The 144,179-nt window shown below is 39.2% G+C and overlaps 3 protein-coding genes across 4 annotated transcripts in view; 2 read left to right on the forward strand and 1 right to left on the reverse strand.

Annotated features, from left to right (window-relative positions):
• The first annotated feature begins 8,991 nt into the window (after nucleotides 1-8,991).
• LOC129409796 (uncharacterized) lies at nucleotides 8,992-11,840 on the forward strand. Of its 2 annotated transcripts, none has more exons than XM_055156544.1 (2): nucleotides 8,992-9,143; nucleotides 11,050-11,840. In XM_055156544.1, the coding sequence occupies exon 2, from the start codon at nucleotides 11,054-11,056 to the stop codon at nucleotides 11,666-11,668; it is 615 nt and encodes a 204-aa protein (XP_055012519.1). In that variant the 5' UTR covers nucleotides 8,992-9,143; nucleotides 11,050-11,053; the 3' UTR covers nucleotides 11,669-11,840. The 2 variants fall into 2 exon arrangements, with proteins under 2 accessions (XP_055012519.1, XP_055012520.1); XM_055156545.1 differs by having other exon boundaries at nucleotides 11,053-11,840.
• A 10,479-nt stretch (nucleotides 11,841-22,319) lies between these two features.
• On the reverse strand, nucleotides 22,320-97,669 carry LOC110168800 (serine/threonine-protein phosphatase PP1-beta catalytic subunit-like). Its single transcript, XM_020934289.2, has 8 exons — nucleotides 97,533-97,669; nucleotides 44,201-44,332; nucleotides 42,410-42,640; nucleotides 36,627-36,731; nucleotides 31,767-31,838; nucleotides 25,519-25,670; nucleotides 24,051-24,185; nucleotides 22,320-22,760 (listed from the first exon to the last, which is right to left on the reverse strand). Exons 1-8 carry the CDS (start codon nucleotides 97,582-97,584, stop codon nucleotides 22,656-22,658), a joined length of 984 nt encoding a protein of 327 aa, XP_020789948.1. The 5' UTR covers nucleotides 97,585-97,669; the 3' UTR covers nucleotides 22,320-22,655.
• A 16,939-nt stretch (nucleotides 97,670-114,608) lies between these two features.
• rela (v-rel avian reticuloendotheliosis viral oncogene homolog A) overlaps nucleotides 114,609-144,179 on the forward strand; it is a 67,123-nt gene continuing 37,552 nt past the window's right edge. Inside the window, exons 1-4 of the mRNA XM_055156547.1 lie at nucleotides 114,609-114,757; nucleotides 134,475-134,510; nucleotides 134,721-134,866; nucleotides 139,754-139,899. Of these exons, the coding sequence (XP_055012522.1) occupies nucleotides 114,751-114,757; nucleotides 134,475-134,510; nucleotides 134,721-134,866; nucleotides 139,754-139,899 (335 nt within the window). The 5' untranslated portion in view covers nucleotides 114,609-114,750. The remainder of the gene's footprint in view (nucleotides 114,758-134,474; nucleotides 134,511-134,720; nucleotides 134,867-139,753; nucleotides 139,900-144,179) is intronic.

Raw genomic sequence — 144,179 nt, forward strand, 5'->3', positions numbered from 1 at the left:
GTTTAAATTTTGGTTTTGTCCTGGTTCTGTCTTGATTTAGATATGGTTTAGTCTTGGTTTAGTTCTGGTTTAGACTTTGCTTAAACCTAAGTTGAGTCTTTGTTTAGTCCTGGTTTAGTTCTGGATTAGACCTTGCTTTAACACAAGTAGATTTTTTGTTTGGTCCTAGTTTAGACCTGGTTTAATCTGTATTTAGTCCTGGTTTAGTTCCAATCTTGGTTTATACCTGGTTTAGACCATGGTTAAATCTAACTTGAGTCTTTCTTTAGTCCTGGTTTAGTTCTGACTTAGTTCCAATCTTGGTTTAGTCCTCGTTTAGATATGGTTTAGTCCTGGTTTAGACCTGCTTTAGACCTTGCTTAAACATGAGCTAAGTCTTTGTTCAGTTCTGGTTTAGTCCTGGTTTAGACCTTGTTTAAACCCAATTTAATTCTTGGTTTAGTCCTGGTTTAGTTCCAATTGTGGTTTAGTCATGGATATGGTTTAGTCCTGGTTTAGTCCAGCTTTAGACCTTGCCTAAACCCAAGTAGAGTCTTAGTTTAATCCAGTTCTGAGGCTCAGACTCTGGTGACCACAACCACAAACTCACTTTAACTCACCTCTGAACATTTGTGTTTCTTGCAGCTCCTTCAGATCTGGTTTAGTTTGTCTCATTTTCGAGTCGATCCTTTGAAAACACCAGGTTTGTGAGTTATTTTTGTTCTTTTCTGTTGTATGAGTCTGATCACATTCACGTGTTGTTCTTAAATACAGCGTCAGGCTCTGTAGGAGAAGAGAGCAGCAGAATAGAGAAGAAGGTTAATGTGGTTTTCTTGAGAATCAGATCATGCGGCTGTGCCCCACTTTCACTTTCCTTCACGTCAACTTTTGAGCTTTACAGTGTCACATTAAACAGGAAGTTTTATTTCTCTGAGCTAAAGCCTGACACACGAAATAATAGAGAGAAAAATCTGATTCTTTGATATTTAACTCTTTATTGCACATTTCAACAAATGTAAAAAAACAAAAAAAAGATAGTTTTGACCATTAATAAAAAATGTATCATATTTGATACGTTGGGCCTTCACGGACATTTTATAGAACCATGTTTATTTTAGCACCAAACAAAATTCTCTTTCATGCATTTAGAACTCAGAGAAACTTTTCTGGACATTTCCTTATGTTTGTTTTTAAATGTCTGAACAGGATGATTTTTATTTTGTCACAGTTTCCTCGTCAAACACAGATGTACATCACATTTCCCACTGTACACGTGTGTAAAATTATTATAAATATATGTCAAACATAAATGAGTGAATCCTCTAAATCCTCTGAATCAGTAAAATATTAAATATTAGTGATTTTGTGAGTGAAAATTGAAGAGACAGGACAGTTACACCAAATAAACCACTGCACCTTTCATTTATATAGAGTCATGTAAAGATCCAAATTCCACCATTATGCAACAATTATAATAATAATTGAAAACATATTTTTTAAGGTGACATCTTAGTTATGAAATATAAAAAATTGTGTGTTGTTAAATTTGCATGAATTATGCAGATTACATCATAAAATACATTATAGTGATGATGAGGAACAGAATCACAAAGACCTGCTGTATCAAATTTGATACAAACAATTTTAACAAGATTTTTCTACAAAATTATGTAAAAATATGAAGATTCAAAGATTAATCTGAGAACATAAATGTTCGTATTGGAGAATCAATAACAAGATTTATGCAATTTTTACACTAACCTTTTCAAAATTGACAAAGTTGTTTCTTCAAAAACAGAGAAAGTCGCGTCCACCAATGCGACCATTTTGAAAATGTCTCCTTCTGTTATTTACTGAAAACCATGGACAGACCACTAGGGGGCAGCAGACGAGTATTTAATTGTAAACAACAGGTTTATCAGGAGAAATATTGATTCTGTGGGTGGGGCAGAACTTGTATCGTGGATACAAGAGGTCGAAATGAGTTTCCTCCTCAGGGTGTCTGGGCGCTCCCTTAGAGATAGAGTGAGGAGCTCAGTCACACAGGAGGAGCTCGGAGTAGAGCCGCTGCTCCTCCACGTCGAGAGGAGCAGCTGAGGGGAGGACATCTGTTCTGATGCCTCCTGGGCGTCTCCCTCGGGAGGTGTTCATGTCCCACTGGGAGGAGACCCCGAGGAAGACCCAGGACACACCGGAGGAGCTGGAGGAAGTGTCTGGGGTGAGGGAAGTCTGGGAGTCCCTGCTTAGACTGTTGCCCCCATGACCCGGCCCCGGATAAGAGGAAGAAATGGATGGATGGAGCAGAGGTGTCAGAGTGTTGTGTATCAAATATGATACAAATGACATTAGAGCTAAAAGTATTTAGATCAACATGTTTCCTTTTATTAAAACACTTTATTGTTTTATTATATTACAAAACATTAACAGGTTTTATAAGTTTCACTTCAGGATTGTGAAGTTGTAGCACATTGTTTAGTATCATGTTTTTGGATAGTTATAAAGGACTGTTGTGTGGGAGTGGGACTGGTCTAGTCCTGGTCTAGTCCTGGTCTAGTCCTGGTCCTGGTCTAGTCCTGGTTCAGTCCTGGTTCAGTCCTGGTTTAGTCCTGGTCTTATCCCAGTCTCTGACTCTGCTCTCTGTCTCACAGCAGAATGGACCCTGCAGCTGTTCCTCCTCGTGCTCCTCAGGTCCTGCAGGTGCTCCCCTGTCTGAACGAGGCCGGACTGAAGCCGTGGGACTGTGGTCTGTGGGATGAGACCACGATGCCCTCGACCCTCACAGGAATCATCAGGAGTCCAGAGCGCCACCTACAGGCCATCCAGCACATCAACAAGATCCACGGCACAAGAAGGTCTGGTTCAGGTCAGAGACTGAACTGGGCATGGTCATATTCTCCATGGTGATATTGGCCATAGTGGGAACTGTAATGGGGATAATCAAGTTAATTGAGACTAGAGATTCAGTACAATGCATAGGCATCATTGGTGGTGTGCTGGGCCTGTACGTTGAGATATTCATGTACAGAAAACAGCTCTGTAAGCGAATCCTGCGCCTGCTGAAGAAGGCGGTGGGCGGGGCTAACACTCTGCTGTGTGACGACAACATTCTGATTGGCTGTCGGACCAACGCGGAGCTCGTGTTTGTCTACGTGCCTCTGGACGCCTGCAGGGACGACCTCGGTGCAGGGTTCAACGCTGCGGTGCTGAAACACTCCTGTGTCTACGCCTGGAGTCTTTATCAAGGAAAGATGCCGTTCAAGTCGCCCTCTGACGAGTCTGGTCACCTGCAGGGGGCGTGCTGCTTCTGTCAGTTTGTGCGGCATTACCAATGCTGCTGGTGCTGCTGCTGCTGGTGCTGAAGCTGTGATGTGTTAAAAACACCTGGAAAGAACGAAGAGTCTGTCGGCTGAAAATAATGTAAAGAAACATTCACTGGACATATAATGGGGGTTGCTCGTTGTGTTTTTCCAATCGTCATGTGATGTTGTCATGTGATGTTGTCATGTGATGTTGTCATGTGATTGATCATTGATTGTATTTAATGACACTGATGTGTCTTGTTTTACCACTTTGCCCTGATGAAGACTTGTCGTCTTGTTGGTCAAACGTGTTGTCGTCCCTTCATGTAATAAAAGACTTTTAATACATTCAGTCGAGGGCCTCGGGTTTGTACCTTTGCTCACTTTTACATTTTCTAGTTTGGGCAACTTTCTGTTTAAAAAAATATAATGGTGTATTTGTGTCCTGATAAAGCAGGACTCTGTCTCTGTCTGGACATTTGTCTCTGAATTATGAAAACACAGTCCTGGTCCAGTCCTGGATTAATCCTGAACTAGTCCAGGTCTAATCTTGTTCATTTTACAGTTCAGACTTTAGATATTCATTATTTTGCTTTTTCATTTTTATTTTGTGCTTATGTTGTGTTCTTTTTTATTTGTTCCTTGTTTTGTGGGGGAAAAAAATTAAATAAAATTAAAAATGCATTTCAAAATAAAACCTGAAAAATGACATGTTTGTGTTTGTGTGACAAATACAGTTGTGTTGTCTGTCTCAGGGCGACTGTGGCTTCAGCAAAAAGTGAAACAGGCCGTGGGACAGAGGGGTAATGTGACCTGCTTTAGTCCTGTTTTAGTTTAGTTCTGGTTTAGTCCTGGTTTGGTCCCTGTGTGTCAGGTGTCTTCTCAGGTGGTTTCCTGTCTCTTATAAACCTCCGTCTGTCTCTCTGTGTCATTGCTCAGACTCACCACAAACAGGTACGAACATCACACAGATCCTAGTTTAGTCCTGGTTTAGTCCTGGTTTAGTCCTGGTTTAGTCCTTGTTTAGACCTTGCTAAAACCCAAGTTGAGTCTTTGTTTGGTCCCGGTGTAGACCTGGTTGAGTTCTGATCTTTGTTTATTCTTGTTTTAGTCCTGGTTCACTCCTGTTTTAGTCCTGGTTCAGTCCTGGTTTAAGTCTTGGTTTAGATCTTGCTAAAACCCAAGTTGAGTCTTTGTTTAGTCCTGGTTTAGTTCCAATCTTGGTTTAGTCCTGGTTTAGTCCTGTTTAAATTTTGGTTTTGTCCTGGTTCTGTCTTGATTTAGTCATGCTTTAGTCTTGTTTTAGACCTGGCTTAGTCCTGGTTTAGTCCCGCTTTAGACCTTGCTTAAACCCAAGTTGGGTCTTTGTTTAGTCCTGGTTTATTTCTGATCTTGGTTGAGTTCTGGTTTAGACTCTTCTGGTTTAAAGAGAAGAGGATTTTGTTCTTTTTCTTTGCTGAATAATCTTGTTTTTAAACCTGCCTCTGTTTTAGTTTTTTTTAGAGTCCAGGTCTGAGACTCAGAACCACAAACTCACGTTAACTTACTTGAGTAAAATAATCTGCTTTTCTTTCTCTTTACTTTCTTATTTACTTTCTCTCTGAGTGAACCCTGCCCACAAACAACGAGGAATTCAGTTCAGTCCTGGTCTAGTCCCAGTCTCTGACTCTGCTCTCTGTCTCACAGCAGAATGGACCCTGCAGCTGTTCCTCCTCGTGCTCCTCAGGTCCTGCAGGTGCTCCCCTGTCTGAACGAGGCCGGACTGAAGCCGTGGGACTGTGGTCTGTGGGATGAGACCACGATGCCCTCGGCCCTCAGAGAAATCATCAGGAGTCCAGAGCGCCACCTACAGGCCATCCAGCACATCAACAAGATCCACCACAAGAAGGTCAGGTTCAGGTCAGAGACTGAACAGGACAAACTCACAATCTTCCTGATGATAGCAGCCGTAGTGGGAACTTCACTCATGATAATCATGTTACTTGAGACTACAGATTGGGTAGAACGCATAATCATCATCGCTGTTTTGTTGGTCCTGTACGTTGAGATATTCACATACAGAAAACAGCTCTGTAAGCGAATCCTGCGCCTGCTGAAGAAGGCGGTGGGCGGGGCTAACATTCTGCTGTGTGACGACAACATTCTGATTGGCTGTCGGACCAACGCGGAGCTCGTGTTTGTCTACGTGCCTCTGGACGCCTGCAGGGACGACCTCGGTGCAGGGTTCAACGCCGCGTGTTGAAACACTCCTGTGTCTACGCCTGGAGTCTTTATCAAGGAAAGATGCCGTTCAAGTCGCCCTCTGACGAGTCTGGTCACCTGCAGGGGGCGTGCTGCTTCTGTCAGTTTGTGCGGCATTACCAATGCTGCTGGTGCTGAAGCTGTGATGTGTTAAAAACACCTGGAAAGAACAAAGAGTCTGTCGGCTGAAAATAATGTAAAAAAACATTCACTGGACATATAATGGTGTATCAGATGAAGAAAAAGAGGTAGAGCGCTTCACTGGGATAAAAAAAAGAGTCAAAAATAGCAGTACAGGTGTTTTTTTATTTATGTAAAATGAAAAAAATTTGCTTGGAAGGACTGACATATTTTATAGAAATAGTTTCCTTTCATTTTGAAGTAATATTAAAGTATTCAAAAGAAAAAAGTTGACAAATGATGTAAAATCCTGCACCTTCTACTTGTTTGCACAATTTTCCCTCCGTTACTTTTCCCTCCGTTACCATGACATTTCTTAATAAAAAATCTCATGACTCAAAAAGTAAGAGGTTTTTCAACCTAATCTTGTACCATATGGTAGAAAACTATATGAAGCAAATATTCAAACCAGTTTGTTAAGGATATGTAAGTGAGAACCAAGAGTTATCACTGTTTGGATTTATTGCCCAAAAGTGCTGCATATTTCATTCCCTCCGTTACCGACATGAGTTTTTAAATTTTTTGTCAACAACTTGAAAGAATCTCACAGGTTTAACTTGACCCTGTTGGAGTGTAACTCTTTCCTACATTCTGATACTTTACTTATTTCAATAGTCTCTCTAGTTTCTGAATAAGAGCTGTTTGAATGTAAAAAATCTGCCTGTTTCCCTCCGTTACTTCTTGACCGGACCCCATAGTGCACCTTTAAATGTTCTTTGCGTCCCCTGCTGGCCAACCATGAAAAAAAATATTTTCATAGATGATGATAGATGATGGGCGAATGGAGCCTNGAACATCACACAGTCCTGGTTTAGTCCTGTTAGTCCTGGTTGAGTCCTGTTTAGATATTTTAAACCAAGTGAGTCTTTGTTCAGTGCTGTTTAGTCCGTTTAAATTTGGTTTTTCCTGGTTCTGTCTTGATTTAGTCATCTTTAGTCTTGTTTTAGACCTGGTTTAGTCCTAGTTCAGTCCTGGTTTAGTCCTGGTTCAAGTCCTGTTCTGGTTAAGTTTGGTTTAGACCTTGCTAAAACCCAAGTTGAGTCTTTGTTTGGTCCTGGTTTAGTTCCAATCTTGGTTTAGTCCTGGTTTAGTCCTGTTTAAATTTTGGTTTTGTCCTGGTTCTGTCTTGATTTAGTCATGCTTTAGTCTTGTTTTAGACCTGGTTTAGTCCTAGTTCAGTCCTGGTTTAGTCCTTGTTCAGTCCTGGTTTAGTCCTTGCTTAAAACCAAGTTGAGTCTTTGTTTAGTCTGTATTTCGTCCTGGTTTAGTTCTGATCTTGGTTGAGTTCTGGTTTAGACTCTTCTGGTTTAAAGAGAAGAGGATTTTGTTCTTTTTCTTTGCTGAAGAATTTTGTATTTAAACCTGCGTCTGTTTTAAACTGGAGTTTTTTTTAGAGTCCAGGTCTGAGACTCAGAACCACAAACTCACGTTAACTTACTTGAGTAAAATAATCTGCTTTTCTTTCTCTTTACTTTCTTATTTACTTTCTCTCTGAGTGAACCCTGCCCACAAACAACGAGGAATTCAGTTCAGTCCTGGTCTAGTCCCAGTCTCTGACTCTGCTCTCTGTCTCACAGCAGAATGGACCCTGCAGCTGTTCCTCCTCGTGCTCCTCAGGTCCTGCAGGTGCTCCCCTGTCTGAACGAGGCCGGACTGAAGCCGTGGGACTGTGGTCTGTGGGATGAGACCACGATGCCCTCAACCCTCACAGGAATCATCAGTCCAGAGCGCTACCTACAGGCCATCCAGCACATCAACAAGATCCACCGCAAGAAGGTCTGGTTCAGGTCAGAGTGTGCACTGGGCATGCTCACAATCTCCATGGTGATAGCGGCCGTAATGGGAACTGTAGAAATGATAATAAATTTTAAGGAGGCTACAGATTTTCTAGGACGCATTTTGATCATTGTTGGTTTGCTGGGCCTGTACGTACAGATATTCATGTACAGAAAACAGCTCTGTTACCGAATCCTGCGCCTGCTGAAGAAGGCGGTGGGCGGGGCTAACACTCTGCTGTGTGACGACAACATTCTGATTGGCTGTCGGACCAACGCGGAGCTCGTGTTTGTCTACGTGCCTCTGGACGCCTGCAGGGACGACCTCGGTGCAGGGTTCAACGCCGCGGTGCTGAAACACTCCTGTGTCTACGCCTGGTGTCTTTCTGAAGGGCCGTTAAGATATCCCTCTTACGAGTCTGGTCACCTGCAGGGGGCGTGCTGCTTCTGTAAGTTTGTGCGGCTTCACTATTGCTGCTGGTGCTGCTGCTGCTGGTGCTGAAGCTGTGATGTGTTAAAAAACACCTGGAAAGAACGAAGAGTCGGCTGAAAATAATGTAAAGAAACATTCACTGGACATATAATGGTGTATTTGTGTCCTGATAAAGCAGGACTCTTGTCTCTGTCTGGACATTTGTCACTGAGTTATGAAAACACAGTCCTGGTCCAGTCCTGGTCCAGTCCTGGTCCAGTTCTGGATTAATCTTGAACTAGTCCAGGTCTAATCTTGTTCATTTTACAGTTCAGTTTGGATATTCATTATTTTGCCTTTTTATTTTTATTTTGTGCTTATGTTGTGTTCTTTTTTATTTGTTCCTTGTTTTGTGGGGGGAAGAAATAAAATTAATTAAAAATGCATTTCAAAATAAAACCTGAAAAATGACATGTTTGTGTTTGTGTGACAAATACATTTGTGTTGTCTGTCTCAGGGCGACTGTGGCTTCAGAAAAAAGTGAAACAGGCCGTGGGACAGAGGGGTAATGTGACCTGGTTTAGTCCTGGTTTAGTCCTGGTTTAGTTCTGGTTTAGTCCTGGTTTAGACCTGTTTAAATTTTAGTTTTGTCCTGGTTCTGTCTTTGTTTAGTCCTGGTTTAGTTCCAGTTTTGGTTTAGTCTTGGTTTAATTCTGGTTTAGACCTGCTTTAGACTTTGCTCAAACCTAAGTTAAGTCTTTGTTTAGACCTGGTTAAGTTCCAATCTTGGTTTAGTCCTGGTTTAGACCTTGTTTAGTCCTGGTTTAGACCTTGCTTAAACCCAAGTTGAGTGTTTGTTTAGTCCTAGTTTAGACCTGGTTTTGTCTTTATTTAATCCTGGTTTAGTTCCAATCTTGGTTTAGTCCTGGTTAAGACCTGGTTTAGTCTTTATTTAGTCCTGGTTTAGACCTTACTTAAACCCAAGTAGCGTCTTTGTTTGGTTTACAGAGGATTTTGTTCTTTTTCGGTGCTTTCTTTGGTGAATAATCTTGTATTTAAATCAAATGAACCTGTGTCTGTTTTAAACTGGGCCAAACCTCTCAGTTCTTCTTTTAGAGTCCAGGTCTGAGGCTCAGACTCTGGTGACCACAACCACAAACTCACTTTAACTCACCTCTGAACATTTGTGTTTCTTGCAGCTCCTTCAGATCTGGTTTAGTTTGTCTCATTTTCGAGTTGATCCTTTGAAAACACCAGGTTTGTGAATAATTTTTGTTCTTTTCTGTTGTATGAGTCTGATCACATTCACGTGTTGTTCTTAAATACAGCGTCAGGCTCTGTAGGAGAAGAGAGCAGCAGAATAGAGAAGAAGAAGGTTAATGTGGTTTTCTTGAGAATCGGATCATGCGGTTGTGCCCCACTTTCACTTTCCTTCACGTGAACTTTTGAGCTTTACAGTGTCACATTAAACAGGAAGTTTTATTTCTCTGAGCTAAAGCCTGACACACGAAATAATAGAGAGAAAAATCTGATTCTTTGATATTTAACTCTTTATTGCACATTTCAACAAATGTAAAAAAAAAAAAAAAAAAAAAAAAAAAAAGATAGCTTTGACCATTAATAAAAAATGTATCATATTTGATACGTTGGGCCTTCACGGCCATTTTATAGAACCATGTTTATTTTAGGACCAAACTAAATTCTCTTTCATGCATTTAGAACTCAGAGAAACTTTTCTGGACATTTCCTTATGTTTGTTTTTAAATGTCTGAACAGGATGATTTTTATTTTGTCACAGTTTCCTCGTCAAACACAGATGTACATCACATTTCCCACCGTACACGTGTGTAAAATTATTATAAATATATGTCAAAAATAAATGAGTGAATCCTCCAAATGCGCTGAATCAGTAAAATATAGAATATTAGTGATTTTGTGAGTGAAAATTGAAGAGACAGGACAGTTACACCAAATAAACCACTGCACCTTTCATTTATATAGAGTCATGTGAAGATAAAAATTTCACCATTATGCAACAATTATAATAATAATTGAAAACATATTTTTAAGGTGACATCTTAGTTATGAAATATAAAAAATTGTGTGTTGTTAAATTTGCATGAATTATGTAGATTGCATCATAAAATACATTATAGTGATGATGAGGAACAGAATCACAAAGACCTGCTGTATCAAATTTGATACAATTTTAACATGATTTTTCTACAAAATGATGTAAAAATATGAAGATTCATAGATTAATCTGAGAACGTAAATGTTCATATTGGAGAATCAATAACAAAATGTATGCAATTTTTACACTAACCTTTTCAAAATTGACAAAGTTGTTTCTCCAAAAACAGAGAAAGTCGCCCCCACCAATGCAACCATTTTGAAAATGTCTCCTCTGTTATTTACTGAAAACCATGGACAGACCACTAGGGGGCAGCAGACGAGTATTTAATTGTAAACAACAGGTTTATCAGGAGAAATATTGATTATGTGGGTGGGGCAGAACTTGTATCGTGGATACAAGAGGTCGAAATGAGTTTCCTCCTCAGGGTGTCTGGGCGCTCCCTTAGAGATAGAGTGAGGAGCTCAGTCACACAGGAGGAGCTCGGAGTAGAGCCGCTGCTCCTCCACGTCGAGAGGAGCAGCTGAGGGGAGGACATCTGTTCTGATGCCTCCTGGGCGTCTCCCTCGGGAGGTGTTCATGTCCCACTGGGAGGAGGCCCCGGGGAAGACCCAGGACACACCGAAGGAGCTGGAGGAAGTGTCTGGGGTGGAGGAAGTCTGAGAGTCCCTGCTTAGACTGTTGCCCCCACGACCCGACCCCGGATAAGAGGAAGAAAATGGATGGATGGAGCAGAGGTGTCAGAATGTTGTGTATCAAATATGATACAAATGACATTAGAGCTAAAAGTATTTAGATCAACATGTTTCCTTTTATTAAAACACTTTATTGTTTTATTATATTACAAAACATTAACAGGTTTTATAAGTTTCACTTCAGGATTGTGAAGTTGTAGTATATTGTTTAGCATCATGTTTTTGGATAGATATAAAGGACTGTTGTGTGGGAGTGGGGCTGGTCTAGTCCTGGTTCAGTCCTGGTTCAGCCCTGGTCTAGTCCCAGTCTCTGACTCTGCTCTCTGTCTCACAGCAGAATGGACCCTGCAGCTGTTCCTCCTCGTGCTCCTCAGGTCCTGCAGGTGCTCCCCTGTCTGAACGAGGCCGGACTGAAGCCGTGGGACTGTGGTCTGTGGGATGAGACCACGATGCCCTCGACCCTCACAGGAATCATCAGTCCAGAGCGCCACCTACAGGCCATCCAGCACATCAACAAGATCCACCACAAGAAGTACTGGTTCGGGATAGAGAGTGAACAGGCCGTACTCACAGTCTTCATGGTGATGGGGACCATAGTGGGAACTGTAATGGGAATAATCATGTTAATTGAGACTAAAGATTTGGTAGAACGCATAGGCATCATCGTTGCTTTCCTGGTCCTGTACGGAGCGACATTCAAGTACAGAAAACAGGTCTTTGACCGAATCATGTACCTGCTGAAGAAGGCGGTGGGCGGGGCTAACACTCTGCTGTGTGACGACAACATTCTGATTGGCTGTCGGACCAACGCGGAGCTCGTGTTTGTCTACGTGCCTCTGGACGCCTGCAGGGAACGACCTCGGTGCAGGGTTCAACACCGCGGTGCTGAAACACTCCTGTGTCTACGCCTGGAGTCTTTATCAAGGAAAGATGCCGTTCAAGTCGCCCTCTGACGAGTCTGGTCACCTGCAGGGGGCGTGCTGCTTCTGTCAGTTTGTGCGGCATTACCAATGCTGCTGGTGCTGAAGCTGTGATGTGTTAAAAACACCTGGAAAGAACGAAGAAAAAACATTCACTGGACATATAATGGTGTATTTGTGTCCTGATAAAGCAGGACTCTGTCTGTGTCTGGACATTTGTCTCTGAATTATGAAAACACAGTCCTGGTCCAGTCCTGGTTTAGTCCTGAATAGTCCTGGTCTAATCTTGAACATTTTGTGTTCTGTTTTATTTGTTCCTTGTTTTTGTGTGAAAGTGAAACAGGCCGTGGGACAGAGGGGTAACATGACCTGGTTTAGTCCTGCTTTAGTCCTGCTTTAGTCCTGCTTTAGTCCTGGTTTAGTGCCTGTCTGTATAAGCACGGTGGTGTTGTAGCCCATTTAGTTCTGTTATAAACCTCTTTTAGTCCTGGTTTAGTCTTGGTTTAGTTCTGGTTTAGTCCTGGTTTGGTCCCTGTGTGTCAGGTGTCTTCTCAGGTGGTTTCCTGTCTCTTATAAACCTCCGTCTGTCTCTCTGTGTCATTGCTCAGACTCACCACAAACAGGTACGAACATCACACAGGTCCTGGTTTGGTCCTGGTTTAGTCCTGGTTGAGTCCTGGTTTAGATCTTGTTTAAACCCAAGTTGAGTCTTTGTTCAGTGCTTGTTTAGGCCTGTTTAAATTTTGGTTTAGTCCTGGTTTAGATATAGTTTAAGTCTTGGTTTAGACCTTCCTTAAACCCAAGTTGAGTCTTTAATTAGTCCTGGTTTAGTTCCAATCTTGGTTTAGTCCTGGTTTAGTCCTGTTTAAATTTTGGTTTTGTCCTGGTTCTGTCTTGATTTAGTCATGCTTTAGTCTTGTTTTAGACCTGGTTTAGTCCTGGTTTAGTCCTTGCTTAAACCCAAGTTGAGTGTTTGTTTAGTCTGTATTTAGTCCTGGTTTAGTTCTGATCTTGGTTGAGTTCTGGTTTAGTCTCTTCCGGTTTAAAGAGAAGAGGATTTTGTTCTTTTTCTTTGCTGAATAATCTTATATTTAAACCTGTGTCTGTTTTAAACTGGAGTTTTTTTTTAGAGTCCAGGTCTGAGACTCAGAGCCACAAACTCACGTTAACTTACTTGAGTAAAATAATCTGCTTTTCTTTCTCTTTACTTTCTTATTTACTTTCTCTCTGAGTGAACCCTGCCCGCAAAGAAAGAGGAACTTACCTCTGTTTGACCTTGTACGTGAACTGAGCTGTGTGAAAGTCGACTAAACCACAGAACCTTAGAACATTTGATTGGATGAACAGTGAGTTTCTAGAAGAATCATCAGGCGCTTGGTTCATCAGTGTCATGACTTTTTTTGGAATAGACGAATTTGTCTGGATTTGTCTGTAGTTGAGCATAAAATAAGTTCAGTACAGACTGAACCAGGACTGAACCAGGACTGAACCAGGACTAGAGTCGCGTCTGTGAATTCTTATTCGTACTGAAGAAAGCGTAATCATAAATTTTTGATTTTATTTTTTTTTTTACTTTTTATTTTATTTTTCAAAGGAACATAACAACTTTCCCTGAGACAAGAGTATAAAATATTACTTATACATGCATTGTAAGTTAATCATAATAGCCCAAATGATAAATAAATAAATAAATAAAATAAATAGCAATAATATTTAGGATTAAGAAAAAATATATATATTTTAAAAAAAAATGTACATAAAAAAAAAAAAATTACATTAAAAAAAAAAAAAAAATATATATATATATATATATATATATATATATATATATATATATATATATATACATATATACCTATACATACATACATACACATATATATATATATATATATACATACACATACCCACATATATACATACATACATACACATAACAATAATAGTAACCATAATAATAATAATAATAATTAAACAAAACAAAAACAAACAAAAAAAAAAACAAAAAAAAAGTGTCTATAAAATCACACTCCCAAGTATGTTTGCACTAGGTGCCATCTTTGAATAAACAAATCCATTTTCAATTGTAAAGATGCAGTCAATTTTTCCATCAAATACACTTGTTTAACCCTGTTTCTCCATTCTGTTACAGTTGGTGCTAAAACCTGTTTCCAATTGGCTGTAATAGTTTTCTTTGCAACTAGCAATAAAATATGCAAAATATACTTTTGGTCTGCATTAAAATTTTCTGGTATTATATCTAATAAGTAAAATGAAAACATTTGATGGGATTTCTCTCTTCATAATTATCTCGATTTCGTCCCTGATCCCCCTCCAATACTCTAAGATAACAGGACAGTCCCAAAAGACGTGTGTGTGATCGCCAATTTTTCCACATTTTCTCCAACATAATGCTGCTGAATGGTCTTTAACAAATCTAGAAATTACAAATGGGGTATGGAAAAATCGTATTATAATTTTCCAATTGAATTCTTTCCACATTTGACTGTTAAGTCCTTTGTGACTGCCCTTACATATCTTGTCCCACTGTACCTCTTCTATGATAGTGTTTAATTCCAATTCCCAATTTTCTTTAACATTATATGTGTTTTGATAGTTAATGGATGAAAGAATTTTGTACAAGTGTGAAACATGTTTCCTAGATGGAAAGTTTTTACTTGCTATAGTATTCTTTATGATTCATAATGTAATGTCTAATTTGAAGATATCTATATAAATCTCTTGCAGGGAGATTAAACTGTTTCTGAAGTTGCGCAAATGATTTGAAATCCGTTCCATCAAACAATTGGTTGAGAATGTTAAGACCTTTAGCTGCCCAGCTCCTAAAGCCCTGGTCCCACACGGAAGGTGGGAAATCTACATTGCCCATTATGGGCATAGCCCTAGAGAAGGAACCAGTATCTTTATGCGTCTTTTTTACTTCATCCCATATTTTTAGGGTATGCTTAGTCCACTCACTCCCAACTTTCATCTTGTTGACAGATTGTATATGTAAAAATGGAAGAGTGGACATCTGTACACCCTTAGCCTCCCCCTGTTCTATTTTGATCCATTTTACCTCCTCGTCCCCTGCAACCCAGGTCACAATTGCTGTTAATTGAGCAGCCCAATAGTAGAGTTTTAAGTTAGGTAAACCTAAACCACCTTTATTTTTGGGTAAATTAAGTGTTTTCAGTTTAATTCTTGGTCTTTATAAATTTTGATTTTGTGATTTTAATTCTTGATGTTGAAACATTTCAAATCTTATTCTGATGGATGAAATACACAGAACACATTTTATGTTCAACTGGACTCATTCCAGAGTTTATGAATATTTATTTTATGCTCAACAACAGACAAATATGCACACGAATATTTCTGAAAGCTTCTTCCTCCACACACAAGAACCATCTGCACTCTGAGGAGCTCGGAGACACGGAGAGTTTCAGATTCATGCAGCTAAAACCTGAAACAGTCTGAACATGTGAGACTCGACTTTGACGCTGTTTAAATCCAGACTCAAAACGGTTCTGTTTCACTGTGCAGACGACTGAAAGGTTTTCATTCTGAACTCTTCACTCTAACTTATGTAATAAAGTAATGTCTCTCTCTTTTTAATTTTATGGTGCTTATTTATGTTTTGATTTGTTTTTAATGTGATTTTAATGTATTTCTTATTCTGTAAGGCACATCACAAGGTGGAGCAGCATTTTGAGCTTGACTAATAATTGAACTAATTCATGTTAAACTTTTCAGAAATTATATGTCACGGGTCATACACACAGACCGTATATATGAATGGACAGATGTCGTCGCCCCCTAGCGTTTTGGCAGTGAATTACTTCGCGGTGCATAGACCTTGATGCAGATCCATAAATCAAAAACGACGGCGACAAGGCGACGGCAGCAGTGCGCGTTGAGTCGACACAGAACTATACTTAATCCTGCACTACGCGATAAAAGCACAGAACAGACTCATCATTAGTACAATGTGACTCTGTCACAGAAAGAACACTCATATTCCACTGGTCCGTGTCCTTTTTAAGTCCAAGAGAAGCTGAACCTCGTACCAGGAGCGAGCTGTTTTATGAGCTCTTTGTTTATGTAAGTTGCCATGCAGTTTTAAGTTTAGTTTCTGTAAAATGTAAACACATATGCACAAAGCTGCATTAAACACATTATTTCTCAATATATACTGAAAGAAAGAAAAGGAAATGTAAACAGAGCAGGTGGTACGAGGACCAATCACAGCTCTTATCGTCTGCGTCACTTCCCCTGCTGTCTGCGTCGTTTTGACGCGTAGTTAGAAAATTTCGGAGGTGCACGTCAGTCGACGCAGAGGCTCTGTGTAGGGGGTACGCATCGATGCTGACTCTCTGTGTCGTGACGCAGACGATTTGACGCTGGACCGAAAATTGGCCTTAACTCAAACATGTGTGTAATATAAAGGACTGGTCTAGTCCTGGTTCAGTCCTGGTCTAGTCCTGGTTCAGTCCTGGTTCAGTCCTGGTTCAGTCCTGGTTCAGTCCTGGTCTAGTCCCAGTCTCTGACTCTGCTCTCTGTCTCACAGCAGAATGGACCCTGCAGCTGTTCCTCCTCATGCTGCTCAGGTCCTGCAGGTGCTCCCCTGTCTGAACGAGGCCGGACTGATGCCGTGGGACTGTGGTCTGTGGGATGAGACCACGATGCCCTCGACCCTCACAGGAATCATCAGGAGTCCAGAGCGCCACCTACAGGCCATCCAGCACATCAACAAGATCCACCACAAGAAGGTCTGGTTCAGGATACAGTGTGCACAGGTCATGCTCACAATCTCCATGGTGATATTGGCCATCGTGGGAACTGTAATAATTGTGATGTTTATGAAGACTGGAGATATAGTGGAATGGAAAGCCGCCTTCCCTGCTTTGCTGGGCCTGTACGTTGAGATATTTACATACAGAAAACAGCTCTGTTACCGAATCCTGCGCCTGCTGAAGAAGGCGGTGGGCGGGGCTAACACTCTGCTGTGTGACGACAACATTCTGATTGGCTGTGAGACCAACGCGGAGCTCGTGTTTGTCAACGTGCCTCTGGACTCCTGCAGGAACAACCTCGGTGCAGGGTTCAACGCCGCGTTGTTGAAACACTCCTGTGTCTACGCCTGGAGTCTTTATCAAGAAGAGTTGCCGTTCAAGTCGTCCTTTGACGCGTTTAGTCACCTGCACAGGGAGTACTGCTCCTGTGAGTTCGTTCATCTTAAACAAAGCTCCTTGTGTTGAAGCAGTGATGTGTTATAAAACCTAGAAACCACGTAGAGTCTGTCGCCGTCGCAAACGCAGCGGCCGACATGTGAGTGTAGCAAGAGTTAAGATTCTGAAAATAATGTAAAAACTGTGTTAGTTTGCTCACATCTCAGGATATAAAATAAACCTTCAGAAAAGCAAAATTTTTAACTCTCAGTCTCAGACCTCCACTTTGAATCAGTTTCCCTTTAAAGGTTGTATAGAGGATTTTCCAAGGAACGAGAAATCCAGCGACTGTTTGTCCTTTTTCAAATGTTGCGCATGCGTGAAACCCCCCCCCTCCCCTACAGCTCCTACGTAGAAACACCTCCTCCCTCCTCCTCCTTATGATAGAAAGTCCTCATCCCTGCACATGACTTGTAAACAACTAACTACACTGTTGGTTAGGCAAGACGGAGAAGTGAGGAGCGGGGGCAGGGGGTGTGCAGAGAAGAAGTGAGGAGCAGGGAGAAGAACGGAACGGGGAGCGGGGAGAGGAGCAGGAAAGGGTGTGCGGAGATTCAGTGCGAATGAAGCTACTACTACAACACGCAGCAGCAAGCGGACTCTTTCTTTGCCTTGAAAATGACGTTTTCAGACATAGGATATCGCATTCGTGTCATGAAAAACGTTTGTGTAGCTCTTGGAAATAAAGTACGTTTTCATAATAAGCAGAAGTTTCCTGTCCAGGAGTAATTTGTGGACCAGTGCGTCAGTCTTTAGACCCTGCGTCTGCTTCAGTCGCACCATCGCTGGAATGAATCTACAAGAATCACCTTAGTTTGGCTTCGCTGCTTTTCCCCTTGTCTTCTTCTTTCAGCGACCTCAAAAACGGACTTTCTTTTGGGGCGAACTGCTCCTGGATTCTTGTCGCCATTGCAACAAACTTTGTGCGAACTGCGAGGAAGATATAGGTCCAAAAAAAGCCGCTAAGAACTGTTGCGTTGGTGGAGTAAACAGCATCTGTGCGTCTTGCGTCTGTGGACTGCGTGACAGTCGTACGTAAACCACGTACCGGCGGCGCAGGCAAGTCAGTTACTCTAGAAACGTAGGGAGTTTGATTGACAGCCTGTCAGCTCACAGATAACGAGGCAGTGTCGTTATCTATTGGCAAATGTTTAGCCCCATCACGTCCAGAGTTGATGAATTTTTATTCTCTTTTTTTTGGTCATCATAATTACAAGGTTACTGCATCTATAATCTATCACTGACAATTTGAAACAAAAAAAAATCCTCCATACAACCTTTAAATCAGGGGTGTCAAACATACGGCCCAGGGGGCCAGATCTGGCCCTCCAAGACCTTTACCAAGACCTCGGCTGATTTTCTACTAAGATATTTAAATTATATTTTCTATTTAAAATCTTGTTATTTTTCTGTGGTGTTTATCACAGCAGCGTCTCCAGCGTCTCTGTACGTGGCCCCTCCCACCAGAGCAGCACAAATGAAGACTTGTCTCTTTCCAAACGCTCTTAAAGGACGATCGTTTTGACTGTTGATCGTGACACCCTCATCAGAAAAATGTCCAACATGAGAAAAGTGGAGCCGAGTGCAGGATTTTACAAGAAAAATTTACTTATTCCTATTTACATACATGTTAAAACATTGTGTTGAAATTGTATTTTTCTTAAAGTTTCAGGTTGTTCATAATATTCTAATATTTTGTAAAAGAAAACAGATTTCTGTAATAGATTTGTGTTTCTCTGCACAAATATTTGAGCTTATTGTTATTTTTGGGGTTTATATGACATGAGTTTTCTGATCCGGACACTTTGGGATCAAAGTCGGTTGGATACGACCCCCGGAACAAAATGAGTTTGACACCCCTGATTTAAAATCACTGGAGACAAATTCACTCATAACAAAAAAGGAAGACGATCTTTTTAAAGAAAACATTAAACACTGGTCTCCTTTAATCTTTCAGTTGCTGGTAAAATAAGCTGGATCAAGATGAATGTTTTCCCCAAATTCAGTTTTCTTTTTCAGGGCATTACAATCTTTATTCACAATTTTTTTAGATCATATTCTCTCTGGTTTTATTTGGGACCAAAAACCTCTGCGCTTGAGCAAAGTTTATCTACAGCGACCAAAAGAAGGAGCTGGTGTGGCACTGTCGAATTTCCACTCGTATTATTGGGCCTGTCCAATTATTCACTGGTTATTCAAGGACCAAGGTGCCGACGCCTCTTTGTGAAGGACAGAAAATAATGGGCCTTTAAATGGACATGTCATGTATTTGTGTCCTGATAAAGCAGAACTCTGTCTGTGTCTGGACATTTGTCTCTGAATTATGAAAACACAGTCCTGGTCCAGTCCTGGTCCAGTCCTGGATTAATCCTGAACTAGTTCAGGTCTAATCTTGTTCATTTTACAGTTCAGAGTTTGGATATTCATTATTTTGCCTTTTCATTTTTATTTTGTGCTTATGTTGTGTTCTTTTTTATTTGTTCCTTGTTTCATGTAAAGAAAAAGAAAAAACAACAACAATATAATTAAATACATTTCAAAATAAAACCTGAAAAATGACATGTTTGTGTTTTAGTCCTGCTTTAGACCTGGTTTAGTTTTGTTTTAGTCCTGGTTCAGCTTTGGTTTAGTCCTTGTTCAGTCCTGGTTTAGTCCTGGTTCAGTCCTAGTTTAGACCTGCTTTAGTCCTTGTTCAGTCCTGGTTTAGTCCTGGTTAAGACCTGGTTTAGTCCTTGTTTAGTCCTTGTTTAGTCCTGCTTTAGTCCTGCTTTAGTCCTCTTTTAGACCTGGTTTAGTCCTTGTTCAGTCCTGGTTTAGTCCTTGTTTAGTCCTTGTTTAGTCCTGGTTTAGTCCTGCTTTAGTCCTCGTTTAGACCTGGTTTAGTCCTTGTTCAGTCCTGGTTTAGTCCTGGTTTAGTCCTGGTTAGTTTTAGACCTGGTTTAGTCCTTGTTTAGTCCTGGTTTAGTCCTGCTTTAGTCCTGCTTTAGTCCTCATTTAGACCTGGTTTAGTCCTTGTTCAGTCCTGGTTTAGTCCTGGTTCAGTCCTAGTTTAGTCCTGGTTTAGTCCTGGTTTAGTCCTGCTTTAGTCCTGCTTTAGTCCTCGTTTAGACCTGCTTTAGTCCTGCTTTAGTCCTCGTTTAGTGGTTTAGTCCTGGTTTAGTCCTGGTTTAGACCTGGTTTAGTCCTTGTTTAGTCCTGGTTTAGTCCTGCTTTAGTCCTCATTTAGACCTGGTTTAGTCCTTGTTCAGTCCTGGTTTAGTCCTGGTTTAGACCTGATTTAGACCTGGTTTAGTCCTGGTTTAGTCCTGGTTTAGACCTGGTTTAGTCCAGGTTTAGACCTGGTTTAGACCTGGTTTAGTCCTGCTTAAGTCCTGGTTTAGTCCTGGTTCAGCTTTGGTTTAGTCCTGGTTTAGTCCTGGTTTAGACCTGGTTTAGTCCTGCTTTAGTCCTGGTTCAGTCCTGCTTTAGTCCTGGTTTAGACCTGGTTTAGTCCTGCTTTAGTCTTTTCAGTCCTGCTTTAGTCCTGGTTTAGACCTGGTTTAGTCCTGGTTTAGACCTGGTTTAGTCCTGCTTTAGTCCTGGTTCAGTCCTGCTTTAGTCCTGGTTTAGACCTGGTTTAGACCTGGTTTAGTCCTGCTTTAGTCTTGGTTCAGTCCTGCTTTAGTCCTGGTTTAGACCTGGTTTAGTCCTGGTTTAGACCTGGTTTAGTCCTGGTTTAGTCCTGGTTTAATCCTTGTTTAGTCCTTCTTGTTTCTTGTCGTTTTAAGCTCTACAAACATGTTCTGAAATGTGATTTTTGGGGATTCTCACATGTGAACGCTCTTGGACGAGTTTAAAATTTGATCTGGGAGAGTCATAAAAAATAAATCTAAAACAAACACGGTTCAAACGTCTGCAGGTGTGTTATGTGCATTGGGCGCCCTCTGGTGGTCAGAATGAGAAGTACAGCCTCCTCCCCAAACTCTCACCGAACTCTTCAAACACTAAGATAAATATTTAGCACAGAAATTATCCACCAAAACAAGTCAGAATTTAAAAAAATATATATTAAAAGGTTAAATGCTTCTAACCATTCATCTGTGGGAGCTGGAATCGAACCACCAACCTTCAGATCAATGAACAAACACCGAGCTACTTCAGACCTGATTCAGTCATGATTTAGACCTGGTTTAGTCCTGGTTTTTCCTTGGTTTAGACCTGGTTTAGACCTAGTTTAGTCCTGGTTTAGTCCTGTTTTAGACCTGGTTTAGATCCTGGTTTAGTCCTGGTTTAGACCTAATTTAGACCTGGTTTAGATCCGGTTTAGTCCTGGTTTAGGTTTAGCTCTAGTTTAGACCAGGTTTAGACCTGGTTTAGGTCTAGTTTAGTCCTAGTTTAGATCTGGTTTAGACCTGGTTTAGACCTGGTTTAGCCTTAGTTTAAACCTGATTTAGTCATGTTTTAGACCTGGTTTAGATTTGGTTTAGTCCTGGTTTAGACCTAAGTTTAGACCTGGTTTAGTCCTGGTTTAGACCTGGTTTAGACCTGGTTTAGACCTGGTTTAGACCTGGTTTAGACCTGGTTTTAGACCTGGTTTAGACTGGTTTAGTCCTGGTTTAGACCTGGTTTAGACCTGGTTTAGACCTGGTTTAGACCTAATTTAGTCCTGGTTTAGTCCTGGTTTAGACCTGTCTTAGAACTGGATTAGCTCTAATTTAGACCTGGTTTAGTCCTGGTTTAGACCTGGTTTAGATCTGGTTTTGATCTGGTTTAGATCTGGTTTAGTCCTGGTTTAGTCCTGGTTTAGACCTGGTTTAGACCTGGTTTAGACCTGGTTTAGAACTGGATTAGCTCTAGTTTAGACCTGGTTTAGACCTGGTTTAGTCCTGGTTTAGTCCTGGTTTAGACCTGGTTTAGTCCTGGTTTAGACCTGGTTTAGTCCTGGTTTAGACCTGGTTTAGTCCTGGTTTAGACCTGGTTTAGACCTGTTTAGACCTGGTTTAGATCTGGTTTAGATCTGGTTTAGACCTGGTTTAGTCTGGTTTAGATTGGTTTAGACTGGTTTAGACCTGGTTTAGACCTGGTTTAGACCTGGTTTAGATCTGGTTTAGATCTGGTTTAGACCTGGTTTAGACCTGGTTTAGACGTGGTTTAGATCTGGTTTAGATCTGGTTTAGACCTGGTTTAGTCCTGGTTTTAGTCCTGGTTTAGACCTGGTTTAGTCCTGGTTTAGACCTGGTTTAGTCCTGGTTTAGACCTGGTTTAGACCTGGTTTAGACCTGGTTTAGACCTGGTTTAGACCTGGTTTAGATCTGGTTTAGATCTGGTTTAGATCTGGTTTAGACCTGGTTTAGATCTGGTTTAGACCTGGTTTAGACCTGGTTTAGACCTGGTTTAGTCCTGGTATCCCTCGCTCCATCAGTATTTAAATCTGATAAAAAAATAAAGAAGTAAAAAAACACACAACGCCGCGATGAGTTTTGTTCCCTGTATTTATTGAAAACCCAGCAGTCGTCATCAACTCCTGTTCGTGTCTGTACAGGTAGGGGGCGCTGTGGTAAACTAGTCGTCATTCCGTCGTCAAAGAAAACACATAAAAGCGAAACGAAAATGAATAAAACAAAAAAAGAAAAGAAAAAAAAAAAAAAGTACATTGGACTATGCAAACAGAACGACCCTTAGACTGGTTTATTCCATTCTTAACACTTGTTTTGAAAAAGTTGCACTGATGGACTTCGACGTGTCTTCCTCCTCCTCCTCCTCCTCCTCCTCCTGGTGTGGGGTTATGTGTGTGTGTGTGCGTGGTCGGTTCATCGTTTCTTGGGGGGTTGGGCTGTGCGGGGCGGGGTCACTGGGCGCCCGGCGTTCATCCCTCCGTACTGGTACTTGGCTTTCTTCTCAGACGGCTTCAGGATCTGGGGACAGAGGAGGAAAACAGGATTGGGAATTTTTGCCCAACAGGAAGAGTGACGGCGCGCGCTCCGGTTCTGGAAGTAAGTTTCCCGTTCGTATTTTCCATTCATATTTCCACAGACATTTAGAAAAGTTCAAAATATTAATGAGTTTAAAAGCACCAACTCGTTTGCGTAACGCGACTGTTTTAAACCCAAAAAGTAAATTTAAAACTCAAGACTCTACAGAACCTTTAATAAATCTGTGATTTATAAAGTTACACAAACAGATTCTAAATAAAATTATATTTCTACAAAGGCTCATTAACCCTGAGTCCATCTGCAAACTATATATATATACTTTTTTCTTCTTTTTTTTTTATTTATGGAAAAAATGAACTAGGGGCAGAGCGAACACTTCTGAAATCTATAAAACATGTGAAGAAGTGAAGTAGTGAAGTATTATTGTTCCACTGTACTACATGTACTGCTGTACTACATGTACTGCTGTACTACTGTACTGCTGTACTACATGTACTGCTGTACTACTGTACTGCTGTACTACATGTACTACTGTACTGTACTGCTGTACTACTGTACTACTGTACTACATGTACTACTGTACTACATGTACTACTGTACTACTGTACTACATGTACTGCTGTACTACATGTACTGCTGTACTACTGTACTACTGTACTACATGTACTGCTGTACTACTGTACTACATGTAAATATTTGGACTGGTGTTTGATATAATTTGTCCACATCATCTTGGTCAATGCCCCAGTGATTTTCACTCCTCTCCCAGTAACAACTATTATGAAAATCTTGATTCTTGGTGGAATAAAGTACAAAAAAAAAGTACATTTGGGTGATTTTAAAATATGGAGGAGCATTATATTATATTTACAATACAATAAACTTTTTCTTTTTTGTGTCAATTTGTTGCTTTAAACTGTTAATGGACTCACATTTAATTTTGTCGTAGTATTTACAACTAAATAATCTTCCTCCTACTACGGCCTTTTAGTGTCTTTAGTTTAAACTCAGTTCTGATCTTCAATATCAATTCTGAAACTACAATAATAATAAACAATTAAATGTAATTTTCAATACAAAACTATGGTTTCATTAATGTTTCCATCTGAAATCGCTCTAAATGTGTCCAGGAAATGTGACTGACGTGACGTAATGTGATTATTTCTTCAGTATCCACACTACTTCAGGTAAGTATCTAGATGTAGTACTGAGTAGTAGTAGTAGTAGTAGTAGTAGTAGTTTTGTCTTGACGTCTTCTCTCTGGCGACTCACCTGGAAGGAGCACATGAGGGTCTCGTCCACGCTCATCATCCCGCCGGCGTTATCGAACTCTCCGCAGTAGTTTGGGGCCGAGAAAAGCGTCACCAGCTGACGTTTGGCAAAGAACTCGTAACCGTCTTCTACCACCTGGGGGCGCCACACACAAAGACAAGAGTTTACAACGAGAACAGAGAGACCAGAGCGGACTGAAGACACGACGGATCATCTGAGGGGTTTGTCGAGGCGAGATACGAGGAGATTAAGGTTCAGAGAGACTTTTGAACAAGTCACAGTCAAGACGATGATGAAAAAATTATACAGAAATGTTTAAGGAGCAAGTTTGCATCATCGCATTTTTGAAGTTTTCTACTTTTTTACTCATTTCAACAAATTATGATTAATATGCGTTTTTGTTTTTTTTTACAAGCAAGACTGGTTTAGTCCTGGTTTAGTCCTGGTTTAGTCCGAGTTTTAGACCTAGTTTAGACCTGGTTTAGTCCTGATTTAGACTGAATTTAGTCCTGGTTTAGATCTTCTTTAGTCCTGGTTTAGTCCTAGTTTTAGTCCTGGTTTAGTCCTTCTTTAGTCCTGGTTTAGTCCTAATTTTAGTCCTGGTTTAGTCCTAGTTTTAGTCCTGGTTTAGTCCTTCTTTAGTCCTGGTTTAGTCCTGGTTTAGTTCTGGTTTAGCCTGAGTTTAGACCTGGTTTAGACCTAGTTTAGACCCGGTGTAGTCCCGGTTTAGATCATGTCTAGTCTTGGTTTAGACCTGGTTTAAACCTAGATTAGACCTGGTTTAGTCCTGGTTTAGACCTAGTTTAGACCTGGTTTAGGCCTGGTTTAGACCTGGTTTAGTCCTGGTTTAGTCCTGGTTTAGACCTAGTTTAATCCTGGTTTAGACCTGGTTTAGACCTGGTTTAGACCTAGTTTAGACCTGGTTTAGTCCTGGTTTAGTCCTGGTTTAGTCCTGGTTTAGACCTGGTTTAGACCTGGTTTAGTCCTGGTTTAGTCCTGGTTTAGACCTAGTTTAATCCTGGTTTAGACCTGGTTAAGACCTGGTTTAGTCCTGGTTTAGACCTAGTTTAGACCTGGTTTAGACCTGGTTTAGACCTAGTTTAGACCTGGTTTAGACCTGGTTTAGACCTGGTTTAGACCTGGTTTAGACCTGGTTTAGACCTAGTTTAGACCTGGTTTAGACCTGGTTTAGACCTAGTTTAGACCTAGTTTAGACCTGGTTTAGTCCTGGTTTAGTCCTGGTTTAGACCTGTTTTAGTCCTGGTTTAAATTCATGTTTGCATCATTCCATAATTTGAAGTTTTCTACTTTTTTTACTCATTTCAAACAAACTATGATAATTTTTTTCTATTTTGAGAAAACAACATAATAATAATGATCTCCAGACTATTTCAACCTCTATCTTCACGATAATGGGAGTAAAAGTCCAGTATTCTGTGGTCTTCCCAGCAGAGTATCGGGCTCTGACCTGGTGCGCTCTGCAGATCAGGTCCAGGTCGTGGCGGTTGAGGAACTTGCTGACCACGTCCGCCCCGAAGGTGAAGGAGACGCCGCGGTCGTTCTCGCCCCAGCCCTGCACGTCCTTATCGGGGTCCGACCACAGCAAGTCACACAGCAGCCCTGGAAGAAAAACACAAACACCAACATGTTCAGTCAAATGTACCACCCAGACACCGGAGGAAAACATCAAATTATTAGTTTAAGTCTTTGTTTTCGATACTAAGGATTAGACTCTATACTCAATACTGATTCTGACACCATGATGATCATAAAAACACTTGTTTAGACCTGATTTAGTCCTGGTTTAGTCCTGGTTTAGTCCCGGTTTAGCCCCGGGTTAGCCCCGGTTTAGCCCCGCTTTAGTCCTGGTTTAGTCCTGGTTTAGTCCTGGTTTAGTCCTGGTTTAGTCCTGGTTTAGACCTGGTTTAGACCTGATTAATCCTAGTTTAGTCCTGGTTCAATCCTGGTTCAGACCTGGTTTAGGCCTGATTAATCCTGGTTTAGTCCTGGTTTAGTCCTAGTTTAGTCCTGGTTTAGTCCTGGTTTAGTCCTGGTTTAGTCCTGGTTTAGTCTTGATTTAGTCCTGGTTTAGTCTTGATTTAGACCTGGTTTAGTCCTGGTTTAGCCCTGGTTTAGAACTGGTTTAGACATGGTTTACATCTGGTTTAGTCTTGGTTTAGACCTGGATGGCCCTAGTTTAGACCTAGTCTTGACCTGCTTTAGTCCTGCTTTAGACCTGGTTTAGACCTGGTTTGGACCTGGTTTGGGCCTGGTTTGGACCTGGTTTGGGCCTGGTTTAGATCTGGTTTGGACCTGGTTTGGGCCTGGTTTAGATCTGGTTTAGATCTGGTTTGGACCTGGTTTGGACCTGGTTTGGACCTGGTTTAGATCTGGTTTGGACCTGGTTTGGACCTGATTTGGACCTGGTTTGGACTCTATACTCAATACCGATTCTGATCCCATGATGATAATAAAAAATACTCTTTATTTAGACAACAGAATGTGAATTTCAAATATATTCTTTTATATTAACATGTGGCAGCTCAAAATAATTCTAAAGCTGTTCAAGAAACGTTCAGTTCTGTCCTGTAAATGTGACTTTTTTGGTATCGATTCTTGCTCAAATTACTGTATTTTTCGGACAATAAGTCGCTCCAGAGTAGAAGTCGCATCAGCCAAAATTGTGTAATGAAGAAGACTCTGTCCATCCAGTGACCAGTGACCCGGTGTCACAAGTTTCTCTCACACTCCAAACTTTCTTTCTGCTGCTCGATTACCGTTTTCGGCTCAAATTTTAATTAATCTTGCAGCTCATAAAAACGTACTGTACTATATTATGTATTAGGTGACCAGATTTTCAAAATAAAAACAGGGACAATCTTGGTTTAAGGTGGCTGGTAATAATAAAATTATGAAACAAGTGCATAATTAAAGAAAACTATTATGCATTTGGCCCATTCATGACTAATAAGTGTTTGTAGTTTGGTCATTTTTAAGCATCCTTTTCTATATTTTACCTAAACAAGTGACAATTCATGCCTTTACTGCTGGCAGGTATAAAACTGGTCAAAAACAGCGACACATGGGACATTTCTTGTATAAAACTGGGACAAATCACTGGTTTTAGATAAATTTGCTGGGACAGGGGACACAGGGCTCAAAACTAAGAATGTCCCAGGTAAACAGGGACGTCTGGTCACTCTAATTATACAAAATTATACTTAAAAAAAAAAATCAAGCACGTGTAAGTACTGTTTTCGAGCTGATTTCAAAATGGAAACCAATAACAACAAATATAAAAGTAAGTTAAAATTATTGTATGTTTCCAATAAAAATGTGTCTATTGAAAATGTACTGTGTCTTGAAAGTTTTTATGCACGTAGTTTAAATATATATATATATGTTGTTTGGGTTTTTTTTTTTTTTTTGATGGACAGGTGTTGAAAACTCATGCTAAAACACTCAAAGCGATACATCTGTCTTGTCTAATGCGATTGTGATGTCCTTAATAAACATAAAAATAAATAAAAATAAAAAAAAATAAACCGTAAACCACGCTGTGCTCTGTTGTAGTATCAAAAGCTGCCACCAGAGGGCGCCAGAGTCCACGCGCCGAATCACTGCCGCGTGAGGAAGAGCGACTAAAGAGGCTAAAAACATTAGCACGTAGCATTGAAGTTTCCTAATTTGATGCTAGTCCCGTTAGTTTGACAATATTTTCATTATTTTATACACTAGAAACTGAATTCTAAAACGAAACGGAAGACAAACCAAGTCTTTAAGTTTAATCGAGTTTCATAAAGAAGCATGTGATAAACAAATCTGCTGTAACATGACTAATAAAATGTGGCTGAGTTCAGTTAGCTTTTTTTTTTTTTTTTTTTTTTTTTGGCTCACATTTAACCAAATAACTTGATAAAATAAGAATAGTCCAACTGTGAAAGAACTCAAAAGCTTAAGCTGACCAGATATGCAAAAACTGACACACCCGAGCTGGGATGGGTGATAATAAAATAGTAAAAAAAACATTACATTACATTGTCCTTTATCAGTATTTAATAGGGATGTGGTATCGTATCGTCAAAACTCTCACAATAATATCGTGGACCATCACAATATATCAAATTACAAGTCTCTTTGCTTTAAATTAAGAGTTATGGAGCAGAAATAGTAAAAAAAAAAAAAAAATAAACAAAAAAAAAGACAGAGGGAACTACATAGACCATGATCCTTTGCTCTATTTCAGTGCAGACGACAAGAAGAAATAACAGTTCTAACACTTTTAAGTCTCAGTTCTTTAGATTAAGTCTTGTCAAGAGGAAAAAGTAGCATATTCACCCCTAGTATTTAATCTGACGGACTTCTGCTGTTTTTTTTTGTTTTGTTTTTTGTTTTGGCCTTATGTTCATTTTCTAACATGTTTTCTGTATTTTAGCTTAAAAAAAAGTACAATATATTGGTCTCTTTCCCGTTGGTGATAAAGAAATTGGTCAAAATAGGAAATAAAATTGTGAAAAAAGCGTGTAAAATTGTGCATTCTTGTGTTGGCGATAATCTGAGGAATTTCTGATGCTGCATTTTTTTTTTTTTTTTTTTTTTTTTTGCTTTATGGTCATTTGCAAACATGGAATTCTGTTTTTTGCCTAAAACAAATGACAATTTATGCTCCTTTTTACTGTTGGCAGGGATCAGATTAGTCAAAAATTGTGTTAGTCCTGTTTTAGACCTGGTTTAGACCTGATGTAGTCCTGGTTTAGACCTGATGTAGTCCTGGTTTAGTCTTAGTTTAGTCTTATGTTTAGATCAAATTGGTCAAAAATAGGGACAACTGAGACATGTCTTGTATAAAACTGGGACAAATCAGGCAAGCAAGTCCGCTCACAGTAAGAAGAGGGTGACCAGATTTTCAAAATAAAAACTAGGACATCCCTAATAAAATTGTGAAACGAGTGCGTAATTAAGGAAAATTGTTATGCACTTGGCATTAATGTGAGTCAGTGTAGTCACATTTTTTTGTGTTTTGGTCGTTATTAAGCAGCTTTTCTGTATTTTACCTAAACAAATGACGATTTATGTCTTTCTTTACTGTTGGCAGGGATCAAATTGGTCAAAAATAGAAACACCTGGGACATTTCTTGTATAAAACTGGGACTAATCAGTGGTTTTGGATAAATCTACACAGGACTCAAAACTGGGACTGTCTTTGGTAAATAAGGATGTTTGGTCACTATAAGACAGAACCCATGTTTTTCCAGGTGTTTCTGATAAAAAATTAAAAAAAAAACAGGGACACTTTTGGGTTTGTGGTGGTTGGTAATAATAAAATTGTAAAAGAGTGTGTAGTTTAAAAAAAAAAAAAAGTATGCACTTGGTCCATTCCTGACTAACATATGTTTGTGTTTTAGTCATTTTTAAGCATCCTTTTCTGTATTTTACTTAAAAAAGTGACAATTTATGCATCTCTTTACTGCTGACAGGTATAAAATTGGTCAAAAATAGCAATACTTGTATAAAACTGGGACAAATCAGTGGTTTTGTTTAAATCTACTGGGACAGGGGACACAGGACTCAAAACTGGGACTGTTCGGGGTAAATAAGGACGTTTGGTCACTCTAAGACAGAATCCATGTTTTTCCAGGTGTTTGTGATAAAAAAAAAAAAAAACAGGGACACTTTTGGGTTTGTGGTGGTTGGTAATAATAAAATTGTAAAAGAGTGTGTAGTTAAAAAAAAAAAAAATTATGCACTTGGTCCATTCCTGACTAACACGTGTTTGTGTTTTGGTCATTTTTACGCAGCTTTTCTGTATTTTACCTAAAAAAGTGACAATTTATGCATCTCTTTACTGCTGACAGGTATAAAATTGGTCAAAAATAGAAACGCCTGGGACATTTCTTGTATAAAACTGGGACAAATCAGTGGTTTTGTTTAAATCTACTGGGACACAGGGCTCAAAACTGTGACTGTTCGGGGTAAATAAGGACGTCTGGTCACACAAAGACAGAATCCGTGTTTTTCCAGGTGTTTCTGATCAATAAAAACACCCAATGAAATAAATAAATTATAGATCTTTTTTTTTTTTATTGTAGAACATTACAGGCAAAGTAATAACATCTCCATGGAGACAAACCCGTAGCAGACACAAACTACGTAATGCACCTTTAGAAACCCTTTAAACCGAACTTTACTGCGTATTTGGTCGAGCTGGTGAACTGAAATCCCTCGTAAATCCTTATAAGGGCACACTTCACGGCGGCTCCTCTCACATCCTCTTAAGGACACGCACTCAGTGTTTAGGTCAGTTTATTTTATGGCAACGTCGCAGTGGGCACCAGACTTGTAACTCTATTTGGTTAGAACTTCAAGAAGGCAGTTAGGAAAGGTTAAGACTAAACATAAAATATAGTTAACATCTTTACATTTAAGTTTCCACTAAAAATATTGCCTAGTTTTTTCCAGTGTTTTTTATTTTTGGTAAAGTTCAGAATTTTACTGTCTGATTGGACATGTGTTTTTACATTTGGACAGCGTTGGGAAGGTGACTTTTAAAATGTATTCCCCTACAGATTACAGATTACAGATTACATATCCCAAAATGTAGTTTGTAACGTAATCCATGAAGTTACTTAAAGTGAGTAACGTAATCTGAATACTTTGGATTACTTGATTTGCTGTAGAGAAGCAAAGACTAGGATGGTTTAGACCTGGTTTTAGACCTGTTTTAGATCTGGTTTAGACCTGGTTTAGATCTAGTTTAGATCTGATTTTAGTCCTGGTTTAGACCTGGTTTAGACCTGGTTTAGATCTAGTTTAGATGTGGTTTTAGTCCTGGTTCACACCTGGTTTAGACCTGGTTTAGATCTAGTTTAGACCTGGTTTTAGTCCTGTTTTAGTCCTGGTTTAGACCTGGTTTAGACCTGGTTTAGACTAGTTTAGAGCTGATTTTAGTCCTGGTTCAGACCTGGTTTAGATCTAGTTTAGACCTGGTTTTAGTCCTGGTTTAGACCTGGTTTAGATCTGGTTTAGATCTAGTTTAGATGTGGTTTTAGTCCTGGTTTAGACCTGGTTTAGACCTGGTTTACATCTAGTTTAGAGCTGGTTTTAGTCCTGGTTTAGACCTGGTCTTAGTCCTGGTTTAGACCTGGTTTAGATCTGGTTTAGATCTAGTTTAGATGTGGTTTTAGTCCTGGTTTAGACCTGGTTTAGATCTAGTTTAGAGCTGGTTTTAGTCCTGGTTTAGACCTGGTTTTAGTCCTGGTTTAGATCTGGCTTAGATCTAGTTTAGATCTAGTTTATTTTCTGGCAATGAGTCACGGAAGTCACGTAAACGGAAAACGGTCGTTATCCGTTTTTTCCATTTTTCATTTAAACACAAAATCGAAAAAAAACAAATCGTTATCCGTTTTTTCATTTTGGTTTTGGAGACAAATAACGAAGAAAACTGTTGTTTTTTCGTGTTTTCTTATTTTTGGTTTTATGTTGAAAAACAAATGAACGAATGATACACAGATTCTTTTATTTAATATTGAAAGTCACACTCTAAAAAAAAAGTGTTGTTGTCTTTTTTTTTTATTCTCATCGTGGTATCAGAATTGGTATTGTTTTGAACCTATTCCTTAGTGTCGAAATTGCGTTGGAAATATTAGTACAACGATTAACTGTGAACTGATCCCCAACAAGCTTCCAAAACAGAGAAAAGTCAAACAGAGCCCCCACCTGTGTCTGGTACGTCTGTGGGCCTCATGATGCGTCTGATCTGCTCCATCGATTGTAGGTCGGGGGACAGGCCTGTGGATCAACAACACAAATATGAGTATTACACAGGTTTGTACCACTTTGGACTCTTGCACAACTCAGCTCAGCATGGCACAGCGGTTCATATCTATATGGACTTTATCTGCCCACACCTACCACCTTAGGGCTGCAAAATAAACAAATAAAAAGAATTCGTTTTAGGTTTTATTATATATTGTGATTTAAGATCTCATGAAACAAGATCTCCAGAAACACAACTGCTGAAAGAGATTTTTTTCCCGAGTGTTTGGACGAAAACGGGTTGATGAAAAGCAGCACTAGAATGGAAACAAAAACATGAAATCAAATAAACAGGAAAATTGTGAGGCCGAAATTGGAAATTGAATCATGAATTTTATTACAAACTGTGTTAAAATGTCATCTTTTCTCGGTTTCTTCTTTGTATTGTGATTACATTTGCGTTAAAACTAAGATTCTGTTCAGGCTGCGCAAACGACTAAACATCTCCAGGAGTGTTTAAGACGTTTAAGAGAAGACAAAAATATAAATTGATCTTTTAAAACGAGAATCCAATGCTTTTCAGAACCTGTTTGTAGAGATATAAACTGGTTTTCTATCAAAATACACAATATTTAGATTTTTTTGCATTAGGCAAGTAAATAGAGTTGATAATTGCGCCTTAAAACTTAAAATGCAATTTCGTTTAGTTTTGGTTTACAGTATTGTGCGGCTTAATTATTAACACTAGATATTTATTTGTTTAGGTATCGATCCAAAAAAATAAAAATACAAAAAGCATAAACGGCAAAACTTTTAGAATGATCTTCAATTTTATCAGGAATAATACAAGACGACGTGGTAATAAAAGAAAATACTGTGGACTAAATTACAGGAGCGGATTTGGAGCCACGTTCTATATTACGAAAAGGATTTTTTAAACGGACAAAATGGCAAAATAAAAATCCAGAATCATGTAGAGCAGGTTAATATGAACATTTAAGACGAAAATGATGAGGCCACAGGAGTAGTTACAGAGAGAGGAGCCACGATATTCCAATGTAAGTCAGAAGGAGCCGGAGTCAGAAGGAGCCGGAAGAGCCTCCTGAGAACTTTCTGTTGGAATTACGGAACTCTAATAAAATCTGAAGTTGAATCCATGATGGCGTTGTATTGTTTTGTATTTTCAGGGGCCTGTGCTCATTGGCGCATGGGGCCCAAACGTCATGTCATTTTCACTTCCTCAAAAGTTAACGTTTGAGCTCTTTGAGGATTTTAACCATAGACCGTATACATGAGTGGACATATCTAACGCTCTTGCCGCCGTGTGCCAAGTAGAAAGTTCTCCAGGAGGCTCTTCTGGCTCCTCTGGCTCCAGTTGATTCGCATTAGGATCTGGTCGCTCCTCTCTGTATCTGCTGCTGTGAGCCTCGTCATTTCGTGTTAAAATGTTCGAATTAACCAGCGACGCATGATCCTGATTTTACATTTTTTTCGCTATTTCGTCTGTCAAAAAACCCGATTTATAACTTAAAGCCTGGCTCCAGATTCACTCCTGTAACCGTGAGCATTGCGAGCCTCATTTGGGCGACATCACACTCACACAGTCCACTTCTTTTATACAGTCTGTGATTTTAACCCCTTAACGTCTGAATTTATATAGATCACAGGTGTCAAACATAAGGCCCGGGGGCCAGATCCGGCCCTCCAAGACCTTTAATCTGGCCCTTGGCTGATTTTCAACTTAAATATTTTAATTAAAATCTTGTTAATTTTCTGTGGTGTTTATCACAGCAGCGTCTCCAGCGTCTCTGTACGTGGCCCCTCCCACCAGAGCAGCACAAATGAAGACTTGTCTCTTTCCAAACGCTCTTAAAGGACGATCGTTTTGACTGTTGACCGTGACACCCTCATCAGAAAAATGTCCAACATGAGAAAAGTGGAGCCGAGTGCAGGATTTTACAACAAAAATGGACTTATTCCTATTTACATACAAGTTCATGTTAAAATATTGTGTCGAAATTTTATTTTTTCTTAAAGTTTCAGGTTCTTCATAATAATATAATATTTTGTAAAAGAAAGAGTTCATTAATTGAAAAAGATTTTTGTAATAGATTTGCGTTTCTCTGCACAAATATTTGAACTTATTGTTATTTTTGAAGTATATATTCCATGAGTTTTCTGATCCGGCTTATTTGGGATTAAAGTAGGTTGGATATGGCCCCCGGACCAAAATGAGTTTGACACTCCTATATAAAAAAAAAGTTTTGTATGTGTTTTTATTATTTTCAAGTACATGATAAATTAAGTTGAGATTATTAATTTGACTATAGCAAAAAATTAAATAAATAGAAATGTGGGTATGTTGCAAATTTGTGACATCTCGGCTTATATCTTGATCCAAACGGTCTGTCGCATATTTGTGACCGTCGGCGTTAAGAGGCTATAAAGTTTGTTGTTTATTGTGAAAATACAAAAGAATCCTACAAAACCTGACCTTTGTAAAAGCCAGATCAGCCATGTTAGCCGAACACGAGCAGTTTGAATTCCCCAAAAAATGCATTTCGCTCTGTGGGAGATTTCTTTCCGGAAGCTGCAGTACCTGGAGCGGCCACTAGTCTGAACAGAGGGGGAGGGGCTTATCCAGGTTTTATTATAGATCCATATTTGGAACGCGGCGGCCAACACCTTGAAGTACGCACCAATCCAACTCTCTTCAGTTCCAACACCGACGTAAACACTTCCGACTTTAAGTATGTGACGATTTATTTATGATTTATTTATTTACTCAAAACTTGAACAGCGCGCCGGTATTAACCAATCAACACGAGTGCGGGGACTGAAAATGTTCCAATACAAAGTTAACTTGGATCCACTTGTGTTATGTAACTGTTATTTATTCTGGAAGTACAGAACAGCTTTGTATAAATAGAAATCCAAACATTTGTTCTGGGCCAGCATCAGCCAGTAAATACTAAATAGTCTCATTACATCAAATAAACGGCCCGACCTGGACATCGAACTGAACTGACAGCACCGTACTTGTTCCCGATCCAGGTCAATTTCCCGGATCAGCACAGATATTAAAGGTCCTACTAGGGGTGGGCGATATATCGATATTTTAAATATATCGAGATAGTTTTTAAACTCGATATGAATTCTGACATATCGTATATATCGATATAATGCTTAGATTCAATTCTGATTTTGCCGCTTCGCTTGTTTGTCTTCTCTCTCGTCGCCTCCGCCTCCCTGATTTTGTTCGCTCGTGTCTCCTTCACTCGTCACTACCTCCTGAACGCCGAAAGTTGGTGCCAGTGAAAAGCTTCAAGCACCACGAACCTTTTCCACCATTTACAAACAAAACCACCAGCAGCACATCCTCATGTTCCACCGAGTCGCGTCCTTTAACCCGAAAGAAGCTGAACGAGTTGAGCTGCGTGAGAAGTGCTGTTTATGCAAATGAGCCATGCGCTTAAGTTTCGTTTCTGTAAAATGTAAACACACGTGCGCAAAACTGCATTAAACACATTATTATCTCAAACGGGCTGATGTGGCTCTAGAGTCGTTATGTTTTATATATTGTAAAGTTTAGCAATGTAAAGTTTATTTATGCAGAATATTTTAATGAATAATCTGCTGCAGTGTCACTTGTACAATAGTGTTTGGAAACGTTGGGTTTGATCTGCAGTGGATTGTGGGATTAAACCTCAGAGCTCCTCACTGCTGGATAATAACATGGATCTATTGAAATAAGGAACATCCTGAGCTTCTTCTGCTAAATGAGCTCATGGTTCTGGTTCTGGTTTGGAGAACAGAGTTAATGCAAAGATGAGCTTGTTTTGAGTTGTTTTATTTATGAATGAAAAGAAGGAAATATGTTTTATTTCTTTTATTTTACAGTTAAATTATTATTTATGTAATTAGTTTTTTTTGTAATCTTAAATGTTCCTGTATGAACTGCCGACCTCTTACACTTCAATAAAAAAAAAAAAAGACCTTGTGGAATTTGGCAGATTTGTTTTTGCAGTTTTCAGTTTTAGGGGGTTATTTTTTCTTGAACATATATCGAGATATATATCGTATATCGAGATATAGCAAAATATATCGAGATATATTTTTTGATCCATATCGCCCAGCCCTAGGTCCTACAATAAAACTAAATTATAATGTTGGTACCTCATCAAAAACAGACCTGACGAAGACCATCTTGCCGGTCGAAACTCGTTGGCGTCGCTCCACGTAATAAAGGACTTTTACTAAATCCAGTCGGTGTGCCTCGAGTTTAGGGTGACCAGACGTTTCTATTTACCCGGGACAGTCCCAGTTTTGAGCCCAGTGTCCCCTGTCCCAGCAGATTTATCCAAAACCACTGATTTGTTCCAGTTCTATACAAGAAATGTCCCATTTGTCTCTATTTCTGACCAATTTGATCCCCAAAGTCAGTAAAGAGAGGCATATATTGTCATTTGTTTAGCTAAAATACAGAAAACTGAGCTTGAAAATGAACAGAAGAAATCAAAAAATGCACCGTCCCTCAAGTTTATGTCCCTCAGATCATGATTGACCCTCAAACTAAGTTATGGATTGGCAATAATTCTCTTCATCTGATACCTGGAGTTGTGTTTTGTTTCATTCTCCCAAAGCTCAAAATGCTCCTACCGTTTCTGTTTTAGAGCAGAACTCAGCCTAAATGTGCCGGGTTTCTGTGTTAAACGTGCGTGAATGAAACAAAACGACATTATAACAGATCATAAAACAGCTGTCCCTTTAAATACCTTTAAACTGACGCATCATTAAAATGTTGAATAAGTTGAAAAGTACCTCCGTGACAGCAGAAGATTTTCTCGTCCACGATGGCGGCGATGGGCAGACAGTTAAAACAGTCCGTGAACGTCTTCCACAGTTTGATGTTGAATCTGCGTTTACCTGTGGACCACAACACATCAGTAAAACTACTAATACTAATACTACTACTGCTATTTTTCTGACTTGCAAACATAACATGACGTTTATTTTGAACATAACATGTGAGAGAAGAACTCAAAAAGGAATATAAACTCAGATCCACGTTTGTTTTCCAGTTTTATTATCAACAATACAAAAGTCCGACTGTGACACAAACTCGCCTCAGCTCCGTCCTAAAACCTGTATCAAAACTTTAACTATGACGTAACAAATCCTGCTGTTTTGGTTGATTTGGAAAAGTCCGTGTCTTGTTCCTCGTTTGGATTTTTGCTGCAGATGGCACAGAGGTGGACACTAAAAACCTCAAACTAAAACTTTACAAAAACACTTATCGTTTTGGAAAATGACGCTACGACTGAAAACGTTAAAAATATAATAATAAAAATATTTTTTTTTAAAACTACAAACAGCTCAGAGAAAATAAAACGACAGAACATTTAAAGAAACTGCACCTGATTTTAATTTAAGTTTTTCCATAGATTCTGGTGAGGAAATTGTCACATTTTTAATTTCATTCATTTCATCTCAACCGGTTTGGGGAGAATAAATGTCGTTTACTGCCCATATTTGACCTTTGTTGTCACTTTTAAAGGTTTCGATTGTTTTCTGACTGTGTATTAATGGCCTGTGGCAAAAATCGTAAGATGGACAGATCACGATCTCTACTTTGGTCGATCTCGATGATGAGGCGAGCGTGTTTTAATCGACGGGTCAACAACCAATCATGTTAAGTTTAGTTTGGTTTAGAAAACTTTATTTATTCCCAAAGGGCAATTTTGTTTGCAGTCGCAGACAACAGCATAAAAAAAACACACACACACACACTTCACACAGGTCGGTGCTCGTACAGTTATGGACACCAGAGCTGGGCACTGGTGCAAATGTGACACAAAGTGCAAAGGCCAAATACAAAACAGAACAACATTAGAACAGTAAACAAAGGATAAAAAACACACTTGGCTCAGTCTGTTTCACCTCTGTGTTTGGGAGCCGAACGGCACAGGGAATAAAGGAATTATTATTAAATCTACTTGTTTTCCTGCTGGGAGCATCAGCGCCTCCCAGAGGGCATCAGGGGGAGTCTCTCTTTTAGAATGTGATCTGAGCTGCTGATGACACACTTGGCCTTCTGCAGCACCTGCTGCTCCATAAAGAACTCAGGTTGGGCATCTGTACACCGATTATATTTGAGCACATTTTTAAAATGTTGTTCAGGCTGTTTTTGACTTTGATTGACAAACCATAAAACCAACAGGTAAAAGAAAAGGTTAAAAGGCTCTCAATAAAAGAATGATAAAAGCACAGTGTTGGTTTTGAGACGTTAAAAGAGTTGAGTTTGAGCAGCAGGTGGATTCTCTCTTGACCTTTTTTTTTTTTGCAATAGAATCCATGTTTTTGTCAAACCTTAACTCTGAATCAAATACTGTCCACATTTCCTCCATCTATGACACTGACCTCATGATCTGAATGTTGACACCGTAGTAAAAGCGCAGTGGAGCTGATGAGGATTTACGCTCTTTTTTTAGGATAAAGTAGCCTGAGCCACAGCGTGTTTCTCTTTCGCAAGTTTTGACTTAAATCTGCACAATTTGATTAAAAGTTCTGTGTGTGTGTGCGCTCCCTTGTTCTGATCCAGCTCCTCACCTTTCCTCTGGTTCTTCTCATCTTTATAATCCAAGTTATAGAACGTAAACAAGTATTTTCTCACCGTTTATGAGTGAAACTTAAGACCTCATTTAGCGCATGGACATCGCGGCACAACGTAACGCACATATTCTTTAATATATCGTACAAACTCATTCCAATCTTTGAATGTGAATTTCTCTGTAATTATCAGTCCTATCAACACGAAATAAAACTGTAGTGATACTGACACTCTGCTCTTTATGCCTGAAGTGTCTGTGCCTGTTTTCAATAAGACCAACAAATCGAAAATCGTGATTGTTTTTTCCCCTTCGACACACTGATCCATATTTAATATCTGAACGAGCTTCACATCGGATGATCCGGCGAAGTAATAGTCACTCAAAGGTCACAGAAACAATAAAAAGAACAGCGGGGACCAGACGCGTCCTGCTCCACTGGTTTGAAACCAGCGAGGAGACGGTGAAAAATGTGAGAAATGTTCACATGTAATAAGATTTGGGACTAACCCAGTGTAAGTTGCGCGGCATTACTGCGTGTATGTGAGGTATTTGGAGTAGCTCAGGCATCATTAGCGCGACTTTTAACGGGAACAAAAAGGAGAGAAGAGCACATAACCTCAATCCTTGCATCTTTGCACTGTGTTTTTATTGGTTTTACCGATTTAACCCTCTCCAGGCAGGCGTTGCAGATTTGCAACAGCTAAATTCCAATTATCTACTTACTCCACATCCATATTTTATGAGCTTTTTTTACTCAGGAGCCTTTTCTCCCATCCATGCTGATAAACGTGGACGATGCAGACTGTGCAAGAATGAGTACAGGCAGAAGTGCAAAATACTTAAGGATAAAAAAGTCAGGATTGTATATTACAACCCCATATTATAATTTTCCACAAATATCAGATTTTTCCTGATACTAAAAATTAATTTGAGCCTGAGAGGGTTAATGTATTTATTGGTTTATTTATTTCTATTCTATGATATAGTTTTATTTTTATTTGACTGGTTTTATTTTATTTGACTGGTTTTATTACTTTAAGACTAGTATTATTTTAGTAGTTTACTTTATCATCTTATTGTTGTTATTTTTTATGTTTTTGTGCAGCACTTTGGAAACAGTTTGTTTGTGAAATGTGCGATAGAAATAAAGTGGATTTGATCATTAGACGACATAAAAGGGTTAAATCCACAGGGGAAGCGTGTTCACTGGAGCTAAGAGTAACACGAGGGAGAACACGTACAGAAAGGCACTGTCCCCGGCACTAATGGACACTTAAGAGCTAAATAAGGTACAGACAGTGTCGGGGAGTAACAGATTACTTAATCAGAGTACAAATTATGAGTAACTGTATTCGGTTACAGTTACTGTTTCAGTGAGTGGTAATTGGATTACAGTTACTTTGTTGAAATAAATGGATTACACAGAGGGATTTTCCTGTTTTCACATTTTGGACTAAACCAGGACTAAACCAGGATTAAAAGCAGAACTAAACCAGGACTAAACCAGGACTAAACCAGGACTAAACCAGGACTAAACCAAGACTAAAACCAGGACTAAACCAAGACTAAACCAGGACTAAACCAGGACTAAAACCAGGACTAAACCAGGACTAAACCAAGACTAAACCAGGACTAAACCAGGACTAAACCAGGACTAAAACCAAGACTAAACCAGGACTAAACCAAGACTAAACCAGGACTAAACCAGGACTAAAAACCAGGACTAAACCAAGACTAAACCAAGACTAAACCAGGACTAAACCAGGACTAAAACCAGGACTAAAAGCAGGTCTAAAAGCAGGACTAAAACAGGACTAATCTAAGACTAAACTAGGACTAAAACCAGGACTAAAACCAGGTCTAAAACCAGGACTAAACCAGGACTAAAACCAGGACTAAACCAAGACTAAACCAAGACTAAACCAGGACTAAACCAGGACTAAATGCAGGACTAAACCAGGACTAAAAGCAGGACTAAACCAGGACTAAAACCAGGACTAAACCAGGACTAAAACCAGGACTAAACCAGGTCTAAAAGCAGGACTAAACCAGGTCTAAAAGCAGGACTAAAGCAGGACTAAACTAGGACTAAACCAGGTCTAAAAGCAGGTCTAAAAGCAGGTCTAAAACCAGGTCTAAAACCAGGATTAAACCAGGACTAAACCAGGTCTAAACAATATGACATTAACAGTGGTGTGGACATAACTGAAGGCTGCAGTGTCTCATATAAAAATAATTTCTCTATCAGGATGTGGTCGTTACATTCATGTCGTTTTAAAAAAGCACGACAATATCAAGTAATCCAAAGTACTCAGATTACATTACTCACTTTAAGTAATTTAATGGATTACGAGGAAACATGTGAGATTATGAGACAGTAAATGTTTCCCAGCGTTTTGGAGCGGCACAGGCAGGACAGAGAGTCACTGTTAATGAGTCACCAAAACACTTATAAGACTGTGTCAATAAAACACAATACCACATAATTACTACTACTGCTACTGCTACTGTTATTGTTACTACTACTACTACTACTACAATAATAATCCAGTTGACGATCCCAACAACAGTAGTTCACATTCTAATAACACGACTTGTCTGTGGTCGGGTCATAAATTCCCCGATTTATGTAAGTCAGTGTGCAAAATACGATTAACCCATCACACCCCCTAAAAAGCCTCAAAAAAAAAAAAAAAAAAAAGACACCATCCCATACGGACCCGGACAGGATCAGCCCAGATGTTCCTGATGTTCCTGCAGGTCCGGGCGGGCTGCTCCGATCCTCCGTGCTCGAGTACTTTGACTACCGAACATCACTCCCCGCTCCAGCTCCTCTGAGCCTGAACCAGAGCTGCTCCCGCTGGGTCAGGACTCTGGTTTGGATCTAGTCCGACTGTAACATTTCTCACACGAGGCTAAATGCACTTCATAAGTTGAATCAGTTGAATCGGGCCTATTCAATTTAGGCTGTCTGTGTCTTTTTTGTTTTTCACATTTGAGTCTGTGTTGCTCAACAGTTCGGAGATGGGGACCCCTGAATATTGTCGGGTATTTGTCACACTGATGGCAGCTCCACTTGTCTCGTCTGTCATCTTCAACCGGGATCTGATACGACTGAGCCCCTGTGTTTATCTCTCTGCTGCTCACATCTCTGTGCACAACATTTTTACACCATGTCTCTTAGGCTGCGTTCAGACTGCAGCCTGAAGTGACCCAAATCCAATTTTTTGGCCTCTATGTTCCTGTATCTGATCTTTTAATGACAGTCTGAACGACACAGATCCGATTTTTTCAAATGTGACCCAGGACACTTGGATATGTGCTCCTGAAACTGATACATATCTGATCTTTTGACATGTGACTTCAGTGTGAACGGACAAAGCTCATTCATTCGACCTACACGTTATCAACAAGACACAAACGTCACTATTCTGCGCTGAAGTAGGCGAAAATTGTTAATGAACTCCGTGTGACTGAAGTGAAGCACATCACCACTCTTGGCTACGTCTCCACATCCACACATTCCTTTAAACGGACGTCGCTGCCCCATAAAACACCACGGCCAAAAACCTCGTCCTTCTCCTTCTCAATCTCCTCCTTAAAACAAGTAAGTTGTTCATGTTCTGGCTCCGGTACGAGAGGAACTTTAAAATCTCCAGGTGCTCGATGCTGCGTCCATGTTTGGACAACTTCTGTAAACACAGAGACGCTCGCTGCGGTTGACGTCGTCGTGTCTCCAGTGTCACATGCGGGACACTTTTGGGCCGTTTAATGTTCACACTGGGGATCGAATACAAGTCGCATTTAATTGGAAATGTGAACGACCTCGCAAAAACATCGGATTTCACAAAAAAATCGGAATTGAGCGTTAAGCCCTGCAGTCTGAACGTAGACTTGATGTGAAAATTAAAGGAACGACTCGAAAATGTGCTAACTTTAAATGGCGGTCTATTGGATCAGGGCAGGTTCTCTATAAGTGTATAAAAGACTCACACTCGTCGTAGAAGCCGTAGATGCGGTTGATGGAGGCGCACTCGTGGTTGCCCCTCAGGAGGAAGAAGTTCTCGGGGTACTTGATCTTGTAGGCCAGCAGCAGGCAGATGGTCTCCAGGGACTGCTTCCCCCGGTCCACGTAGTCGCCCAGGAACAGGTAGTTGGCCTCCGGGGGGAAGCCGCCGTACTCGAACAGCCGGAGCAGGTCTGTGTACTGGCCGTGGATGTCACCTGAGGAGACGCAGGTCAGTACGCCGAAAATTCTCTCATCTGACCAAGATTTTACAACTTATATCAGGTTATTTATCTTGTTTTCAGATTTATTCTCTACTTACTAGTTCTAAGACTGATTAATTCTCGTCTAGAGGTCGTTTATTTTAAAATAACTTGTCAAGTAAAATGTTCTTGCTGCACAGACGAATAATTTCACAAATTTTAAACCATTTTCTGATAGATTTAAGTGTTTATATCTTACATTTTGGCCAAACTTTTTTGCTGTGTATAAAAACTAGGATTGTTCCGATACTATTTTTTTGAGATTCAATACCGATACTTGGCCCTAGTGTACTTGCTGATACCGATACCAGAACGATACCACATAGAGTGAAGAAACAGATTAAGGCTACTCACGTTTGTTACAGTACAAGAGCAATGAATAAATCTACTAAAGACTAAAGTGTTTAAAGAAAATCTAGAAGAATAAATTAAATTTTGAGAGTCAAATATATAATGAGTTTGACCATAAATAGAGCTGATTTAAACACTTATACTTTACTAATTTGTTACTTTTACCCACAGTGCATGGATAAAACTAACAGTGAAGCCTGTAAAAAGTTGCTCATCCTCGAAGCACATGGATAATTATTCAGAGTAAACAAAGTCTGAGTTAGTGCTGTCGTCGTCGTTGTCGTAGCGCAGTTTTTCTACTAAGTTGAGCGTCCACACTAAAGGCTAAATGAAGGTATCAAAGAGGAAACGCAAATATTTTTTCTGTCATTATCGGCGTGTCCGTCTGTAGCTCCAGGGTTCCCACTCTTTTTTACAAAGACAAAATTTCAAAACTTTTCCGAGACTTTTTCATGGCCTAAAGTGAATTTTCCATGACTTTACGGCACCTACATGTGTAGAAATGATCAGACTTTTAGGGCAAATATGAAATAACTCTTTCCACTCACCTTATGGTTTGGGATTATAGTTTTTTAACATTCAAAATCCTGTCAGTGCATTTATTGTCGTCTTTTTTAAACAAAAGGCTCAGACGTTCGGAAATAATCAGAATAGCCTCATGAGAATTTAACAGAATGTGTGAAAGAGATACTAAAATTCCATGACTTTTCCAGAATTTCCATGACCATATGAACCCTGTCGCTCACCCAGGTATTTCTGAATTATACGTTTTGCGCTGCGTAACTCAAATTTGATTGATTAAATGCCTGTTTTCTTTGCAAATCTATCATTTTGATGCCTAATTTTGTGCACCGATAACTGGATAATGGGTTATGTTTTATAGACATCTAACTGTACTTCATTGTTGGATTACCATGGCTCTAAAATGTACAAAATTTCTGGCGAACGCTAAAATTAGTAGCTCTTTGGCATTTTCATTTAACAAAAGGTTGAAGACCCCTGCTGCAGAGCCTCCACAGTCTATTTCACCTGAGCTTTTGCGTAACCAGTATTGGTAATGGAACAACCCTCGTAAAAACTGAAATAAATAAAAAAAACTAAACAAAAAAAGAGCTGGTCATGCTCTACAGTGCGGTAGAAACGCGCTGTCGCTCGTGCACTGACCACATATTTTGAGCGGGGCCTCCAGCTCCAGCAGGATGGGCTGGCTCAGGAAGATCTCTCTGGACTTTATGCACAGGCCCCGGACCTCGGCCTCTGACATCTGCACGATCTTCCCCGGTCTGCATCCTCGCACTGCACACAAACAAACACAAACGCAGCACGATTAGAAGGACGTCACGGCTTTTAAAATGTGAATATTATGAAGAAAAACATCACATCGACAAGAAAAGTGTGTCATGTTTAGTACAGAAAAATATAAACTGTTCTCTGAAAGTTGTGAAAATTGTTTCATGAACGAACTGCGGTGAATTATCAGGATGCAAGGAATGAGTTAAAAAGTAAGGAATAAGCTGAGACCATTGCAAACTTTTCTGTTTTTCATGTTTTTTTTTAACAGCAACAGCAAATTCGGGCTGTCCAACGAAGGTCTTCCGATAATTTATGTTATTAGGTTTTTTTTTCAGACCAAGGACCCAGGGACTATAAACCGGGACGAGGGGCTTTTTTACTCTCACACACGTAGGATACTGTCCTGAGGAGGTGGGACTGCAGGTGGCGCTGTCGTCTGCCTCCACCGGTAGGAAAACAGCTCGAAAACCTGTTTAAATCAGCTGAGCGACACGACACAGCAACATCACGTGACTCTGAAACTGTCAGGTATGAAAACAAACTCTTGGTCTGAAAAAAGAACCTAATAACGCCAATTAGTGCTGCTCGATGATGGAAAAAAAATCATTGTCCTGATTATTTTGGTCAATATTGAAATCACGATTGTTCACGATGCATTTATTCAGCTTTTCTCCCTCTAAAAAAACAAAACAAAACACTTAATTTACGCAAAAGTTTAAAATCAGGGTATTCTCAGGTTTGACTACCCCAAATTTAAGACCTTTTTAAGACCACTTAAATGAAAATTAAGACCAACATCGCACCCATTATGCGGGCGAAAAACACCAGATCCGATTCTAATAATGACCAACCAACTACAGGTATTATATCTAGAATCTAAGAGCCACTGTGGATAAAACAAACACTTCCCCGTGATCCATAAAACGTCTTCCTCCACTCTACTGATTGTTTTACTCATTGCCGCCGGCGCCAGAAACAAAAGTATTGTTGGTGCAAATGAGACGTTCATTCACGTTACATGATTTCAAGTTGTTGTTGTTTTTTGTTTTTTTCTCCCTCTGTTTAAAAACACACTGCAGCCCATTTGAGTAAACAGAAAAAACCTTTGTGAAAAAAATAAGACTTGGCAACGTAATTTAAGACTTTTTAAAGACATTTATGACCCCGCGGCTGCCCTGTAAAATGGAAAATTAATATAGACAACAACTATGTAGATTTAAACCAGTGATTTGTCTCAGTTTTATACAAGAAATGTCCCAGGTGTCCCTATTTGACCAATTTTGATCTGCCAACAGTAAAGAGAGACATATATTGTAATTTGTTTAGGTAAAATACAGAAAATTTGCTTTAAAATGACCAAAACACAAAGAAAATGTGACTATACTGACTCACATGTTTGTCTGCGTAACAATTTTCCTTAATTACGGACTAATTTCACAATTTTATTATCACCAACCACCAAAAAAAACAAGGATGTCCCAGTTTTTTTATTTTGAAAATCTGGTCACCCTACTCTACGCCAAGTAAGAAGCCAGATCTGTGGAGAGGCAAACCCGCTCACGGTATAAACAAATTGACACTAAACACACCTACGCTTGAATAAATGCCAGATAGATTGAAGTTTAACTGCGTAACAAAGCGATAACAGAGAGACAAACGAGTGACAAACCCCTCGAGAAAAGTTACGCAGTCGATCTTTAAGGTATAAAACATGTACATTATGAAAAAAAACATCATTTATCCTGTATATTCTAAACATGTTAAGGCTTCAGTTCCAGGAATCTGCTCTTCACACACCTCCATGGCCTTTCCTCACTCCGCTCAGCGTAAATACGGGCGACGGAGTTTAGGCAACACGCCGATTACTAATAGCTCCCGTGGGTGCTGCTGGTCACGGCGGGTGTCATGGGGTGTTTTGGGAGGCACTTCCTGTTGTGTAACGGAGGGCGACGGAGGGGGAGGGGACAGCAGCTGCACGCACACACAAAACACACGCAAAACACACACAAAACGCACACACGAACAGTTAACATTGACTTCCGGCTCTAAACAATATCACAATATGCTTCCAGAGGCACTGTCCATGACGCAGGTGAACGGAGAGCTGGACTTTCCCACGCTTGGAATTGTAGTAGCAGTAAGAGTCTCTATTTACCCGGGACAGTCAGAATTTTGAGCCCTGTGTCCTCTGTCTTTGCAAATTTATCCAAAACTACTGATTTGTCTCAGTTTTATACAAGAAATGTCCCTATTTTTGACCAATTTGAACCCCGCCAAGAGTCAAGAGAGGCTTACATTGACATTTGTTTTGGTAAAATACAGAAAAGCTGCCTAAAAAAATGACCAAAAACACAAAGAAAATAAGAATACAGTGGCCCCTCCTTTATCGCGGAGGTTACATTCTAAAAATCTTCAAAAAAAAAACGCAACAGCTTTATTATTATATATGTTTTAAAGGTTGTATGGAGGATTTTTTTTTTTAGTTTCAAATTGTCAATGAAAGTTTAAAATACTATTATAGAGACACAGCAGCCAAAAAGAAAAAGAAAAAAAAGAATGAAAATCCATCAACTGTGGACGTAGTGAGGCCAGATAAACATCAGCCAATAGAAAATGAGGCTGCCTCTTTATCTATTGGCTGTGAGGTTGTCAATCAAACTCCCTACGTTTCTAGTGTAAGTGATTCGTCGGCACGCGGGGATTACGTAGAGGTTCTTAGAGGCTTTTTCAAACTGTATTTTCCTCACTGTTCGCACAAAGTTTGTTGCAATGGTGGACAAGAATCCACGACCAGTTCGCCGCGAAAGAAAATCCGTTTATCAGGTCGCTGAAAGAAGAAGAGACCAAACCCTTGTTTATGTCTTTTTACCAATGTCAGAAATTCAACTTGTACCCAATTTTAAAATGTGACAAAACCAATTAAAAGAAAATCTGTGGAAGATTTGCTCAATTGAATAAAATCTACTGGGTCCACCAAGTCTCTTAAGTTCCATCCTAACAGCATCCATTAGAAAAATCAGTTTTTCTTTGAGAAAACTTTAAACTTAATCCATTGAGGGCCCTGGTGTCAATGAAAGTTGAATAAAAATGTTACTATTGCACATCTTTTGGTACCAATTTTATATCTTTATCTTCATAACTTTCTAAGATTTGATAATTTTGTCAAGATTTTGAGTGTTTTTTTCATAATTCTCCAAAATCCACAAAGCCCAAAGATGAAATGAGAGACCTAAAGTTTGTTCTTTCTGTCGTGATCATAGACTGTATAAAAAAAGTGGAGTAAGTGAGCGTGACGTCATGGCTCGGGGTTTGGTAAATCCGAGTTTGCACAAAAAATAAGGATGTATTAAAGAAAAAAAAAAGATGTTTCAGCTCAGATTTAAGCTTCTGCAGGTGCTAAACTTCAGAGACTTGGTGGACTCAGTAAACATCAAGAGAATCTCATGAAATTTCTCACGGAAGTTTACATTGGTAAGTGTAAAAAAAAAATATTTTCAAAAAGTTGGACAAATGATGCACCCTAGTTTGTAATTATCCATTTTTATACTTTAGTACCTGGATTTAAGAGTCACCCAAACCTTCACATCATTGCACCTTTCTCACAAAATCTCAGGTACCATTTGACACAGCCTTCTTTATAAATCCAACACTACGCACACCTGCCCCCCGCTTTTTGCCTTTGAACGCAGCTCGTTTTGCATCTGCCCTACATACCCTGCCCTCCGTCCCTCCTCCCTCCCTCGCACGTACCCCTCCGTCCGTCCGTCCGTCCCCCCGGTGCGAGAGCTGAGAAGTGGGCCAGCGCTGAGTCAGGCTGCCCTGGCTGTCAGCTCGGCTCGGTGACAGAAAGCAGAGGCGAGGGCGCGAGAGGGACGGCCGAGCGCTTGAAAAAGGGGCTGGGGACAAATATTTAGACAGTTTGAGGACGTACGGGGAGGTTTACCGAGCGATGTGACTGCAGAGGACGAAAGAAACGTGGACTACACAGCAAAAAACGCAAAATAGAATGCAAAAAAAACGAATCTGTGGTACTTTTCTACGTGTAATTATTCACCAAAAAGTTATTCATGCACAAAAATCTGATCACAGGAACGATTTTGGTGTTTTAACGTTTAATTTTTATCGTCTTTGAGCTTCAAAAGTTTCATAATGATCGGCGGGTGCGTGTAATCGGAGCCGCTGAGTGTGAGCGCTGGCAAGAGCGACGGAAAAGTGTCTTGCCCAAGGACGGAGCAGTCGGGGCCGGGATCAGATTTGGGGGAGCTCTTAAAGGGCCCGTGTTACGCTGTTTTCTGATCTTATAATGTCGTTCCCTCGTCAGAAACAGAGCTGGAGTTGTGTTTTGTTGTTGTTTTGGGTTGAGTTCTTCAGCCCAACGTCACTAGAATCATTTGGATCAATTTCGGCCCAGGGATTGCCTACGGAATCTCTGCTGAGCTTAAGATAAAAGTTGAAAACTACCATTTCATGACCAAGTGTGGAAAGAAATTAATTACATTTACTCATGTTACTGTAACTGTGTAGTTTTTATGAGTAATTTGTAATTTTACTTCATTACAATGGAACCTGCCCTTGTTCCTGAGTAAAGTCAGACTGATGAAATGAAATGCAAAAAAAAACAACAAAAAAAACAATTTGCCAGAAATGAAAGGAAATCATGCGGGTTTGCACACACGACATTTTTACAATAGAATGTTCAGTCATTGTACAGAAGCGTCCGTCTGTCCTGGATCAACTTGGACGATGCTGGTGCCGAGTCGCAGATCGAGGTCGACATGCACGATATTCAAGAAGAAGGTGCTTTGGATAATTCTCGAGAGCAAAGCGAAGGAAACCCTTGGCCATATAATTCCGAATTTGTTAAATGGTTAGTTTGTATAATTTGTTAAATTTGTTATGCAGTTAAAGTTCTAAGTTCTATAAGGTTCTATAAAAGAAGGAAGAGCTCAGTGTTCATGAGCTCAGTTGTCTTTAAAATATATAAAGTTTGCAGTGTATCACCTAAAAGTTGATTAAAACAACTTGTGCTGGATTTGATTTATGACTCTGTTAACGTCACATATGAACAGTTCTTCAGATAAACTATAACAGAACAAGTTTAACCAAACTCTCCATCTCACTCCAAATCACTAAATCCATTCAATTCTTCATCCTCGGTGTCACTTCTGAACAACTCGGCCTCGACCTCCGGAGGTAAAAAGAGCGCCGCTTCAGCATCAGTTCCAGTTAGAATTATTTGGGTCTTTCTGAATCCCGACTGGACGGTTTCAGTGTCGCTGAAGTCCAGGCTTTGTCCATCCATCCAGTGACTTCAGGAAAGTTGCACGGTGCATCCTCCCGGTGTCACAAGTTTCTCTCTCACTCCAAACTTTCTTTCTACTGCTCGATTACCGTTTTCGGCTGCAGATTTCACGACTTGCAGCAGGACGGAGGCTCTTTCTGCAGGAGACATGCGCAGTAGAGCCAAGTGACAGTGGTGCAGGAGGAACAGGAGCAGCAGATACTCACACACAAGACTAGAACCTCTCCACACTTCACTCAAACATTTTAATATATAAGTCGCATCAGAGTGTAAGTCACAGGAAACACCCAAACCATGAAAAAAAGTGCAACTTATAGTCCAAAAAATACGATAATTGAAAGTAACTAATCCAACTTTTACTCATATTACATTTTAAATTAAGCCCTTATTTACCTTTGCTTGAGCAGATTTTTAGATCATTACTTTTACTTGAGTAGGAATTAAGCAAAGTAAAGATACTTTTACTTAATTACAATTTTCAGTACTTTTTCCACTTCTGTTCATGACATCACAAGTTGGAACAGAACATTTTGAGCTTTGGAGACGTAAACAGACTAATAATAATAAAGGGTGTGAAAGAAACAAACCACAACTCCAGGTCTGTTTTTGGATGATGTAACAGCATTAGAACATGACTTAAAGCTCACAAGAGTCAATTTTGCGTAACTAAGCGCCTTTAAAAGCAAATTCCACCGCTCAATTCTAAACTATCAGCTTCCAAATGACAAAACAAAGCCAAGTCTCTAAGCAATAAAGATGCATCCAGCGTTACTACATACTTGGCATTTCGAGCGCTCAAAACATAGTAACGCGAGACTCTTCACCCTCTGACCTTCTGCCTCCAAACAAAAACTCAAACTGCTCATGTGTGAACGAAACGAAAACAAAACTCCAGGTCTGTTTCTGATGACGTAACAACATTATATCACGACTTAAAGCTCTAAAGAGTACATTTTGTTTAATATAGGACGTTTAAAAGTTGACGTATCGCGCAATTTTGCCATTTTTCAAGGAACTAATAAAGCTCTCTGTAATATTGATGACCATGTCGACTCAAAACTACCACTTCATGACATCACGAGGTGGAACAGCGTGTTCTGAGCTTTGAAAATGTAGACATACAGATGATAAAGAGTTACTCAAACATGTGTGAATGAAACAAAACACAACTGTAGGTCTGTTTTTGATGACGTAACAACATTATAACTAGAGCTGGGTATTAATTTTTTGAATTTTTTTGATACAGTGCATATTTGATTCATCATGATTCGATACGATATATTTTATTAATTAATTTAATATGGTTCATTGAAAAACAAAGACTAAATCATGGCTGAAATACTAAAAGTTTACCAAGTTTGTGCAGAATTAATATGGAAAACACTCATTTTACTCATCAAAAAAGTGAAAATATCAACACAATTGTAGCTCTTACACAAAATAATTTAGTAAAATATACCTAAAAATACTCTTGCCCATGATATTTTTCTATAATACAGCAGCCCATGACATTATATCATGGCTTAAAGCTCTAAAGAGTGAATTTTGCGTAACATAGGCACTTTAAAAGTTGATGTACCACATAATTTTACCATTTTTCAAGGAACTAATAAAGCTCTCTGTAATACTGCTGATCATGTAGACTCAAAACTACCGCTTCATGACATCACAAAGTGGAACACAGTGTTTTGAGCTAATAAAGAGTTACTTAAACGTGTGTGAATGAAATAAAACACAACTCCAGGTCTGTTTTTGAGGAGGTAACAACATTATAATTAGCGCTGGGTATCATTAGGTAGTTGCCAGTACGATACATACCTCGATACAGTGCACTTTCGATTCAGTATGATCTATTTCAAATGAATTTAATACCGTTCAGTGAAAAACAAAGACTAAATCATGGCTGAAATACTAAAAGTTTACTAAGTTTGTGCAGAATTAATATGGAAAACACTCATTTTACTCATCAAAAAAGTGAAAATGTCAACACAATTGTAGCTCTTACACAAAATAATTTAGTAAAATATACCTAAAAATACTCTCGGTGATATATCGATGCAGGAGCCCATCAATATCGATACTGTATCGTCAAATTAAACGATTCAGTACATCGATATTTCAGTATTTCTGCACAGTCTTAATTATAACATGTCTTAAAGCTAAAAAGAGTAAATTTTGCATAATATAGAACCTTTAAAAGTTGATGGACCACACAATTTTGCCAATTTTCAAGGAACTAATAAAGCAATCTTTAATACTGCTGATCATGTAGACTCAAAACTACCACTTCATGACATCACAAGGTGGAATAGAGCATTTTGAACTAATAAAGAGTTACTCAAAAGTGTGTGAATGAAACAAAACACAACTTCAGGTTTGTTTTTGATGACGTAACAACATTACAACTAGAGCTGGTTATCATTAAGAAGTTGCCGATACGATACATACCTCAATACATAGGCCACGATACGATACGTTTTTTGATACAATGCAATTTTGATTCAATACGATTCGATACGATATATTTCAAATCAACAAAGACAAAATCATGGCTGAAGTATTAAAAGTTTACCAAGTTTGTGCAAAGTTAATAAGGAAAACACTCATTTTACTCATCAAAAAGTGAAAATGGCGATATATCGATACAGTAGCCCACGATATCTTTCTCATCAAAATTAAACAATACGATACATCGATATTTCAATATTTTTGCACAGCCTTAATTATATCATGTCTTAAAGCTCTTTTTTCAATACGAAGTTGCCGATACGATACTTAAGTCGGTACATAGGCCACGATACGATACATTTTTCGATAAAGTGCACATTCGATTCAATACGATATATATTTCAAATCATTTTAAAACAGTTCAGTGAAAACAAAGACTAAATCATGGCTGAAATACTAAAAGTTTACCAAGTTTGTGCAAAGTTAATATGGAAAACACTCATTTTACTCCTCAAAAAAGTGAAAATGGCGATATATCAATGCAGCAACCCACGATATCGATACTGTATCGTCAAATTAAATGATACCATACGCAGCTATTCCAATATTTTTGCACAGCCCTAATTACAACATGTCTTAAAGCTCTAAAGGGTTCATTTTGCGTAACATATGACCTTTAAAAGTCGATGTAACGCTTGACTATCGCTTCGTGACATCACAAGGTGGAGCCGAACATTTTGATCTTTGGAGATGTAGACAGACTAATAATAATAATAAAGGATTAACAAAACAAACACGTGTGAATGAAACAAAACACAACTCCGGGTTTGTTTTGGATGACGTAACAACATTATAACACGGCTTAAAGCTCACAAGAGTCAATTTTGCGTAACACTGTGGCTTTAAAATTTGACATACCACAAAATTTTCATATTTTCAAAGTAATTAATTAAAGTATCTGTAATATTTCTGATCACGTCGACCTTTTGAAGCCTGAGGAGCAGCATTCACACTGTGGTTATCTGCATGTGTACAAAAGTGTGTGGGTCAGTTTCACTTCCGGCTTTACTCATTTATCAAACGTCACAAAAGAAAACATTGCATCACCGAAGACAAACCACAATGATTCACCCAAGTGCCCTACCTGACCGGCCCCGTAAACACCGAGGCTTTGTTTGGGGAAAGGTCCTGGTTTGTTCACAGTTTTGGTGCACTTTAGTCGGGATTTTTTCATGAAAGTACGACGGGTTGGACTAAAACACAGTTAAAACTTATTATATTTAAGATTTAAGCGAAAGAAAACAGCTTTATTTTGTTGAAATCATGGCTAAAGTATCAAAAAAAATGTGTTTCTTGTGTGTAAATTGTGCCAAACTTTTTTCTTCTAGGTGTCTTCAGTATATTTTTTCAGTCTATTTCCCGCAATTTTCAACATTTTTTTTTCGCAAACTCTTTCTTTATTGGTGTAAAACTATAATTTTTATTTATAATCCCGTTATAATCCCGCCAAATTAAGTCAAAATTTGAAAATCCTGAAAGCGAAACTACAGAAACGTCGTAGATTTTACACTGAATTCAAAACGATTCCAGTGATTTTACACATTTAAACTCGATCACGTTGGCCAAATCGCCCATTATAGCCAATAGACAATTATTTAATTAAAGATACTTGTTTCTATGGATACGCCATTACTCTGCCTGGAATATTCCACAGTATGACATTACATTTATTTATTTTGCAAATATATAAGATACAACAATAAAAAGCACATTAGATTTTTAAAAAGTAGGTGCCGGAAAATGCAAAAATTAAATAAATTATTAAAGCCTCCACCTTACGAATACATTAAAATTGAACATTATGGCTGTGCACGAATAAAAAATGACATTTAGACATCTTAAATTAAATACATTTGATTCAAACATGGATTAAAACACAGTGAAACATCCACAATTTAATGATTATCAAACATCATCATCATCATTTCCTCAGACTCTTTTTAAACAACATTTCTGCTTCAAAATGTACTAGTGCCTCCGCTCAATTTCATGTCTCTCCAGCGACTAGATCAAGAATCAGAATACACCAGACGGTTCGCAAAAAACTCCAGAAGTGCGAGTTCGGGCACCAGCCAATCAGCGAAGAGCCGTACATTCTGTGTTGGCGACGATTCCCGAGATCGAGGATTTAAAGCCGGAACAAAGAGAATGTTTGGTGAATTTTATCAAGGGGAAAGACGTTATTGTCCTTCTTCCTACGGGATTTGGCGCATTACAAACGTCACGACCAAACAGCAGCGATTGGTTAAATAAAAAAAGTTCCCGACAACAGTCTAGCGAACGAATCCTAATGCTGCGAGGTCACACGGTTTCCACAAAATGAAACCGTCTGATGAATCAAGCTAAGAATTTCCCGCCTCTGGATCAAAGCACGAAGCAAAACTGAACTCTTGATTAGACAAATTTTTCTAACATGAAAAGTTTTGTATCTGTGAAGAGTTTTGCATTGGTTTTAAAGTTAAATGTGAAATGTTTAGGGGTCATATTGTCATAAATTTTAAGAATGTTAAGTTTGATGAATAAATTAGCAGACGTTGTTAGTGACATTCAATTCCGGATGGTTTTATAGCTCAAAAATACCTACAAAAACCGTCATTCTCTCCACTGATCTGAGCTGTAACTTCTGGTTTGGTCTCCATGAAGAGAGAAAAGTTTAATCCAGACAAAGCAATAACATTTCCGCGGAGAAAAGCATCTGACGGACCCTCTAAAAGAAAGTTACGCAATGAATTAGAACTTTTCGGGAAAGACAAGCTCCTACTTGGCTTCTCGCTTTAAAGTCCGGGACACTGTCTGGTCTTGAAATTCCTCATAATGCCTGACTGATCTTTGAACCGAGGATGTACTGACTCGTCTCGGTGAAAAAAAAACGACATAATCTCCCGTCGGCTTTTGAACCTCGCACGCCTTTGTGTTCAAAAATCATAATTTTAGACGAAGGGCGTGGAAATCAATGGGTTTCAGAACGATGGATTGACAAATTGAAACAGAATATTATGTCTTCACTGCCAAAAATGGACAAAAATTAAGATATAAACACTTAAATCTACCAGAAAATCACTTAAAAGTTGTGAAATTATCTGTCCGCGCAGCAAAATCATTTTACTCGACAACTTATCTTAAAATAAACGACCTGTAGACTAGAATTAATCAGTCTTTGGTAAGTGTTCATGGACTGGAAATACGTTTATAGATGCAAAATTTTAACTTTGGTAAATGGATTGTAGCGTCTTTTAAACATTTATTGCGTAAATTTAAGATTGACTGTCTAGTTGAGTCATGGAAGAGAAATGTGTGATGATTTTTAAGATTACACAACCAACTCAGAACTAGTGAGTCGATAATAAATCTGAAAACAACGTGAATAACCTGATATAAGTTTTAAAATCTTGGCCCGATCAGAGAAACGTGCAGCGTTTTGAGTGGAAAAAGTTCCTCAAAATGTGGCTTAAAAAGAGGAAGTTGAAACCAATGAATATAAATATAACTCAAAGGGAGATTTACAGGAAGAAATATCCATATGTATTTAGGATCGAATAACGAAACCAGGGTTGTCAAGAGAATCGAAAAACAGTATTTTTAGGACTTGAGACTTGACTTGATAAAATGGACTAAGACTTGGGACTGGACTTGGACTTGAGAAGCGCTTTTAAATCTGAATTCTTTCTATTCTGAGCGTAATGACTCACACTAAGATCTTGTCAAGACATTTAAAAAGAGGAAACACGAACATTTCTACACCTCTATAAATACTCAAATATAAATTCACTATGATTTTTGAAGTACAATTTAGTTTAAAATTCATATAAATTGCAAAAATCTAAGCTATATTTGGTACTTTTTTGGTTTAAAGACTTGAAATTGTCTTGACTTGAAGCTCAAAGCAGACGACTTGGACTTGACTTGGACTTACGGGCCCAGTGACTCGAGACTCGACTTGGACTTGCCTGTATTTGACTTGGGACTTGACTTGGACTTGACTATGGAAGATAATTTGTTCCGTCAGATTTTGAATTTTAAATACGACTGAATTTCTCACTTTGAATTTTTTAACTCTGAAAAAAGATGTTTGTTATTATTTTTATTCTGAATTTTAGTGGCTGAAATTTGAAGTTTACTTTCAATTCAAAATAAACAAAAAAAAATCAATGGAGATATTTTCAAGCCCTCCAATTCACCAGTCGAAATTCAGAATGTAAAATTCGCCGTGAAAAATTTCACAGCAAAAATCCAAGATGCCAAGGCAGAAGCAATCGATCATGTGAGCGAGGAGGGCAGAGGTTGTTTCCTATTGGCTGTTCTCATCTGTGGGCAGGGTTTACACTTAAAGGTTGTATGGAGGATTTTTTTTTTGTTTCAAATTGTCACCAAAAGTTTAAAATACCATTAGAGAGACGCAGCAGCCTTGTAATTACGATGACCCAAAAAAAATATATATATATAAAATCTATCAACTGTGGATGTAGTGAGGCCAGATAAACATCAGCCAATAGAAAACGAGGCTGCCTCTTTATCTATTGGCTGTTAGGTCGTCAATCAAACTCCCTACGTTTCTAGTGTAACTGACTCGTCGGCGCGCGGGGATTACGTGGTTTATGCAGCGGTTCTTAGAGGCTTTTTCAAACTGTCGCTTCCTCACAAATCGCACAAAGTTTGTCGCGATTGCGGACGAGAATCCACGACCAGTTCGCCGCCAAAGAAAGTGCGTTTTTGAGGTCGCTGAAAGAAGAAGAGAAGGGGAAAAGGAGCGAAGACAAACTGAGGTGATTCTTGGAGATTCCTTCCAGCGATGGCGCGAATGAAGCAGACGAAGAGTCTAAAAACTAAAGACGCGTCGGTCGCTAAATTATTTCTAGACAGGTCACTTCAACGGTAATTCTGAACACGCACTGGATGTAAACAAGCGTGATTTCTAGAGTAAAGAGACGGGAGGAGGTGTTTCTACTGAGGGAAGGTGGTGTCACGCATGCGCAACATTTGAAAAAGGACTGTCGCTGTATTTCACTTCCCTTAAAAAATCCTCTATACAACCTTTAAGAAATCAAAGAGATGAGGTTTCGATGAGGCTAATTTTGACCGATCAGATCGCGCCACCGCAACATCTCCTGTTTCTTACTAAGTCAGATCGGATGACTCTGGATCGATTGCTTCTGCCTCGGCATCTCGGATCTTTACTGTGAATTTTACACTCTGAATTTTGACTGTTGAATTTGAAGGCTTGAAAATATTTGTACTGAATATTTAAAAGGTGATTTTTTTTTTATATTGAATTTTATACACGGAAAATGTACATTTAAAATTTCAGCAAACAAAAATTCATAATAAAAATAATTCAAACATGTTTCTTCAGAGTAAAAAATTTCAAAGTGAGAAATTCAACAGCATTTAAAATTCAAAATTTGATGAAACAAATTATCTTCCATACTTGATTTCCAAAACAATGACTTGGTCCAAACTTCTGTCAGTTTCTAATCGGTACTGAAACCGCTACTCAATTTTAACATGTATTTACAATTTAAAAATCCATGAACGTGACAAAATTTGACCTTTCTTGAACAGTTTTAAAGCCATTTTGGACTTTATCAACACCAGTTTAGAACCACATGGTTATTTAAAGAAAACCCTGTTATTTTGTGATGAAAATTACATATATTCTGTTGTGTTTGGGTCTTTTTTTTACATGTCTGAAGAAGGGCTTGACCCAAAACCTCACATTGTGATGCCATTGAAATAAAAATTTGGGAGATTCAAAGAACTGCAGTGCGGATCTCTTTCTTCTTTTTCAATTTTTTATTTTTGGACTCAGCATGCAGTCGCAATTTTTGTTGGATGTGCATACCTCCATCTACTAGTTTGTTTGTTTTTTCCATCATCAAAATTGGTATTGTGCATGAAGCCTTTTCCATAGTACAATCGTCCCTCATTATATCGCAGTTCACCTTTCGCGGTCTCCCTGTTTCGCGGATTTTTTTGGGGTGCAAATTTGCATGCTTTTTTTTTTTTTTTTTTTTACAGCGTATGAACACGTATTGCGTACTACGGGTGGGTAGTAATTACACACGGGCGAGTCAGGACTAAACCAGGTCTAAACCAGGTCTAATCTTGGACTTAAGAGAGAGAACGCCGAGCAGATTTTCCGCAAAACGCGATCGGGTGATTGCCGCGCTTATTTTCGCGAGGTGCGGCGTTCTCCATCAGTCCTTTCTCTGCGGTCACCTCCGAGCCCGTCCCAACAGTGAGTCCTGTTTCAGTTCTGGTTCAGTCTTGGTTCACAACTGTTTTAGTCCTAGTTCAGTCCTGGAATCAGTCCTTGGTTAGTCCTGGTTTAGTCCTGGTTCAGTCGCAAAAATCTGATATAATCTCGGGTTAACGAGCGGGTGCGGGTCTCCAAAAATGGACCCGTGCAGGACTCTGCGCTGTTGGCTCCATTACGGAATAAATGAATTTTCGGTTCGTTACATAAAGAAGAAGGAAACTAACAAAAGGACGACAGCAGCGATAAATTTTAAGAAGGATGTAAAAAGGGTTGTAACTGTCCTGTGTGAGAAAAGTGTATAAAGTTTGTGCTGAGAGGTTTTACAGACTTAAAACAGATAGTCAACTTTATATTTTACAATTATTCTATTTCACGGATTTCACCTATCGCGGGTTATTTTTAGAACGTAACCCCCGAGATAAACGAGGGAACACTGTATCGCGATCAAGTTTGAACTTTTGGCTTTGTGACAACACCAAACGAAACCACACTACAGTCTGACAGTTGAAAGGCTCATATATTACGTGATTTTTGTTCTCTGTCGCAACGCCGCTTCCTCATTTCCTTCGTTCACACGCGTTTAACACACAAACCCGGCGCATTTAGGCCGAGTTCTAAAAACACTCTGTTCCGACTTGTGACGCCATGCGGTAATACGCAAGAGCTCCGAGGTGAGGCAAGTTGATTTATACAGCACAGTTCGTACACAAAGTAATTCAAAGCGCTTTACAGAATAAGAAATACATTAAATAAAAAATAATCATCATTAAATTGAAAAAAGGGAGGATTCAAACATGTGTGAATGAAACAAAAACACAACTCCAGGTCTGTTTTCGGTGATGTAACAGCGTTATAACACGACTTAAAGCTCTAAAGCGTCAATTTTGCACCTTTAACGGCAAATTCCACCGTCTGAATCAGGGATGGGCAGTTATTTTTTCCATGAATCCACATGAGAAACAGAAAATATTGCGGAGGACCAAAATGCTTAACTCAATTCTGCAAAATATTAATTGTATTTCTTCATAAAAATCTGTTTATTTCTTTGTTTTGACGAGCTTTTAAGACCGAGAAGAGTTCATGTTGACGACGAAGCAGTGAAAAAGTGAGGTCGTCTTACGAAAAATGTCATAAAAAAAACCAAACTCTGACATAAAAGCGATGCAGCTTTAGTCCACGCATGAGGTAAAATGATAAAATACGTTTGTTTTGTGATGCCGAATGAGTCAAACAGAGTCCCGTATGTGACCCGGGAGCTGGACAATGCCCAGGTCTGGTCTTAAATCGCGTTCTGGCTCAATCAGCTTCCAAATGACAAAACAAAGCCAAGGCTCGAAGCGATAAAGATGCTGCCAGCGTTCATAGTTGGCATTTCGAGCGGTCAAAACGTAGTAACGCGAGCCTCTTCACCCCCTGACCTTCTGCCTCCAAACGAGAGCTCGGAGAGTCTGCGTCGCCCGGGCAGCGGGAACGGTGCCGCACGACTCCGCAGCGAACAATGCGAGGAGTGCCCGTAAAAGTGTGTGTGTGTGTGTGTGTGTGTGTGTGTGTGTGTCGACGTCCACACGCCCTCCCCTCTCTGCCTCTCTGCCTCTCTGCTCCTGCTGCTGCTCTGGTGCTGTGGCGGCGACGGGTTTGCAGATTTTTGTTGGCTTGTTTTGCTTCAATCATCACAAAATAGAAACAAATAAACAATAAACAATAAAAAAAAAACATCGCTTGCATCTACTACTCTGCTATAATTGTTACATTAAAAGGTGCTGTACACTTTTAAAACATATTCCCCTACAGATTACAGATTACACACACCAAAATGTAGTTTGTAACGGAATCCATTAAATTACTTAAAGTGAGTAATGTAATCTGAATACTTTGGATTACTTGATTTGCTGTAGAGAAGCAAAGACGAGGAAATCTTCACATAAGAAGTTTTGTCTGATAAAAGAAAATTTAAAAAGACCAGACTTTACTGAACCAAATTAAAAATATTATTGATAGAAGAAGAGGAGACACGTCCACGCAGCATCGTATAGTCCTGTTAAATCCTGTTTTAGACCTGGTTTAGTCCTGGTTTAAGACCTGGTTTTAGTCCTGGTTTTAGACCTGGTTTAGTCCTAGTTTAGACCTGGTTTAGTCCTGGTTTAGTCCTGGTTTAATCCTGGTTTTAGACCTGTTTTAGTCCTAGTTTAGACCTGGTTTAGTCCTGGTTTTAGACCTGGTTTATACCTGGTTTAGTCCTAGGTTTAGTCCTAGTTTAGACCTGGTTTAGACCCGGTTTTAGTCCTAGTTTAGTCCTGGTTTTAGTCCTTTTAGGTTTAGTCCTGGTTTAGACCTGGTTTAGTCCTGGTTTTAGTCCTGGTTTAGTCCTAGTTTTAGTCCTGGTTTAGTCCTGTTTTAGTCATGGTTTAGTCCTGGTTTAGTCCTGGTTTTAGACCTGGTTTAGTCCTGGTTTTAGTCCTGGTTTAGTCCTGTTTTAGACCTGGTTTAGTCCTGGTTTTAGACCTGGTTTAGTCCTGGTTTTAGTCCTGGTTTTAGTCCTGGTTTTAGTCCTGGTTAGTCCATCCCTAATGGGGAGTGTTTAGCACTCATGCCTCACAGCAAGAAGGTTCTGGGTTCGATCCCCGGGCCTTTCTGTGTGGAGTTTGCATGTTTCTCCTCGTGTCTGGATGGTTTCCTCCGGTTTCCCCATCAACCCAAAACATGCTCCAGGTCGACACGGCAGCCGCGCTTCTGTCAGTCTGCCCCAGGGCAGCTGTGGCTACAATAGTAGTTTACCATCACCAGGTTTAGAGTGAATGAATAATGCTGAATAATGCTGTGTAAAGCATCTTTGGGGACAGAAAAGCACTATAAAAATAAAGACTTACTTACTTTTCAAATGTATGAAAAGTGCTATACAAATAAAGATTGATTTAGCTCTATCAAACATGGAGAAGAGGAAAGGAATTGTCTAACATGTGCAAGTTTAGTCTGCTTAAACTGTTTTTATTAATGCCAAAATAAAATATCCAGCACAAATTATGTATGAGGCAAACATGAATCATTTGTATATTTTACTTGACACTCGTATTTAGTTTGTGGGACTGTAATTTATCATCCAGCAGTTAGAGTTTGACAAAAGAACACAGCGGAATGTAAACGTCTGCATCTGTTAAAGTTTGTTAAACAATAAATGACTTTATAAAATCACTTTTTTTTTGTTCTATAATCAGTCTTTTGATCTGCCACAATAATGTAATAATGAATTTAAATGAAAATACCTCAAGTTGAAGCTTTTCTCAGCAATTTATAGGTGAGATTAAAAAAGAGATTCATTTGATTAATAAATTAGTGCTGTCATGCGATTAAAAAAATTGAGAGATTAATTAATTATGATCTGTAATTAATTAATCTAATTAATCTCATTTTAATCTCATCTAAAAATTGCTGAGAAAAGCTTCAATTTGAGGTATTTTCATTTAAATTCATTATTACATTATTGTGGCAGATCAAAAGACTCATATAGAACAAAAAAAGTGACTTTATAAAGTCATTTATTGTTTAACAAATCTCTCCAAATTGGCTGTTGAGCCCAAGTCTCATCGCGTTTTGTGTGGGTTTCCGGCAATGAGTGAAATTACCAAAATAAAAAAATGTATAAATGTGTTTTTGTGTGTGTGTGTTGTTGTCCCAGCAACACATAAAAACAGATTTTATAATAAAGCAACTCACATACAGAAACAGTAAAGTTAGAGATTAAAAATGAGATTAACGCGATTAAAAAACATAACGCGCTAAATATGACTGTAATTAATTAATCGCAATTAACGCGATAATTTGACACCCCTATAATAAATTACAGATCATAATTAATTAATCTCTCTCTTTTTTTTTTATCTCTTGACAGCACTAATAACTCGCTGCATGGACAGATATTTTCACTACTTTTAAGCCATTTTCTGATAGATTTAAGTGTTTATATCTTACATTTTGGTGTGTTTTTTTGCGGTGAACCCGGTGAACCTCGGTGTGAGTCTGAGTGTTTGCTGTGTGTGTGTTCTGTGAGCGCGCAGGGCGTGGGCTGAGGGAGACTCCGCTCTATCTGCACATCGCCTCCCCTGATACAGCTCCGTTACACCTAGCACGCTCCCGCAAATTGGCCCCAGCGCCGGTTGCCATGGAGACGGTGTGTACGGATACCGCGGGCGCTTCTGCCGCCGCCGCCGCCGCCCTCCGTCTCAGCGACATATGTGTTTCTGATTTACCTCCAGCGCAGAGCAGCGGGGACGGGGACACGTGTCGGCAGAAAGAAGCTCACCTCGGGAAATTCACAGGAGACACAGTTCAGCCTCGACCGCGCGATCATGTCGGTAAATTTGGGGTTTTAAAATTTAAATACAGGGTTAATATTCACTTTGGACTTTTCATACTTTGCAGTGACGTCGTGCTGGGGAAGGGTGACCAGATTTTCAAAATAAAAAACAAGGACATCCCTGAATCCGTGTGTCATCAGTTCATTCGTTTTTCAAAATAAAACCAAAAATAAGAAAACGAAAAAAACAACAATTTTCTTCATTATTTTCAGTTTTTAGATTTTGTGTTTAAATAACTAAGGACTAAACCAGGTTCGACCAGACCGGAACTGAGACCAGGACTGAGACCAGGACTGAAACCGGGACCAGACCGGGATCAGACCAAGACTGAGCGCAGGACCAGGACCGGGCCTGAGACCGGGACTAGACCGGGACTGAGACCGGGCCTGAGACCGGGACTAGACTGGGACTGAGACCGGGACCTGAGACCGGGACTAGACTGGGACTGAGACCGGGCCTGAGACAGGGAACAGGACCAGGACTGAGACCGGGATTAGGACCGGGACTGAGACCAGGACTGAGACTGGAACCAGACCGGGACTGAAAACAGTTTAGTCCTGGTTCAGTCCTGGTTCAGTCCTGGTTCAGTCCTGGTTCAGTCCTGGTTCAGTCCTGGTTCAGTCCTGGTTCAGTCCGGCATCACAGTTTAAATCACGTAAACAGTTATCTGTTCTTTCCATTTTTCATTTAAACACAAAATCAAAAACTGAAAAAACAATTCATTATCTGTTTTTACAATTTTGGTTTTAGAGACAAATAATGAAAAAAATTGTTTTTCATTTTATTTTGGAAAACGAATAAACAAATGACACACAGATTTCCCTGGTTTGTGGTGGTTGGTAATAATGAAATTGTGAAACGAGTGCATAATTAAGGAAAACTCTGCACTAATCTGAGTCAGTCTAGTCACATTTTCTTTGTGTTTTGGTCGTTTTTAAGCAGCTTTTCTGTATTTTACTTAAACAAATCATAATTTATGAGTCTCTTTACTGTTGGCAAGGATCAGATTGGTCAAAAATAGGGACATTTCTTGTATAAAACTGGGACAAATCAGTGGTTTTGTATAAATCTGCTGGGACAGGGGACGCAGGGCTCAAAACTGGGACGGTCCCGGGTAAACGGGGACGTCTGGATCCGTCACGCTCTGCTGGGTTTGCTCGAATCACCAGAGAAAGTTCAGTATTGCTAAACCCGGTGGAGTCCTGGACAAAGTCTCCGGCTGTGTGAAATCCCACCCCTCCACGGCCCTTGAACATCCCCGCACCAGCTCATCTCCCATTGTCTGGTCTTGAGCGGCTGAGGTCATGGCTCTTGCCCGTCCTTTGCACTCGGCACTGACGTCAGCTCGCGCTCTCTCTTCGCCGTACATCACTCCTCCCCGGCGCGCGCTCGCATTCCACACGCTCGCATCATCCCAGCCTCGGGCGCAAGGGCTGGGCTCACACTCTACGGCCTGATAGCGCTGATTTAACAAAGCACATTCAGCAAAGGTTATCGAGGTAAAACCGTGACGAGATCGGAGTCGCAGGAGCACGAGGAAGTGAAACGAGGGGCAAGTTCAGCTGGTTATAACGTCGTAAAATTGCGACAGGGTGTGCAAAAAAAAACACACACTGACAAAATTTCAGACCCTTGACTTTTTCATGACCTAAAGTGAATTTTCCATGACTTTATAGCACCTACATGTGTAGAATTGATCAGATTTTTATATTTTTTTTACTTTTTATTTGTTTAGTTTTTCAAGTTTAGAGAAACAAACAAGTAAATGGGTCCAGTCAAGCAGTAACGGAGGGAAACGGGCAGTTTTTTGACATTCAAATGTCTCTTATTCAGAAACTAGAGGAACTATTGAAATAAGTAAAGTATCAGAATGTAGGAAAGAGTTAAAACTCCAACAGGGTCAAGTTAAACCTGTGATATTCTTTCAAGTTGTTGACAAAAATTTTTAAAACTCATGTCGGTAACGGAGGGAATGAAATATGCAGCACTTTTTGGGCAATAAATCCAAACAGTGATAACTCTTGGTTCTCACTTACATATCCTTAACAAACTGGTTTGAATATTTGCTTCATATAGTTTTCTACCATATGGTACAAGATTAGGTTGAAAAACCTCTTACTTTTTGACTCATGAGATTTTTTATTAAGAAAGTTCATGGTAACGGAGGGAAAAGTAATGGAGGGAAAATTGTACAAACAAGTAAAAGGTGCAGGATTTTACATCATTTGTCGCTTTTTTCTTCAAAATACTTTAATATTACTTCAAAATGAAAGAAAACTTTCTATAAAATATGTCAGTCCTTCCAAGCAAATTTTTTATCATTTAAATACATTACTAAATTATTTTGTGTAACTAAGTTGACAGACATCACTGTTTTCATGAGTAAAATGGATGATTTTCATATTAACTTTGCACAAACTTAATGAACTTAGTCGACTTTTAGTGTCACAGCCCTGATTTTTTTTTTTTTTATTCAATGAATCGTGTTGAATCCATTTTAAATACATCATATCGAATCGAAAGTGCTTTTTATCGAGGTACGTATTGTCTCGGCAACTTCTTAATGATCCCCAGCCTGAATTAAAACTTCAATCTTTTTTATTTGTGCCTAATTAAGACTTTAAACTTTTTTATTTGTGCATACTTGTGGGATAAATAACAGTTACATAATACATTTGAGTCAGTTCTGTTTTTGCTTTAGGGAAATAAACGTTTTCAGTCCCTACGTTGGTATCGGGTTCCAAATCAGTATGGAAACTAAAAAAAAACTGGATCTGCACATCCTTAAATAAAAAAATAATTAAAAAGTCAGCTGTTTTCCATGTTAATAAAACTGAGATGTCAAATGAGAGATTATGACGCTACCACAAACTTTATCGACCCACAAGGGAAATTATTTGGACACATCAGCTCAAAGATCACAATAAAATAAAATAACAAAGAGTAAAAAATATAAATTGTACTAATAAATTCTAAATAAGTAGCAAAAAAGAGCAAGAAACAGGTGTGAAATTAGGCATAATTATATAAATGTAAATGTACAAGTCAAAATAAAACAGAAAAATAAGATATAATAAAATATAAAATCTCAGTTTCATCGTAACAAAGAGCCAGGAAGTTGTGTGTATGAGTGGTAATAAAAACGGGGTAGATGACGTCTTAAAAACAGGAGGATAAAGATTACTCAAACATGAATCACTCTAATATAACTTCCAAAGGGTAAATGAGAAGAGGAAACAACTACAGAAAGTGAGACAAAGCCTGAACACTTACTCCCAAACTGCAAATTTTAATAACTGACAACGTGTTCGGGAGTAAGTCTGCAGCTTTGTCTCATTTTCTGTGTTCACTGGAGTGCTCGAGCTTTTCCAAACTGGAAAGTCCCCCAGGCTGGAAAGTTATTAATTATTAATTAAGAGCTTTCTAAGGTTCTGGTGTTGCGCTGCTTACAAATGATGTTCAGGCAGCAGGTGAGAAAATAATCAATATTTCTTCCCAAATCAACACTTACAGATGCTATAGGACAAAAAATGATTTAAAATATGATTTCAGAGTAAACTTCTGCGAGCAAATGAGGATTATATTGATGTTACAGACTGAAAAAATGTGTGCAGCTATGCGAAAAATCTGTAAAATTACACAAAAAAGGCCCAACATTTGGTCTGGTACGTTCATATTTAAATTAATTTTGATATAGAAGCTGATTTTCTAACTCAGAACATCGGATAATAAAGGCTGCTGAGAGAACGGGACGCTCGAGCCAGAATTCCTTAGACCACAGAGTCCCAAGTCCAGGACAAGACCAAGACCTCTGAGGGTCAAGACCGAGACCAAGGCCCATCAAGATCAAATGGAGACCATCTTTGAAATTTTTATTTATTTCATTTATTTTTATTTTACTGTTATTTTGGCTCATTTATATCAATGTTTTTATGAATCTATCTCCTTTTTGTCTGACCTCGAGACCGAGACAAGGCCACGTCCAAGGACTTTCAAGACCGAGACAAGGCCACGTCCAAGTGCTGTTAAGACTGAGACAAGACCAAGTCCAAACGCCTTTAAAATCAAGACAAGACCGAGTCCAAGCACCATCAAGGCAAAAAGACAAGACCGAGTCCAAGCACCGTCAAGACCGAGTCCAAGCACCATCAAGACCGAGAAAAGACCGAGTCCAAACGCCTTTAAAATCAAGACAAGACCGAGTCCAAGCACTATCAAGGCAAAAAGAGAAGACCGAGTCCAAGAGCAGTCAAGACCGAGACAAGACCAAGTCCAAGCTCCTTCAAAACTGAGTCCAAGCTTCTTTAAGACCGAGACAAGACCACATCCAAGGACTTTCAAGACCGAGACAAGACCAAGTCCAAGCTCCTTCAAAACTGAGTCCAAGCTTCTTTAAGACCGAGACAAGGCCACATCCAAGGACTTTCAAGACCGAGACAAGACCAAGTCCAAACGCCTTTAAAATCAAGACCAGACCGAGTCCAAGCACCGCCAAGACCGAGTCCAAACTCCTTCAAGACCGAGACAAGACCGAGTCCAAACGCCTTTAAAATCAAGACCAGACCGAGTCCAAGCACCATCAAGGCAAAAAGACAAGACCGAGTCCAAGCACCGTCAAGACCGAGACAAGACCGAGTCCAAGCACCGTCAAGACCGAGACAAGACCGAGTCCAAGCACCGTCAAGACTGAGACAAGACCGAGTCCAAGCACCGTCAAGACCGAGTCCAAACTCCTTCAAGACCGAGACCAGACCGAGTCCAAGCACCATCAAGACCAAGTCCAAGCACCGTCAAGACCGAGACAAGACCGAGTCCAAGCACCGTTAAGACCGAGACAAGACCGAGTCCAAGTGCCTTCAAGACCGAGAGAAGACCGAATCCAAACGGCATCAAGACCGAGACAAGACCGTGTCTAAGCTCCTTCGAGACCGAGACAAGACCGAGTCCAAGCACTGTTAAAACCGGGACAAAACCGTGTCTAAGCGCCTTCAAGACCGAGACAAGACCATGTCCAAACGCGTCCGAGACGAGACCAAAACCGCAAAAAAACTGTCTCGAGACCAAGGTGTAGCGTGTATCTACACCTTTTATTATAAAGGGAAAACAACTACAACATCAAAAACTCTAAAACGTAAATTTTGCAGAATAGTTTTTAAAGTTTTGCACGCTGATTGGTCACATTCCTTCAGTCGTTGCCAAGAGCCGTTTACGTAAACAATTAAGTTTTATCGTTGACTAAAGAATCTGAGAATCACTGAAGACGGGAAAACAACAATAAATCAAATGGAACCTTTTTTATTCTTTATTTTACTCACTAACGCGGCCTGATATTTAACACGGACCAACAGAAACGCCATGACATAAAAACAAAAAACGAATACGACTTGCACTAAATGTTTACCAAAACGAGACGTGACGCTGTAGTCTAAATTAAACAGACTCCATTATTACTCCGAGATGTCAATTGTTCCTCCGTTGCTATGGGAGTTTGGAACGAAAGGTTAAGAGTTCGCGGAATAGCCACATTTCACCGCGCTATTAAAGCCCGTGTGAACCGTCTCTCTCCAAATCAGGCGCGCATTGTCTCCTCCGGCGGCCCGTTTTTGGGAGACGGTTCAAGAACGGGTCAACTGTTTCCTTTGCTTTTCAGCGTTTACAGAAAAGGGAGCGCGGGAGGAGATAAGGCCTCTTCTTGAAGGCATGTCCTTATATAGTCAGGAGGCAGATCCCGACGCGGTGATGGAAAAAGTGCAGGGAGCAGACGGGGCGGCCGAGGAATTCAGGAGGGGGGGGGGACGCAACGATGTATGGTCTGCTGTGGGCCGACGCACGGTCATACATGAGCACGCGTCGGCAATTTATCACCGTTTTAATAAGGTTCCATCGCGGTAAGGAGAGCAGGTTTTCAGAATTAAACATCGAGGACAGGCCTGGGTTGGGATAAAACTCTAAAAAGGCACATGACATTGTCCGTTCTCGACTCATTTGTGGGTCAGTCGTTATCTGAGGGACTGTTGTTGTTGCTTTTTTTTTTTTGTGTGGGTGTGTCAGACGTCCTTATTTACCCGGGACAGTCCCAGTTTTGAGCCCCGTGTCTCCTTATCCAAACAGATTTAAACAAAACCAGTGACTCGTCCCAGTTTTACACAAGAAATGTCCTTATTTTTGACCAATTTGATCCCCTCCAACAGTAAAGAGAGGCGTAAATTGTTATTTGTTTAGGTAAAATACAGAAAAGCTGCTTGAAAACGACCAAAACACAAAGAAAATGTGACTATACTGACTCATGTCCGTAATTAATGGTCTCTGCTTAACTATTTTCCTTAATTACGCACTCGTTTCACAGTTTTATTACTACCAACTAGGGCTGGGTATTATTAACAAGTTGCCGATACGATACATATCTCCATACAGTGCAGTTACGATTCGATATATTTCAAATCAATTTGATACGGTTCAATAAAAAACTAGAAAAGCAGTCAGAGAGCGCAGACCTCCGCCAAGGACTACCCCCATTTTTTATATAAATTGCGATAAAATCAGTCTTCTGGATCAGATCCGGATCAGCCTTTGGAATATGAAAGAGGATCCCATTGTCCATCCCTGAGTCAAATTTCATGGGGTTTGGTCAATAATTAACCGAGATATTGAGAAACAAATTTTTGGCCCCATTTACCACAATGTTAACTAAAATTTCAAAGTGATCCAGAATCCAGGATTTCTTCCGGATCAGCCCCAAAATGAAATCAGTTCTTCCTTTTCACATTTCCAACAAATCCTGAAAATTTCATCAAAATCGGTCCATAACTTTTTGAGTTATGTTGCTAACAGACAAACAAACAAACAAACAAACAAACAGACAAACAGAACAAACAAACAGACAAACAAACAAACAAACAAACAAACAAACAGACAAACAGACAAACAAACAAACAAACAAACAAACGCCGGCAAAAACATAACCTCCTTGGCAGAGGTAATAAAGGCTAAATCGTGGCTGTGATACTAAAAGTCTTTGTTAAACCACTTCTTCTTGTGCAAAGTTCATATGAAACACAAACATTTTAATCATCAAAACAGTGAAAATGTCAAATGTGTCGCATAAACAAGTTTCCTTCCTCTAAACATGCAACAAAACTGTAGCTGTAACAAAATAATTTAGTAAAATGTACCAAAAAATACTCTTGGCGATATATCGACACAGCAGCTCACAGGTATCGATACTGTATCATCACATCACGTCTGTTTACATCTCCAAAGTTGTCGCACTATTATTTTACAAGTTTGCGGCTCCTTTTACGCTTTGTTGAGTAAAGACTTGTAATTCCAAGACTGAAATGATCCAAATAGAAATGTTTAGAAGATGGACTTTAAAAACACAGTGGAGCACTTCCTGTATTACCGCATGACATCACAAGATTGAGTTTTTTGTTTTTTCAGTTTGAGAGAAGAACTCAGACGAAAAAATGCGAGATTTGTGAGTTAAATGTGCGAATGAAACGAAACAAAACACAAGTCCAGGTCTGTTTTTGACGAGAAAACAACATTATATAAACATTAATCGAAAAAAAAGCATAATATGGACCCTTTTGCTGTTTTAAAATACAAAAATATAAAGTATAATACGCCACATTTGGTTCAAGTGTGGCGTGCGAGCAGGAAATATAAACTTGCCCTTTTCCCTTTTCCTTTCTTGGAATTGTATTTTTGGGTCAGTTAACGGAATCAGTCTTTGAACCCGTATTTACAATCACTACAGCCTTGGATGAATCAAGTCGACCGAAACTGAACGGGCAAAACTTCTCTCGCCGTGTCATAAAAATGAGTCAGGTCAGTCAGATTGAACCTTTATTTTTATTGAACCGTGTCAAATTGATTTGAAATATATCGAATCGTAACTGCACTGTTTGGAGGCATGTATCGTATCGGCAACTTGTTAATAATACCCAGCTCTAGTTGGTAGTAATAAAACTGTGAAACGAGTGCGTAATTAAGGAAAATAGTTAGAGTACAAATTATGAGTAACTGTATTCTGTTACAGTTACTGTTTCAGTGAGTGGTAATTGGATTACAGTTACTTTGTTGAAATTAAATGGATTACACAGCGGGATTTTACTGTTTTCACATTTTGGGTTATATCCCATGTATTTTTTTAGGTAATTCCACTCATTGCTGGAAAGTTAACCAGGTCTAAACTAGATCTAAACCAGGTCTAAACTAGGACTAAACCAGAACTAAACCAGGTCTAAACCAGGACTAAACCAGGACTAAAACCAGGTCTAAACTAGATCTAAACCAGGTCTAAACCAGGACTAAACCAGGCCTAAACCAGGCCTAAACCAGGCCTAAACCAGGCCTAAACCAGGACTAAACCAGGACTAAACCAGGACTAAACCAGGACTAAAACCAGGTCTAAACTAGATCTAAACTAGATGTAAACCAGGACTAAACCAGGCCTAAACCAGGCCTAAACCAGGACTAAACCAGGACTAAACCAGGACTAAACCAGGTCTAAACCAGGACTAAAACCAGGACTAAAACCAGGTCTAAACTAGATCTAAACTAGATGTAAACCAGGACTAAACCAGGACTAAACCAGGTCTAAACCAGATCTAAACCAGGTCTAAACCAGGAATAAACCAGGACTAAACCAGGTCTAAACCAGGACTAAACCAGGACTAAAACCAGGTCTAAACTAGATGTAAACCAGGACTAAACCAGGTCTAAACTAGATCTAAACCAGGTCTAAACCAGGAATAAAACCAGGACTAAACCAGGTCTAAACCAGGACTAAAACCAGGAATAAACCAGGTCTAAACCAGGACTAAACCAGGACTAAACCAGGTCTAAACCAGGACTAAAAACCAGGACTAAACCAGGACTAAACCAGGACTAAACCAGGACTAAACCAGGACTAAACCAGGACTAAACCAGGACTAAACCAGGTCTAAACCAGGACTAAACCAGGACTAAAACCAGGTCTAAACTAGATCTAAACTAGATGTAAACCAGGTCTAAAACAGGACTAAAACAGGAGTTAACAGGACTAAATCATGCTGTGTGGACCGTGTCTCTTCCTCTTCTTCTATCAATAATATTTTTTTATTTGGTTCAAGTAAAGTCTGGGCTTTTTATTTTCTTTTATCAGACAAAACATCTTATGTTACGATTTCCTCGTCTTTGCTTCTCTACAGCAAACCAAGTAATCCAAAGTATTCAGATTACGTTACTCAATTTAAGTAATTTAATGGATTCCGTTACAAACTACATTTTGGGGTGTGTAATCTGTAATCTGTAGGGGATTACATTTTAAAAGTAACACTCCAGTCCAGAAAATACAGTAATTAAGACAGATTTACTTGAGCTTTTTTTCCATTTTACAAAACGCCTAATGAAATAAAGTCAAACTCTGTTACATAAACAAACTCGAGCTTTAATGTTGTAGTCATTCCTCCACTCAGACGGTCCAAACAGGATATTTTGAAGTTCGCAGCACTTTCTGTGTAGCCGGCAGAGCGCTCGAACATCCCCCGAATTATAAACAGCAACTATGACTGTGCATGTTTGGTCATTGTTTCTCCTGCAAAAAGCTGCCATGTCAGACTTTTATTCCGCTCCATTCTCCGCTCCCCGGGCAAGAATCCAACTCGCAGCCCCCTCTCGCCGCTCCGGAACACACTGGTCCCTCACAAACGCGCCGAGGGACTGAATGTTAAGTCTGAAGAAATCCCCCTGGCATTTTTCTGTCTGCCATTTTCGCTGCCCGGACTCAATGGCGAGCTTTGTGAGAGCAGAAGAAAAGACGAAACTGAGAGGAGAAAGCGGACCTGGGGGGGGGTTTGAATGCGAGAAATGCGATGGGTAGGTGGGGTGGCGTTCAGTGGGCGCTGAATCGGTTCGGCGAGGGCGGGGGGCTGGTGGTATGGCGAGCTGGGTGCCACGGTTGGTGCCAGGGGGCGACGCCGCGAAGGCTCCGCTATTGTTGTCGTTGCCATAACAGAGCGCCGCGGGAAAGGGAACGTCGACAGCTGAGCGAAGCAACTGCGGAAAACACGGGGAATTCCGCAACTCGGGTTTACAGTAGATTCTGAAGTCCATTTCGAACGGGAGAAAACTACACCATGGGGAAAAAAGCCACAACAAACCCAAAAAAAGCCACAACACACCAAAAAAAAGCCACAACACACCAAAAAGCCACAACGGAAATGACCGCGGGACTCTATTTTAACGCAAACGCCGCAACAAATACAAATGCCACAACACAAACGCAAATGCCGCAACATATTAAAAAGCCACAACACATTAAAAAAAAGCCACAAACACACCAAAAAAAAGCCACACACAGAAATGACCGCGGGACTCTATTTTCCGCACAAATGGCACTGCCACAACACATCAAGCGGCAAGTGAAGAAGAAGAACTACAACGTGAAACGAATAATGCTAAAACAATAAATTACTTTTACTTACGTTTCCAGCTTGCCGTACCGTTCCTTTACTTTTCACGTTGTAGTTCTTTATAATGTGTTGTGGCTTTTTAATGTGTTGTGGCCTTTGTATTTGTTGCGTGTTTGCATTAAAATAGAGTCCCGCGGCCATTTCCATTGTGGCTTTTTTTGGTGTGTTGTGGCTTTTTGTTGTGTTGTCGCATTTGTATTTGTTGCGGCGTTTGCGTTCGTTGTGACCCGTCTCGGCTTCCGTAGAAACACTTCGATAATTCTTTTAAAGTTGGGTCGAGCTCGCGCTTCAGATAAGAACACAATATTTCTCTCCGCGTGTCAAATGTTGTGCGTAAGCTTATCTTGTCCAAGCAGACGGCGATTATGTCAACAGCAGCAGCTTTCTGTCTTTTCTCGAAGTGCAGATGGAAACCGGGCTCAAGATCAACAAAAAATTCAACGACAAAAGCGTCTCGATCCACAGCTGACACACGTCAAATGAAATATGTTCCACCAAAAAACTCACACGGTCTAAGATTTGTCACTGATAATGACAAAAGTTCTCGAAATTTCAAAACTGTAGTTGCAACTTGGAAAACAAATAATCCTTTTCTTCACATGTGTAACCTGTCAAATGGTCTGAAAACTTAATTTAATAGTTTATGTTTCAGACGTTAAGGCAGGGCTGGGTAATTATTTTTTTCCATTAGGCCACATGAGAAACAGAAAATATTGTGGACGGCCAAAATCGGTGTGTCATTCGTTAATTTGTTTTTCAAAATAAAACCAAAAATAAGAAAACAAACAAAAAATATATATATATCTTCTTCATTATTTGTCGCCAAAACCAAAATGAAAAAACAGATAATGATTTGGTTTTTTTACACTTTTCGATTCTGTGTTTAGATGAAAAATGGAAAAAATGGATAACGGACTGAACCAGGACTAAACCAGGTCCGGGATCAGACCGGAGCCAGACCAGGACTGAGACCATGACTGAGGCCGGGACTAAGACCAGGACCAGGACTGGGACCGAGACCAGAACTGAGACCGGGACCAGGATCAGACCAGGAATGAGACAAGGACTGAGACTGGGACCAGACCAGGACTGGTTTAGTCTTGTTTTAATCCTGGTTTAGTCTTGTTTTAGTCCTGGTTCAGTCCGGCATCGCAGTTTAAGTCATGGAAACGGAAACAGTCATTATCTGTTTTTTCTATTTTTCATTTAAACACAAAATCGAAAACTGAAAAAAACAAATCATTATCTGTTTTTTCATTTTCTCGTTTTTGGTTTTACATTGAAAAATGAATGAACAAATGACTTACAAAATGCTTAGCTCAGTTCTGAAGAATATTAATTGTATTTCTTTATTTTAAAAAAAGCAGTAAGTAAGTAATGATATCCAAATCTAAAGGAACAATCTTTCCACGATATACATCTCACGTCCAAGATATAAGCTTGTCATATATTTGTGACAGTCAGTGTTACAGGGATAACTTAAACAACACTGTCATAATCAACCAAAGGGCCGTATATAAACCAAGAGTTGTACAATGCCCAGGTCTGGATTAAGGGGATTTTTAAAGCATTAAAGGTTGTATGGAGGATTTTTTTTTTTGTTTTTTTTTTTGTTTCAAGTTGTCAATGATAGCATTATAGAGATGCAGTAGCCTTGTAATTATGATGACCAAAAAAAAGAGAATAAAAATTCATCAACTCTGGACGTGGTGGGGCTAAACATTTGCCAATAGATAACGACATTGCCTCGTTATCTGTGAGCTGACAGGCTGTCAATCAATCTCCCTACGTTTCTAGCGTAACTGACTTGCCTGCGCGCCGCCGGTACGTGGTTTACGTACGACTGTCACGCAGTCCACAGACGCAAGACGCACAGACGCTGTTTACTCCACCAACGCAACAGTTCTTAGCGGCTTTTTTTGACCTATATCTTCCTCGCAGTTCGCACAAAGTTTGTTGCAATGGCGACAAGAATCCAGGAGCAGTTCGCCGCAAAAGAAAGTCCGTTTTTGAGGTCGCTGAAAGAAGAAGACAAGGGGAAAAGCAGCGAAGCCAAACTAAGGTGATTCTTGAAGATTCATTCCAGCGATGGCGCAACTGAAGCAGACGCAGGGTCTAAAGACTGAAGCACTGGTCCACAAATTACTCCTGGACAGGAAACTTCTGCTTATTATGAAAACGTACTTTATTTCCAAGAGCTAGTCAAACGTTTTTCAGGACAGGAAAGCGATATCCTATGTCTGAAAACGTAATTTTCAAGGCAAAGAAAGAGTCCACTTGCTGCTGCGTGTTTTAGTTAGTTCATTCGCACTGAATCTCCGCGCACTCTTCTCTGCACCCCTTTCCTGCTCCTCTCCCTGCTGTCCGTTCCGCTCTTCCCCCTGCTCCTCACTTCTCCGGGCACGGAATCTCCGCGCACCGCTCCCCTCTCCTCTCCTCTCTCCTCTCCTCTCTCCTGCTCCTCACTTCTCCGGGCACGGAATCTCCGCGCACCGCTCCCCTCTCCTCTCTCCTCTCTCCCTGCTCCGCTCTTCTCCCTGCTCCTCACTTCTCGTCCGCGAACGAAATGTCCGCACACCCGCTCCCCCGCTCCTCACTTCTCGCCTTGCCTAACCAACACTGTAGTTAGTTGTTTACAAGTCATGTGCAGCACCGGCTGTAAACAAACCTGTTTCTGGCGTAAAGAGGAGGAGGGAGGAGGCGTTTCTACGTAGGGAGCTGTAGGGGAGGGGGGTGGTTTCACGCATGCGCAACATTTGAAAAAGGACAAACAGTTGCTGGATTTCTCGTTCCTTGGAAAATCCTCTATACAACCTTTAAAGAATCTTGAAAAACATGCAACTGATGTGATGAGGGAAAGAACTGATCTGTAACTTCCCCCATCTCCATGAAGATAATAATAATGCCTTTGTAAAGCACTTTACTTGTCAAAGTATCTCAAATCTGTAGTCATATTATTCCTATACTCCACTCTGATGGTAAGACTCTACTGCAGCCACGGCCCTGGAGTGGACAGAAGCGAGGCTCACACACGTCACACTGCTCAGTTCATTTAGGTTTAATCTGTGCAGTATTTACACCAGGGGTCTCCAACCTGTAGCTCTCCAGCCCACTCCAAACAGTTCACCAAGGGATCTCTGAATTATACATACTGCGCTGAATAACTCACATTTGATTGATTAAATGCATATATAAATGTCTAATTTTAAGCCCAATTTTAAGCACTGAAAACTGGATAATGGGTTATGTTTTGTCGACATCGAACTCTACCTCATCTTCGGCTCACCACGGCTCTTATATTTACAAAATTTCTGGCAACCGCTAAAATTAGTACATGGTATCCCCAGGTTTGATTACTACAAATTTAAGACTTTTTAAAGACCTTTTTAAGACCACCTAAATGAAAATTAAGACCAACATTGCACCCATTATGCGGGAGAAAAACACCAAATCCAATTCTAATAATGACCATTCCTCACTGCTTTAAATAACAAAAAATACTTTCATTAAAAAAATCTCATTCAGAACCCATTTTTAATAGTATGCACTGCTTGTAAAATGGCCAAAAAAATCATTTATAACATTCTAAGAAGACAAAGTAATTATTGTTTGAACACAAGAATACTGAGCGTTTTTGTGGATAATACTAACCGAACATTCTTGAAAGCCGTACAATTTATTTATATCCATCCCTCCTCTTTCTGTAAAAAGTGGGTGACCAAAAAACTAGGTCAGGGACACTTCCATTCTGAGGCGACGCAGCCTTACTGAGTTTCACCCCTGTCAGGTCGTTTTTCCACCCGCCTAAACCACGAACTGGCATCTCTCCTCCCCTCTTAACGCTCTCTTCTCTCCGCTCGTGAGTGGCTGCAGCGCGGGGCAGTGGTTTTGCCCGTTGCCGTGCCATGCCCGGCCCACGGGACACCTGCCCTGGCACCACACAGACGCTGCTGTGTCCGGAGGGGGGCCGAGCGGGCTTAGCATGGGGCAGGGGCGTGGACCTGCAGGCCTGGGAGAGCTGCATAACAGAGGTGGGTATAAACAAGCTGCTGTGGGGTAGAAAGCCAACAGCTGCAGTACCAGTCCAAAAGTTTCAGAACATCCTAATTTTTCCAGTTATTTGTTGCAGTTCAAGTCGTGCAAGTCCAATGAAGAGCTCGAAATGGTACAAAAGTAAGAACAGACAGAGGTTAAAAAAAAAAAAAGATAAAAGAACAAAACGCAAGTCCAAGCTCTGCCAAAACTACCTCAGGATAAAAGAACAAGATGGTAAAGCTTGAAAACCTGGAGTGTCCAGCAGCAGCACAGTGTCCAGACTTAAACCCCATCGAGCTGATTTGGGATGAACTGGACAGAAGAGTGAAGCAACCTACAAGTGCCACACATTTATGGAAACTTCTGCAACAGACTTGGGAAGAACTTTCTGAACAATATTTGATTTCTGTTGTAAAAAGAATGAGCCACGAGTGTGTTCAGCTGTTATATCTGCCAAAGGTGGACACTTTCATGAATCAAAACCTAGTGTCTCCGCTCAATTTAATTTCTCTCCAGCGACTAGATCAGGAATCAGAATACACTAGACGATTTGCAAGAACCCCGAGAAGTTGTAGATCGCGCAAAGGCCAATCAGTGAAGAGCTGTGAAGCCATGACGTCAAACTCATCAGGTCTGTCTGGGTCCCTTTTGTGGAACAGCACAACAGTAAGAGATGGATGTAGATGAAGACAGACATTCTGTGTTGGCAACGATTCCCGAGATCGAGGATTTAAAGCCGGAACAAGGAGAATGTTTGGTGAATTTTATCAAGAGGAAAGACGTTATTGTTCTTCTTCCTACGGGATTTGGAGCATTACAAACGTCACGACCAAAACAGCAGCGATGGGTTAAATTAAAAAAAGTACCCGCCTACTGTCGAGCGAACGAATCCTAATGCTGCGAGGTCAGACGGTTTCTACGAAGTGAAACCGGGCGATGAATCAGGCTAGAAAACAGTAAACAGTATAAAACGTACGGGTGTAACAATAACTGAAATATCGTGATATCGTATCATCAAAGTTCTCCCAATAATATCGTGGACCATCACAATATATCGAATTAATTATTAGTTATGTTGCGACAATAACTAAAAAAAAGACAGAGGGAACTACATAGACCATGATCCTTTGTTCCATTTCAGTGCAGATGACAAGAAGAAATAACAGTTCTAACACTTTTAAGTCTTTGGATTATGTCTTGTCAAAGCATTTTAAGAGAAAATAGTTGCATATTCACAGTTTGAGCTGTTTCGCCTCCACAAAATATCGCAATAAATATCGTACCGTGAGATATAAATAGTGAAAATATTTTTAGGTGTGGTTTACTAAATTATTTTGTTACAGCTACAGTTTTGTTGCTTGTGGAGTGAAAGGAAACTCATTTATGCGACACATTTGATATTTTTACTGTTTTTATGATTAAAATGTTTGTGTTTCATATGAACTTTGCACAAGAAGAAATTTAACAAGGCCTTTTAGTGTCACACAATTTAGCCTTTATTTTTTATTGAACCGTATCGAATCGATTTGAAATATATCATATCGAATCGAAAGTGCACTGTATCGAGATATGTATCGTATTGTGGCCTGTGTATCGAGGTATGTATCGTATCGGTAACTTCTTAATGATCCCCAGCCCTACCCAACATATCGTGAGCTTTCCCACAATATCGCAATAAATATCGTACCGTGATGATATCGTATCGCGAGACTTGGAATAGTTACACCTCTAGTAAACCGTAAAAAACTAGAAAAAGTGAGATTTTCTAAAAACTTTTGACCGGTAGAGTTAAAGCACAGAGGAATTTTCAACAAACTGTCAGACTGATCACAAAAAAAAACTTCACTTTTCACTAAAACTAGACAAAATGTGATATGGAGGCGTGATACTGGTTAAAACAATACACTGATTGAGCCTAATAAGATTGTTTACATGCTCGTTTTGACCTCGAACGCCTCACAATGTTTGAACTTTTAGTCATACAAAGGTGTTTGCCCAGTGGTGATTTCAAGGACACAGTAAATAACAGTTACATAACACATCTGGATCTCTTGTGTAAGAAGCTGACTGCGTTTTAAGGAAATAAAGAAGTGCACTTTTCCGTTCCTGCTCTGGTCTCGGTTTAATATCGGGCACTGGCACGTACTCGCAGTCAAAGTATCGGTACTGGAACAGAAAACGGCGCATCTCTAACAGGTACAGACAGCTGAAGAAAAAGCTGAACGTTGCATAAAAACTTCTGGCACAAAACAAACGCTGAATTCCTCCGTTTGTCTGTTCACTGGGCTGTAGGAAGCAGGTGTTCTCTTTAGTGGATAAGCTTCGCCAAGTGCTACAAGCCAAAAGTTTTGCATAGCATTTTAATTTGGGCAAGACAACTAATGCTTTTTTTTTTTTTTTTTTAAGAGCTACGCTGAGCTAAAAAGTCAGCGAATTACAGTTTTTGCCGCGCCGGTTACACGACCGAGGCGAAGCACGTTTCTCTACTGACAATTTGCGACCATCTGGACTTGGCTCGACTTCGACGTTCCATAATTAAAGGTCCAATATTCCACAAAACTAAGACTTTAATCCATGTTAGAATGTTTGTTACTAAGGCTGGGTAGCATTCAGAAGCTGCCGATACGATACATACCTCGATACTTACGATTCAATACGATATATTTCAATCGGTTCAATAAAAAATAAAGGCTAAATCATGTCTGTGAAACTAAAAGTCTTTGATAAACCACTTCTTGAGGGGTGGGATTGAATAAGTTTTCTTCTTCCCACTCCTTTTTGGGCCAATTTTCTATTTTTAGTTATTTTCTGTTGTTGTTATTTCTGCTATGATTTCATGTGTTCTGTTGTAAAATAATGTACATTTCTTATTTGCCCAAAATAAATACATAAATCTTGTGCAAAGTTAATACAAAACACAAACGTTTTAATCATCAAAAATGTGTCGAATAAATTAGTTTAATTCCTCTAAACAAACAACAAAACTGTAGCACTATAATAAAATAATTTAGCAAAACAGACCAAAAAAGACTCAATACAGCAGCCCACGATATCGATACTGTATCATCACATTAAACGATACGATATGTCGATATTTCAATATTTTTGCAGTTGTTACCTCCTCCAAAACAGACCTGGTGTTGGGTTTTGTTCATTCACACATTACCCTTTATTATAATAACCCTTTGTTATTAGTCTGTCTGCGTCTCCAAAGCTCTAAATGCTCTGTTCCACCTTGTGATGTCATGTAAATTAACAGCTTTTGCCTTTCGTAGCTGATGATAATGTCAGTATATTTGTTTTAAAGTCAAATTAAGTCAGAAAATGATTGTTTTATCTGTTCAAATATTAAGATGTGTCAGAACACCACTGTTATTCATTTTCATACATTTTATTTGTGAAAATATTAACCTTAACCGTGACCTTTTACCAGAAGTAAACATTGAGCGAAAGAAGAAGAGAAAAAAAAAAAACGATAAAGAGAAAGGCAGAAAAAGTGTAAAGAAAAAAATTTTGTTTTCAGGTACGACAACAAACTCTTGGTGAAGAAAGAGCCTAATAACATAAATTATCGGAAGACCAAATTAACCTCATTGGACTGTAAAGAAAAGTCGTAAAACTTAAAGAAACGCTACTTAACTATCGCTGGCGAAGTACAGGCGAACATGGTAAATTTATTGTTTGTATTCTGTATTTATTTAAATGTATTATATGTAAAGCTGAGCCTTTTTATCTGTCTTTATTTTAGTTTTCACGGTGTTCACGGAGTCGAAGGTGAACGCGAATAAACACTGACACGCAAGATCGTCAGTACGGAGCGTGAAGAACTTTTATTTGCGAAGAAAACCACACTACAGCTACACTTTTAGTTCAGTAGAGATTGGCAATTCCAGGTCTGATATGATCCAAATGATTCTAGTGAAGGCGTGTGGCGTTTAAAAACACATTGGAGCACTTCCTGTATCACCACATGACATCACAAGGTGGAAAAGACCTCAGAACTCAGTGTAAATGCGCAGGATTTGTGCGTTAAACATGTGTGAACGAAACAAAAACGCAACTCCAGGTCTGTTTGCGATTAAAAAAACAATAATATGGGCACTTTAACGTCAAACTTCTATTCTCCCTCGCTTATTTCTTGTAAACCTTTCTTCGGCGATGCGGTTTCGATATTCTCTGTGCACAGCGGCGGCCGGCCAGACAGTCTGCGCAGCCATTTCCGCTCCTACTTTACCCCTACGTGGTTTTTCGCCGCAAAAAAAAAATCAATAAGCATTTGCTAAAAGACAGAACAATCTATCAAACTAAAAATGAGTTCGTGTGGAAGAACAAGTTCCAAAACAAAAACAAAAATAGAAGTGGAAAGAAAAAGAAAAAAAAAAAGCCCGGTCATAAGTCATGAGTGAGTAGACTGTTGTCAGAAGATCAGGTTTGTCCTGTCTGACACATCACTGCTCCCATGACTCCTACAATCAGATGTGCGTCTTTACTTACGGAGGTATTTGCATTAGGTTTGAAAAGTCGCCAACCGTGCTACAGGATGAACTCTGACTGACTGTGACTACATGAGGGTGACCAGATTTTCAAACTTCTAAACTGGAACACGCCTGGATCGGGATGGTTGATTTTAAGGGGTGTAACGGTTCACAAAAGTCACGGTTTGGTATTAGGGATGGGCATTTGATTACATTTTCTTAAATCGATCGTCGGGAGAATGAACGATGGATTTTCGATTCATCATTGTATATTAAAAGTATCATCATTATTATTACTATTTGCACTACTACCGTATTTTCCAGGCTATTAGTCGCTCTGGATTATAAGAAGCACTGTCTATTTTCGAACTTTTTTCACAAATAAACCGCGTGGGACTTTAAAGGAAACCCAACAGTGTGATGGGTGAGTGGTTTTGTTTGTTTGTTCGTTCACGGTGACTCTGGGCTTTGTTCAGTTGTGGCGTGTAGGGAGGGTGCTGTCTGGGACCAACGGATTGTCGGCGTGTTCGCAGTGACTCAGTTGTTCAGTCGTGTCTAGAAGCGGCACGTCGCGCTCGCTTTTTTCGGTTCGTTCCTCCGTTCCGTTCCTCGTCGGCGTGGAGTGATGAGTGTGTCTGTGGGTGTGTTTTTTTCTGTGCGGTCGCTGTCTGCTCCGTGTGTGTTTGCGTGCGCTGCGGGTGGTGCGGCTTTGTAGTTTACTGAAGTCGTACTGGGACACCTGAGTGGATTTGTGTATGGGGCGCTCTGGATTGCGGCGCACGGTCATTTTTTGATGGGGTTGGAGGCTGCATAAATAAACTCAACTTTACATCATATAAACCGTAACGACTCTAGAGTCACATCAGCCCGTTTGACATTATAATGTGTTTAATGCAGCTTTGCGCAACTCTCACAGAAACAAAACTTAAAACCACTAATTTGTATAAACTAAGCGAAGAAAAAAACAGCTCTTGTGTCGCTGATGTGGTTCAACTTCTGTCGGACTAAAGGACACGACTCAGTGGGATACAGGTTAGTGTGACCATATTTGCGTTTGTAAAAACCAGGACACCGTACGGGAGGTGGGAGGTGGGGCCTCATCATCGACATTGAGCGACTCTCACCTGGTAAAGATTTTTAATGTTTTTCGGTGTCCTGGTGCTTTGAGGTCCCTGGCACCTCCACTGGACACCGAAACATATGTGCTGCTTTGTACACTGTGCACATGGACTCACACTTGTCTCGACCGGGACGTAAAGCAGGGAATTTCTTGTACAAATCTTCGTTAAATGTGCATTTGCGTTTCGGTGTGTTACAGACTGTTTGTGTCTGCTCGCTCCTTCTGAGTTACAGAGAGCTACGAGAAACGCTCAGTTTAATGGCCCAATGAAAGGTCATGAAAACCCAGACATTTACGTCACTTTATAAAAAAAAAAAAAAAAAAAACGCAAGTTGGCAACAAGAGACAACAAAACGGCCTCATATCGCTAAAAATCTAACTAAAAAATCAAAAACTAAATTGTAAGTTAAAAATATGTTGTTATAATTTAAAACAGCCAGATGTTATTTATGTTAACTGTTATGTTCTTTGTATCACACATTCTCAGATAATACGCTAATGATAAAAACAGATCTGTGGTAAATTCATGTATTTATTTTAATGTTAAAATAAGCCCAATTTTTTTTGGGGGGGGGTATTACTATTGTTATTATTATTATTATTATTGATTTATTGATTTATTTTATTTATGTATCCTTATTATTATTATTTATTTTTATTATTTTTATTATTATTGTTGATTTATTTTTTTTTATTTTTTTTTTTGTATGCGTGTTTAGTTAAGTCTGTCTTATTGTGGATGTGACAAATTATAAATAAAAAAATAAAATAAAATAAATAAGCCAAATTTTATGGGCAATTTGTTGTAACTGCTTTACTACAAGTTACAGAGCTCTCAATGTACTGGAATGTGAAATTATTACGAGATCACTGATTGTATTTTTGCATTTTCTCTTGCAGTTTCACTCTGCGTTCAAAAGACCAGCATTAAATCTGAAAACTACAACATCTAACCCAGGACTAGACCAGGACTGAACCAGGACTAGACCAGGACTAAACCAGGACTAGACCAGGACTAAACCAGGACTAGACCAGGACTAGACCAGGACTAGACCAGGACTAGACCAGGACTGAACCAGGACTGAACCAGGACTAGACCAGGACTAGACCAGGACTAGATCAGGACTAAACCAGGACTAAACCAGGACTAGACCAGGACTAAACCAGGACTAAAGACTAAACAGACTAGACTAGACCAGGACTAGACCAGGACTAACCAGGACTAAACCAGGACTAAACCAGGACTAACCAGGACTAGACCAGGACTAGACCAGGACTAGACCAGGACTAGACCAGGACTAGAACCAGGACTTAGACCAGGACTAACCAGGACTAGACCAGGGACTAGACCAGGACTAGACCAGGACTAGACCAGGACTAAACCAGGACTAACCCAGGACTAGACCAGGACTGAACCAGGACTAGACCAGGACTAGACCAGGACTGAACCAGGACTAGACCATGACTAGACCAGGACTAAACTAGGACTAACCCAGGACTAGACCAGGACTGAACCAGGACTAGACCAGGACTGAACCAGGACTGAACCAGGACTAGACCAGGACTAGACCAGGACTAAACTAGGACTAACCCAGGACTAGACCAGGACTGAACCAGGACTAGACCAGGACTAGACCAGGACTAGACCAGGACTAAACCAGGACTAACCCAGGACTAGACCAGGACTAGACCAGGACTAGACCAGGACTAGACCAGGACAAACCAGGTCTAAACCAGGTCTAAACCAGGTCTAAACTAGGACTAACTCAGGCATTAGCAGTGAAACATCTGTCTCATCATTGAATCAGAGTTTAGCTCACTGTCAAATTGGAAGTGCTAACGTCTCAGTGAGGACAGTACCGTATTTTCCACATCACTTTACAAAAATAAAAAAAACCCCGGACGGGTACAGTGTGGGAAGCAACAAATGTACGAAATATTCTAAAAAATAAGTTTCTTGTAAACAGTGGTGCTCTTTACTTTTTGACAAGTTTTCTTTATTAACAGTTCCAGCATGAAGTTAGGGGAAGTTAGGGAGTAGTATGTTTATGATTATTGTTTCACTTTTGGCACAAACTCAAAATAAAAGCAAAATCGATCAGTGTTGATTGACCTGATTTTAATACTGTGCATTTTTGATTCAAATCGATTCAATACGGTGAAAAACAAAGGCTAAATCATGGCTGTGGTACTAAAAGTCGACTAAATCCACTAAGTTTGCGCAAAGTTCATATGAAAAACACCAATTTTACTCATTAAAACTGAAAAATAATAAAAATAATAAAGATACTCTCGTGAAGGTTGCGTGAAAGAGATACTAAAATCCCATTACTTTTTTTACATTTTCAATTTCCATGACTTTTCCAGGATTTCCATGACCGTGGGAACCCTGATTATTATTAGTTTGTACAACCATAAGTGAGAAAAAAAAATAAAATCCTTACATTCTTCATTCTCATTTTGCTTATTTGATACGATCATAAACGATAAACTTCTGTGCTTTCTTTATCATCATTATTTGTTTGTATGACCATAGTATGAAATTATTTTGCTTTACGTAAATATTTGTACAATTCTGGAATCAATGTACATAAGAAACCACATCATTTTTGAAACTATGTAAAGAACTTTTCGAGAAATGTGCTTTTCTGTTGTTTACAGTGTAGTATGTATGATTATTGTTTCTCTCTTGGCACGAACTCGAAATAAAAACAAATCGATCAATCAATATTATCTCTTACAGGAGCTGGCGAGTTGGAAAAGAGGATGCCCTTGCCAAGAAAAATGATTTTAAGCTCCCAGCCCCTCTCCCCGGCCAAAAATCTGCCCAAATCGGCTTAAATATACAACGTTCATCAATAAAAGAGAACGCAGGAAATCACGCTGCAGTTTACAGTTTTATAAGGCTGTTTAGCTGCAGGAGTGTCCTTGTGCAGCTTGTAGGACATAAAACAACACAGAAAAAGTGTGTTGCGGGATAAATATTGGCTTCCAGCTGAGGCGCATTGTGTGTCGATCTGGGCAGCGTCGACTCGCGGCTTTTCCGAGAGGTGAGGTTAATTATACCTACAAATATTTCATTGAAAACAAATGGCTTGAGGCGATTACGCGGCGTGCGGCGTGCGATGTGGGACAGAGTTCAGACGTCACTTTTGAATACACGAACGTGAAGACAGAACACCAGAGTGTGTGGAAGAGCAGCATTAAAGTAAAAATCGTACATTACACAATTTTTCTGAAGCAATCAAACTTGAAAAAAATTCTAAGACAAATAAAAATAACCTAAATGTAAATCATACTACAATTTTTTTTTGTTAAGTTGTTAAGTCAGCCCAGCTTTTTCGGTTTCTATACAGATTATCTTTTTGTAGCATTAAATTTCTGTTCCATTTCTCCACTCAATTTCATTTCTCTCCAGCAACTAGGTCAGGAATCAGAATACACTAGACGATTCGCAAAAACCGCGGACGTTGTAGACCGCACACTGGCCAATCAGTGAAGAGTTGTGAAGACATGACGTCAAACTTGTCACGTCTGTCTGTGTCCCTTTTATGGAACAGCACAACAGTAAACAAAGCGTCGAGATGGATGTAGACGAAGACAGACATTCTGTGTTGGCAATGATTCCCGAGATCGAGGATTTAAAGCCGGAACAAAGAGAATGACGTTATTGTCCTTCTTTCTACGGGATTTGGCACATTACATATGTTACGACCAAATAGCTGCGATTGGTTAAATAAATAAAGTTCCCGCCTACCATCGAGCGAACGAATCCTAATGCAGCGAGGTCAGACGGTTTCCACAAAGTGAAACCAGCTGACGAATCAGACTAATAGTACAGGCCCTATAGGGCAATTTTCAAGTACCTTGAGAAACCTCTAAAGATTAATTAATTTGTATAATTAATTAATTTGCCGGCACGGGTGGCTGAGTGTTTAGCACTCATGCCTCACAGCAAGAAGGTTCTGGGTTCGATCTCCGAGTCGCCCGGGCCTTTCTGTGTGGAGTTTGCATGTTTCTCCTTGTGTCTGGATGGGTTTCCTCCGGGTGCTCCGGTTTCCCCCATCAACACAAAACATGCTCCAGGTCCAAGAACAGTTGATAGTCAAGGTCAGTTAAATACAATTAATTCAATCATTGTGTCCTTAGGCAAGACACTTCACCCACATTGCCTGTATGAAAGTGGTGTGTGTGTGTGTGTGTGTGTGTGTGTGTGTGTGTGTGTGTGTGTGTGTGTGTGTGTGTGTGTGTGTGTGTGTGTGTGTGTGTGTGTGTGTGTGTGTGTGTGTGTGTGTGTGTGTGTGTGTGTGATGGTGGTGGTCGGAGGGACCGATGGCACCGATTGGCCTGGCAGCCGCGCTTCTGTCAGTGTGATCCAGGGCAGCTGTGGCTACAATAGAAGCTTACCATCACCAGGTATAGAGTGAATGAATGATGCTCTGTAAAGTGTCTTTGTGGACAAAAAAAAATGTCTGTGAAAAGCGCTATACAAATAAAGACTTACTTAAAACTTTAACAAAAATATTTTGGCCAGATATGGAACCAAAGGCAGGACTCTAAACTAGAGAATCTAAAAAAAACATTTTTGAACCATCCTAATGGAAACTCCGATAACCAGGACGCTAAAAACCCATCATAATCGGACACTCCAGTGCACGTAAACTCACTCACAGACTGAACTGCTCAGCCTTGCTTCATGCTCCCCTATTTAAATCTTTTTTTTTTTACTTTTTCTGATCATTAACAGCTTGAGCTTTGTTTTCAGTCGCACCGTCTCACTCATTCCTGCTGCGTCTCGGACTGACCTGGTGTTATGTTAGCCTGCGGCGGGCTCTCAGCTGTGGGTGTCCGTCGTCACGCGGACAGCTGTCGACATTTAAGATCACAGGCGGGCTGTCCTGCTCGCCGCCTGAAGGACCCGCGCCCGCCTCTTTATGCGGAGGGAATCCCGGCCCATTATCATTCATTCCTACGAGACGAGCGAGAAGTCCCTGCGGCGTCGGGGCGTTCAAAGGGCAAAGACGACGGTGTGAATGTGCCTGGGGAGAGGTGTTCGGTGTGAGGAGGGATGAGGTTTCAGAGGTGACGGCTCGTGTAGTTAAAAGGTCAAGACGAGAGCGTTGCTGAGGGTAATATTTGGTTAAACCTGTACCTGTTGAACTGGTTGAGACGAGGACCAGATTTTAAAGCACTAAGATTGTGCATTTGTGGTGTGTTACGCAATTTACACTCATGCATGTTCCTACAGAATTTTAATTTAAGATAATATTTCACAGTTTATTGAATTCTTAACCCTTCAAGACCTGAAGGCAATTTTATTACATTTGTCTTCGTCTGGATTTTTTTTTTAATTTTGCTTTTAAAACTCTCCCTTTTACCCCCAAATGAAGTTTTAAGCATCATTTTATTCAGTACAAACTATTATTTGACAATCTGCTGCTGTAGTTGTGTCATATGGCTGTAATAAAAGCAACAGGACAGGACAATAAATACAAAAACAGCAAATAAAATTCACACTCTTTCATACAAAACACACAGCAAACATGTGTAAACAACTTTTTGGGTGTAAAAAAAAAAGTTTAATTTAGGGCCTTAGCTACAAAAGTGTAAAATATCAAGTCTGTAAATAAACTAAAAATATCCTTATTGCCTCAAAATAAAACAAAAAAGTCGTGGAAAGAGCTGGTGTCAGGTCCAGGGCTCAGAGCCACATCACTTCCTGCATTTCCATGGTGTTTATTACATTTGGATTTGTACATTTAGACTTGGACAAATAAAAATAACAAAGGACGCACAATTACTCAGACCAAGAGGCGTAATTTTCCATTTGTTTGAGAAATAACTGCACTTAGAGCGACTTTTTTAGTTGTTACGAACACAGACGCTCAGAGCAGTCGAACATTTTGACTCACTACACTCTTTGGCAAAGTTTGGGCCGATCAAAATGGACGGAGCGCAAGAGTTTGGCAAAAACAAAATTCCTATTGAACACTCGTTTTCCCCACGTCATCACGCAGCGAGTGACGTGGGATAATGCCAGAAATATGCTCAGAAAGCCGCAACTCTCAACTTTTCAAAGGGAAAAAAAGCAAGTTTCCATCTTTTATGGTTTGATTATGTGCAGTTATATAAAACCAGGTATATATGATACCGTCAGTCTGGAAGGGCTAAAGTTATAACTGTCCATGATACATTACAAAAAATAAGTTTTGTGTTTGTTTATAATTAGGGACGGGCATTTGATGAAATTTTCTTAATCGATCGTCGGAAGAATTAACAATCGATTACAGATTAATCATTAACGTTTTTATATTAAAATGATCATCATTATTATTACTATCTGCACTAATCTGCATAAATAAATTCAACTTTACGACATATAAACCGTAACGACTCTAGAGCCACATCAATTTGTTTGACATTATAATGTGTTTAATTCAGTTTTGTTCAACTCTCACAGAAACATATATATATAAACTCAGTGAAGATGAAAAAAAACAGCTCTTGTGTTGCTGATGTGGTTCAACTTCTGTCAGATTAAAAGACTCAGGTGAATACAGGTTAGTGTGACAAGATTTGTGTTTGTCAAAACCAGGACACCGTGGGAGGTGGAGACTCGTCATCCACATTGAGCGACTCTCACCTGGAAAAACTTTTTCCCACTGGACACAGAAACATATGTGCTGCTTTATACACTGTGCACATGGACTCACACTTGTCCCGAATGCAACGGAAAGTGTGGAATTTCTTGTGCAAATCATCGTTAAATACGCATTTGTTCTTCGTTACGTTGCAGACTGACCGACCGTTTGTGTCTCGCTCCTTCTGATGCAGAGACACATGTACACACCTGTTTGGTCACGACACACACAGCAACATACATTGTTTGTCGATTAAAATGAACGTAATCGATGAAATTCTTAATGATCAATTATCGATTAATCGACAAATCATGCCCATTCCTATTTATAATACACAGAACTAAGATGTAACACTAAACATTTGACTAACCCTCTGTCCTGCTAAAAGCTCAAAGCTGCACCAACTTAACTCATATTTTATCTAGCAGAGAATCCACTATTGTTTGCTTGCCTCCATGGAGACGTTACATTTCCATGGAGAAAATCAAGTGACATAACCAGGCCAAGTTACGGGTGTGATCCATGGAGAGGCGAATCCGGTCACAGAAATAATAAATGTTAATCTTGTGTCATTTAAGTAAGAGTAAAAATACCTGTAATGCAGGTAATTATAGGTTTAATGCCGTATTGTGGAACACTCCAGATAAAGCATTAACATCTCCATGGGACAAGCAGAGAACGGCATCGTACTTAAATAGTGTTTCTTGTGATAAGCACTGGCAAAATGACAGTATTCCATTAAATCCTATAATGAAATGGTGAATTGACGAGTTGTAATTGCGATGTCATAATTTGCAGTGACATCCCGCTGGGGTATTGTCAATAGGAGTGTGCAAAAATACTGAAATATCAGTGATACAGTATTGATATCGTGGGCTGCTGTATCGATATATATATCACCAAGAATATTTTACTAAATTATTTTGCTACAGTTTTGTTGCTTGTTTAGACGATGGAAACTCGTTTATGCGACACATTTGACATTTTCACAGTTTTGATGATTAAAATGTTTGTGTTTCTTATGAACTTTGGACAAGAAGTGATTTAACAAAGACTTTTTGTATCGCAGACATGATTTAACCTTTATTTTTTATCAAACAGCATCAAATCGATTTGAAATATATCGTACAGAATAGTAATTTCACTGTATCGAGGCATGTATCGTTATCGGCAACTTCTGAACGATACCCAGTTTTAATTGAGCATATATGTCTATGACGGGGATGTTCAGCAGTTACCGTGGTGACGCGACGCACACATTAACGCTTCAAAATTGTTTTAAGATCCAAGTCTGAAAACGTCAAAGTAAAAAACACAAAATGGATCCAAAAAAAAAAACTGATTTCCAGAACCTTTCATGACCCGGTTTAGGAGTTTGAATTTCAACAACAACAAAAAAAAAACTGAAAAACTCTTGGCTGGTGCTGGATTTTAATGCGATTTACCGGTAATTACAAATCTAAGTTTCGATTTGACTTGGCAGAAGTATGAAATCATAACCCTGTGTATTGTTTCAGACATTAATCAGTTCCTTATATTAGTTTCAGTTCATATTTCAGTCTTCTCTCAGAACGTTAATGCCCCTGGAGTTGTTGTAGCGTGCGCTCGGAACAGCCTCCTATTTTTAAACATATAATCACAATTTAATTTTTTTCCACAATCGCGCGGCCCTGCGGAACGAGCCGGAGAACATCTGGAAGCCTTCAGAAGGGTTTCCATCCAGCTCCAAACTTCCGCACGCTCCGATCTGCTCCGACACAGAAACAAAGATCAGGAACTGGACTGAGCGTAAACACGGGCGAAAAGCAAATACATCAAGTGCGAGAGTATTGATTTCCGAGCGTAAACAGGAACAAAACCGACCGAGGAGAAGCGCTGGAGGCACAGTTTGCATGTTCTGCCTGTCTCTGATTGGAGTTCTTCGCTCTAAACCCTCAAAAACGTGCAAAACAGGATAATCTTTCAGCGTCAAGTTGTTAAGACAATAAACCCAAGACAAATATTGGAAAATGGAGATGGGTCCTCAGTGAAGTTGGCCCCTGATTAAACATCCAACCCCTCAAAATGTTTATAAAAGCTTCAAAACAGGTCGAAAATTATAATATAATAGAGCTGGGTATCATTAAGAAGTTGCCGATACGATACAGTGAGCTTTCAATTCGATACTACATGGTTCAATAAAAAATAGAGGCTCAAAAATCATGTCTGTGATACTAAAAGTCTTTGTTAAACCACTTCTTGTGCAAAATTAATATGAAACACAAACATTTTAATCATCAAAACTGTGAAAATATCAAATGTGTCGCATAAACGAGTTTCCTTCCTCTGAACAAACAACAAAACAATTTTGTAAAATATATCAAAAAATGAGGCTGTGCAATTAATAGAATTTTGATCGCGAGTTCGAGTTGTGTGTCAAACGATCTCCAAACTCATAAAGTCGAGTTGAAACGATTTAAAGCTTAACAAAGTTTATTTTGGAATATACTTATTTATATTAAAAAAAATATATATATTTTTTAACATAGAGATTGTAGAACAGCTGGATATAAAGTTTATTTTGGATACATTTATGGTTTTCTGCCTTTATTTCATGTTCAAAGTTTATTTTATTCTTTTTTTTTTTTGCAAAACTGCAAGGTTCATATTTGTAGCCTATATTTATTTTCAGTTTTAAAGTTTTGAGTAAATTATCAATAACAAAGTGTTTTTTGCTAGAGAAATGCTGAATAAAAGCATCGTGAAACTAAAAAATAATCGTTTGAATAATCATGATTGACCAAAATAATCGTGATAATGATTTTTTTTTTTTTCCATAATCGAGCAGCTCTACCAAAAACAATCCTCTTGGTGATATATCGAAACAGCAGCCCATGATATCGATACTGTAACAGCACATTAAACGATACGATATAACGATATTTTGATATTTTTGCACAGTCCTATTTTTTAAGATTACAACATGGATCAGAAAACAGCGCAATCTGGGCCCTTTAAGGTTTTAAGGCGGTAAATATCAGGCACAAAGCCTTTCTCGATTTTTAGTAACACAACTCCCTCGCAGTCGATCCGTCTCATTATCCCGGCCAAACAAATCCATGTGCATCCACTCCCCGGCCTGACCAACACAAAATCAATAGCTGAATGTTTGCCCGCTGTCGGCCGGCCAGTCCCGATGTTTACGGAGGACACTGAAGGCAGCGCTGTTCGGACAGTGAGCGACAGGTGAACGGGACGTGGGATTACCTAACTCGGGCCAATATTTAGTAATGCAAGTCACCCACGCCGCTCAGCCCGACACAAAACAGCGGCCGGGCAACGCGCCAAGAAGCCAATGTTCTTAGAAAGTGTTCAAACGGATTAAAAAAAACGAGATGGGATTGATTTAGGAAGTGCGTTGAACACTTGATTGTGCTCCTCTTTTCATGGCTGTTTGAACACAGGTCTAAATAATGCACAGGAGCGGAGTAGAGTTAAGAGTTTATCGGGTTACGTATTGATGGAAGGTGATGGCCGTCTGTAGGAGAGTGGAAAGCAGGTTCAGAAATGTAAAAGAAAGTTGGTTAATAGGTGAAAGATCATGGCGTACTTGGTTAAGCACAGAGAACATTAACAATAAATTAACCATTCCCATGTTAAATCAAGTTTGTATTTTGGCATCACATCTATTTTTTTAAACACAGTACAAAAAAAACTAAAAATAACACAACTCAAAATGTGTGGAGTCAAAATTCAACTTTTTTTTATCATTTTGTGTCAATTCTGGAACTGTTCATGGCTGATTATATCACTGCTATTTTAAGGGTCGATATACAATTCTGATTTTGTACAACTTCTATACAGCAATGCTTTTTAAAAGAAAAAATAAAGTAACTCACTTATGATGTTATGCAAAACTAAACTAGAACTAAATTGGGAACTAGTCCTGGTTTAGACAGATTGCCAATATTTCTGGGTAGATACACAAGGGAGATTCTGAACATTTTCCCTAAATTATCCAGTTTAACCTCCACTCTCATCCATAAGAGAGCTGCAGTCACATTTTCTGCAATTATCTTATTAACTTAAAATACAATTTTGTGTGAATTTTTAGGCAGTAGGTCGCCCTGTGCTGGAGATTTAGGGCCAAAAGCCAATCGCCACATTAGACAAAAGTCCAAATATCAGCCTGATGTATCGACCAAACAATATATCGGCCGATCTGTAATGTAAATTGTAGCTCAAAATCAAATAGAATAGTCCACAGTTGTCAAGAACTACATATAAAACTTTTACACGACTATACAATAATGTTTTTTTAAAGAAAAAACAAACATGTGCAGTTACATGCAAAACTAAAATAGAACCAAATTCGGAACTTGTCCTGGTTTAGACTAGACTAAAACAAGACCAAACTAGATCTACATCTGAACTAAACTGTCCTGAAACCAGGACCCAACAACAACAAATGTGAATGCACCTTTAGAAATGACTGTGTACTGTACTTTCTGTACAGATTTGACAGAACAGAAGACCGGCTGAGGTCGATATACAAGGCAGATTCTGATCATTTTCCCCAAATTATCTAATTTAACCTTCACCCTCATCGTTAAGAGAGCTGTAGTCACATTTTGTGCAATTATCTCTTCATATTAAAATGTTAAAATAAAGTTTCTACTGGAGATTTAGGGCCAATAACCAATCGATACATTAGATAAAAGTCCAAATATCAGCCCGATGTATCGACCAAACAATATATCGGCCAATCTGTAATGCAATTATAGCTCAAAGTCAAACCAAATAGTAGCCACTCTGGCACCTAGGAATCAGAATACACTAGACCAGGGGTGTCAAACTCATTTTGGTCCGGGGGCCGTATCCAACCTACTTTGATCCCAAAGGGGCCGGATCAGAAAACTGATGTCATATAAACCCCAAAAATAACAATAAGTTCAAATATTTGTGCAGAGAAACACAAATCTATTACAGAAATCTTTTTTAATTGATGAACTCTTTCTTATTATAGTATTATAATATTATAATATTATGAACAACCTGAAACTTTAAGAAAAATTCAATTTCAACACAATATTTTAACATTAACTTGTATGTAAATAGGAATAAGGCAATTTTTGTTGTAAAATCCTGCACTCGGCTCCACTTTTCTCATGTTGGACATTTTTCTGATGAGGGTGTCACGGTCAACAGTCAAAACGATCGTCCTTTAAGAGCATCTGGAAAGAGACAAGTCTTCATTTGTGCTGCTCTGGTGGGAGGGGCCACGTACAGAGACGCTGGAGACGCTGCTGTGACAAACACCACAGAAAATTAACAATATTTTAAAAGAAAATATAATTACAATATTTTAGTAGAAAATCACTCAAGGGCCACATTAAAGGTCTTGGAGGGCCAGATCTGGCAGCCGGGCCTTATGTTTGACACCTGTGCACTAGAGGATTTGCAAAAACCCCGAAGTGCAAATTCGGGCACCAGCCAATCAGCAAAGAGCCAGACATTCAGTGCTGTTAACCATTCCCAACATCGAGGATTTAAAGCCAGAACAAAGAGAATGTTTGGTGAATTTTATCAAGGGGAAAGACGTTATTGTCCTTCTTCCTACGGGATTTGGTGCATTACATACGTCACGACCAAACAGCAGCGATTGGTTAAATAAAAAAGTACCCGCCTACTGTCGAGCGAACGAATCCTAACGCTGCGAGGTCAGACGGTTTCCACAAAGTGAAACAGTCTGATGAATCAAGTTTACCAAACAGTGCACTGTAGTCAAGAATTCCATATAAAACTTTAATACAACACAATAAAGTAACCCACATTTCCTGTTATATGCAAAAAAAACTAAACTAGAACCAAACCAGGTCTACATCTGGGCTGAAACCAGGACCCAACAACAACAAATGTGAACGCACCTTTAAGAAATTAGAAAATGTTTATCATCATGTATAATCTGGATAATCTCTTCCGTCCGATGTAAAACGTGTGTACATTCTGTCCATATTTGCCAGTACACGATCATATCTGTGTAATAAAGTCCAGAAACACCCCGAAACTTTGAGACGCAAACAGAGCGCGAACTGAGCCCAATAATCGCCTGCCAGTACAGCCCTGGGCCTGTGTCAACAACAAACACACAGAACCACAGTATTCACCGCAGTACATGTACACTACCCCGACTACCAGTGTTGGGGAGTAACAGATTACATGTACTGGAGTTACGTAATCAGAGTACAAATTGTGAGTAACTGTATTCGGTTACAGTTATTGTTTCAGTGAGTGGGAATTGGATTACAGTTACTTTGTTGAAATAAATGGATTACACGGCGGGATTTTACTGTTTTCACATTTTGGACTAAACCAGGACTAAACCAGGACTAAACTAGGACTAAAACCAGGATTAAAACCAGGACTAAACCAGGTGTAAACTAGGACTAAACTAGGACTAAAACCAGGACTAAACCAGAACTAAAACCAGCACTAAACCAGGGCTAAACCAGGTCTAAACCAGGTCTAAACCAGGTCTAAACTAGGACTAAACTAGGACTAAAAGTAGGACTAAAGTAGGACTAAAGCAGGACTAAATCCAGGACTAAATCCAGGATTAAATGCAGGACTAAACCAGGACTAAACCAGGTCTAAAACCAGAACTAAAACCAGAACTAAAACCAGGAATAAACTAGGTCTAAACTAGGTCTAAACCAGGTCTAAACCAGGTCTAAACTAGGACTAAACTAGGACTAAAACCAGGACTAAAGTAGGACTAAAGCAGGACTAAATCCAGGACTAAATCCAGGACTAAATGCAGGACTAAACCAGGACTAAACCAGGTCTAAAACCAGGTCTAAAACCAGAACTAAAACCAGGAATAAACTAGGTCTAAACTAGGTCTAAACCAGGTCTAAACCAGGTCTAAACTAGGACTAAACTAGGATTAAAACCAGGACTAAAGCATGACTAAATCCAGGACTAAATCCAGGACTAAATCCAGGACTAAACCAGGACTAAACCAGGAATAAACCAGGAATAAACCAGAACTAAAACCAGGAATAAACTAGGTCTAAACCAGGTCTAAACTAGGTCTAAACCAGGTCTAAACTAGGTCTAAACCAGGTCTAAACTAGGACTAAACCAGGACAAAAACCAGGACTAAAGCAGGAATAAATCCAGGACTAAAACCAGGACTAAACCAGGATTAAACCAGGTCTAAACCAGGACTAAACTAACACAATATGACACTAACAGTAGATGGACATAATTTAAAGCAGCAGTGATCTCGTATAAAAATCATTTCTCTATCAATAATATTTTTAATCTGGTCAAGTAAAGACTGAACAAACATGACTTTCCAGGATGTGGTCGCTACATTCATGTCGTTTTAAAAAGCATGACAATATCAAGTAATCCAAAATACTCAGATTACGTTACTCACTTGAAGTAATTTAACGAATTATGTTACAAACTACATTTTACAAGTAACCTTCCCAACAGTGCCCCGACTACAGCAACTTATTCCAACTTTACACCATCTAAAATAAGTTTGGGAGCGAATACACACGCTATTAAAGCCGTGTAACATTTCGTAACGACGCTACATCCGATGAGAGATCTTTAAAGTTGATAGTTCTTCTTTGCCAATGTACATGACCTGCATTTTTAACAGGTGACAGCGGCGGAATGTTGAAATATAGTGGCGTGAAAATGATTGGTGACACAAAGGAGGGTCGGTGACGTCTCCAAATGGGGTACAAGGAGTCCACAACTTTGGCACCGAACATAACCTATCCATTCCGTAACTACGCGCTGTTTATGAGCCAAGGGGAGAAAAGCAATTCAAAACAAACACATTTAAGACATTTTTTTCCCAAAGCAGGTAGTGGGGAAAATGCCATACATGGAGAACAAGCACAGAGAGAGAAAAAATTAGGCGGAGGCTTGACGCGAGGTCCGACCAAAAAAGAAGAAGAAAGCCAGTGCGCGCGTAAAGCTGTGCCGAGCGCGCTTCGTACCGGAGGAACCCCGAGCAAAACGGTGGAAAAACGCGGAGGATTCGAGCGCGATCTTACCCTCTAGAAGCCTGGAAATGAGCGAGTCCACGTCCAACTCCCCCTCCGCCATTTCTGTAGCGCAGAGCAGTGGCCGCCGCCGCAGTGTGGAGCAGCAGAGCAGGAGCAGCCCGACGACGGCACGCACGACGCACGCACGCAGGCACGCCCACTCAGGACACGCCCACCGACATACAACAACCGTAGAACCATAAAAAAAAAATAAAATATATAATAATAAAATAAAAGATAATAATAATGTAACAATAATATATAAGGATTTAATGAAATATGACAATATAATAATATTAAAAAATAAAATATAATACTTTTTTTTTTTATAGACCCATGACAACAACCCCCTCGAAGGACACGCCCACTTATGTACAACAACCGTAGAACTGTAATAAAATTAAAATATAATAATAAAATAAAAGATAATAATAATGTAACAACAATATATAATGATTTAATGAAATATAACAATATAATAATATTAAAAAATAAAATATAATACGTTTTTGACTGCATGCATCCATGACTCCCCCGAAGGACACGCCCACTGACGCTCCACGTTTCCTGTGCGTGGAATTTATAAACAGTGAACAACAAGTGAATATTCAGCAAACTTCAAAAATAATATTGCTTACTCAAGTAGGCTTTGTAAGTAATAAAAATAATTCACCGTAAGAATGCATGTGTTCAAGATACGCAATAAAAACATGATTTTTTTTTTTAAATACAAGATGTTTAATAACAGACAAATCAGTATCAGCTCTATGAAAATGAAAATGTGTCGGCTCTGATTAAACCCCAAACAAAGTTTGGACTGGACGAAGACTATAACAGGACCAAAACAAAAATACATCTGGATTAAACTGGTTGGGTTCAAACCAGGACCGAGCAGGCTACTTTAAAGAGGTCTTGAGACAACACCAAGACTTCTGAGGGTCGAGACCAAGATAAAACCGAGACCTCTGAGAGTCAAAACTGAGACAAGATCAAGACTTCTGAGGGTCAAGACTGAGACAAGACCAAGATTTCTGAGGGTCGAGACTGAGACAAGACCAAGACTTCTGAGGGTTGAGACATACAGTAGATAAGACCAAGACTTCTGAGGGTCAAGACTGAGACAAGACCAAGATTTCTGAGGGTCGAGAAGTCTTAGATCAGCAGGTTATGGAATTAGTTTTCAGAACTCTATCACAACACAATCAGCTCAGGTTTGTGAAGTCGTAGTACATTGTGTTGTATTCTGTTTTGACACTTCTTACCACAAGGGTCCCGGAGAGATCGCTAGATTACTAAAACATGCATGGATGACGTCTGAAACCTCTTCAGGCATGTTTTTGATGAGGGAACAATCTTATAACATAACAAAAGTTTATTTAAAACTACACTTATAAACAACTAATAAATCTAACAGTGTTTTAGTTTAAATTAAATTGGGTTTGGTAGGTCTACAATAGTTCTTACCACGGCTCCTAAAATAATACTATGCAGTAGTGTCGTAGTACTCGAGACCGGTCTTGGTCTCAAGACTGTCCTCAAGACCGTTTTTTTACAGTCTTCGTCTCGTCTCGGACTCAACCACGTCTGGACTTGGTCTTGTCTCGATCTTGAAGGCGTTTGAAATTGGTCTTGTCTTGGTCTTGAAGGCGTTTCAACTTGGTCTTATCTCGATCTTGAAGGTGTTTGAACTCGGTCTTGTCTCGGTCTTGAAGGCATTTGAACACTGTCTTGTCTCGGTCTTGAAGGCATTTGAACTTGGTTTTGTCTCAGTCTTGAAAGCTTTTAGACTTGGTCTTTTCTCAGTCTTGAAGGCACTTGGACTCGGTCTTGTCTCGATCTTGAAAGCGTTTGGACTCAGTCTTGTCTCGATCTTGAAAGCGTTTGGACTCGGTCTTGTCTCGGACTTCAAGGCACTTGGACTCGGTCTTGTCTCGGACTCTCGTTGCTGTCGGCAATAAACTTCTTACCGCGACATGTGGCTGAATTTTGCCTAATAAAAGTTCACAAATGCATCTGTATTTGTCACGACGTGTGTTTGGTAAATGTGCAGAGACTAAATCCCACCGCAAAACCTGTAAGAAAATGTAACTCCATTTAGAAACTTGAAAAAAACAGGTTTAAAAATCCTACACACTTTCTTCACTTTCTTCACAGTTTTGTGTAACGTGCTGGTGGAAGTTCTCTTAAAGAAGAGGTTCTCAAACTGTGGGTGAGGGTCCCAAAAAGTAGCAGATTGTTTTAGTGCAGTACAGTTTGTTTGGCTTATTTTAATCTTAAATTAACATAAATAAGATAAAATGGAGATAGATTTATAAACACACTGATATATTGGTGCCAGAATAACTAAAATTCAAGTAAATGTTGAAAATGACAAAGATGGTGTTGATTTGTTCTCGATGGTTCGTGGTCTCGGTCTTGTCTCGGTCTCGACCCTAAGAGGTCTCGGTCTTGTCCTGTGGTCTCGGGTTGGTCTTGGTCTCTTTTAGTGCGGTCTTAACTACAACGTTAGTGTGCAGTGAGTAATTGATATTTTAGTGTTTGGCGCCCTCTGCTGACCAAACTGGGGTACTGTTAACTTTGTCCAAATGTGCTTTTTTTTGTTGTTTTATTGCACAGTGACCGGAGTTATTCTGGTTAGTCCATTTCCTCCTCTCAGTGTGGAGGTTGTGGGTTCTCCTCTAAGTTAAAAGCTGGTTAAAGTCAGTAAAAAATGCAGTAAGTATTTGACGTTTCTGGTTGGAGCTTTTTGTTCTTTTACTTTTTCTGTACGACACGGTTAGATTTCAGCTGAAGAAGGTCGAATAAATAACTTCCATGACTCACTACAACTTCTACTTTCTGCAAAATTTACTCTCAAGAACAATTTTTCCTCATCAAAACTCATACTTTGTTTCATTCACACGTGTTTATTATTAGTTTGTCTACGTCTCCAAACCTCAAAACGCTCTGTTCCACCTTGTGATGTCACGTAGCGGCAGTTTTCAAGATAAAAGCTACTTTTTTTGTTTTGTTTTGTTTTGTTTTGTTTTTACCTTTGGGTCAGTAGAGTTTGGAAATTCCCGAGCTAAAATTATCCAAATGATTCTGCGATTCATGGAGATTAAAATCACAATGGAGCACTTTCTTGTGTTACCACGTGACATCACAAGGTGGGACAGAGTGTTTTTTTGTTAAATGTGCAGGTTTGTGTGTTAAACTTGTGTGAATGAAACAAAACAAGGCAAGGCAAGTTTATTTGTACAGCACAATTCGTACACAAAGTAATTCAAAGTGCTTTACAGAATAAGAAATACATTAAAATCATAATAAAAACAAATCAAAACATAAATAATCATGAAGATTAAAATTAAAAAAGAGAGACATAAATTGGAGAGAAGAGTGCGGAATGAAAACCTTTCAGTTATTTGCACAGTTAAACAGAAATGTTTTGAGTCTGGATTTAAACAGCGTCACAGAAGAGTCTGTCTCACATGTTCAGACTGTTCCAGGTTTTAGCTGCATGAACCTGAAACTCTGACTCCCCTTGTTTAGTCGTGACTCTGGGCACCAGCAGGAGTTGGTCCCTGAGCTCCTCAGAGTGTGAGATGTTCATATGACACTAACATGTCACAGATGGACTTTGGTGCTCGGCCATGGAGACACTTGTACAAGCAGAGCTGCTTTAAAGTCTCTGAGCCACAGGAGCCAGTGCAGAGACCTGAGACCAGGACTTATGTGCTCGTACTTCCTAGTTCGAGTCAGGACCCGAGCTGCAGCGTTCTGGATGTTCTGGATGTTCTGGATGTTCTGGATGTTCTGGATGTTCTGGATGTTCTGCAGCGTCTCACAGCTCGTTTGGAGAGACCAGTGAGCAGAACATTACAGTATCTAACCTACTGGAGACAAACGCATGGATAAGTTTCTCCAAGTCTGATTTAGACAGTAAACCTTTGATTTTTGCTATGTTTTTTAGATGGTAAAAGGCTGCAGATGTTATTGATTTTATGTGGCTGTTAAAGTTCAAGTCTGAGTCCATTATTACCCCTAGATTTCTTGCCTGATTTGAAGGTTTTAGAGCGAGAGACTGGAGGTGACTGCTGACACTGTCCCTTTGTTTCTGTGGACCAAACACTATGACTTCAGTCTTGTCAGAGTTTAGCTGGAGAAAGTTGTTTTGCATCCACACACTGATCTGTTGGATGCAGTGACCAAGTGAGTCCACTGGTCCATAGTCTCCTGCTGCCAGAGAGACGTAGATCTGAGTGTCGTCTGCGTAGGACACATTATTGTTGCTTATTAACTGGCCTAATGGCAGCGTGTAGAGATTGAACACAACATTGCAAAACACAACATTATAGATCAGGAAATAGCCTAATGTGGGCCTTTAATACCTGTCACACCAGTAAGTCCATTTTTATCTTGTTTTAGTGCAATCACTTATTTTTTATATTATTTGATCAAAGTTTGTATTATTATTCTTTGTTTAATCTTGCACCATTTCCCCAAAAATTCTAAAAGTTTTGACAGGTAGTGTATATGAAAATGATAATAAACTTCTAAATAAGTAGCAATAAAAAATAGCAAGAGACTGGTGTCAGTAAAACGTAAATTATATAAATGTATGTACAGTAAATAAAAAATAAAAAATCATAGCGTATCAGACTAATCCGTGTGTCATTCGTTCATTTGTTTTTCAAAATAAAACTAAAAATAAGAAAATGAAAAAAACAACTATTTTCTTCATTATTTGTCTCCAAAAACAAAATGAAAAAAACAGATAATGATTTGTTTTTTCAGTTTTGGATTTTGTGTTTAAATGAAAAATGGAAAAAACTGATAACGGACTGAACCAAGACTGAACCAGGACTAAAACAGAACTGAACCAGAACTGAACCAGGACTAAAACAGAACTGAACTAGGACTAAAACAGGACTAAGTGTCGAGACGGGCCTGGAGGTGCACCCGCGTAGACTGTTGGGTTATCAGGACTGAGACCAGGTCCAGACTGGGACTGGGACCAGACAGAGACCAGGACTGAGACTGGGACCAGACAGGGACCAGGACTGAAATCGGGACTGAGATCGAGACCAGACCAGAACTGCGACCAAGACTGAGACCAGGACTGAGACCAGGACTGAGACCAGGACTGAGACTAGGACTGAGACCAGGACTGAGACCAGGACTGAGACCAGGACTGAGACTAGGAACAGGACAAGGACTGAGACTAGGACCAGACCGGGACTGAGGCTGGGACTGAGGCTGGGACTAGACCAGAACTGCAACCAAGACTGAGATCAGGACTAAGACCAGGGGCCTCATTTGTAAAAAACTGCGCAGGAGTTGTCGTAAGTTAGTGCGTACGCCTGTAGCTCCGACAGACGTGCGCCACGCAAACTCCATATTTAGAAAACCCACCGCACGCACCAAACCTGCAATCTTTGCTTTATAGATCCCACCTGCAACTACAATTTGCGCACGTAAACCCACGTCACGTCACGCCCTCTCCACACCTCCACCTCACCATAAAAGGAGCAGGTAAAGTGACTCGTGAATGAGATTTCCCTAAACATGAGCCGATAATCAGTGGGTTTGACCGAGACACGCGGGACAGAGGGAGGAGGATGCTCCTGCAGCACCACGTGATCACGACAAACACTTTATTAAAGACTTTATTAAACAAGGTTTAATAAATAAATACAAAACTAAAAGTGACAACAATGACTCATCTGTTCATTTAATCATATTTTATAATATTTAGGCAGCAGATCTTTGCAGTAAAGACCATGTGTTTTTTCGCTGTTTCAAGAGTTTTATCGCTATATTTTTAAGTCTGTCTATGAAGTGTGTGAGGACTGGTCCTGTATTTATGCACATACACGTAGATACGTGCACGCGCTGATCTGAATGGTCAAATTATGAGTGCGTGCGAGAGATTCAGATGCCCTCCCCTGGAGAGGACACAGATTTAGCACGAAACACATCAGATACAGATGTTATTCTGCCAATTAAAGTCCACACGAAACATCCAAACTGCTGAACCTGTGAGTGTGGGTCTGGGTCTGTGAGTGTGGGTCTGTGAGTGTGGGTCTGTGGTCTGTGAGTGTGGGTCTGTGAGTCTGTGAGTGTGGGTCTGGGTCTGTCTGAGTGTGGGTCTGTGAGTGTGGGTCTGGGTCTCTGTGAGTGTGGGTCTGGGTCTGTGAGTGTGGGTCTGGGTCTGTGAGTGTGGGTCTGTGAGTGTGGGTCTGTGAGTGTGGGTCTGGGTCTGTGAGTGTGGGTCTGGGTCTGTGAGTGTGGGTCTGGGTCGGGGGCATTATTCTGTTCTTCATACAGTCAGAGAGCAGCTCTCATGTACAAGAGTTTCCCATTACACAAAAATGTAGGGAAGATTTTGGTTGGGGTCAGGTTCGGGCAGTGGGCTTCGTGTTGTCCGCAGACTCGGGTCACAGACTCGGGTCACTCTGGCACTCGGTGCGTAAAGACTAAAGTAAAAGTGTTAAAGTTGCGTTCATTAAATCAAAGTCTGGCTCCTGCTGTGTCCAAGGGAAGAGTTTACTCTTAGGTTGGGTCATTATTTCGTCCTCTGTGTTGGTCACAGTCTGTGTTCTATAGAAGTCTGTGGTCGCGGTGTGGACTGTGGGAGACTCTGCGCTTCACCGAGTCTGGGAACGTGGCCGCGCTCGTGCACGAGTTTCAAATGTGTAATATTGTGGAGAATAATGAGTGGAATAAACAGCCCTTCTCCTTGTTTTGGCGAACCAAACATTTAATGTGCAAATCAGAAGGTAATTCTTCTGTATACGTGGATTTTCTGATCAAACACTTCCTCAAACTCTGTTCACTTCTGCTTCTCTCCACGAGTGTCGCTTTTTCCCCGTGTCTCCAGACTTTGCGTAGAACTTACAGGAGGTCCCGAGTTGGCGTAGAGTTAAGCAAAGAGCCACGCCTTAGTCGAGTTTTATAAATACCGCGGTTGGCGTAGGAAGCACGCACGGATTTTTGCGTAAGCGAACTTTATAAATGAGGCCCCCGGACTGAGACCGGGACCAGACCGGGACTGAGACCGGGACCAGACCGGGACAGAGACCGGGACCAGACCGCAACTGAGACCGGGACCAGACCGCAACTGAGACCGGGACCAGACCGCGACTGAGACCGGGACCAGACCGGGACTGAGACCGGGACCAGACCGCAACTGAGACCGGGACCAGACCGGGACTGAGACCAGGACTCAGACCGGGACCAGACCGGGACTGAGACCGGGACCAGACCGCAACTGAGACCGGTACCAGACCGGGACTGAGACCGGGACCAGACCGCAACTGAGACCGGGACCAGACCGGGACTGAGACCGGGACCAGACCGCAACTGAGACCGGGACCAGACCAGGACTGAGACCAGGACTCAGACCGGGAACAGAACCAGGACTGAGACCAGGACCAGACCGCAACTGAGACTGAGACTGAGGCTGATACTGAGACTGGAACTAGACCAGAACTGCAACCAAGACTGAGACCAGGACTAAGACCGGGACTGAGACCGGGACCAGACCAGGACCAGAAACACAGAAATGGGAAAAAACTGTTATCTGTTTTTTTCATTATTCATTTAAACACAAAATCAAAAACTGAAAAAAACGAATCGTGAAGAAAATTTTTAATTTTTTTAATGTAGAGATTTATAATTCCAGGGTGCAAAGTAGATTGCAAATAGCAGATATATTCCTAAAAACCAAAAAACAAACTCCGAACTCTCCTTTTCCTCTTCTTTTTTGTTTGTGAAGCGTCTTTGTGTTACCGTGAAAAGCGAGAAGTGTTTTCTATTTGAGAGAAGAACTCTAAAAACCTAAACGTGCAGAGATTGTGTGAATGAATGAATGAAAACAGAACTCCGGGTTGCCCAAGATTTGATGAGGAAACAACTTTATGACACAGAAAATCATCGGCCTGTAGTGTGCGGACTTTATTTAGCTTTTAAGAAGAAGAAAAGAAGAAACAAACTTTAAAATCTGTTCAGACGCCGAAACTGTTACTTTCACTTCCCTCGCGATGACCTTTTTACTCACAAATGTCCTTTTTTTTTTTTTTAAGATTAAACCAAACATAACTCACTTGAAGAATGACCTGAAGCTTTTTTTTTCACTTTTTGGGCGAAATTGAGAGAAAAGAGACTGGTTTTCATGAATAATTTTAATTTATTCCTTCAAATTAGAGCTTTGAAATTGCTCCTTTTATACGTGAACATGTTTTTATTTTATTTCCATGTGAGCTGTTTACTTTAATAAGGTGTCGTTTTTGTTTGTAGCTGAAAATCTGCACAAAAAACTTTAAAAACTGTTCAAACGCCGAAACTTCCACTTCAACATCAACATTCAACATCACAAATTTTGTTTTTTTTTTAAGATTAAACCAAACATAACTCACTTGAAGAATGACCTGAAGCTTTATTTTCACTTTTTGGGCCAAATTGAGAGAAAAGAGGCTGATTTTCTTCTAATTCCTTTAAATTAGAGCTTTGAAATTGCCACTTTTATACATGAAAATGTTTTTATTTTAGTTTTATTCTATGTGATCTGTTTACTTTTATAAGGTGCCACTTTTGTTTGTAGCTGAAAATCTGAAATAAAAACTTTAAAATCTGTTTAAATGCTGAAACTGTTACTTCCACTTCCTTCACGATCAACGTTTTAATCACAAATTTCGTTTTTTTTAAATATTAAACCAAACATGACTCACTTGAAGAATGACCTGAAGCTTTTTTTTTCACTTTTTGGGCAAAATTGAGAGAAAAGAGGTTGGTTTTGTTCTTATTGCTTTAAATTAGAACTTTAAAATTGCCATTTTTATACGTGAAAATGTTTTTATTTTTGTTTTATTCTATGTTTACTTTTATAAGGTGTCGTTTTTGTTTGTATCTGAAAATCTGCAATAAAAACTTTAAAATATATTCAAACGCCGAAACTGTTACTTCCACTTCCCTCGCGATTAACATTTTATTCACAAATGTCGTTTTTTTTTTAGATTAAACCAAACATGACTCACTTGAAGAATGACCTGAAGCTTTTTGTTCACTTTTTTGGGTCAAACTGAGAGAAAAGAGGCTGGTTTTGTTCTTATTCCTTTAAATTAAAGCTTTGAAATTGCCACTTTTATTTTATTTATTTTATTTTCATGTGATCTGTTTACTTTTATAAGGTGCCGCTTTTGTTTGAAGCTGAAAATCTGCACTAAAAACTTTAAAATCTGTTCAAACGCCGAAACTGTTACTTCCACTTCCTTCACGATCAACGTTTTAATCACAAATTTCGTTTTTTTAAAGATTAAACCAAACATGACTCACTTGAAGAATGACCTGAAGCTTTTTTTTTCACTGAAAATCTGCAATAAAATCTGTTCAAATCCTGAAACTGTTACTTCCACTTCCCTCGTGATCAACATTTTATTCACAAATGTTGATTTTTTGAAGATTAAACCAAACACAACTCACTTGAAGAATGACCTGAAGCTCTTTTTTTTTTTTTTTTTTTCGCTTTTTGGGTCAAATTGAGAGAAAAGAGGCTGATTTTGTTCTTATTGCTTTAAATTAGAGCTTTGAAATTGCCACTTTTATACATGAAAATGTTTTTATTTTTGTTTTATTCTATGTTTACTTTTATAAGGTGTCGTTTTTGTTTGTAGCTGAAAATCTGCAATAAAAACTTTAAAATCTGTTCAAACGCCGAAACTGTTGCTTCCACTTCCCTGGCGAAACAACATTTTTTTCACAAATGTTTTTTTTTTAAAGATTAAACCAAACATGACTCACTTGAAGAATGACCTGAAGCTTTTTTTTCACTTTTTGGGCAAAATTGAGAGAAAAGAGGCTGATTTTGTTCTTATTGCTTTAAATTAGAGCTTTGAAATTGCCACTTTTATACGTGAAAATGTTTTTATTTTTGTTTTATTCTACGTTTACTTTTATAAGGTGTCGATTTTGTTTGTAGCTGAAAATCTGCAATAAAAACTTTAAAATCTGTTCAAACGCCGAAACTGTTACTTCCACTTCCCTCGTGATTAACATTTTATTCACAAATGTCCTTTTTTTTTTTTTAGATTAAACCAAACATGACTCACTTGAAGAATGACCTGAAGCTTTTTTTTTTCGCTGAAAATCTGCAATAAAATCTGTTCAAATCCTGAAACTGCTTCCCTCGTGATCAACATTTTAATCACAAATGTTGTTTTTTTGAAGATTAAACCAAACAAAACTCACTTGAAGAATGACCTGAAGCTTTTTGTTCACTTTTTTGGGCCTAATTGAAAGAAAAGAGACTGGTTTTCTTGAATAATTTTAATTTATTTCTTTAAATTAGAGCTTTGAAATGTTTTTATTTTATTTCCATGTGAACTGTTTACTTTTATAAGATAATGTTTTTGTTTGTAGCTGAAAATCTGCAATAAAAACTGTAAAATCTGTTCAAACGCCAAAACTGTTACTTCCACTTCCCTCGTGATCAACATTTTATTCACAAATGTTGTTTTTTTTAAGATTAAACTAAACATAACTCACTTGAAGAATGACCGGAAGCTTTTTTTTTTCACTTTTTTGGGCCAAATTGAGAGAAAAGAGACTGGTTTTCATGAATAATTTTAATTTATTCCTTGAAATTAGAGCTTTGAAATTGCTCCTTTTATACGTGAACATGTTTTTATTTTATTTCTATGTGATCTGTTTACTTTTATAAGGTGTCGTTTTTGTTTGTAGCTGAAAATCTGAAATAAAAACTTTAAAATCTGTTCAAACGCCGAAACTGTTACTTCCACTTCCCTCGCGATGAACTTTTTACTCAAAAATGTCATTTTTTTGAAGATTAAACCAAACATAACTCACTTGAAGAATGACCTGAAGCTTTTTTTTGTGCTTTTTGGGCCAAATTGAGAGAAAACAGGCTGGTTTTCTTGAATAATTTGAATTTATTCCTTTAAATTAAAGCTTTGAAATGTTTTTATTGAACTGTTTACTTTTATAAGGTGCCGCTTTTGTTTGTATCTGAAAATCTGCAAAAAACAAACAAACAAAACTTTAAAATCTGTTCAAACGCCAAAACTGTTACTTCCACTTCCTTTGCGATCAACATTTTAATCACAAATGTTGTTTTTTTGAAGATTAAACCAAACATAACTCACTTGAAGAACGACATGAAGCTTTTTGTTCGGTCACTGGGCCAAAATATGAGGCTGATTTTCTTTTTTGTTTGTGTTTGTGTCTGAAAATCTGCACTAAAAAAAACAAAAACATAAGCATTTTTCTAGTTGGGGAAGCCTATAGTTTGCTGATGCAAGCGCAGCAAATACAAAGTGAAAGAAGGACATGGTCAAAAACACATGATGTCACTGAGCGATGCGCGTGATGCAATTTGGGATTTTGCCCCGTTGTCGCCTGCAGCTCCCAGAGGAAGTGGTGAAACTAAACTAAAGCCGGTGATAAGACGAGGCAGGAGCAGAAGAGAAAAGTTCCAGCAGGCGGTGAGTCAGGAGCCGGAGCCGTCTGCCCCGCACCGCCGCAGCGCCGCGCTCCGCCGGCCTTTCAAGTGCGTCATCTGGGTATTTCCGCACTGTTTGCACCGCAGTGGGTGGAGGGAGGAGGGAGGATCTGGGACTGCAGAGCCCGGGCAGCACAGGCAGGGCAAAACGAGCAAAGCACCACCGGAACACACGCTGACGAGCATTTCACAATAAAAGCATCTTAGGATTTTCTTTTGTACGACGGAGTCAAAGGCTCAGATAAAAAATAAATAAATGATGCTGGCGCTACGAGAATAAAGTCGTAACATTTTGACATTAAAGTTGTAATATTACGAGAATAAAGTCATAATTTTACAAGAATAAAGTCGAAGTCAAAATAAAGACGTAATATTATAAGAATAAAGTTATAATATTACGAGAATAAAGTTGTAATAAATTCAAAGTCAAAGTGAAAAATGCCGCAGAAGAAGATGCTTTTCAATCCATGTTTCATTCATTCATTCGTTTTTCAATATAAAACCAAAAACAAGAAAATGAAAAAACAACAATTTTCTTCATTTGTGCCTCTGGACTGAACCAGGACTTAACCAGGACTTAACCAGGACTAAATGCAGGTCCGGGACCAGACCGGGTCTGAGACCAGGACTTAGACCGGGACCGGACAAGGACTGAGTCCGGGACCAAGACTGAGACCAGGATCAAACAAGAACTGAGACCGGGACTGAAACCGGGACCAGACCAAGGACCAGAACTGAGACCGGGACTGAGGCCAGGACCAGACCAGGACCAGACCGTTATACCGGGACCAGACCAGGACTGAAAACGGTTTAGTCCTGGTTTAGTCCTGGTTCAGTCCTGGTTTAGTCCTGGTTCAGTCCTGTTTCAGTCGAATGAACAAATGATACACGGATTCTTCTCCTTTACAAAATGCTTCAAATTGTCCAGAGCTCCAGCCTCAGACTCAGACTTCAGACTTTCCGAGCAGCCGATATTCTCGTGATATTATGACTTTATTTTGACTACGACTTTATTCTCATAAAATTGCAGCTTTATTCTTGTAAAATTATGACTTTATTCTCATAAAATTACGACTTTTTCTGGCTTCGACTTTATTCTCGTAATATTACAGCTTTAATGTCGAAATATTACGACTTTATTCTCGTAGCGCCAGCATAATTATTATTTTTTTATCTAAGCCTTATACTCCGTCGTACTTTTGTTTCCCCCATTTTAATTATACAGCAAATAGTATACTGTATATATAGCAAATGTACATATACATACAAAAATATATGCGTATACATACATACAATTTTAATAAATAATGATTGGCTTTTTTGTTTGTCTCCTTGAGTTCTATCACTGTTCCGAATTTCATGAACCTACGCCAAAATTTGTGTCTCAGCCTCCAATTCATTTGAAAATTTTTTAATTTCAAGGGGGCGCTGTTGAGTGGGGGTGCTTCGGGCATTGTCGCGACGCCCGTTGTATCGAATTTTTCGCCGGACCGGTCGATCTGATACCCGATTTGGGGACTTTTCTTCGACGTTCAGGGGGTCAAAAATGCGATTATATGTGGGGAAAAAGAATAATAATAAAGAAACCCACGAAGAACAATAGCACCAATATTAATGATTAAAATGAAAACAAGATGACCAGATGATGATGATATTTACAGACAGTGTAGGACGCTCTATGCTCAGACAAATATTCTGGCTTTTGGACAAATAATGTAAAGTTGTTTTTGTTTAAATCATATTGTACATTGTTGTAAAAAGCCCAACTATGGATTAATGTCAAAAAAAGTCAGTTTGCAAAGACTCCATGTGCCTACAGTGACACTCTGCGGGTGATTTTGAAGAAGCACAATGGGTGTTTGTTACTAAGTGAACACTGCAAGCTCTACTAAGAACTTTAATGAACACTTTTATCTGCAGACTGAACAAATTGGACAATGAAATAATAATGTCACTCACAAATATGAGATTCAGTTCAGTAGAATATCAGTCCAACATGTGGAGACACTGGTACGTCTGGCGTTTAAAAACATAAATGGTTATTGTTTGTACTGTCACTGTCCTTGTCTGTTTTAAAAATGGACCATGAGTCCGGAATAAAGATAAATAATATAAATAATAATAGGGTCCAGTCAAGCAGTAACGGAGGGAAACAGGGGCAGATTTTTGACATTCAAATGTCTCTTATTCAGAAACTAGAGGGACTATTGAAATAAGTAAAGTATCAGAATGTAGGAAAGAGTTACACTCCAACAGGGTCAAGTTAAACCTGTGATATTCTTTCAAGTTGTTGACAAAAAATAAAAAAACTCATGTCGGTAACAGAGGGAATGAAATATGCAGCACTTTTTGGGCAATAAATCCAAACAGTGATAACTCTTGGTTCTCACTTACATATCCTTAACAAACTGGTTTGAATATTTGCTTCATATAGTTTTCTACCATATGGTACAAGATTAGGTTGAAAAACCTCTTACTTTTTGAATAATAAGATTTTTTATTAATAAAGGTCATGGTAACGGAGGGAAAATTGTGTAAACAAGTAGAAGGTGCAGGATTTTACATAATTTGTCAACTTTTTCCTTCTGAATACTTTAATATTACTTCAAAATGAAAGGAAACTATTTCTATAAAATATGTCAGTCCTTCCAAGCAAATTTTTATCATTTTAAATACATAAAAAAAAAAAAAAAAATCATGAACCTTCATCAACAGTTCAAAGATGGAATAACACAAGATATGATGAAATACATCCATTTATTTACATGATTTTTGGGTCTTTGAAATTTGGGAAATAATTTTTGTTCCATGTTTCATTCATGGTCTGTTTAAAACGTATGGAACTTTACAACCAAAAATGGTACAGAAAAAAGGTCAACAGTTTCATAAACTAGAGTACATATGTATCTGTTCAATACATTTTTATATCAGATGCATTAACTTGAATTTTTGGCCTTGTTGTTTACTTCTGCTTGACCGGGCCCAATAACAATAAAATAAAAATAGTCATAACTAAATTGTCACACTCTAATTACACAACTATAGTTTCCTGAGAAAGTCCATTAAAGGTGTCCATACCTCTTCAAATTCTTGTGGTTTACCTCTAATGATCTAGGTCAGGTTTTCCAGCGTAAAACACAGTGTCATTTCTCAGATCCAGGACTGTTCAGAAGAAATTTCAGTCTCTTTCCATGTTAAAGCGACATTCCTCCTGGTCTACAGGAAGCCAAAATCGCTCCCAGTGTTACTTTTAGAGCTGATATTAAAGTTGTCCGGATGTATTCCTAGTACACACTGTTTTTCCGAGAAAGGCACCTGGATGCCAACAGTTTTACTTTTACTTTTACTTTTACAATTTTATTTTTTAGGGTGCAAACTACCATTGTCCAAAATGCTACAAAAATAAGTCATGAAACAGGCAAAAACTCTGCATATTAATCTTGTAAAAATAATAATGTATAGAAAAATATTTTATAGGTCTTTTATTACTCACAGAATATGGATTATTTATGCCATAAACAGTGAAAAAGAGTTTGGGATCCATGTTTGATATTAGGACTAAGAATTTATTTATAATACTCCCTACAACTGTACAGCAACTCACCCTTATGTAACAAATAATACTCCCTACAACTGTACAACAAATCACCTTTATGTGACAGATAATACTCCCTACAACTCTACAACTCACCTTTATGCCACAGATAATACTCCCTACAACTGTACAACAACTCACCCTTATGTAACAGATAATACTCCCTACAACTGTACAACTCACCCTTATGTAACAGATAATACTCCCTACAACTGTACAACAACTCACCCTTATGTAACAGATAATACTCCCTACAACTGTACACACTCACCTTATGTAACAGATAATCTCCCTACAACTGTATTACTCACCCTTATGTAACAGATAATACTCCCTACAACTGTACAACTCACCCTTATGTAACAGATAATACTCCCTACAACTGTATTACTCACCCTTATGTAACAGATAATACTCCCTACAACTGTATTACTCACCCTTATGTAGCAGATAATACTCCCTACAACTGTACAACAACTCACCCTTATGTAACAGATAATACTCCCTACAACTGCACAACAACTCCTTTATGTAACAGATAATACTCCCTACAACTGTACAACTCACCTTTATGTAACAGATAATACTCCCTACAACTGTACAACTCACCTTTATGTAACAGATAATACTTCCTACAATTGTACAACTCACCTTTATGTGTCAGATAACCCTGTCCTGTCAATCATCATATAATTTTTTGCGCTGTCTTCCTTCTTGACATTTCATATTTTTATGACTTATTTTTCTATTTTATTTTGACTTGAACATTTATGTTTACATAATTATGTCTTATATGACACCTGTCTTTTCTATCTTTTTTGCTACTTATTTAGTATTATAGAATTATAGAATTATATTTCTATTGGATATGTTTTATTTGTATTGTACAGCACTTTGGAAACTGTTTTGTTTATGAAATGTGCTAGAGAAATGTGGCCTTATCGAACAAAAACACACAAGTGGAAAGTGTAAATCCAATTATACTGTAAACTGAAATCTATAGGAAAGTTTTTAAGTTGATAGAAGTAATATTCTAGTGTTATGTTCAGTGTTGGGAAGTTTACTTTTAAAATGTATTCCCCTACAAATTACAGATTACATACCCCAAAATGTAGTTTGTAACATAATCCATTAAATTACTTACAGTGAGTAATGTAATCTGAATACTTTGGATTACTTGATTTGCTGTAGAGAAACAAAGACGAGGAAATCTTCACATAAAATGTGAAAATGTTAAAAGAAAATGAAAAGCCCAGACTTTACTGAACCTTATTAAAAATATTATTGATAGAAGAAGAGGAGACACGTCCACGCAGCATGGTTTAGTTCTGTTAAATCCTGTTTTAGTCCTGGTTTGGATCTAGTTTAGACCTGGTTTTAGTCCTGGTTTTAGTCCTGGTTTAGTCCTGGTTTAGACCTGGTTTAGATCTAGTTTAGACCTGGTTTCAGCCCTGGTTTAGATCTAGTTTAGACCTGGTTTTAGTCCTGGTTTAGACCTGGTTTAGATCTGGTTTAGATCTAGTTTATACCTGGTTTAGATCTAGTGTAGACCTGGTTTTAATTCTGGTTTAGTCCTGGTTTATATCTAGTTTAGACCTGGGTTCAGTCCTGGTTCAATCCTGAATTAGTCCTGGTTTAGACTTGGTTAAAAAAAAAAAAAAAGAAAGAAAAAAAGAAGGGATACAGCCCAAAATGTGAAAACAGGCAAATACCGCCGTGTAATCCATTTATTTCAACAAAGTAACTGTAATCCAATTCCCACTCACTGAAACAGTAACTGTAACTGAATACAGTTACTCATCATTTGTACTCTGATTACGTAACTCTGGTACATGTAATCTGTTACTCCCCAACAGGTTATGTTTTATAGAAATAGCTCACATTGTTCAATAGTGTTAGCTTAGTTTTCACTGTTTAATTTTGCCTACCAAACAAACCGGAAATGGCCGCGCGTACTTCCTCCAGCTTGACGCAAAGGACGCAGCGGGGCGGACCCAAGGGGGCGACGCCACAGACAGCTCACAACTCTGTCAAGAAACTTTTACACTTTACACCGTCGCGTTTTTCTAGTGCAGTATCTCCACCGAAAACAACTGATACCCACCCCGACGCCGGACCGGACGAAGGGGGGAGCCATGGCGGGTACGTACAGCTCCGTTACGCGCGTCTCTCGTGTGGTTTTGTCGCGTAAACGTGTGTGCGTGATTGACAGCGAGTTGTTTTGCGCTCAAGGGAAAGCCCCGCGCACACAGAGGAGTGGAGGAAGCTGCCAGCGAAAGCAAATGGAGTCTTGGCTGGAGCAGAAATCGTATTTACGCGGAACCAGTCCGTCTGCATTCGGGAGATGTTTAGGGAACAAAATGTCGTCTCGGTTTAAAGCGGTAGTGTTAAGGAGTTGGAGCGGCTGCGGGCTCACCTGAGGCGGACCATGCGCACAGCCGCCCCCAGTGGAGAGCACACTGACGGAAATGAATTGAAATCTCTAAGAATTCAACATTTAAAAGTGAATTCTGGCTTTAACGATGGTGTGATTGGGATTTTAAAGTTTATTAATGCGTGCTCAAAGGTCCTACATTGCGCAAAATTGACTTTTTTGAGTTTCTAGCCATGTTATAATGTTGTTATTCCTCAAAAACAAACCTGGAGTTGGGTTCTGTTTTGTTTTATTCACGCATGCTTGTTGGAATAACTCTTTATCATTAGTCTGTCTACATCTCCAAAGCTCAAAACTCGACCTTACTCCACAAAAACAAACCCGGAGTTTTGTTTTGTTTCATTCACACGTTTGTTTGAGTTATTTTTAGTCTGTCTGGAACTCCAAAGCTCCAAACTTGACCTTTTCCCATTTAGTTCAATAGAGATTTGCAATTCCAGGTCTGAAAATATCCAAATTATTTTAGTGAAGGTGATTGGAGTTTAAAAACACAATGGAGCACTTCTTGTACACTCAAGATGGAACAGAGTGTTTTCAGTTTGTGAGAAAAACTTTGTACCGCCCCCAGAATCTAAATCTCTAAGAATTCAATATTTCAGAGTGAATTGTGGCTTTAGCAACAGTTTGATTGGGATTTAAAAGTGTATTAATGCTTAAACGTCCTACATTGCGCAAAATTGATTGTTTTGAGTTTCTAGCCATGTTATAACATTTGTTTGAGTTATTATTAGTCTGTCTGGAACTCCAAAGCCCAAAACTCGACCCTTTCCCTTTTGTTCAATTGAGATTAGCAATTCCAGGGCTGCAATAGTAGTGAAGGTGTGAGGAGTTTAAAAACACAGTGGAGCTCTTCTTGTACACACAAGGTGGAAAAGAGGGTTTCTCGTTTGTGAAAAAACTCTGTACTGCCCCCAATGTAGATCATACTGATGGAAATGAATTGAAATCTCGAAGACTTCAACATTTAAAAGTTTATTAATGCGTACTTAAACATCCTACATTGCGCAAAATTTACTTTTCTGAGTTTCTAGCTATGTTAAAATTAAAAAGTTTGTCTGCATCTCCAAAGCGAAAAACTCTACCATTTCTTTTTATAATGTTATTCCTCAAAAACTAACCTGGAGTTTTGTTTTTGTTTCATTCACGCACATTTGTTTAACTCTTTATTTTTTTATTAGTCTGTCTACGTCGCCAAAACTCAAAACTTGACCTTTTCCCATTTAGTTCAATAGAGATTCGCAATTGCAGGTCTGAAAATATCCAAATGATTCTAGTGAAGGTGTTTGGAGTTTAAAAACACAGTGGAGCACTTCTTGTACACACAAGGTAGAACAGAGTGTTTTCAGTTTGTGAAAAAAAACCTTCTACTGCCTCCAGAATTGAAATCTCTAAGAATTCAATATTTAAAAGTGAATTCTGGCTTTAACAATGGTGTGATTGAGATTTTAAAGTTTATTTATGAGTGCTTAAAGGTCCTACATTGCGCAAAATTGACTTTGGTGAGGTTTTAGACATGTTGTAATGTTGTTACTCCATAAAAACAGACCTGGAGTTTTGTTTTGTTTTATTCACGCACGTTTGTTAGAGTTTGGAGCTTTGGAGATGTAAACAGACTAATAATGAAGAATTACTCAGCCTTTTCTGTTTAGTTCAGTTCCATCGCAATTTTCAAAAAAATGATTCTAGTGAAGGTGTCTGGAGTTTAAAAACACAGTGGAGCACTTCTTGTACACACAAAGTGAAGCAGAGTGTTTTCAGTTTGTGCAAAAAACTCTGTTACCACCCCCAGTGGAGATCACTCTGATCGAAATGAATTAAATCTCTAAGAATTCAATATTTCAAAGTAAATTCTGGTTTTCTGTTTGATTGGGATTTTAAAGCGTATTAATGCGTACTTAAATGTCCTACATTGCGCAAAATTTAACTTCTGAGTGTCTAGCTATGTTAAAATGTTGTTACTCCTCAAAAACAAACCTGGAGTTGTGTTTTGTTTTGTTTCATTCACACACGTTTGTTTGAGTAACTCTTTATTTTTAGTCTGTCTGGATCTCCAAAGCGCAAAACACTGCCTTTTTCCATTAGTTCAGTAGAGATTCGCAAGGTTGAAATTATCCAAATGATTCTAGTGAAGGTGTGAAGAGTTTAAAACCACAGTGGAGCACGTTTTGTACACATAAGATGGAAAGGAAGGTTTTCAGTTTGGGAGAAAATCTCTGTACCGCCCCCAGTGGAGATCACACTGACGGAAATGAATTTAAATCTCTTAAGAATTCAATATTTCAAAGTGAATTCTGGCTTTAGCAACGGTTCGATTGTGATTTTAAAGCGTATTATTGCATGCTTTAATGTTCTATATGGTGCAAAACTGACTTTTCTAAGCTTTTATCCATGTTATAATGTTGTTATTCCTCAAAAACAGACCTGGAGTTGTGCTTTGTTTTGTTTTATTCACGCACGTTTGTTTGAGCAACTCTTTTATTTTTAGTCTGTCTACATCTCCAAAGCTCCAAACTTGACCTTTTTCCCTTTAAGTTCAGTAAGATTAATTAGAACTTCTAGGGCTGAAATTATACAAATGTTTCTAGTGAAGGTGTTTGGAGTTTAAAAACACAGTGGAGCAATTTCCTGTAACACAAGGTTGACAAGGAAACAACATTATAAAAACAGAATGGAAAATCTTGTAATATAAGCCTTTTTAATAACATTTTTATTCAAATTTTCAGTTATTTGATGGTGCTCATTTCAGAACAACATCTATAATAACTTCATAAAACATTTAATAGTTCATTTCAAGTTGTACGTTTGCGGTGAAGTGTGAAATTAAAAGTTGTTCTCTGTAACTTTTCCGTTTTGTTTTTTCTGTTACCTGCTCGACTTCGTGTAAAAGCGTGGCATGTTTCTTGGAATTTTGGAAATCCGCCTTTTGTTCACTCTTGACACGTGTTGTTACTGCTCCAAAATACCTGGAAAACACGCATTCCCACCTCTCCGCAGATCTTACTGGTAACACCAGCTTGCTCCAGGGTAGATTCCAAGAGCAATAACATTTAAATCTGTGTTATAATGTTGTTTCCTCGTCGCAAACGGACCTGGAGTTGTGTTTTGTTTCGTTCGCACATGTTTAACGCACAAACCCAGCACGTTTAGACTTCTTTAGAGTTCTTCTCTCGAACAAAAAAGCCCAATTCCACCTTGTGATGTCATGTGGTGATACAGGAAGTGTGTTTTTAAACTCCAAACACTTTCACTAGAATCATTTGGATAATTTCAGCCCCGGTATTGCCAATTTTTACCAAACAGGGATGGACAAAGAGATTGCGCACACAGGTTGAAAATTATCTTGTGAGATTTTTTGTTTATTTGTTTTTAAGTTTGGATTGAATTTAAAAACTAAATTTAAGTACTGGTGTATTAAATTTTTGAGAAACTGTAATCTCAAAACGCAGATCTACAATGACAGCGAAAATATGATATAAAGTAAATCTAAAAGTCTAAAATTAGGAACTGGATTTGCACAATTTATGTATTATAGCCTAAAGCAGTGGTGTCCAAACTTTTTTCATCAAGGGCCACATGTCTAAACACAGATAAAGCAGAATAATTGAAGTATGCGCATGTTTATCACGTTAGAATGAACCATCACCGTCTTTATTCATGCTTAGATCCTTAAAACAACACACTAAACATTAAAAAACTTGCAGTAAAAAAGTTAATTTTTAAGCGATGCAAGGTCATTTGGGCCTGGAAGCCTGAGGGCCAAGAAAAGTTTGTTTGAGGGCCACGTTTGGGCCACGGACCATAGTTTGGACATGCCTTGGCCTAAAGAATGTCCAACTCTCGTTCTTGAAGTTCCAGTCTCGTGTCTCGTCTCATTTTGTGGAAAATTGTCCCATTCTTGCTACGAAAGTAAAAGTAAAAGGAACTGATAACTTGAAAACTACCTCTTCATGACATCACAAGGTGGAACGGAGCATTGTGAACTTTGGACTGATCATAAACGGTTACTCAAACATGTGTAAATGAAACAAAACACAACTCCAGGTCTGTTTTTGAGGAAGTAATAAGATTCTAACATGACTTAAAGCTCACAAAGGAGTAAATTTCTCGTAATATCGTACCTTTAACATCCTGTGAACTATAATTCGTGACTTGCTTTGTCGGTCGAGGACATTAGGTAATACAGTAAAACAGTGACATACTGTTTTTCGCAATAACTTTTAATTGCGTTTGGTTTCCCGTCTATAATGATTAATCAACAAAAACTGTCTGGAATGCGGGACTGCTGCGGGGACTCATTATGGAATCACTTCTGTCGTTAAATTACAGCCGCAAATCTATACACAGCTACGCACTTTACAACCTATTAGGTGCCCCGTTAAAAGATTTGTATACTTAACTCTTGTGAGGTTAAAGCCGTGTTAGAGTGTCGTTATCTCGTCAAAAGCATACCAGGAGTTGTGTTTTGTTTTATTTACACGTTTTTCAGTAATCTTTTATTTAGTCTGTCTACATTTCCAAAGCTCAAAATGCTCCGTTTCACCCTGCGATAGTTTTCAAGTTACAGCTATACTTTTTACTTTTATTTCAGTAAAGATTGGCAATTCCAGGGCTGAAATTGTCCAAATAATTCTAGTGACTGATGTTTTTATGACATGACATCACAAGTTGGAACAGGGTTTGTGTGTTAAACATGTGTGAAAGCAACAAAACACAACTCCGGCTTTGTTTTTAATGAGGAAATGACATTATAACGTGTAATTTAAACTTCCCATGGCTTTATCAACACAAGGTCATGAATCATAATCATGGGCTTTGTTTATTATGCACATCAAGCTGGCATCATTTTAAACGTCAAAATACACTATAGCGAAATGAAACCCGCAAATCTTTACGCAATTATGTACTTTATATCAGATGCCATGTTATGTAAATGATGCTATATATAGCAACACAATGTTTTTGTTTTGTTTTTTTTCCTTGGTTGAACGTCTAAACTAAAAAAACTGTGGACTTGTTTATTATTTATCAGGCTGGCATCATTTTAAACGTCAAAATACACTATAACTAAATGAAACCCGCAAATTCTTACACAGTTATGTACTTTATATCAGATGCCGTGTTATGTAAATGATTCCTGATGTAGCTACACTACTTTTGTTTTGTTTTGTTTTGTCTAAACACTAAAAGTTTATGAATTGTAGACTTGTTTATTATGCAGATTAGCCACGTGCTATCGGGCTATCATCATTTTAAACGTCAAAACACACTATAGTTGAATTAAATCCACAAATCCTTACACAATTATGTACCGGTTATATCAGATGCCATGTTATGTAAATGCTATATGTAGCTACACAATTTTTTTGTTTTGTTTTTTTCCTCTCTTGATCTTCTAAATATTACAAGTTCATGAATTTTGGGCTTTGTTTACTATGCCGATTAGCCACGTGCTATTGGTCTCATTTTAAACGTCAAAATACACTATAGCTAAATGAAACCCACAAATCCTTACACAATTATGTACTTTATTTTAGATGCCATGTTATGTAAATGATTCCGTATGTTTTGTTTTGTCTCGGTTGAATTTCTAAACACTACATGTTGATGAATTGTGGACTTGTTTATTATACTGATTAGCCACGTGCTATAAGGCTAGCATCATTTTAAACCTCAAAATACACTATAGCTCAATGAAATCCGTAAATTCTTACACAATTATGTACTTTATATCAGATGCCATGTTTTTGCTTTGTTTTTTTCTCAGTTGAACGTCGAAACATTACAAGTTCGTGCATTGTGGAATTGTTTATTATGCCAATGGGGCTAGCATCATTTTAAACGTCAAAATACATTATAGCTAAATGAAACCCGCAAATCTTTACACAATTATGTACTTTATATCAGATGCCGTGTTATGTAAATGATCCCCGATGTAGCTACACTACTTTTGTTTTGTCTAAACACCAAAAGTTCATGAATTGTAGACTTGTTTATTATATAGATTAGCCACGTCCTATTGAGCTAGTGTCATTTTAAACGTCAAAACACACTGTAGTTGAATTAAAGCCGCAAATCCTTACACAATTATGTACCGGTTATATCAGATGCCATGTTAGGTAAATGTTATATATAGCTACACAATGTTTTTGTTTTGTTTTGTTTTGTTTTTTTCTAGATTGAATTTTGGGCTTTGTTTATTGAGCCGGTTAGCCACGTGCTATCAGGCTAGCATAATTTTAAAAGTCAAAATACGCTATAGCTAAATGAAACCCGGAAATCCTTACACAATTACGTACTTTATATCAGATCAGATGTCATGTTAAGGATGTTATATGTGTCTATACAATATTTTTGTTTTGTTTTTTCTCGGTTGAACTTCTAAACACTACAAGTTCATGAATCTTGGGAACTGTTTATTATGCTGATTAGCGACAGGCTATCAGGCTAGCATCATTGTAAACATCAAAATACACTATAGCTAAATGAAACCGGCGAATCCTTACACAATTATGTTCTTTATATCAGATGCCACGTTACGTAAATTATGCTATATGTAGCTGCACATTTTTGTTTTGTTTTTACTCGGTTGAACGTCTAAACACTACAAGTTCATGAACTGTGGACTTGTTTGTTTATTATGCTGATTAACCACGTGCTATTGAGCCAGCATCATTTTAAACGTCAAAATGCGCTATAGCTCAATGAAACCCACAAATGCTTACACAATTATGAACTTTATATCAGATGTCATGTTATGTTAAGGATGCTATGTGTAGCTACACAATGTTTTTGTTTTGTTTTTTTCTCGATTGAACGTCTAAACATTACAAGTTCATGAATCTTGGGATTGGGAATCTTGTTTATTATGCCGATTAGCGACATGCTATCAGGCTAGCATCATTGTAAACGTCAAAATACACTATAGCTAAATGAAACCGGCGAATCCTTACACAATTATGTTCTTTATATCAGATGCCACGTTACGTAAATTATGCTATATGTAGCTGCACATTTTTGTTTTGTTTTTACTCGGTTGAACGTCTAAACACTACAAGTTCATGAACTGTGGACTTGTTTGTTTATTATGCTGATTAACCACGTGCTATTGAGCCAGCATCATTTTAAACGTCAAAATGCGCTATAGCTCAATGAAACCCACAAATGCTTACACAATTATGAACTTTATATCAGATGTCATGTTATGTTAAGGATGCTATGTGTAGCTACACAATGTTTTTGTTTTGTTTTTTTCTCGATTGAACGTCTAAACATTACAAGTTCATGAATTTTGGGCTTTGTTTACTATGCCGATTAGCCACATGCTATCAAGCTAGCATAATTTTAAAAGTCAAAATACGCTATAGCTAAATGAAACCCGGAAATTCTTACACAGTTATGTACTTTATATCAGATCAGATGTGATGTTAAGGATGTTATATGTGTTTATACAACGTTTTTGTTTAGTTTTTTTCTCAGTTGAACTAGAAGTTCACTACAAGTTCAACACTACAAGTTCATGAGTTGTGAACTTGTTTATTATGCCGATTAGCCACATGCTATCGACCTAGATGCCATGTTATGTAAATTATGCTATATGTAGCTACACAATGCTTTTGTTTAGTTTTTTTCTCGGTTGAACTTCTAAACATTACTAAGTTCATGAACTGTGGACTTGTTTGTACTTTATATCAGATGCCATGCTATCTTAAGGTGCTATCTTTAGCTACACAAAGTTTTGTTTTGTCTTTACTCTGTTGAATTTCTAAACACAGTTCATGAATTGTGGACTTGTTTATTTTGCTAATTAGCCACGTGCTATCAGGCTAGCATCATTTTAAACGTCAAAATACACTATAGCTAAATGAAACCCACAAATTATGTATTTTATATCATATCAGATGTTATATTAAGGATACTACATGTAATTATAAAATGTTTTTGTTTTGTTTTTTTCTCAGTTGAATTTCTAAACATTACAAGTTTATGAATAATGGGCTTTGTTTATTATGCCGATCGAGCTAGCATCATTTTAAACGTCATAATACAGTAAAGCGAAATAAAACCCACAAATCCTTACACAATTACGTACTTTATATCAGATGCCATGTTATGTTAAGGAGGCAATATGTAGCTACACAACGTTTTTGTTTTGTTTTTTTATTGGTTGAACGTCTAAATACTACAAGTTCATGAATTTTGGGCTTTGTTTACTATGCTGATTAGCCCCGTGCTTATAAATTATGCTATATGTAGCTACACAATGTTTTTGTTTTGTTTTTTTCTCGTTTGAACTTCTAAACATTACTAAGTTCATGAACTGCGGACTTGTTTGTACTTTATATCAGATGCCATGCTATCTTAAGGATGCTATATGTAGCTACACAACATTTTTGTTTTCTTTTCTTTTCTCGGTTGAACTTCTAAACACGACAAGTTCATGAATCTTGGGCTTTGCTTATTATGCATATTAGCCACGTGCTATCGAGCTAGCATCATTTTTAACATAAAAATAAACTGTGGCTAATTGAAACCCACAAATCCTTACACAATTATGTTCTTTATATCACATGCCATGTTATGTTAATGATGCTATATGTAGCAACACAACATTTTCATTTTTATTCTCGGATGAACTTCTAAACACGACAAGTTCATGAATCATGGGCTTTGTTTATTAGCCACGGCTCTGGGGCTAGCATTGTTTTCAGCGTCAAAACATACTAGGCTATATCTGGTCTGTTTTTTTGTTTAGTTTTTTTTAAGCAAAGTGTGCTACGTGGCTACTCAGATACTAATCAATACTAAAACTAGTTCCAAAACTGCTTACTATTATAAGTTAGAGTTTATTCATGAGCGATAGGGGAGGGAGCTCCGTCATTTCCCGTGCGTCACTGAAAATAAACACATGTAATTGCACTATCATGTTTGGCCCGAGACACAACAGAGGATGTGGAGAACAGACTCGTATCAAGCTGTATAAAAAATAAAAGATACAGAGAGTCTCAATTGGCCAGGAAACATAAACGGGATAGATTTGAACCTTTCCTGAATAGTTTTCGACGTACATCGGAACTAGTAACTCTATAAGACCACATGGAACTATATATGAAAGCAAATTCTAATAACAAATTCTATGTTTTGTGTCTCTTATCTAGTGTGTGACTGTTTTCCACTGTCTGATATCCTGCTGTATGTGGCCGAAGTTTTCTCTGATCAAGAGCTTTGCAGCGGCCCAAACATCTTATGATATATGGAAGCGCAAAGTATGATAGGCTATCACATTAATATTATTCATGTCGGAAAAGCGGAATGTTAAAAATAGTAAAGTGCCGCTACTCTGACAATGGAAAAAAAAAGAAATGTTGAAGTAGACGCTTGAACAACAATGTTTATGCCGCTACTCTTTTCTTTTTCATAATGCCAGGAAGTGTGGCGATGTCGGTTAAACTTCACTTCCGGTTAATGCTTTTCTATGGCAGAATGTACGAGTAAATGTGTGTCGTATTCTCCAGCAGCTTCATAAATCTGTCCCATCACCAAATCTTCAACCAACAAGGTCCACAAAGGATAAACATTCTTCCATCCATGAAGAATTTATCCACAACTGTTAAGGTAAGAAAGACGAAAGCTTAAAGGAGAACAATGACGACGCATTAGTGAATTACTGAACAAAACTAACGCTATGATCATGAATAAAGCAGAAGGAACTTGTTCACTCACACTGATTTTAGAATTAAAATTAAAAATCAATTTCATGATTTCAATATTGGCATAGATAGAGAGATTTGTGCAGTTTGAATGCTAGACATGTAATCTGGTTTAAGTCACCAGACACCATCTGTAGCATTTGAACTGCACAAATCTCTCTGTTTATGCAAGTATCTACATCAAGGGCGTCAAACTCAAATTCACAGAGGCCAAAATTAAAAACTGGGACTAAGTCGTGGGCCAAACTAAATATTTATTGAAAAATTTCAACAACATCTGCATGTTTTCTCCTCTTTTCAGATATGTAACGTTAAACCTTTTCTTATTAAAATAAATGTTTAATAATAGTTTTGTTTAAACATTTAAACAGAACAAGCAGAATTTAAAATAATAACAAAACTTTAAATAAATAATGTCTCTATAGCCTATCTGTAGCCGGTGGGCAGTTCTAATACGTATTTGAGTTTGACATGTCTGATCTACATCATGAAATAGATTTTAAATTTTAATTCTAGAATCAGTCAGAGTTATCAAGTTACTTATTAATGAATTACTTATTCCTTATATTTTATTCATGACCATAACGTTAGTTTTGCTCAGTAGTTCACTAATGCGTCCGTCGTTGTTCGCCTTTAAACTTTCGTCTTTCTTACCTTGATAGTTGTGGATAAATTCTCTCTGGACCTCGTTGGTTGAAGATTTGGTGATGGGGCAAATTTATGAAGCTGGTGGAGAATACACATGACATTTACACAGACATTTTGGCAAAGAAAAACATTAACCGGAAGTGACATTTACCCTGCATCGCGGCTCTTCCGGCCGTTGTGAAAAAGGTCTGTTTATTGTCAGAGTAGTGGCATAAACATTATTTTTCAAGCATCTACTTCGACATTGCTTTTCTTTTCATTGTTGGAGTAGCGGCACTTTACTATTTGTTGTTAAAAAACAAAAGGTTTAAATAGCAGCGTGCATTAAATTTCTGAAGCTATCACCCATGGCTACAAACAAGCTCCAACTCGGACAACAAAATCTCACTTTTTTTTTTCCCCCCTCAGCTCTTTCACTTTTCTTTGGGAGGAGCACATTCACCTGATCTACCCCGTTACACCTCCACTTCTCCTTTCAAACCTCCACAATCCGCCTCAAAAGCCCTGAAACGCGACACCGCCTGGATCCGTTTCCATTTAAAAGCAGCACAACACGGATCCTGCGGACACGCTATAGCCAGCTTTTGTTTCTTTCCCCCCCCCATGCTCCGCCGCTTTTGACGCTTTATGACGAGCGATTATGCTTTCGCCGGGACGCGGTTGTGAGCTCCGTGCCCTTTGACCTTCTTGGACGCGGCGTGGTCGGGTACATTTCCACACAATGCGAGCGAGCTACGCCTCAACTATGTGCTGAGCAAGTGTGGGGCTGTGTCATCGACCCCAATGACACGAACGGTTTGGACGCTGGTTGTAAATAAAATGGAATGTAATGAACTGCAGATCTTATGAAACTGTTTTTGTTGATGGTAGAACAAATTGAAAAAGTGTTGGAACAAAATCTACCATTTCAAAAGTAGTCAAAAGGTAAAAAATTTTAGGTGTCTGTACATTTTTAAGTGGAAATTTCTAGTTCAGAATAAATAGATGTACTTCACTCCTACATTTTCCACTTCTACTGAACTGACAAGTAAAATTATTTTTATGATCGTTTGACTCATGCTTGCAAGACTGAGCATTTATTTTTAGATCATAATTTGATCTAAAAAGCGTTTTCTGTTGAACAAAATTCTGCACAAACCATTTGGAAGCAGTTTATATCTCAAAATTTGTACAAAATACGTTTACGGTACGGTATAAATACGGTACTTTAATACTTGTACTTAAGAATAATGGTAGAACAAATGGCAAAAGTGTTGAAAATAAGATGCTACTTCAAATCACGAAAAATTAAGTAGTAAAAAGGTAAAAAATATAGGTATCTTTGCATTTTTAAGTGGATATTTTTAACTTTTACTTGAGAGTAAATAGCTGTACTTCACTCCTACATTTTCCAGTACTGAACTGACAAGTAAAAGTATTTTTAATGATCGTTTGAGTCATGCTGGCGAGACAGAGCATTTATTTTTAGATCATAATTTGAGCCATTAAAAATAGCTAGACAAAAACATTTTCTGTTGAACAAAATTCTGCATAAACCGTGATCAAAATCACGACATTTGAAGCAGTTTACGTCTCAAAATGTGTACAAAATACGTTTACGGTACGATATAAATACAGTACTTTAATACTTGTACTTAAGAATAATGGTTGAACAAATAACAGAAGTGTTGAAAATCAAACACTACTTCAAATCACGAAAAAATAAGTAGTAAAAAGGTAAAAGATTTGAGAGTAAGTAGCTGCACTTCACTCCTACGTTTTCCACTACAACTGAACGGAAGTAGAAGTAAAAGTATTTTTTACGATGGTCTGAGACCTGCTGAAAAGACCGAGTGTTTATTCTTAGTTCATAATTTGAGCAAACAAAATACAGAAATGAAAACAGCTAGAAAAAAAACGTTTTCTGATGAACAAAATTCAGCACAAACCGTGATCAAAATCACGACATTTGAAGCTTTTTATGTCTCAGAATTTGTGCAAAATATGTTTACGGTACGATATAAATACAGTACTTTAATACTTGTACTTAAGAACAAATAGCAGAAGTGTTGAAAATAAGATACTACTTCAAATCACGAAAAAATAAGTAGTAAAAAGGTAAAAAAAAAATTTAAGTATTTTTACATTTTTAAGTGGATATTTTTAACTTTTACTTCATTATATTTGAGAGTAAGTAGCTGCACTTCACTCCTACGTTTTCCACTACAACTGAACGGAAGTAGAAGTAAAAGTATTTTTTACGATGGTCTGAGACCTGCTGAAAAGACCGAGCGTTTATTTTTAGTTCATAATTTGAGCAAAACAAAATACAGAAATGAAAACGGCTAAAAAAAACGTTTTCTGTCGAACGAAATTCAGCACAAACCATTTTCAAAATCACTGCATTTGAAGCTTTTTATGTCTCAGAGTTTGTGCAAAATGCGTGTACGGTATAAATACAGCACTTTAATACTTGTACTTAAGAACAAATTGCAGAGGTGTTGAAAATAAGATACTACTTCAAATCACGAAAAAAATAAGTAGTAAAAAGGTAAAAGTTTTAGGTATCTGTACATTTTTAAGTGGATATTTTTAACTTTTACTTGAGAGTAAATAGCTGTACTTCACTCCTACATTTTCCAGTACTGAACTGACAAGTAAAAGTATTTTTTTATGATCGTTTGAGTCATGCTTGGCAAGACTGGCAAGAAAAAAATGTTTTCTGTTTAACAAAATCCAGCACAAACCTTGATCAAAATCACGACATTTGAAGCTTTTTACATCTCAAAATTTGTACAAAATACGTTTACGGTACGATATAAATACGGTACTTTAATGTCTATCTAGTCTTCTGGTTCCTAGCCCATAGTTTTTACATTCCATCACACTACGTCATTACTTTGGAATTATACTATTACTACATGGTATAATTTGTACTTGTACTTGTAACACTCGTACTTAAGAACAAATAGCAAAAGTTATACTACTGCAAATCATGAAACAATAAGTGGTAAAAAGGTAAAACTTTTGTGTATCTTTACATTTTTAAGTGGATATTTTTTAACTTTTACTTCATTACATTAGAGAGTAAGTAGCTGTACTTCACTCCTACATTTTCCACTTCTACTGAACTGAAAAATAAAAGTATAGTTTGAGTCATGGCAAGACTGAGCGTTTATTTTTAAATCATAATTTGAGCCAATAAAAACGGCTAGAAAAAAAAGTTTTTGTTGAACAAAATTCTACACAAACGATTATAAAAAGCTTCAAACGTAGTGATTTTGATATGTAAAAATCTGTGCGAAATACGTTTACGGTACGGTATAAATACGGTACTTTAATTCTTGTACTTAAGAACAAATAGCAAAAGTGTTGAAAATAAGATACTACTTAAAATCACGAAAAAATAAGTAGTAAAAATGTAAAAAATGTAGGTATCTTTACATTTTTAAGTGGATATTTTTAACTTTTACTTCATTATATTTGAGAGTAAGTAGCTGCACTTCACTCCTACATCTCCCACTTCAACTGAACTAAAGTAGAAGTAAAACTGTTTTTTTTTTTTTTATTTATGACGTTTGAGACTTGCTAAAAACACTGAGCCAAACCGATATCAAAATCACTACACTTGAAGCTTTTTATGGCTCAAAATTTGTGCAAAATACGTTTACTTTTTACTCTTTAAGTACATAAACTGGTACTTTAATATTTGTACTTAAGAAGAACTGTAGAACAAATCTCAAAAGTGTTGAAAATAAGACACTATTTCAAATCACGCAAACAATAAAATAAAATACTAAGGCCAAAGTTTTAACATCTGTTTTTTACTGGCCCTCGGTGACCACATCGATCCAGTTTGAAAATCAAAATCTAAACAGAATTTCGAAATAAAGCAGACAGAGGCGTGTGTTTTCATGCCGTTACCCAGTTACTGAGAATTTCTTAGTGTCTACGTAGAAAATGGAAATGGTGTGTGGTTTATTGGACAAGCCTAGACCTAATTATGATTCATTACATAATTCCCTAATTACAGTTAAATCCTACAGGTCGTTGCGAAGTTTAATACTACTTGTTTTCAATCCCGGGAATTGTTTGTGTCATGGATTTTCTGAGAAAGGTCACAGAAACGTTTGCTGTGTAACTTTTCTGGTTGGGAGTTGGCACCAGTTTCGCTCCAGGGAGACGTTTTTGATTGTTACACGTTATTCTGCTCAAAGAATGCATGACTTTTTTGGGGGGGAATCAGCTGGAACGTCTCCCTGAATTTGACCCGTTATGAACCTAAGTTAGTTAATCTATATACATATAAATAAAAAAACAAATCAACACCTTTATTCATTACATATATTGTATGTATATTGTCTGAATGATTTTTGAACAATTTTTGTAGCTTTCTTAGGTCGCGTTTACACTGAAACGAGTCACTGTAAAAGAAATGTTTTGCGTCCACACATGTCGTTTCTGTGTCCGCAAGCTTTCCCTATCCACACAGCTTTGAGCACATTTGTTTACGTTTTACAGAAACGAAACTTAAAACCGCATGGCTCATTTGTATAAACTAAGCGATCGAAAAAACATTTGTGCGCTGATGCGGTTCAGCTTCTGTCAGACCAAAGGACACGACTCAGTGGAATATGAGTGTTCTTTCTGTGACAGAGGGGTGTTCTGCTGATGGTGAGTCTGTTCTGTGTTTCTGTCACGTTGGAGATGGTTCATGTGAAGCTTTTCAGAGATTATACGTCTGCAGGTCGTACACACAGACACACGTTTATATGAATGGACAGATATTTTAGCTTCTTAGTGTTTTGGCAGTGAATTACTTCGCGGTGCACAGACCTACATCAGAGTATCAGTGTTTTCAGGCGTTCACCCGATGCCGGATCAGGTCTGTACTAAGATGAATTCGTGGGAGCTGGAGGCACCAGATCGTTTTGTCTCTGGAGCCATTTTCAATCGGATTAGTGTGAACGAACACTGCATCCACAACGAAAACGACTCAAAAACGTACTAGTGTGGACGGGGCTTTAGTTTCTTGTGTTGCGCTTCTTACAAATTATGTTCATGGCAGGTAAATAATTAATATTTCTTCCCAGATCAACAGTTACAGACATGGGGACATGGGGGTCCTTCTTCCTATGGGATTTGCCCCAAATTACATACATCACGACCAAACAGCAGCGATTGGTTAAACAAAAAAGTACCTGCCTACCATCGAGTGAAAGAATCCTAATGCTGCGAGGTCAGATGGTTTCTACGAAGTGAAACTGTCTGATGAATCAGGCTAGATTTTCTAATGCTCGAGCTGGGAGTTTCAAGGCAGGGGAACACTAAAGCCTTTATTCCTATTTTTTTTTTTCATGTTTTTTTTTCCTTGCCATATTTTTCTTGCTACTAGAAGTTTATAAAAAAATTGTATATAGTAAAAGTAAAGTACAGGACTGAGAGTTGGGACGGGCCCGAAGGTGCGCCCGCGTAGACTGTCGAGTGATCGGGACTGAGACCGGGACTGAACGCATCTCAGTCCTGGTTTAGACCTAGTTCAGTCCTGGTTTAGACCTAGTTCAGTCCTGGTTTAGACCTGGTTCAGTTTAAATCACGGAAACCAGAAACGGCTGCTATCCGTTTTTTCTATTATTCATTTAAAAACAAAATGGAAAACTGAAAAAACGAATCATTATCTGTTTTTTTCATTTTGGTTTTATTTTGAAAAACGAATGAAAGAATGACTCACGGATTCACATAGGTCATACTAATCCCGTGCGAATACGGCTAAAAAAAACCCCATAATAACAAAACAAACAAATAAATGAATTGAAAAACGTGTATTCTTCCTGTGAGTGGGATCGCCTCTCCACAGATCTGACCTGTAGCTTATCTCCCTGGTAACAGATACAGTACGTTTAATGCGATCCAAACACTGCGATGTTATCTAGGGTTAATCATTTTATTTGGATGATAAGAATTTATGAGACAAGCGCAGGAAGCAGAAGTCAGTGAGGGAGTTGGCTGAATAATATTCGGTATTTTTGGACGTTTTGGAAAAGTATAAAAGCAGATTAAACTCAAGATTCACAAGGATGTTATAAATATACTGTTTCCTAGTACTTTTTTTCTGCGTAAATAGCCGTTGCTGTGTGAACTCCCGTGCCGTTGTAATGTTGTGAGGGCAGTTTAGGTCAAATACAAAGACGCACGTAATAGTTTTGAAAGCTTTTGCCACGCTCCCTTTACTTGAATACAATTTTAAGTGGATATTTTTAATTTTTACTTCATTACTTTTGAGATTAAGTAGCTGTACTTCACTCCTACGTTTCCCACTACAGCTGAACTGAAAAGTCAAAGTATTTTTTATGATAGTTTGAGAATTAGTTTGTACTGTTTTTCTGCATAAATAGTAGTTTTTGTGTGAACTCCCGTGCTGTTGTTGTCGCGTGAGCGCAATTTGGGTCAGATACAGAGATAGTTTAGTTTCGAAAGCTTTTGTCTCGTCTTTTTTTGTTTTGTTTTGTTTTTGTCAACCAACCGATCAGACCCTTTACCACAGAAGTTACATGTTGCGTCTTTATAATATATTATCGCGGTTTTAGTTTATTTTTCACAAGTGTTGTCACGATACAAACATTTCAAACTTGATTTTCGATACTAAGGAACTGTGGATGTAACTTTTTTTAGTATCGATACCTGATCAAATGAGCATCTAGTTTCGATTCTAGTTTTTTAAAGTGTTTATTTCATTCCTAAAGTATAAAAAGACACTAACAGGGTCCTGAAATCAATGAAAAGGAACAGAAAGAAGAGTCATCTTACATTATCGGTCCACTCTTCCCTTTTCCAGACACATTTACACTGAGAGTTACTTTAAAACATTTCAAATCCGTACATTTCATTTTAATCACAAATATTAAACAGAAAGCTTCACTTTTATGCACAACAGCTTAGTTTTAAATGCCATTCTTCTACTTGATTCTTTGATTTCTTTGTCAAGACTCTTCCATAAACGAACTCCTTTCACAGTGATGCTTCGCTTCATAACTTTGGTTCTGAATTTGTTTTTGTTTTTTTTAAACATGTAGGTTTCTTTTTAAATTGTAATGGCTTGTTCTCGTCTCAAACATCTTTGAATATTTACAGGTGACACTCTGCACTTTGTTTTATACATGACTTTGAGTAGACTTTAGTCAGCAATGTCATGCATCAGTTCAACACTTTAAGTTTAACAAATAATGGGTTCGATGGTTCTTTATAGACCTTTTTCACAATGGCTGCGATGTAGGGTAAACGTAACTCTCGGTTAATGATTTTCTATGGCAAAATATCTGTGTAAATGTCTGGCATATTTTCCAGCAGCTTCATAAATCTGTCCCAGCACTAAATATTCAACCAACAAGGTCCACAAAGGATAAACCACGAACTTCCACGAAGAATTTACCCCCAACTCTCAAGGGAAGAAAGACGAAACCTTAAGGGAGAAAAATTACGACGCATTAGTGACACACTGAACAAAACTAATGTTATGGTCATGAATAAAACAGAAGTAACTTGTTCACTCAGACTGATTCTAGAATAAAAAATAAAAAATCGTTTTCATGATATTGGCATAGATAAATAGATTTGTGCAGTTCGAATGCTACAAATGTTCACAGATCACACGTCTCAAATTTAGACCCCGTTTACACTGAAACTAATCCACGTATCACCGTATCGGAAACGATCTGCGTCCACACACGTCGTTTATATCTGCAAGCCTTCCCTATCCACACAGCTTTGAGCATATTTGTTTACATTTTACAGAAACGAAACTTAAAACCACATGTGCGAAGAATCTCTCAGTCGTCCAGGTAGAATCCATGAGGAGAAAATTCAGTTTGTCGACTTCAGTTCTTACCGAAGAACTGAAGAAGCGAAAACATCTGCGAAACGTCTTCAACCAAACTAACTTTTGTCCAGTCGACAAACTGAATTTTCTACTCTTAAAACCACATGGCTAATTTCCATAAACTGAGCGGCTCAAAAAAACAGCTCGCTTCTTGTGCGCTGATGTGGTTCAGCTTCTGTCCGACTAAAGGACACGACTCAGTGGAATATGAGTGTTCTTTCTGTGACAGAGGGGTGTTCTGCTGATGGTGAGTCTGTTCTGTGTTTCCGTCGTGTTGGAGATGGTTCATGGTAAACTTTTCAAAGCTTATACGTCTGCAGGTCGTACGCACAGACCGTATCTATGAATGGACATATATTCTAGCCTCTTAGTGTTTTGGCGGTGAATTACTTCGCGGTGCATTGACCTACATCAGAGTATCAGTGTTTTCAGGCGTCCACACATTCGTACTCAGATGAATTCGTCGGAGTTGGCAGCACCAGATCGTTCCGTCTCTGGAGTCGTTTTCAGTCGGACTAGTGTGAACGAACACTGCATCCACAACGAAAATTACTCGAATCTCGAATACGAACTAGTGTGGACGGGGGCCTCAAAACTGCACAAATCTCTGTCTGTACTAATTTCGACATCATGAAATTGACTTTTAATTTTAATTCTAGAAACAGTCTGAGTGAACAAGTTACTTCCGTTTTATTCATGACCTTAACATTAGTTTTGTTCAGTGTGTCATTAATACGTCGTCGTCGTTGTTCTCCTTTTACGTTTTCATCTTTCTTCCCTTGATAGTTGTGAATAAATTCTTCATGTTAGAATGTTTATCCTTTGTGGACCTTGTTGGTTGAAGGTTTGGTAATTTGGGCAGTTTTATGATGCTGGTGGAAGAATGTGCCAAGCATTTCCACAGATATTTTGCCATAGAAAATCATTAACCAGGAGGAACATTTACCGTACATCGTGGCACTTGCGGCCGTTGTGAAATAGGTTTGTAATGACTGATAATTCTCAAAGTCCTCTTCCGTAAAATAAATAAAGTCTGTGAGTGAGTTTTACATTTTGACCCTCAAATATGGTGCAATTATAGAGTTATACATGGTTAATAATGCCGCACTATTTCGTGGGAACTTTACTTTATGCAGCACAGCGATTGTTTCCGATACTTTTGACACTCAGCGTTACCTATTTTCATGACTGACATTGTTGTTTTTCTCTTTGCAGGCTTATATTCTTGGGGCATGAGCCCAGTCAATCCAGGTATGTCCCTTTTCCCATAAACTTCATTATAAATAAGTAACCAGACTCTTTTTACGAGCAAACAAATGACCTGTCCAACTGATGTTTCCTCACTTACCAAAAGCAAACAGCACTAGGAGAACTTACCGACCACGATTTCACAATGTTGACATCCACTTTTATTGTAAGTGTTGACTTAAGGGGATTTTTTTTTTGCCGTTTTTTTTGCAGTTCAACAGTCCAGGCCGTACATAGAGATTATCGAGCAGCCCAAGCAGAGAGGCATGCGCTTCAGGTACAAGTGCGAGGGGAGGTCTGCCGGAAGCATCCCCGGAGAGAAGAGCAACGACACCACCAAGACGCACCCGGCTATCAAGGTACTGCAAAGTCGATTTTTTTTTTTTTTTTTTTTTTTTTTGTAACGCAAAATTGACTGATGAGAGTTTGTAGTTGTGTTGGAATGTTGTTATCTCCTCAAAAACAGACCTGGAGTTTAGTTCAGTAGAGACTGGCTGAAATTATCCGAATGATTGAATGATTGAAGGTGTGTAGGAGTGTAAAAACACAGTGGAGCACTTTCTGTATTACCACATGACATCACAAGGTGGAACAGAGGAGATTTCTCAAAACTAAATCTGCAGGGTTTGTGTGTTAAACATGTGTGAATGAAACAAAACACAACTCCGGGTCTGTTTGTGACGAGGAAACATTACACATCATAACATAGATCCAAAAATAGCTTAGTATGGGCTCTTTAATTAGAAAATGGGAGTATTCCAATAACGATTTTGGATTCGGTTGTGACATATCTTCTGCCTCGAGGGAGTGGCACGAAACGGAAGCTTCCCAATAAAAGACATTCAAGTTAAGCAGGCTGAAAATTGGCGTGTATCAAATCACGAGAACGGTTCAGCAGCAGCAACAATGAGCGGTACTCCCACGGCGAAATCGAACCGCGTTCAGTGGATAAAACGGGTCTAATGGTTTTGTTCATTTGTCGATTCGTCATTGCTGATTCGATGACGCACGTAGATAATTATCTTAAATAAACTGCAGCTAAACCCACAGCCTGTTATTATGGCACGACTGGTTTACAAGCCGCATTGTTCGCCGATAATGAGGCATTAACTAAATGGACATTTTGTTATTGGAGCTGCTCGGGTTGTATCCGGTGGAGGAAGCACTCGATGTTGTGACCTCATTGATATCATGAGGTTCTGGTCGGTGTTTAAGAAAAGAGGTGTAGGCCACGGGACGGAGAGAGTGAATCACAGCAGCTCGTACATTTTATACATTACCGTAAACAGGGGTGTGTTCTGAAGTAACAAAAGACACATTAGTAATGACTTAACGTTTAACCGTTCACTTAACAACATGTATGACAACAGCATGTTCCAATTAGTGCCTCTAAAACCACTTATTAAATAAAAAAAATCATACTATCATCAGTGTTGGGGAGTAACAGCCCGTTTGACATTATAATGTGTTTAATTCAGTTTTGCGCACAGAAATGAAACTTAAAACCGCATTGCTAATTTGCATAAACAAAGATAAAACTCCAGCTCTTGTGTCGCTGATGTGGTTCAATTTCTGTCGGATTAAAAGACATGACTCAGGTGAATACAGGTTAGTGTGACCAGATTTGTGTTTGTCAAAACCAGGACACCGTACGGGGGGAGGGGGGTGGGGACTCGTCATCGACATTGAGCGACTCTCACCTGGAAAAACTTTTTCCCTCTGGACACAAAAACATATGTGCTGCTTTATACACTGTGCACATGGACTCACACTTGTCCCGAACGCAACTGAAAGTGTGGAATTTCTTGTACAAATCATCGTTAAATACACGTATGCACTTCGGTACGTTGCAGACTGACCGACTGTTTGTGTCTCGCTCCTTCTGAGTGCAGAGACACATGTACACACCTGTTTGGTCACGATACACACAGCAACCTACATTCGGTTTGTCGATTAAAATGAACGTAATCGATGAAACTCTTAATGATCAATTATCGATTAATCATGCCCATCCCTAGTTCTTACACCAGAGCCTGTCCTCTACGAACACAAGAAATCTGTACCATTTTGTGTAGATCGGCTATAGATCTGTATTAGCTGATATAAATATAAAAATCTAGAATCAGATTTGTCTTTTTGAACAGACTCATGGAGAAAAAAATGGAAATAAAAGTTGTATAGCGAAAAATAGTGAAAAATGTGTTCGTGATTTTTACTTCAACTTCGCTTGTGGGCCTTGCTGTGGATTTTAAAATTAGATATTGGTGTCAGAAAATATTGGTCATGGTTATAGGTTTGGTTTAGATCTGGTTTAGTCCTGGTCTAGACCTGATAGGACCACACCACAACAATATATTTGCAATGACGATGAGATGAAGTGGAGTTGGGGGGTCTGCTCAGCCCACAGGACCCCCCTCCCCGTCTGTAGATGTAGATGTCTTAAATCAGAAACACAAACAGCAGAGCGGGTAAGAGGGCGGGGCGCAGATACTGTAGCTCAGACAAACTGTGTTGATGGGAGAGGCTTCTGGGTAATTGGAGGTGTGGTTGAGATGAGCCGCGGGTTCACAGGAGAAGCCGGTTGAGGCGTTGTCCTGCTCCTGAATCTCACTTATTCAAATTAACTCTATTTTGGTGTAACTTTGTGTGGAAAGCAGCACATTGAGCATATTTTTCCTGGGACCAGTTTCCTTGGTCTAATAGAAACCAGACCGGACTTCTGTGCAGCCAGAAGACTTTCTCTTAATACTTACATCATAAATCATAGCTGCTCACTTTGCTTCGTGATTGTAACTTTCATAAACGTGACAAATCTGTGTCCCATGGTCTTGGTAAACAGTAGTAATTTATTTGAATATGTAATCTGGTGTTTTGGTTCCCTAGAAAACTGTCCAATCAGAAGCAGAACGAGCCTCACATGATTTTCTCATTTGTGTTGCCAGGTTCAGTGCTGAAATCCAGCTGGTTTAAACCTAAAATGCGTCTCTCTGATCTGAACGGGCTCTTCCTAAACCCCGGCACCTCCTGCAGCCAAACATGAGTCAGTGCTAGTGCAGCCTCTGCAGCTCAGGGAGGGAATTCTGGAGGTTCTGAGCTTTCACGTGACGCCTGAACATAAACTGAGAATGAGACAAACTTGTATGTTTTCTCTGTCTGCAGGTTTGGGCTCTGGCCACTAGGGATGGGCATGATTAGTCGATTAATCGATAATTGATCATTAAGAATTTCATCGATTATGTTAATTTTAATCGACAAACTGAATGTAAGTTGCTGTGTGTGTCGTGATCAAACAGGTGTGTACATGTGTCTCTGCATCAGAAGGAGCGAGACACAAACAGTGGGTCAGTCTGTAACGAACCGAAGCACAAATGTGTATTTAACGATGATTTGTAAAATCCAGGCTTTCCGTTGCGTTCGGGACAAGTGTGAGTCCATGTGCACAGTGTATAAAGCAGCACATATGTTTCAGAGTCCAGTGGGAAAAAGTTTTACCAGGTGAGAGTCGCTCAATGTGGATGACGAGGCCCCGCCCCCCTCCCCCCGTACGGTGTCCTGGTTTTGACAAACGCAAATCTGGTCACACTAACCTGTATTCCACTGAGTCATGTCTTTTAATCTGACAGAAGTTGAACCACATCAGCGACACAAGAGCTGGAGTTTTATCTTCACTGAGTTTATGCAAATTAGCGATGTGGTTTTAAGTTTCATTTCTGTGAGAGTTGAACAAAACTGAATTAAACACATTATAATGTCAAACGGGCTGATGTGACTCTAGAGTCGCTACGGTTTATATGTTGTAAAGTTGAGTTTATTTATGCAGATTAGTAGTGCAGATAATAATAATAATGATGATCATTTTAATATAAAAACGTTAATGATTAATCGATCGTTAATTCTTCCGACGATCGATTAAGAAAATTTCATCGAATGCCCATCACTACTGGCCACAGAGGTTCAGTTGTGATTGTAGTATCTTTTTTTTTTTTTACTTTAAGATCGTGCACTATGAAACTTGTCTGTTAGAGGGTCCACCACCTTCTTATCTCCATGGTGACGTTATAGCAATGTGGCATTTAAATGGTCTATCCTACATTTATTCATCCATCCAACCATTTTCTTCAGTTTTATCTGGAGCCAGGTCGCAGAGGAAACAGTATAGGCGAGTTTCAGCTGACGTCATTGTTATTAAAAGCTCGTGTTGCTGCTGGGAAATATTTTGGTCGGAGGCAAGAAACACGGTAGCGTCAAACACAGTGCGTAACCTCGTGTATTTATCCCCGATAATGGTAAATTCCTGCTGCATTATCGGATGCACAAATAGAAGCACGGAAGAAGGAAAATGTCTTTTTCGTATTCTAAGTGAAAAGAACCGCTAACGGTGAATTAAACGGCTTTCAAACATCCGCAGAGCAAACGTAGAAGATCCTAACAAACCGTGGACAGCAACAAGTTCAACAACACATCGAGACTCTTGGAGGTTTTCATCTTTTCTGCTGTGAATGGCCCAGGAGTTTCCACCAAGTCATTGTGGATATCGTTGAAGTGAATATTTGTCCAGGTAGTTGGAGATTCTGACCAGAAATTTGGTTTGGTCCACCTTTTGTCGGGGTTGAAAAGGGTGATTTGTCGTCCATCGATGTTTATGACCAATTTCTGGTCAAATGGTCTTGGGTCCTCTGCCGTTAGAGTGGATAAATAACTGGGATCAATACCCTTTACGTGCTTTCTCGCTCCGTCCGTCATGTTGAATTAGTGTTTATTGCCGCCGACCAAAATAATTCCCAGCATGCAACGCGCGCTTTTGTCAACAATGAAACTCGCCTATTGAGCAGGGAGGCCCAGACTTCCCTCCACACACACTTCCTCCAGCTTCTCCGGGGGATCCTGAGATGTTCCCAGACCAGCCCAGAGACATAGTCCCTCCAATATGTAAAACTCATTTCGACCGTTTGTATCCACGATCTCGTCCTTTCGGTCACTACCCAAAGCAGAGCTAAATTCATTGCAGTACTGTGGAACATTCACGGGCAAAGTAACAGAATCTCCATGGAGACAAGAAGTTTTAGACCCTTCATCAGAAAAGTTGTATAGTGCATCTTTCATCAAATTCAGAATTTTAATCTTACAATCTCAAGTCACCTGGGTTCGGTTTTGGCAGCTGTTGCTTTAATTACACCAGGTCCTTTCTGCTCCCCACGTCGTCCCTCATAATTCTCCTCGTTTGACGTCTTTCCCTTTCTCTTCAGGTGCACAACTACAGCGGCCCCCTGCGCGTCCGCATCTCCCTGGTGACCAAAAACCCGCCGCACAAGCCCCACCCCCACGAGCTGGTCGGGAAGGACTGCAAACACGGATACTACGAGGCCGACCTGCAGGAGCGGAGGATACACAGGTGAGGGGTTCAGAGGGAGCGGGAAAACCAAGATTCTGACTAAAGCAGGAATTCTAACATGTAAAAGTTAGCCATATAAACTCTTTAGAATTGCCAAGATGTATAATAATGACATCCAGTCCACAAAACAGCACTGTGAATCCAGTTTGAGTCGTACTTTAAAAGTAAAAAGGCAAGAGTAGTTCCTCACGTGTGTCCGTTTACATCCACACAGCGCACGGATCGAGGTGAAGCTGCAGATTTGCGATCAAAACTACTTCCTGTGGACTTTATTAATCTTTTATGCTTTAAAAATCATGTATCTGAAGTTTTGCGCCACATTTCACAAATAATAATAACACAGTTTTGACTTGTATCTAAACTAGAAGTGCAGAGCTTGGATCTTTTGAACACTTAAGAGTCTCAAAGCGAATGGTTTGACTGTAGACAAGAAACAGCAGAAGAAATCGCGCTCACAACTTTATATCCTGTGGTCCGCAGACAGATCCCGCTGCAGTCCTCGGAGATTTGAAACCTTGTCTGATTCTCTTTGTGTCTGTGGTGTGCGCTTTTTGGTTACGTTCAGTCTGCAGCCTCAAGTGACCCAAATCTGATTTTTTCGCCATCTATATCTGATCTTTTTATGACAGTCTGAACGACACAGATCAGATTTTTTTTCTAATATTTTTTTTCCAGGCCACTTGGGCTACGTTCAGACTGCAGGTCTTAAAGCTCAATTCGTATTTTTTGTGTGAAAACCAATCTTTTTTGCGAGGCCGTTCACATTTCCAATTAAATACGACTTGTATGTGATCTCCAGTGTGAACTTTAAACGCCCCAAAAGTGTTCCACATGTGCACTGGAGGAGGAGACGACATCACACACGGCGAGTTTGCTCAGTGTTTACGGAAGTCGCCTAAACACTGGGCTTGTCTCCCAAAATCTCGTCCAGTTGTTGGTATAATGGACAGGTTACATGTCCACGGCCGCTTTGTTTGTTTGAGTCTTTATCCTTCTTGTATTTATTTTCCGTTGATAATTGAGCCAGGACCGTCTGTAGCCGCGCTCGGACATTTCTTTGGCAATCATTTCAAAGACCCCCCAATTTGTCCTGAATACATCGATCCCCCCAAATATTAATAAACTCTCTAACTTCGCTTTCCCTCCTTTGACGAGACTCCGAGCCTGACGTGTAGGTGGATGAATGCGCCTTGGCCGTTCAGACTGAAGTCGCATGTCAAAAGATCGAATATGTATCGGCGTTAGGAGCACATATCCAAGTGAACTGGGTCGCATTTGAAAAAAATCAGATCTGTCATTAAAATATATCCAAACGTTCCTTTCTCCACGGCCAAAAACCTCGTCCTTCTCCTTCTCAATCTTTCGTTAAATCAAAAAAGCTGCATATGTTCTGGCTCCGGTACAACAGCAACAATAAAATCGCTGCGTGTGACATTGTTGTGTCCTCCAGTGCACATGCGGGACACTTTTGGGGCTTTTAAAGTTCACACTGGAGATCACATACAAGTCGCATTTAATTGGAAATGAGAATGACCTCGCACAAAAATCTGATCTCACAAAAAAATCTGAATTGAGCGTTACGTCTTGAATGTAGCCTTCATCACATGTTTAAAAAGCCTTTAAATTTAAATTGTGTGGCAGAGTCCTGCATGGGTCCATTTTTGGAGACCCGCACCCTCGCACTACAGCACAACACCCGCCCATTAACCCGTGATTATATCAAAGTTAAAGCCGCACCCAACCCATTAACATTCAACCTGTTACCCGCCGATGCCCGTGATAAATCGGGATCACCCCAATAGTCCAGGACCAAACCAGGACTAAACCAGGACTGAACCAACACCGTGTCATTAGTGGATTATAAATATATACACGCTGCAACCGCCGAGCCTGTCGCCGGGACTACACCGGGACTGGACCGGGACTGGACCGGGACTACACCGGGACTGGACCGGGACTACACCGGGACTGGACCGGGACTACACCGGGACTGGACCGGGACTGGACCGGGACTGGACACCGGGACTGGACCGGGACTACACCGGGACTGGACCGGGACTACACCGGGACTGGGCCGGGACTGGACGGGACCGGGACTGGACACCGGGACTGGACGGACTGGGGACTGGACCGGGACTGGACCGGGACTACACCGGGACTGGACCGGGACTACACCGGGACTGGACCGGGACTACACCGGGACTACACCGGGACTGGACCGGGACTACACCGGGACTGGACCGGGACTACACCGGGACTGGACCGGGACTACACCGGGACCGGGACTACACGGACCGGACTACACCGGACTACGACTACGGGACTGGGACTACGGGACTACACACACTGGACACACACACACCAGGACTGGACCGGGACTACACCAGTGTCATTAGCATAAATATATACACAACACAACCGCAGAGCCGATCGCCAGGACTACACCAGGTCTAAACCAGGTCTAAACCAGGTCTAAACCAGGAAAAGAAAGACCGGGAAATGACGCTTGTTTCCAGGAAAATGGACATGTGCAATCACTACCCGCTCGCATATTCGCCCGTAAAATTCCAGAACCTTAAAACCCGACCATTTCAGCAACTAATTCGTGGATACCCGACTCAGTGCAGGACCCTGGTGTGTGGCGCCCTTTCTGTTATAATGCAGTGAATTCTTGGGTCTAATCACTAACAGAAATTATCATCAGAAATATCATTTGTGCATTCACCTTTTAGATAAATCATGGCAAAATACAATGAATACAGTGTCTTAATAAGAAATCTGGCTCTTGCCTTCGTGTGGGATTATCCGAGATCATCACTATCTAGAAACCGAAAAAAAAAAATCTTAATTTCCGTTCTGTAAGTCTAGAGAGAGGAGCGCAGAGGCCTTGGTCCGCGGAGGTCTTTTGATTGCAGGGAGGTGATGTGTTGACAGAGATATAAATAGACGACTGATACTGGGTCACTGGGAGTTTGCAGAGGAGTGGAACATTAACCGCCTGAAATCTGTGTCTTTGCGAAGGGAGTTTGGAGTCGGGGGTCGGGGTGAGGGCGGAACAAAAAAAATGCTGTAATGACTGTTAACAAAGAGTTCCGTTGAAACTAAATTCCACTGAAACTAAATTGTTCAAATAGTTTACAAAGATTATTGTTTTTTTTTGTGATAGAAACCAGAAAGGAGCTCCACGTGACACGAAAAAAATGTCTAAACCCGTAGTGAACCAGGGACTGAACCAGAGACTGAACCAGAGACTGAACCAGGACTGAACCAGAGACTGAACCAGGGACTGAACCAGAGACTGAACCAGGGACTGAACCAGGGACTGAACCAGAGACTGAACCAGAGACTGAACCAGAGACTGAACCAGAGACTGAACCAGAGACAGAGACTGAACCAGGACTGAACTGAACCAGGGACTGAACCAGGGACTGAACCAGGGACTGAACCAGGGACTGAATCAGAACTTGGACCTTACCACGATATGACCAGGATCACATTCTAAACCAAAGGAAGGACTAAACCAGGTCCAAACCAGGTCTATGACAGGTGTTTTATAGCAGGTCTTAACCAGGTCTAAACTAGATCTAAACTAGGTCTACATTAGATCTGCACTATGTCTAAACCAGGCCTTAAACAGGTCTAAACTAGATCTAAACTAGATCTAAACTAGATCTAAACTAGGTCTACACTAGGTCTACACTAGGTCTACACTAGGTCTACAGTAGGTCTACACTAGGTCTTAAATCAAGTCTTAAATCAAGTCTTAAACCAAGTCTTAACCAAGTCTTAACCAGGTCTTAATCAGGTCTAAACCAGGTCTAAACTAGATCTACACTAGGTCTAAACTTGATCTAAACTTGATCTTAAATCAGGTCTAACCCAGGTTTAAACCAGGCCTAAACTAGATCTAAACTAGGTCTACATTAGGTGTACACTAGGTCTAAACCAGGTCTTAAATCAGGTCTCTACCAGGTCTTAATCAGGTCTAAACCAGGTCTAAACTAGATCTACACTAGGTCTAAACTTGATCTAAATCAGGTCTAAACCAGGTTTAAACCAGGCCTAAATCGGGTCTACGCCAGGTCTACGCCAGAACTATGCCAGCCAGAACTATGCCAGGTCTATAACAGCTCAGTTCTATCAGGTCCAAACTAGGTTTAAACCAGGTCTACACCAGGTCTAAGACAGGTCAAAATCGTGTCTAAACCAAGTGTAAACCAGATCTAAACCTGTTTTAAACCAGGCCTCAATTGGGTCTACGCCAGGTCTATGCCAGTCTA

Source organism: Boleophthalmus pectinirostris, unplaced genomic scaffold, assembly GCF_026225935.1.
Source record: "Boleophthalmus pectinirostris isolate CB_2022bp ecotype Guang Dong unplaced genomic scaffold, ASM2622593v1 HiC_scaffold_20, whole genome shotgun sequence".
NCBI classification, from domain to species: Eukaryota; Metazoa; Chordata; class Actinopteri; order Gobiiformes; family Gobiidae; genus Boleophthalmus; species Boleophthalmus pectinirostris.

Coding starts and splice junctions, on each gene's coding strand:
- LOC110168800 (XM_020934289.2), bottom strand. CDS start 97,584: ATGGCGGAGGGGGAGTTGGACGTGGACTCGCTCATTTCCAGGCTTCTA. Junction 44,333..97,532: donor CATTTCCAGGCTTCTAGAGG/GTAAGATCGCGC, acceptor GTTTGTGTGCAG/TGCGAGGATGCAGACCGGGG. Junction 31,839..36,626: donor AATCTTCTGCTGTCACGGAG/GTACTTTTCAAC, acceptor GTTGATCCACAG/GCCTGTCCCCCGACCTACAA.
- LOC129409796 (XM_055156544.1), top strand. CDS start 11,054: ATGGACCCTGCAGCTGTTCCTCCTCGTGCTCCTCAGGTCCTGCAGGTG.